This window comes from Bombyx mandarina, chromosome 06 (genome assembly GCF_030267445.1).
Source record: "Bombyx mandarina strain Sakado chromosome 06, ASM3026744v2".
In the NCBI taxonomy this organism is placed as follows: domain Eukaryota; kingdom Metazoa; phylum Arthropoda; class Insecta; order Lepidoptera; family Bombycidae; genus Bombyx; species Bombyx mandarina.
Genome location: NC_143213.1, coordinates 15,488,119 through 15,632,297, shown reverse-complemented (window position 1 = coordinate 15,632,297; position 144,179 = coordinate 15,488,119). Strand labels below are relative to the sequence as shown.

At 37.1% G+C, this 144,179-nt stretch overlaps 3 protein-coding genes and 1 long non-coding RNA gene across 4 annotated transcripts; 3 read left to right on the top strand and 1 right to left on the bottom strand.

Moving 5' to 3' along the window:
• Positions 1–41,858: 41,858 nt before the first annotated feature.
• On the bottom strand, positions 41,859–143,961 carry BomSIFR (neuropeptide FF receptor 2-like). The gene is made up of 3 exons (XM_028188300.2): positions 143,306–143,961; positions 79,323–79,422; positions 41,859–43,196 (listed from the first exon to the last, which is right to left on the bottom strand). The coding sequence occupies exons 1-3, from the start codon at positions 143,835–143,837 to the stop codon at positions 42,431–42,433; spliced, it is 1,398 nt and encodes a 465-aa protein (XP_028044101.1). The 5' UTR covers positions 143,838–143,961; the 3' UTR covers positions 41,859–42,430.
• Positions 54,134–54,986, top strand: LOC114253433 (uncharacterized). The gene is made up of 2 exons (XM_028188301.2): positions 54,134–54,261; positions 54,567–54,986. Exons 1-2 carry the CDS (start codon positions 54,250–54,252, stop codon positions 54,951–54,953), a joined length of 399 nt encoding a protein of 132 aa, XP_028044102.2. The 5' UTR covers positions 54,134–54,249; the 3' UTR covers positions 54,954–54,986.
• On the top strand, positions 60,940–63,136 carry LOC149502869 (uncharacterized). Its single transcript, XR_016323271.1, has 2 exons — positions 60,940–61,022; positions 62,589–63,136. It is a non-coding gene; the product is annotated as an uncharacterized LOC149502869 (long non-coding RNA).
• Positions 69,749–72,190, top strand: VAPp (VAP-peptide). Its single transcript, XM_028188303.2, has 2 exons — positions 69,749–69,896; positions 71,921–72,190. The coding sequence occupies exons 1-2, from the start codon at positions 69,885–69,887 to the stop codon at positions 72,161–72,163; spliced, it is 255 nt and encodes an 84-aa protein (XP_028044104.2). The 5' UTR covers positions 69,749–69,884; the 3' UTR covers positions 72,164–72,190.
• Positions 143,962–144,179: the final 218 nt, after the last annotated feature.

Here is a 144,179-nt window from a genome sequence, read left to right as displayed (position 1 = left end):
TTTTAGAACTTGGAAAAAATATCACGACAATAACACTAGTTATCACTAGTACCAAATAAAACAGGCTTTTAATTACAAAGAAAAATGTCGCGTATTAATCGAAATGTCGCTTAAACCTTTTCACCTCTAGATTTCATGTGTAGCGGTTTCTGTCTCCGAATAGAAAAGTGAATCGGGTAAAAATCCTGAATCGCGTTATTAACGATTTCAATTTCTTCCTATGATTTAGTGCAAGTTCCAAACAATTACATTTGGACCATAGTGTCAAGACCCTCGCTCGGTGAGAGATCGTTTGTCCACTTTGTCCCTTTGAAGTCGTTTCTTGCACACGGACGACCTCCTGCGACCGAACAATTTTCAAACTAGACCGATTTTAGTGGAGTTTTTCTTTCTTCCAAACCCTTTCATAGAACCTTAGCGATTATCTCTGATGTATGTCTGTATAATATGTCTTTACTTTTATTTGCAGTGCTTATAAAATCTGTTCTTTACATGTGTGTAGTTTAACTTGGGAAAACTTAACTGTCCCTATATTTAATATTATAATTATATAAATAAGAATCTTGGCTCACGGAAGCAAGATTTAAAATATTGAGTTTCAAATTATTATAGCCCTTACAATCACCAGAGCGTCTGATTGCTTTATTACAGAAATGGACAGTGAACATTCTCGATATATTCAATATTAGCGTAACCATATCGCAGTCGGAATACTATTTATACTATTTATAATACCTCATGACGGACACTTAGCATTCCTGAACACTCATTAAGTACTATAATAATAATTAAAAATTTTATTTAGTATTAAAATGCTTAGGTATGTCATTTAGAATACGTAAACTTAATATCAATTTTTTATTAAATTACATATGCTATGCTATAATTATTAATCGTATTCTTAAGATAATTTCCCACAGAACATCCTAAAATATACATACTGTAATTGGCGTGGAGATATAGCATCTGCGCCGTAATATTTGAGGAGAGCGGTAATAATTGAAACTAGTGAAAACTCGCGATTTTGCTTCCCCTATCACTAATTTATGATCATAATAATTTATGCCAGCAAGCCAGCGGAGGACACTAAAATTTATTTACTTATTATTTGCTAAATTATGTATGTGTAGTTACAATTTAATAACACCAACCCATCGGTTCTTTTAACCAATCAGATATTATTGTTATGCCGGGAAGAGTAACGCCATCTATCGAGGAATAGCAGAAACGAATATCAAAGGAACTATAGTAACATCAAGACCGCTTGAGAACGCCATCTATTGCCAGATAGCGGAAACACACATCGAAGCTACTCGAATTGTGAGAAATGTTCTCGATAAATCTAGGAATGTCGTATCGACTCTAAAAGCGTTGCAGAGATGGCACGAAGGCAATTAGTAATTGGAACTACTCGAGACGAAACAGTGAACGGATCACCTGAAGCGAAGCGGAAGAAGTGAATTAAGGATATTAAATTGTTCTGTGAGTGTTTTAAGTGCTAGTACAGTGTTAATTTGTACTTCGGTACATCCCGAACCTAAGCGCGTAACATTATTAGCTTTTAAGAATTTTTATTATTTAAAATAATTTTCTGAGCGTTTTGTCAACACGCACGGGAAGATACTGCCATCCTAGTCATTTCTGCCGCGAGACAGTAATGCGTTCGAGTTCGAAGTGCCGGACAACCGTTATACTGTTAAACTGAGATCTCATGCTCTATGGTGGCGATATGCTGTTGAAGTTCATTAGGTACCACTCGATAACCAGTTAACACCAGTCGTGACCTGTCTGCCTAAATAATAAACACTAGTCGTGATAGCTTGTCTAAGCAATAAAATAAATAAAACTTTAAGCATGTCATTAGCACTGCTTTAAAATAAATAAAAGAAATGAATGAAATAATTTGAAATTCGAGCAAATAAATGATTTTGTTTCATTTTATGCGTTACATTAATTTTCTCTTTTGATCTGTGATTAAGATTTAAAAAAACTGACCATATAAAAAATAAACAAAAAAACTAAATCGGTTAACTCCTCTGTTAGAAAAATTGAACATAACGGCTTTTCTTCTTTAAAAGAAACTGTTGACACTTAAGCTGATGGCTACTAAACAATAGAAAAAGATAACAAGAGTACTTGACTATTTTGTCTGCTTATTTATTTAAACAGACTAGTGGTCGCTCAATGGTCAAAATACGACCATAATTAATTTAAATTATAATTTTGAGCATTATTATGGTTCTATTGTCAAGGACTATACTTCTATAATCACAAATTTCGCTAAGGCTACACTTTAAAACGATATTAATGTGTTCTCAAGTTGTAGACAGACTTTAACAATAAACAAAAGAGTATATGCGTGTGTGTATGTGTGTGTGTGTGTGTGTGTGTGTGCACACACAAATAAAATGTAGATTTTTTTAAATAGATTTAATGTATGTTTTTGCAAATAATAAAAAAATCATTAGTTTTCGGCACTCCTCTACATTTTCTATAATTGTGGGAAATTTCACACTCCTCCGTCCTCGCAATTTTCATAAAAAGGATACAAACTTTTTGCTACACTTATTAATATAGAGATACGATAAGTAATATACGTCGAGTGAGATACGATGAAGGATGAGATTAAATACGGTAGAGCGTTACCGTGCTAACGTTATTTACGTTCCGTAAAGGTCACTGACCTTCTATTTTAGGCTCACAAACTGAGTATCTGAGATAAATAATTTTTTTTTTAAATATGTCATAATTATTGAGACTGATTCATTTTAAAATGAAGTGGTAAACAAACTTTTTTTTTTTACTTGGACGGAGAATCCCACATTTTAACAGGTATGTTAGGTAGGCGATCTACCTAACTAAGTTAGCTTTTTATTGCTTACATGGGTCTACGAGCTTACAGTAATTGCCGCCATCCAACTTGAGTTCTAAGTCTCAGTTGTAGAGTACAACGGTTGCCTTCCCCACAAACTGAACGCATTACTGCTTCACGGCAGAAATAGGCAGGGACGTGGTGGCTACTTCCAGTAAGCCCATGTCAGCAATAAAAAAAAATCTGTAAAACTTTGAAACAGTACGAGTTGTTTCTCGTAACCTGTGAAGTTGCGATTAAAACTGCTCGTGATAATAGACAATGTACTCAAAATATGAGAAATATACATGAAAAAATTACCAAACCAAATACATGTATTTACACTTGATCAGTTTGTTTAAGAAATCTAATCATACATATCCCTAATTTCTCTCCAAACATACCCCACGAAACGTACCCCACCTGCCACCACCACTTTACTGGGACATTCATACCCACCATCAAAAGGGAAAGAAAACAGCGGTTTTTCATGAGCACATGTTGCAGCATAAAGAAGTTAATAATACAGACGATATGAGTATTTAACATATGCAAATAGTAACCGTCAATAAATTCCTAAAGTAGTTTCAAAAATGAAAATTTAAATATTTTCCTCAACAAAAGAAAACCGCTAGGAAAATCATTTTACACTCAGTCAACACGATCGGTAGAAGCATTTCAAAGCGCTGTTTGTACTGAGCTTTGCTGTGCCATGTCTGCGGTGCAAGTGACAGGCGATAATTTAAATTACTTTTAATATAATGAAATAATATTACAAGATACATCGTACGGAGTTTGAATCACAAGACAATAATGCATTCAATTCAGTTCGGTCATTACGTGCACTAGACGAAGGATAGGCAGCCTCAGCCGCACTTCATGTTTTTTTTTATTGCATATATTGGTGGACAAGCTCACAGCTTATCTGATGTTAAGTGGTTACCGGAGCCCATATATATCTACAACGTAAATGTCGCCACCCACCTTGAGATATGAGTATAGTTACAACGGCTGCCCCACCCTTCAAGGCGAAACGCATTACTGCTTCACGGCAGAAATAGGCAGGGTGGTGGTACCTACCCGTGCGGACTCATAAGAGGTTCTACCGCCAGTAGAACCGTAGTCCCCGTATACCTAGTGACTCACATTGGCGATTCGAAATTACTTCCTTACTTTCTACCTCTTGCATTTGAATCCAACATAATACCGTTTAGGCACCGTTCTTACATTCCCAATGTAATTCTTTCATGTTTTGAACCATACGTTTATTGACAGATGCCAAAAAGGACGTCCAAATTCAACAGGATTATGGCTCACATTAAATTTGTCCAAACAAAGTGTGCGCTTCTCTGATGTATTTTTTACACACAAGACCATTGACCGCTGTTCTTGTTTTTGAAGTATTAGAATAAAAGTTTAAAATTGTTGGAGTTTGCGGGAATCCACTAAATACTTTGTAGGCTGATTGTAACAATGCATCTACAATTTATAATTTGAAGTTGAACTGAAAATTGAGCTATTTATTTCGAAAATGGGGCAAATACACTTTTGTTAATGAATTCTAAGACATTGATCGGTATTGATACATTTTTTTATCGTAAGTTAGCAATCTAATAGTGCTTACTGTGTTGATTGAAAAATGAATAGATTTGCCTCACTTTCAAAAATAACGAATTATTATAATATTTCGTTTAATTGGAAAACATTTGATTTCCATGAACTTTTTTTTAAGAGTAAAAAAATACTATTATTTTTTTATAAACATTTATTAATTTGTTAAAAAATTAAACAGAAATCATTTTATACTCGTACATAGTAGGACTTTCAGAACTAATCTTGTACAAGAAATATGATATTTAAGTAGAAAATGTTGTCTTTTAAAGAGATTCAATACAATACGTGCATTCAAGATGAATCGGAGCTCTTTGTAATAATAAAATGATCACGTCTTTGTATTCTTATATGTCATAGATCTCCTATTTTCAGACATAATAGATAATTGTCTATATCCGAAATTACGTGGTTTTTTTCGTTGTGATGACAAATCGATAATTTTAAATTCAAAATCAACATTTTTCTCTCTTCATAAAAACCACCACACAACCAAATTTTTTATCAAGCAAGAAAACTAATTTAAGAGAAATTCCTCGGTTTTCACTATAGTATTTTTTTTTAAAGTTAACAAATAACATTACGATCGTCCGTGACCACAAAAACTGTAAAGCATTCCAAACATCGGAAACAATATAATGAAAATGAAATACGCGAATCATATATTAATTTAAAGTAAACTCTCATTTCAATCACATTACTCAATAATTAATACATGCGGAACCACGGACGCAGCTATTCGTTTTTCTCGTGAACCATAATATCTCATACCTACTCGACTTAGTCATTCTAAACAAAAGGGTAAACTTCTTGCTTCGCAATTCGTTCAAAGACTGTTTCTACTAATATAAATACGATGTTTCCTTTTCATAATTATCCTCAATATGTCCCGGAATCCTTTGGCGACCTCGCATTCATTATTTTCTTGCTTAAGTTAGCCAACCGTTACCCCTACGAACATGGATGCGTACCCTGGATCCGATAAAATAAGGAGAATTTTATACTTTTGTGAATATTGTTTTACTTTCAATTTTCAGAATCTAGTAATCACCAATAAAAATTTTCAAAAAAGTTTAATTGTGCTTGTAATAATATACCTAATGAACATTTCGAACAATTAAAAATTATTAACCATAAAGTCCCGATTGCGGTTCTACTGAGCAATAACGATAATTCGGTGAAAAATTTCTATGCAATAAGTAAAACACCACACTAGAAGGCGGAAACCGAAAAGTAATAATTCAGAAAATACACCACATCCACAAATTTTCTATAATCCTTACGGTCATCGAACCTTCTCTGTTTTGATCTATAAAATAATGTGTAGATAACACAATACACACGTATACCACACTGAAACAGGTAACAACTTTTCTTAACAACAAACAACTTTCGAAGAGATTTTTTTTTGTATTAGCATAATAATATAAATTATTTTTCGGGGGACAAGAGAGGAATCTGAGGGATCTGAAATTTTGTATTGAAACATTTCGGTTTACTTTCTTAAAGAAAAAATCGCTGCACGTAGGTTAAGTATTTATTTTTCATTTAGCTTATTATTTTCCAGGGTACGCATACATCAAGAATGAAGTATGCGTGGCTGTTGATCAAAGCAATTGAGGCTTCAACCTCATGTCTCAAGATGGGCAGCATTGTTCACACCGTAGTGCGTAGCGGACACCACTTGAAAGAGCATCTTTGGAGCTTGCATGAGTGGTTGCCATGTACTCAAGAATTTTCAAGCTTATGAATTCCTTATGAATGGTACGTCCTTAGATATACTCTACTTATACTTTATTATAACGGCCGTCTGGTGTAATGGTAAGTGATATGGTCACTACACAAAGGGGTCGCAGGTTCGAGTCCCGACAAGAGAACAAAGATATTTGTATGATAAATATAAAATATATTTTCCAGGGTTATGGATGTATATTAAATATATGTGTGTGTATAATAAAATCTTACATTTATTTCCGTTATCTGGTACCTGTAACACAAGTTCTTTACGAACTTATCACGGGACCAGTTAAGGTGGCGTGATTGTTAGTAAACATTTATTTATTTATTTACCGCGTCAATAAAAAATTATAAAAACGAGAGAACTAAAGAAACTTTTGAATGTGACTGATTAATTCTTAATGGGAATCCACTGCGAATTGAACCAAAAGTGTACCGTTTTAAAATATATTGAAAGGGGTCGTCGACACGGTCGGGACTCATTAGAATCGCCGATAACCTTGCAGGGCAGCAGTCAGAGTCACCTCTATAAACTATCAAATTTGTTTATTACACTAGATAAGCAAATTACTGGATACGCTGTTTGAAGGGTGGGGCAGCCGTTGTAACTATATTTGAGACCTTAGAACTTATATCTCAAGGTGGGTGGCGCATTTACGTTGTAGATGTCTATGGGCTCCAGTAACCACTTAACATCAGGTGGGCTGTGAGCTCGTCCACCCATCTAAGCAATAAAAAAAAAATATTTCATTACGTAGTAGCTTTAGTACAAAGATTAACTTTACATAAGGGTCTTGAACGGTGTTGCTCGTCTTCAAAATATGTAAATCATGACAGAATCGGGGTTCAAAAGACGACATTTCTTTTTCACGTGCAGGCAATTTGGACGGCCAACGAAGTGCTTCAACAAGAACATAAGATGGTTAATACTAAGATCATGTGGTGTTGGAAAATGGGAAAAAGTTTAAATTTGGACATTGCATATGGCGCGTGTTCTGCAGTATTTTATGAGGTGTCATAATTAGACGGGTTGCGACCACATGTTTTTAAGTTATTGAACAGAAAATGTTGGTCGCCGTTACCGAAACCGGCTTGGAACCATGATGATGATGATTGAAATAGGCATTTAATATGACTTACCTTGGCCTGCAGGGCTCCTATAACTTAATTAAACAATTAAAATACATAAATGATATCATAAAAACGTTGAAAAAAGCGCGCAGCACCATTTAAGCACCAAGCCATCCCTGCGTAGAATTAGCTCGATATACCACACAACCGAAGGTATTCCTTAATAAGGAGACGTCATCACTAGATTATAGTATAAAAAACCACGCTGTGGTACGAGTGAACTGTGAACCTTTAATCATCTTAAACAAAGGATATCTCATCATTTGTTAAAGTGATAATCAGCTGAAGAATTGTGCTAAATATAGCTAAGAAAATAAACAAGTATAGAGTGAACCAAAATATGTGGTTTGTTGTATTCAGGCACACACCCCTGGCTCTCATGCAAGCACCGAAACTGGTCGGTAAGTGATCTTAACTTATAAAAGGTAAGGTCACAACTGGAGTTCATAAACAGGACGACATAAACTTTACCACCACCTTTAGACCATTCACGCTGTGGAGTCCGTGGTACTCGTCATCGCCATCGTCCAGGTCAGACACTTAATGCAGTACTCTCTCAGAAACGTGAAGCAAGGAGGGGTTTTTTGAACCTCTGTCTACCTCTTTTGGGGAAAATAAAATCAGTATAATGAAAAAACTATTTTAAAGTTATGATTTAATCTGCATGAGCTAACTATTCAAAAGAAATAATAAAAGTCACGTATTTCATTATTTTTGTATTTCAAAAATATCAGAGGTATCTTGATAGCCTCAGAGCACAGTTAAGAATTTGTAACGAATTATAATCAGAGGTGATTGCTTCAAGCACCGGTGGCTGTATGCCAGTACAGGCAGGTTTTTTTTTATTGCTTAGATTGGTGGACGAGCTCACAGCCCACCTGATATTAAGTGGTTACTGGAGCCCATAGACACCTACAACGTAAATACGCCACCCATCTTGAGATATAAGTTCTAAGGTCTCAGTATAGTTACAACGGCTGCCCCACCCTTCAAACCGAAACGCATTACTGCTTCACGGCAGAAATAGGCAGGGTGGTCGTACCTACCCGCGCGAACTCACAAGAGGTCCTACCACCAGTAAAAGGTTGCCACTTACTACCGATTTTTCCATATATATTGGCCGCGAAGCAGTCTGCGTTCCGGTTTCAAGGGTGGGACAGCCTTTACAGCATACGATTTCGAATTAAGTTTGATGTTTCAGCTTAGGTAGCGCATTCAACCTGTGAACTTTACTCCAATAGAGTTTAATAAAAAGATCTTCTTGAAAATTAGGTTAGCTGCCATCCCAATGCAAAAATTCTGAAGCAGCATCGCCGTTTGGGTTTCAAATGTCTGAAGCCACTCAATATCTGTCCATAAAATCTAGTAAAAAATATTGAATTTTTACATAATTTATTAGATAAACAATTTGACTACATACAGAAGAAGACTGTTTTAATTGTCGATAGTCCTGAATCCTTTAGAGCGTTGCAGTATACGGAGATACTTTGATACTTCTTGTATTTTATATTGTATCCTCGATAGAAATTGAGCAGTGTTGAGGTACATCGCACTGCAGTTCAGCCACTGTGCGTTTAAAAAGATTAGTCTTGTCGTGTACCATTTATGGCTCTATTATTATAGAGTAGTACTTTACTAGGCTAGAGTCTGTAGACTACTCTACATATATTTTCCGAGCTCTATAGCTTGTCATTCTTCAAACGCAATTCGAAGAGAGTCCTCATTTCAATCGACAATGACGACTCTGGTAAACCGATAACTACAAAAAAAAAATTGAAACGGTTGACCCTTTTACGTCAATCTATCGACTTTACATAATTAGTCGATAAAACCTTTTAAACTTTCATCTCTATCAGTTGTCGTCACGGAAAACATACCTAATGTGGTATTCGTTTTTTGGTATTCCAAAAGTAGAACAAATTGGTTGTCTGCCAGCTCTAGCCAGTAAATATTATTAAGGATTAACCAAATCCGGTCCGGTCAAAGGATCCATGGTTCTCAGCAGGGCGTTGCTCCGACAGAGCTATGATGGATTGCCCGAGGGCTGTTAGCTCTTCCCTACTGTAAGGGACACGGCTGCAGTGATTTCCGATAAACCAACGACTTCAAAATAAAGGGTGCTATCGATAAAATAATGGATTGAAAAGTTGTTTTTAGGTTGTTTATGGGTGCTAGAATGGAATATAATTTTATTGTATAGTCAGAAGTTTGTAAGAGCGTTTGGTTTGTAACTGGATTAGTGGTTATGTACTTCACAATTAAGGGGAACTCTTTTTCAATATTGACAAGCTTCTCTTGATTTTTGATTTAGTTATTAGGACATAGTATATAATTTTTTTTTATGGTTTTTGTTTGTTTTTGTACAAATTTATTATAGAATAGAAAGTCGTCGTGGCCTAAAGGATAAGACGTCCGGTGCATTCGTGTTGAAGCGATGCACCGGTGTTCGAACTCCGCAGGCGGGTACCAATTTTTCTAATGAAATACGTACTCAACAAATGTTCACGATTGACTTCCACGGTGAAGGAATAACATCGTGTAATAAAAATCAAACCCGCAAAATTATAATTTGCGTAATCACTGGTGGTAGGACCTCTTGGGAGTCCGCACGGGTAGGTACCACCACCCCGCCTATTTCCGCCGTGAAGCAGTAATGCGTTTCGGTTCGAAGGGTGGGGTAGCCGTTGTAACTATACTGAGTCCTTAGAACTTATATCTCGAGGTGGGTGGCGCATTGACGTTGTAGATGTCTATGGGCTCCAGTAACCACTTAATCTTAGGTGGGCTGTGAGCTCGTCCATCCATCTAAGCAAAAAAAAAAGAAAGAATAATTATCAATTGAAATATTCAAATTAATGTTTAATAAATAAATAGCCTAAATTTAAATTAGTATACAATACAATAGAATGCAACATCGACAATGGCACAAGAATATGATTATTTTATATGAATTATTTTAGGTAATGACTAATTCATAAATTAAATCAATAATTAAATAAAACAATTATAATAAACTAGCGACCCGCCCTCGCTTCGCTTCGGAAACATTAAAACACACATGAAACCAAAAAAATAAAATAAAATAAAAATTAAAAAAAGTAGCCTATGTTCATCAGGGACAATGTCGGCTTCTAATGGAAAAAGAATTTTTCAAATCGGTCCAGTAGTTTCGGAGCCTATTCGAAACAAACAAACAAACAAATCTTTCCTCTTTATAATATTAGTATAGATGTTATTTTTAGATTATGTAATGGTCAATAATCTAAATTTATTTGAACCAGTATTCATTTAATGATCCAAATTCCACATGCCATTAACACCTCCAAGTTTATTTTATTTGTGTACTCTAATATAGGTAATATTATTTATTTCTTTTTATCTTGTTACTGACTTTTGGAAAACAAAAACTGACTATGTCCAACTTATTGAAAACACTAAAGATCGTCAAAAGCTAAGCCTAAATTCCAATTATCTTATTGGTTTCGATCTAATATCTTAAGGGTGATGACATTCACGTAGTGCTATCTTTGTACACATATATTGGTTATTTCTGGGTACATATTGATCTATACGAAGAGAGTATATTCTCTAGTTATCCGTGTATCTCAATGTTCCACGGGACTTTGTTCTCCGGGTATTGTTTGTCATCCCATTATATTCTTGTCACTATCACACCATTGCCGTATAAGTATCGTAGGGAGTTGTCTCTAAAATGCACGTGTGATAAATTCTCTTCACGGTATATTCGCAGCGCTATTTCATTTTCTTTCTTAATAGATTTTCCGGCGGTACGCGGCATCCTTACTGCATTGTCAGTATCGTCGATGTCCGTATACAACGTTGACACCTTACGATTAAGTAAAAAGAAACGTTCGTCTGCAAAATCCGGATGAATACAGTTCGAATATTTCCCTTTTTTATTTTTATTGCATAGGTGGGTAGACGAGCTCACAGCCCACCTGGTGTTAAGTTGTCACTGGAGCCCATAGACATCTACAACGTAAATGCGCCACCCAGCTTGAGATATAAGTTCTAAGATCTCAGTATAGTTACAACGGCTGCCCCTACCCTTCAAACCGAAACGCATTACTGCTTCACGGCAGAAATAGACAGAGTGGTCGTACCTACCCGCGCGGACTCACGAGAGGTCCTACCACCAGTAGAGAGAGAGAGGTGAGGTCTCAATTGTATAATATAATGCCTATCCGACTCTTCAAATCGGAACGTATGACTGCTTCACAGTACAAAAGCGGTGCTACCAATCCAGACTCACAAAACTTCCTAATATCATTGTTTGAGATGATCCCTTCATCTCCTTTTTATCATCGCACCTCCCGCCATCGGAGCAGAGTTCATCTATATAATCTGGAACCACTGCGTTCATTGACAGTGCGTTTCCAGAGGTCTTTTTTGCCACGCACCATCTGGCTATGGAATGAGCTCCCCTCCACGATGTTTCCCGAGCGCTATGACATGTCCTTCTTCAAAACAGGCTTGTGGAGAGTATTAAGCGGTAGGCAGCGGCTTGACTCTGCCCCTGAAATTGCTGAAGTCCATGGGCGACGGTAACCACTCACCATTAGGTGGGCCGTATGCTCGTCTGCCTACAAGGGCAATAACAAAAAAAAAACAATTTAAATCTAAAAAACTTTTCCCTTAACTCTTCGCAACAATTAGATCAGTATAGATAGCCCCTTGACCTTTACCAATTATTTACCTTGCATATATTTAACGCTCCAGTTAACAATGTTGTGTTTTCCTAAGCCTCCTTTACGTTGAAATGTAAATTTTGGTTTTGAACTTTCTCGAATTCAGTAAAACAGTTCACGAATTTCTGGGTCACTAGTATCGTAATTAGTTCAACTATCTGACGTTGTGTAAGCATTTTGTTACAACACATTTTGTAATAAATCTAAACTTATATGATAACTAGCTGTACCCGTCCGCTTCGCTGGGCATTTAAAATTAGCATTATTATTTCTCACCCCCACAAAGATTCTCATCATTAAGGCCTCCGCAACTGGTGTAGGGAGTCCAACATTCATACAAATATTAGCCTATCCATTAAGTACATGTATTTCCTACATGGATATCAAGTTTCAAGTCAATCGGATGCATGGTTCAGTAGTTATAACGGAACATCCGTAAAAACCACTGTAGATTTATATATTAGTATAGATGAAAAAATAGTATTTGTCTATTTGTTCCGTTTTCACATCATCTCTTTTTTAGCGTCGCACCGCCCGCCACCAGAGTAGGGTTCATCCATACTACCTGGAGTCACTGCGTTCATCCACAGTGCGTTTCCAGAGACCTTTTTTGCCACGTACCATCCGGCTTTGGAATGAGCTCCCCTCCACGGTGTTTCCCGAGCGCTATGACATGTCCTTCTTCAAAAGAAGCTTGAGGAGAGTATTAAGCGGTAGGCAGAGGCTTGGCTCTGCCCCTGGCATTGCTGACGTCCATGAGTGACGGTAACCACTTTCCGTAAGGTGGACCATAAATGCTCGTCTGCCTACTCGGGCAATAAAGTAAAATAAAACACCTTTACCACATAACGAATCTTTACGTAATTCGGTATGGTGATATTTTGACTTCTGCGAAAGAATCCAAGCTACATTTCATAGTATTGCGAAACAGGAGTTTCCGCCGACGCGATTTAAAGTCAACAAAATATTGTTTTTTTTAAATATTTTACTGTCACTCCTAGGTATTAAGTATGAGTAATAGCTAGAGCTTTGATCCGAGCTACAGTTAAATACAAATATAAATAATTATTATCAATTCTAGTTTGATTCAGAAGTCATATTTTCGAACATAATTCAGCACAGAGTTCGTGGATTACCTCGAAATATTGTTAATTGGAACTTTAAAAAAAACAGCATATTTTTCCCATTTTTTAAATCATTCTGCGTTACTGGTTCGCGACAAAAAAACAAACTAATATGGTAGTTTTCAAAATAAAATGACGACTTTACAATCTACAATAGTGCTGTTTTATTTATTAAACCAATATAATATGGACACTTTTAATGACATCGGCAATAATTGAGGTAGCTCGTCGATTATTTTAAGGTAATAAGATTTAAAGTCTAATTTCGTCGAGTGTCGTTTAATTACGTGAATTACGCTAAGTGCTTTCTCTGATATGCTTTAATGAGTAATTACGACGTCGGCCATTGAAGAGGTTAAAAAGCGAAGTAAGCTTATTTAAGCATATTTCATAGAAAAGCCAAAAATCTATATACTAACTACTACTACTACTTTCAAATACTACTTGACTAATAACTAAAATGAGACTAAGAGTGAAACAATACCATGATACCGGTATTCCAATATCGTAGTTAAGTATATATTTTTTGTAAGGAAACACATGCGTTTCGGTTTGAAGGGGGGGGTAGCCGTCGTAACTATACTGAGACCTTAGAACCTATATCTCAAGATGGGCGGCGGCATTTACGCTGTAGATGTCTATGGGCTCCAGTAGTCACTTAACAACAGGTGGGCTGTGAGCTCATCCACCCATCTAAGCAATAAATAAATAAAAACTTAACTTGTGTTCGCGAACGACTTTCAAAATGAAGGAATTATATTTTATGACAAAAACAAGAGGTGCTGGTATGTGTAATCGCAGGTTGTAGAGCATATTGTGAGCCCGCGCGGGTAGGTACAACCACCCTGTCTATATCTGCCACGAAGGAGCTATGTGGTTCGAATTGTAACACAATAAGGATTGTTGCTTTTGTCCAAATTTATTTTACACATTAAGAAAATACTCCTGCAGAAACGATACGTTTACGCCATCAAATATTCCAATCATCAAAATATTTTTTTAAAGTCAATCTACGGAATTGAGGAGATTTTAAAGATCTCGGAATTGAGTTCGGTTCTCGCCGCGAATTTTCCTACCGAATGAATAGGGTGTCATGAAGTGGTAAATTGAGTTTTGGAAAAGAAATAAGTTAGCTGAAGCCATACCTCATGATTACGGAAAATACAAAATTTTCACGGTGATGGCTTAATGCGAAGGCATATTATCAATTTCAGTTGTCGTTTCCATTGCACAATTTATGCTAAATTTATGACAAACTGTTCGATGTATTTGTCCATTATGTAATTCGCAATTCACACTAGATATTATTTAACTAAAAACAACACTGTGTTTATCTAAATAACAGATGCAACTCAAGCCCCGCGCCAAACTGGAAAACAGTTCTACCGATCTAACAATAACAACAACAAAAAATCATTGAATTTGGTATCATTAACAGATCAGCCACTCCGGTACTTTTTTGAGTGAAAATATATTATTATTTACGTATCGCCATTTTACGATAAATTGGGCATAAACCCTCCACAAAAAAAAAAACTAAAGTTAATCCAGTAAAGTATATTAACTACTCAGAAAATGTGACCTGATTACCTAGATCGTACGTCCTTGAACATCCTGTCATATGGACAAACGTATCGGATATCGATTACCGTTTTAATTAAAGGACAACGTTATGTTTTGTTTGAGTGACCTTTAGTATCTTGCTTTGGAGGACAGACAGTTTTAAGTTACTAATTAGCTGAAAATCTATGAGAGAAAGATGGTTGAAAAAATTCTTCTAAAAAAAAATATTTTTTAAAACGCAGCCTGTTGTTTCCACGGTATATTTTGAACGATACAATAAATCTAACATCTACAAATTACTTTCTTAAAATTATATAGACTGCATCAACTATATCTAAGCACTACACATACAATCTAAATACTATTTAAGCACACACGTATGACAGATCGGGATGAGGTATAAAAAATTAACAGCTACCCGATATCAGCTGTAAAAGCAGGGATCAAACAGGATGCCATCTGTTACCAACAACAAGAAGCAACATTGAATCAGGATAGTTTTTTTTTTCTTGCCGTATGGACAGACGAGTATACGGCCCACCTGATGGTGAGTGGTTACCGTCGCCCATGGACTTCAGGAATGCCAGGGGCAGAACCAAGCCGCTGCCTACCGCTTAATAATCTCCACAAGCCTCGTTTGAAGAAGGACATGTCATAGCGCTCGGGAAACATCTTGGAGGGGAGCTCATTCCAAAGCCGGATGGTATGTGGCAAAAAATATCTTTGGAAACGCACTGTGGATGAACGCAGTAGCTCCAGGTAGTATGGATGAACTCGACTGTGGTGGCGAGCAGCGCGATGGTAAAAATGAGATGATGGAATCATCTCAAACAATTCCTCATCTACGCATCTTACTAAGACAGCGCCCTTACTGAATGACAGATATGGCAAAGCCTGGTTTTAGAGGTTATAAGTTTCGAAGCTAATATCGACGTTCACTAATCAAAGTTAATTTGGAATCGGCAAATAGATTGTTTAGCTTAATATTGAAATTAGAATTTACATTAAATTCTCCTAAATTTTTAATGCTCATATCCAAACAGGCGGTAAGTGGTAGCCGTGACCAGCAAGCAACCATCTTGAGGCGTTCGAAAACTCAAATGACTCTTAAGACCCGATTGTCCACTGTCTGGTCCATGTGGGACTATAATATTGGTATGTCCTACCAAGTAGTACCATCATCAGTCCGGCGATATTCGCCCCTGGACATAGACACCGCCCAAGGTTCGCCATAATGCGCAATCCACATTCAGCGCGCTCCGGCGACCATCCAAGTTGAGTTCGATGATTTCCTTCTTATCGCACAGTTTCCGATCCGGTGGTAGATTCTTCGAAACACTGCTCTTCATAAGGCCAGTGTTAGCAAATTCTCTCAGGTTGAGCCTGTTAGCCTGAACTATTTAACTGTGTTTTTTTTTTTAATTGTAAGCAGACGATCACACGGCCCACCTGATGGCAAGTGGTTACCGTCGCTCATGGACATTACCAATGCCAGGGGTAGAGCCAAGCCGCTGCTCAATCTAGAGCCGGATGGTGGCCGAATTTAAGTCTTCTTCTTATCCCACATTACGTGGGGTCGGTGTAGTTTGTCCTCTTGTCATGCTGCATAGGGATTTGACATGAGTTGTACGACTGGCTGTCTAGCTGACTTCAACCCTTCGTGGATTATATCTCCAGGTTAAAACACATTAACGAGGAATTATTTTGAAGTCGTCTTGGCCTAAAGGATAAGACGTCCGGTGCATTCGTGTTGAAGCGATGCACCGGTGTTCGAATCGAGTGAAGGAATAGTATTGTATAATAAAAATAAAACCCGGAAAATTATAATTTGCGTAATTACTGGTGGTAGGACCTCTTGTCCACACGGGTACGTACCACCACCCAGCCTAGTTCTGCCGTGAAGCCGTAATGCGTTTCGGTTTGAAGGGTAATTATACTGAGAATTTAGAACTTATATCTCAAGGTGGGTGGCACATTTACGTTGTAGATGTCTATGGGCTCCAGTAACCACTTAACACCAGATGGGCTGTGAGCACGTCCACCCATCTAAGCAATAAAAAAAAGAATTTTATTACAAATTATATTTGCCTCAAAGATGCACTTATAGCCTAAACACACCCAAAATATTACACTAACAAGAACTTAAATATTCTCAAAACATTGTACACGTTCAAAGCCTTGAAGGACAAATTTCAATGTGTTCTCTTCCACTTTGAAGTAAACTTGACCTAATTTCAGCTCGACTATCGTTAGCTAAACAACGCAGAGAATTCGTGTGTAGAAATTTGTTTCGGGTAAGCAAAGCGCCTGTGTTTATTTTATACAATGATAGACGTTGCTATTATTTTATACCAGACCCATTGAAAATGTAATGATTGAAACATTATTAAACTATCAGGGATCCAACAAATAATCCAATGATAATTCGACCCCTTCATCATCTAGGCTCGTTAAAATTAAATTTAAAAATACTTTAAAATAATGCGATGTCTAAGTATGGGTATAACATAATTATGCTCGCAGTGCGTACGCTAATAGTGACGTGTGTGACCGACATCCCAGCTAAGTTTGCTGCGCTAAATTTTAAATGTCAACAAAAGCTTACAAGGTGTGCTTTCAAACTGTCGTTGTCATGCAGAATGCAAGGCCTTGCCGCCAGCAGCGCCGCAATTTTAATAAATATCACAACCTTGTATAAAGCTGAGATTAATAGGCATTAAGTCACAAGCGGAGTGATGATGTTGCTGATATTTTATTTGATAAATTAAACGATCGTAATGATTCAGTGTTCACGAGTCGGTATTATTGTCTCGCTTAATCGTCATATTATTATTATTATTTTTATTGCTAGATGAGTGGACGAGCTCACAGCCCACCTGTTGTTAAGTAGTTACTGGAGCCCATAGACATTTACGACGTAAATGCGCCACCCACCTTGAGATATAAGTTCTAAGGTCTCAAGTATAGTTACAACGGCTGCCCCACCTTTCAAACCGAAACGCATTACTGCTTCACGGCAGAAATAGGCAGGGTGGTGGTACCCACCCGCGCGGACTCACAAGAGGTCCTACCACTAGTAATTACGCAAATTATAATTTTGCGGGTTTCATTTTTATTACACGATGTTATTCCTTCACCGTGGAAGTCAATCGTGAACATTTGTTGAGTACGTATTTCATTAGAAAAATTGGTACCCGCCTGAGATTCGAACACCGGCGCATCGCTCGACACGAATGCATCGGACGTCTTATCCGTTAGACCACGACGACAAAAGCATATTAAGCAATCATACGTTTTAGTATAAGGTTAAGTTAGCTTTAAGTACAATTATCGACATTATGCCGTCGATGAACTCCAGTATTCATATAACACCAGGGCAGACCAAAAATACCTTCCCAAATAAAACCAAGTCTAATAAAAATAAAAAATCAAGTATCTGAAGCGCCTTATAAAAATTAAATAATTTGTAAGTAAATTGTATGCTATTGAAGAGTTCATTTTCTACTAGATTCATTGTTTATTAATTATAGTATACATCAAAGACAAGAGTTAGGTGAAAAGTTATTGAAGTGAAACTTCTAATGCGACTTCCAACAAGGTTATTTACTAGATGGCACTACGTGGGAATGAGGCGCTCGCTCCTGGCCTTTTCATTTTTCATTATTATTATAATTTTTTTAATTTTATTTTTTGACTTGTTTTTTCCTTTATTGTAAATATTTTTATTTATTTAAAAAAAATTTTTTTTTGACAAAAAACAAAAAAAAAAGCCCGCTGAGTTTGTTTCGCCGGTTCTTCTCAGGACTGTGGCTTTTTTTGGAACCGGTGGTAGAGTTAACATTGTTATTTGTATTTTGACATTCAACAAGTGTGTGATACTGACATCTAAGTTGAAATAAATGAACGTTACCATGAACTAGAAAGAGACCGAGCGAGAGTGAATGCGTGGCACTTAAACGCATGCGCGTAGTATACCTGTTACAGGCCAGCGCGAGCGTTAGCAACGAATTGCGTCCAATATTTTAAATGAAGTATTTAAAAAAATATATATTTATTTTTCTATCTATTATTTAAAATATATATACATAATAAAAAAGAATAATAATATACAATATAAATGTTGAAGATGTCGCATCTTATATACACAGCATTCGTTTTTACAAAAACAATCAGATTTAAGGATGAAAATTTAAGAAAGCCACAATACTACACATCGAAAAAGAAGTTTCACTTGATTCACGTGCACCAAGTTGTACGCGCACCGTTTTTTTTATTTATTTCATTTTCTTCATATTGCGCATCCATATTACATACATATTCATTATGACCGTCGTGATAATCACGATGGAGATAAACAATACTTTTTTTTTTTTTACACCCGACGTCCGATCCCCTCCGAGGTCAGAACCCGGATGAGGTAGGGGGTTTACCGCGGTCAACACTACAACCAGACGGCGCGGCTCACCCCAAGGACGCCCAGCCGACGGAGCCTTCGAGGCGAATTGAAGGCTCTGAAACGTCGGCCGTCTCAGTGCGGCAGCTCGTCGGGCCGCCCAGACGGTGCCGCTGGTGTCCCAGAATACCCCGCTGGACCAGAACCAGCCTGCCGGGTCGGGACGCGATACACCGTCGACCGGTCGCTCTATTTACACCACGGCAGCGCGCTATAGTGCTGGTAGCGCGCCGCGCGGCCTCACCCCCTCAGGTCACCCCTTGACCTTCAGCGGGGAGATAAACAATACCTACTCCGCCTACCGCTGATGGTTGTTTTTAAAACTCTTTTTAATAAAATTAAAAGAGTTTAGCGGATGCGTTTAATTTTTAGGGCATGGAAATTCACAATCCCCCACACTTATAAAGAAACATAAAAATTTCTCGCTTTTATCTGAAACATTGTAATTTGAATCGCCAAGTTTCTGACTTGGACCACACAACAGAATATAGTTGGGGGACGAAGCCGACCGCAGCTTTCAATTACAGTTTGATTTTCAACCAATTTGTAGTTCAGCTTAAATATTATATTTTCTATTTACTGTTCATTGAATAATAAATTTACAGTTTATTTAGATTTACGCGTGCTGACCTGATTTAGTGATATTGCTTCTATTTCGAGGGTAATCGGGTTCGATACTGGACACGTAAAGATACCATATTGCAGAGAGACGCATGCTCACGGTTGCCAATCTGCTGTAATATGGTTGACAAAGCAATTGTTGAGGTGCCGGGTATCTTTGTATTAAAATAGTAAGCATCGTTCTTGTTATTACATTGTTATTTTACCGAAGTTTTTATTTGGAAACATTTCAAAATAGGTTTGAGGTTAACGACAAAAGGAAATTTTTCCACAAACTGAGTGCAATGCTCAGTAGATTATTTATGTTGTATGTCTGACCTACACTCTTTACTTTAGCCAACACTTTACCTGTATTAAAAAAAATCGGTTGTCTGTAAAGTCGGTTTACTGACGATAATTGAACGTAACAACGTCATAAGGAAATACTGATAGAATGGTTTCATTTTTCAATTATCGCAATTATCATTGCTATAAACAATTGACACCACATTCACTTTTCACTGAACTTCATACTTGACGAAAACATGTAAATGTATTATTGTATAGCAGCTGTCCACGCGGATGCATCGCTCACTCAAGTAGGAGAGAGACAGATGTCGAACGCTGCCGAACGCGGAGGCCGATTGTGTCTCTTTGTCGCTCGTTGCGCGCTCTCGCTTGCACTTCAGGCCTTAAATGGAACGCCTCGGAGTGAGGTAGCGCCGCATGAGTCATGTTTTTTCGTGCGTGCAGCCGGCTCCATTCTAATTATAAGACGTTGTCACGTCAAAAGTACTAAAACTAAAATAAGTTCTTGAAGTTCTAGTTCAGAAACATTAAACATTATCTAAGATCTTGCGACATTAACATAAAGCCCGTATTAATGAACTTAACAATGTAATTAAAGTCGAAGTTTGACTGGCGATTTCAGTACTGTTAGTGTATTAAATCTAGTGTTCGTTCAACCATATGTATAACATAGTTTCAGACTTCGCTACACTGACTAGATTCCCTAGTATGTATGTACACAATTTGTTCCGCCTGATAAATCACTCTGTGAGGTCACAGCTCGTGTAACGGATTGTGTAACTTTATATTGCCGACTGACAGGAACAAACCAAACATTCGCTACGAACATTTTGCCAAGAAGTCTACCGCTAACCTACTACTAGCCGACCTGTGCTATATGAGTGCTTGTAAGATGTGACACAGTTCGATTGAGGTCAGTCGGCAAATTGAAGTCGTCGTGGCCTAAAGGATAAGACACCCCGTGCGCATGTAGTGCCGCATCAGTGTTCGAATCCCGCCGGCAGGTACCAATTTTTCCAATGAAATACTTAACAAATGTTCACGATTGACTTCCACGGTGAAGGAATAATATCGTGTAATAAATAGTATATGCGCCACCCACCTTGAGATATAAGTTCTAAGGTCGCAAGTATAGTTAAAGGTACCAATTTTTCCAATGAAATACTTAACAAATTTAATGTTCACAATTGACTTCCGCGGCTTTTAATTTTCGGTAGGCAGCGGCTTGGCTCTGCCCCTGGCATTGCTGAAGTCCATGGGCGACGGTAACCACTCACCATCAAGTGGGCCGTATGCTCGTCTGCCTACGAGAGCAATAAAAAAAATTGCGTAATTACTGGTGGTAGGACATCTCGTGAGTCCACACAGGTCGGTACCACCACCCTGCCTATTTCTGCCATGAAGCAGTAATGCGTTTAGGTTTGAAGGGTAGGGCAGCCGTTGTACTGATAAAAGTGAGATCTTAAAATTCATTTATTAAGGTGGGTGGCAGCATTTACGTTGTAGATATCTATGGGCTCCGGTAACCACTTAGTATCAGGTGGACCGTGAGCTCGTCCACCCATCTAAGCAACCAAATTATTTTGTTTTCTCTTTTGTAAGACTGTTCAAGTTTTTGAAGATCTTCAACAGTATTAGGAGCCGCCCGCCACGCTGTAACAGTGTCCTGCCGATTTTTACTGCAGTATCAAATGTGGTATCAAAATTATAATCTACTATCAAAATTTAAATTATAATTGAGCATTATCTTACCGCTGATATGTTCTAAACGGGTACGTACCACTTTCATGTCGGTTTATATCGTCAGGTAGTCATGCGTTTCGGCTTGAAGGGTGGGGGAGCGGTTATAACTACGAGAAGTTATAACATAATTGTAACTTTTCACATATTATTATCTATTGGTTTATGGACTCCGGTACCTGTTTTCAAATCAACTGATTCCAAATAAAACTATATCTCATGTTTTATGTTTCAAGTTCGTTATTCCGTACACATTAACTAAAATGCTATCTCTATATTTTGACGTGACAACGTCTTATAATTCGATGGAGCCGGCTGCACGCACGAAAAAACATGACTCATGAGGCGTTCCATTTAAAGGTTGAAGTGCAAGCGAGAGCGCGCAACGAGCGACAAAGAGGTACAATCGGCCTCCGCGTTCGGCAGCGTTCGACATCTGTCTCTCTCCTACTTGAGTGAGCGATGCATCCGCGTGGACAGCTGCTATACAATAATACATTTACATGTTTTCGTCAAGTATGAAGTTCAGTGAAAAGTGAACGTGGTGTCAATTGTTTATATCAACGATAATTGCGATAATTGAAAAATGAAACAATTCCATCAGTATTTTCTTTCTTGTCACGTTCAACTATCGTCAGTAAACCAAATTTACAGACAACCGATTTTTTTTTTACTATTACACCATCGATGTCCGCCAGGATCTATCTGATCAGACAGCAAGCCCGCTATCGATTGATAACACGACTATGTACCAAGCACGGTTTTCATTGACCCTGGTCTAGTTCCGCCTGCAACCGAAACTGGGTCAGATTTCGTGGTGTGCCATCGAGATAATGCATTCGTGGGTCGGCAACTTCTGATTTATACGTTTTATTTTACTTAACTGCACCTCTGGGGTTTCTTTTGAGTCTTGTTTGTTTCAACGTTTTAGTTTTATAAAATGTTTACCAAACTAAAGCGAAGTCAAGGAAAACTTATGCTATTAGCGGTGTACGTATGCGGATAAGATATCTTTTTCTCTGGACAGATGTGTTCCGATATGGTAATTAGAACAACCCCTCACAATTAGTTGATTTCTTGTGGTTTCAAACAAAGTAAAATAATAAATCTATATTTTAAATTCTATATGTACCGCATACAATAGACGAGCAAGTTCAATACCTTCAGACTTCAGAATTCGAGTCCCTCATCTCACGTGTCTTTTACTTCATTGTCTATTAATCCAGCTAAAAAATCTATTGTTCTCTTTTTCATTTTATTTATCACTTAAAAAATTAATTTAGTCCCTTTTTTATTAATATTCTTTTAATTCTATCACCTTTCAAAGATTCAAAAAATCAGACACACAAAAATCAGAGAAAAAACAAAATCTATAGATGCTCTTGAATATGCCAGAAACTTAAAGTAGAAGTGGGCTGGTCATGTAGCCAGACTTAAGGACCAGAGATGGACTGCAAGAATAACTGCATGGGAAGGGCCACAAGGGAAAAGAAAAAAGGGTCGCCCGATATCAAAATGGGAGGATGATATAAAAGCTATTGCTGGCCCTCGATGGCTACAGGTAGCCCAAAATAGAACCAAATGGAAGGACTTGGAGGAGGCCTTCACCATGTTTAATGGGTTCCTGCCAAACATAAGTGAAGAAAATTAAAATTATTATATACCTATTTACTTTGTATTTTAGCAGGATATAAAAGGCTTTTTATTTTATTTTATTTATTTATTAATTCTATCACCGCACGTTGACAGAGCCGGCTATTGAAATTTTACCATTATCTACGCCATGAGAATGTGATTGTTCAATTTTTGTGATATTTTGTTTAATTTTCTGCAACCATTCGTATATGCCATTTAAATCGAGTAAGTGGTTATTACCCGTGCAGGCTTGCAATGTGCTTTACTATCAGTTAATATTATTATTTAAAACAAGCTAGGGTGGGATGATAAGTAACTAGCCTAATAATGAAACACTTAACTTTCAATGATAAAATTAATTTTATTTTTCGACCTAGTCTCCGTGAACTTCTACGCACTTATTACATCTTCGTTCTAAAGCAGTAATGCCTTCCATAAAATGATTTCTTTCATGGCCTGCAAAATACTCCTCTACAGCGGCTATGATCATCATTTGTGGCAAATTTTTGTCCGCCAAAAAAGTTTTGAGCTTAGGGAATAAGTGGAAGTTTGATGGCGTTAGATCAGGCGAATAAGGTGGGTGGGGCAGCAAATCATACTTTAATTCGTTGATTTTTGCTATAACTTTAACACATGTGTGAACCCTAGCGTTGTCTTGGTGGAAGATGTTTTTTTTTCCCGCCAAGCCTGGTCGTTTTTGTTGAATACATTGATGAAGATTATCTAGAAGATTAGCGTAGTATTCTCCATTAATTGTTTGACCTTTAGAAAGGTAATCTATCATCAAGATCCCATCTGCATCCCAAAAGACGGGAGCCATCACTTTTCCAGCCGACTTTACAGCCATGGTTTTTGTTGGAGCCGGCCATCCCGATTGCGTCCACTGTTTTGATTGAATTTTTGATTATGACGTGTATAATGAACCCATGTTTCATCTGTTGTTAGAAATCGACGTAAAAATCGGCTTTATTACTCTGAAACGGTCCAAACATTCTTTTGAGTTTTGCACCCGATCCTTTTTTGATCGTGCGTAAGCAATCGCGGCACTCAACGGGCCGATAACTTTTTCATATATAATTCCTCACTTAGGATATGATGTACCCGTTCTTTTGAGATACCTGTCGTGTCAGCTATTCCAGATAACTTCAATCGTCGATCTGTTAAAACCATATCATGTACTTTCACGACCATTTTCGGAGTCGAGACGCTTTTTGGACGTCCGAGGCGGGCTTCATCTCGGACACATGTACGACTGCGTTTAAACTCATCCACCCAGCTTTTACTGTGGCATTAGAAGGAGCACATTCACCCAAACATTTTTTTAACTCGTCATAGATATCTTTTCCCTACATGCCCTTCATATGAAGAAACTTTATCACCGCTCTTTGTTCAATTTTATTGAATTTTTAAGGGTGTTATTAAAAATTAAAAGTTTATCTTGAGGCGGTTTTTGCCATAAATTTTGTTTCGTTGACCGATTTGAAACAAGCTGAGATTTCGAATATGATAGAAGTTTGAGTATAATATGTATTTTATATGTCGCAGAAGTATGGACTTACCTAAAATAAATGGGTGTTTAGTGATTCGTATACAAAAACGATGTTAACCAGAAAATTAAGATTATATTTTTAATTAGTGATATTGTTTGATGGTTAAGAAATAGTATTTTCTCATCAAATCCAAGAAAAATACTCCCATAGTTTAATTAGAAACCATGTAAATTTTTAAAAGTTCCTTTTCACACGAAACCACAAAGCAGGCAATCGACGTTGATAAATCGTCTCGCGCTCTCTAACAAATTGCATATCGAACGGCTGCAGGTCACACTCTGACCCAGTTCAAAGGTCAGGGTCACCGGTGACAGTTCCCTAGATGTCGGATGCAACGGCATTTACTGAGGGAAATTAGCGGGAGGAATGAGGAAATTGGATGGCTTTGGTTTATTTAGTGAAGCTCGAGATACTTTAGTTAGTGCCGGATTGACTTCGGAGATTGACTGAATTTCGTTTAATGATGGAAGGTGATTTTTGTTGAAGACTTTTTTTTATTGGGATAAAATTTAATGGCCTTTTTAGAGCGATACTTACCATAATAATACTATGTGACTACAACCTGGATTGGTCCTAGAATGATAAATTTTAATTAGCAGCTATTTATGTAGTAGGAGATGAGTAGCAGCAAGAGCCCAAAAAATTTAATGATAGTTGATAGTACGATGTGGGGTCTCTTAGGTGATCCGGCGATCGTCCCCTAGGCTACTCTTAGATCAAAGTTCGCAGAACCTATGTTTGCTAACATGATCTGAGCATCACTCATAGTTGCCATTTGTCATACTACACAATTGGGACTTACATGGCGAGGATGGATTACGAGATTCTTTACGTTATATGTATACGGGTCATACTGTGATATTTATGGGTTTCGGTAACCATTTAACATTAGGTAGACTTTGAGATCATTCACTCATAATAAATAAATATTAAAGCCAGTGACCAAACTGATTGAACTAATAATTAAATAGCCTGAAAGCTAAATTTGTCCTGTTGTAAAATCCTGTTTCAATTCCAAGGAAAAGAAACGCTTTTCTCGATAATAGAGAATGATAAAGAAACAGAAAACGTGCTAAATTGATTTAAACTACTCTTTTTTACTAGAGCATCTCAGGGGTCGTAATTTAATACTTTAATAGCTTCAACACCAAATTCACTGATAATTCATGTCTCTCCCAACAGCTGGTTTTTTTGACGTGACAACGTCTTATAATTCGATGGAGCCGGCTGCACGCACGAAAAAACATGACTCATGCGGCGTTACCTCGCTCTGAGGCGTTCCATTTAAGGCTTGAAGTGCAAGCGAGAGCGCGCAACGAGCGACAAAGGGGCACAATCGTTCTCCGCGTTCGGCAGCGTTCGACATCTGTCTCTCTCTTACTTGAGTGAGCAACATGCATCCGTGTAGACAGCTGCTATACATTAATACATTTACATGTTTCCGTCAAGTATGAAGTTCAGTGAAAAGTGAATGTGGTGTCAATTGTCCATACAAAATATCTATCAAACAAATAAAATTAAAATTTTCTTTTGAAAAATGAAACTATTCCATCAGTATTTTCTTATAACGTTGTCACGTTCAACTACCGCCAGTAAGCCGACTTTACAGACAACCGATTTTTTTTTGCTCAAAACGACTCATTGTATGCTCAAATATACTAGCAGACTAGCTCTAGTTATTATAAAATAAAATTACAAGGAGACTTAACTAAATCAAAAACGTGACCCGTGTATATTTATTTAAAAAGGCATTTTCGAGTAACATTAATCTCAACCTTAGTTGAATGTATATTAATTTAATTTTGGAATTAAATACGTAAGATTAAAATCAGTGCTAATATATTCTAGATATACTAACATTTTTGAGGTACAAGCTGCTTATAATAGGGATTAAAGTATGAAATTGCCGTTTTATTGTAATAGTTACTTCGGATTGACATAGAACCTTCATGGTTTGAGATTGTTGAGTGAAACTTTTTTCAAATAGTACGTATGGGGTTCTTCTTTTAAAAAATGCAACATTTGACATTGCAACATTTGATTATCGACTTTCAGTTAATTTTTTTTATTCAGCGTAGACAAGAAAGATGGATACTTTGAAAATTCGAGTGATTTTTGAATACGAGTTCCGACGCGGAACTAACGCTGCAGAAACAGCTCGCAATATCAATATCATCAATATCTTGCGTTTGGAGAGGGGACTGCTAATGAACGCACCGTGCGATTTTGGTTTAAGCGCTTTCGTGATGGAAACTTTGATTTGCCTATTAGATGGCAGTAATGCATAGATAATAATGGTGAATATTATGATTAAATAAAAATGTTAAATGAAGGAAAAAAAACGAATTTAAATTCAGTAAAAATCGGCAATTTCATACTTTAAACCCCAAATATTTATTTTTAAATTAAAATGGCTGAGATAACAAAAAGGCTGATCGAAGCACACACCACTTGCCCAAAGAAGTTTTTAGTATAGGTTGGATCCGACCTTCAGCTAGTGATTTCGACTAAAGATCACACTAAAACAAAGTCAGTCAAAAAACGAAAACAGATGCGGCAATTTGTTTCTCGCAATCTCGAAATCGGTGCAATAAACTACGAATTTACCGCTACAAAGCAATAAGAGCGACCGGCAGGTGTGCAGTACGTGAGCCCGGGATCCGGCCGTGACCGGGGTCTGACCTGGAAACGGCCAGTTCAAGGCCCCACGAACGGCTGGGCTGCATTCCACTGCGAGGATCTGAAGAATTCAAAGCGGTCTTATTGAGATAACATCTAAATAGATGAGGCTTCCTTGGAATTACCGGCCGTCTTGTGTTTATATCTGTTTTACTTATTTACGATACGATTTTTCCATTGCGCATTGATTATAATGTCATTGTATCCTTCGTCATAGGATATTGAAATAAGCTTTACCGATAAGTAGTTATTGCTAATATTAATTAATATAAACTAGCTTTTTTTATTTATTACTTAGAGGGGTGGACGAGCTCACAGCCCACATGGTGTTAAGTGGTTACTGGAGCCCATAGACATCCACAACGACAATGCCACCACCTACCTTGAGATATGAGTTCTAAGGTCAAAGTCTAGTTACAACGGCAGCCCCACACTTCAAGTCGAAACGCATTACTGCTTCACGGCAGAAATAGGCAGGGTGGTGGTACCTACCCGCGCGGACTCACAAGAGGTCCTACAACCAGTAATTACGCAAATTATAATTTATTATAATGAATTAGTAATGTTATGAAGGGACATTTTACTCCGCTTCAAAATCATAAGGTACACTAAACTTTCACTTTTTTCTGAATGTTTTATGCTTAATCTATTGTTGAGGTGCCCCGCATAACGGGGGCGGAGCTCCGTGTGGCCGTGCGCAAAATGTGCGCGAAAGACACTGCACCCGGCCCGGATGGCATCCATGGCCGAGTTTGGGCCTTGGCTCTTGGTGCCTTAGGGGACCGACTCTTGAGGCTTTACAACTCCTGCCTCGAGTCGGGACGGTTTCCTTCATCGTGGAGGACGGGCAGACTCGTGCTGTTGAGAAAGGAAGGGCGCCCGGCGGATACTGCCGCTGGGTACCGTCCCATCGTGTTGCTGGATGAGGTGGACAAGCTGCTGGAACGCATTCTGGCGGCCCGCATCATTCAGCATCTGGTCAGGGTGGGACCCGATCTGTCGGCGGAGCAGTATGGCTTCCGAGAGGGCCGCTCAACAGTAGACGCGATCCTTCGCGTGCGGGCCCTCTCGGAGGAGGCCGTCTCCAGGGGTGGGGTGGCTTTGGCGGTGTCGCTCGACATCGCCAATGCGTTTAACACCCTGCCCTGGTCCGTGATAGGGGGGGCGCTGGAACGACATGGAGTGCCTCCCTACCTCCGCCGGCTGGTGGGTTCCTACTTGGAGTACAGATCGGTCACGTGTACCGGTTCCCGGTCGTGCGTGGTGTTCCACAGGGGTCGGTGCTCGGCCCTCTTTTGTGGAATATCGGGTATGACTGGGTGCTAAGGGGTGCCCTCCTCCCGGGCCTGAGCGTAATCTGTTACGCAGACGACACGTTAGTCGTGGCCCGGGGGGGGAGTTTTGCTGAGTCTGCCCGTCTTGCTACCGCTGGGGTGGCGCATGTCCTCGGCAAAATCAGGAGATTGGGCCTCGACGTGGCGCTCAATAAATCCGAGGCCATGTGGTTCCACAGGCCCCGGAGAGTGCCACCTGTCGATGCCCATATCGTGGTTGGAGGCGTCCGTATCGGGGTCGGGGTGCAGTTGAAGTACCTCGGCCTCATCCTGGACAGTCGTTGGACCTTCCGTGCTCACTTTCAGAACCTGGTCCCTCGTTTGTTGGGGGTGGCCGGCGCGTTAAGCCGGCTTCTGCCCAACGTCGGGGGGCCTGACCAGGTGACGCGCCGTCTCTATACGGGGGTGGTGCGATCAATGGCCCTATACGGGGCACCTGTGTGGGGCCAGTCCCTGGCCGCGGGGGTGGCGAAGCTGCTGCAACGGCTGCAACGCACCATCGCGGTCAGGGTCATCCGTGGTTATCGCACCATCTCCTTTGAGGCGGCGTGTGTACTGGCTGGGACGCCGCCTTGGATTCTGGAAGCGGAGGCGCTCGCTGCTGACTATCAGTGGCGGACTGACCTTCGTGCCCGGGGCGTGGCGCGTCCCAGCCCCAGTGTGGTCAGAGCGCGGAGGGCCCAATCTCGGCGGTCCGTGCTGGAGTCATGGTCCAGACGGCTGGCTGATCCTTCGGCCGGTCGTAGGACCGTCGAGGCGATTCGCCCGGTCCTTGTGGATTGGGTGAATCGTGACAGAGGACGCCTCACTTTCCGGCTCACGCAGGTGCTCACTGGGCATGGTTGCTTCGGTGAGTTCCTGCACCGGATCGGAGCCGAGCCGACGGCAGAGTGCCACCATTGTGGTTGCGACTTGGACACGGCGGAGCACACGCTCGTTGCCTGCCCCACATGGGAGGGGTGGCGCCGTGTCCTCGTCGCAAAAACAGGAAACGACTTGTCGTTGCCGAGTGTTGTGGCATCGATGCTCGGCGACGACGAGTCGTGGAAGGCGATGCTCGACTTCTGCGAGTGCACCATCTCGCAGAAGGAGGCGGCGGGGCGCGTGAGAGACGCACAATCCCGCCGCCGTCGAGCGGGGGCCAGGGAGGCGGATCTCGCCCAAGCCCTGGCCCTCTAAGTGTTTCGGGTCCCCCTCACATGTCGGTCTGGGGACCGGCGAAGGGGGCCTAAGAAGACGACGTGCAAGCTGCTCTGCACGCGTTTAACGCAAGAGCATCCGGATGATGGAAGGCCGGCTATCCTCGATTCACGCTGGATCTGGTCCAGCGGGGTATTCCGTAGGATAGCTCACTCTAACCGGCGCCATCTAGGCGGGCTTCGGATAGCCTGCCGACCGAGAGGGCTGGTGGTCGTGGCGCCGACGACCGCCGGTCCGGCGTCCCGAGGGGGAGGGTGACGGGAGAGATGTGCTCCGCACTAAACGCTAGGAGGTTTTAGTCAGTTCGACTCTGACATGCCCCGCCCTCCATCCCCAGTGGAGGGCGGAAGTAAAAAAAAAAAAAAATAAAAAAAAAAAAATAAAAAAAAATCCTAATCTACAAGGTGTTCATGGATGCTTCGAAGCCCGTTAAGAAAATCTTAAAGGTAGCCTAACGACATAACGTGTGTGTTGGCGGGGACGCCGCCATGGGAGCTGGAGGCGGAGTCGCTCGCTGCCGACTATCGGTGGCGCAGTGAGCTTCGTGCTCTGGGCGTGGCGCGTCCCTCCAAAAGTGAGCTGCGGGCGCGGAAGGCCCATTCTCGGCGGTCCGTGCTCAAATCGTGGTCGAGGCGGTTGGCCAACCCCACGTGGGGTCTACGGACCGTCGAGGCGGTTTACCCAGTCTTTTATGACTGGGTGAATCGTGGCCGAGGACGCCTCACCTTCCGTCTGGTGCAGGTGCTGACTGGACACGGATGCTGCGGGAAGTACCTGCACCGGATAGGAGCTGAACCGACGACGAGGTGCCACCATTGTGGACACGACCTGGACACGGCGGAGCATATGCTCGCTGTCTGCCCCGCTTGGGAGGTGCAGCGCCGTGTCCTTGTCGCAAAGATAGGACCAGACTTGTCGTTGCCTGGCGTCGTGGCGTCGATGCTTGGCGGCGACGAGTCTTGGAAGGCTATGCTCGACTTCTGTGAGTGCACCATCTCTCAGAAGGAGGCGGCGGGGCGAGTGAGGCAAAGCTCTCCTCACTACGCAGAAACCCACCGCCACCGAGTAGGGAGGGGGTCGGGACCGGGGTCCCGTCCGTAACCCGGCCCCCTAAGGCTTCGGGCTCCACCCGCTTTGTACGGGGAGGAACCTAGGCGTGGGGCGGCGTGGTAGGTCGCGTTCCCCCGACCGCTCCGGGAGAAGGTGTAGCGCGGCGCTATCAATCGGGCTCTTGGCCCGTCGACCGAGGGAACCGGCGGTCATGTTGCTGGCGGCCGCCGGTCCGGCGTCTGGGGGACGGCGGGATGGATGTAATGTGCTCTGCGTAAACCCTGTCCCGCCGTCTCAATAGTTCCGACTGGGTTCCCGCCTGGTCCGGGGTAGGGCGCCGGCTGTGAGCGGCAGGAGTTTTTAGTGAGGTTCGACTCCCACATACCCCACCTGCCGTGCGGGTGGGGATCCGGCGATTTTCTCCTGTGCAAAAAAAAAAATCGGCATAACAAAATAATCTCACTAGATTCAGGGAAACATCAATATCCTGGAATCTACTCGAACAAATTAAGTCGGATGCGCCGTACTGACCTTGGCCCGTTGAGCCGTTGCCTACCAGGGCTCGCAAATTATGCCCGTGTAGCGGGTAGTCATCATAGACCACAAGATATTTGACGGATGCCTGAATCTCGCTTACGACATTTTAAGATAAGCTTGCATATATGCAAGTTTCGAACAACAAGATTTGGACCGTGCGTCGGTCTACCGAGCAATATCACCCGCTCGATGGAAGATCTCTCATTTGTCGTATACCTGCAAACTGGTGACCCCGACGTTTGGATTTTTGTTGTGAAATTAAGCATAATAATAGTATAAATGGGTTATATATGTACGTGTATCTATATGTTTATGTTATTTATGTGTGTAATTATGTATGTATATAGTTTGATAGTATGTATTAGTGTAGTAGATAGTGTAGATGTATTAGTGTTTATTTTTATTGTTAATGTCTATAGTATCAATAATTAAATTAATTAGATTGTACTCATCTACCTACTCATGTAAAGCTTTCCTTCTTTGAGAAAGGTTAGCTGGTAGATAACTCAATTGTTGAGTTAAGCTCGCCATTTTTTATATCTTATCGCAATTACTGTATTATATTAACAGTATGTACAAACAAAGAATAAATAAATGGGTATCAATCTAGACCCTACTATAAAAAAACTATTTTAAATCATGAATGGCATTTGAAAAACCTGAAAATATACTATACAATGTTCGAAGAACATATATGTTTATTCAAATACTCTTCTCGTAGTAATTTTTAACATATAACCAGACAAAAATGAAATTAAGACAAAAACGTATTTCGTCTCCATTAATAGCCTTTCAAACCTTTTATGGTCGTATCGATTTGTCTATGTATTTATAGCGTGGAGTCTGTTGTTATTATCGTTAGCTTTTCAGTTTTCCTTGCGAGTTTTTTCAAAGATTATGTGAGGACGCAGAGTGTTCCGGTATTATTAATTTATGTCTCGTGAGCAAATACATTCAGATAGAATTAAATTTTCGTATTGAAAGCTATGAGGACTTAACAGTTATTAACAGTTATACCAAGAACGGTGAAAACTGATAACTCAAGAAGTTACACAATAGCTATCTGATTCATTCATAAAGTTAGTGATTTGAATTTTTTTTAATTGGAAATTGATGTTTGAATCAGGCATTTTCGAAATTCAGTCAATTTGTTTATGGTTCCGATCCCAATAATTTTTTTGTTGTTAGATTGGCACACCTGTTTTCCGTTTTGGTGAGTAATTAGGATTACATCTGTTACTTAGATTAAATATAGTGCTATTTTAGTTATAGCATATCTAGTATGTACAGTGTGTATTTATTTCATAATGGAAAAACTTTACAAATTTTTACTGGTGGCAGGATCTCTTGTGAGTCCGCATGCACAACCCTGCCTATTTCTGCCGCGAAACAGTAATGCATTTCGGTTTGAAGGTTGGGGTAGCCGTTGTAACTATACTGAGACCTCAGAGTTATATCTTAAAGTGGGTGGCGCATTTACGTTGTAGATGTCTATGGGCTCCGGTAACCACTTAACACCAGGTGGGCTGTGAGCTCGTCCACGGCTCTACGTAATAAAACAAATATACTATTGAACGATCACTCTATTCACCAGACATGGCTCCTATTGACTTTTTTCGATTTCCTAAATTCAAATTATCAATTCGTAGCATCCGTTTTCATCCTGTAGGAACATAAAAGAGAATTCGCGGCGGAAACTGAACTCATAAAAATGTTTTCATGATTGAATTGTTTGTTGGTGTAAGTGTATTTATATCTTTCTAAAGGAGCAAGCTTTCTAAGTGATCATATAATTTTGGATGAATAACTAACACTAACACTGAAGCTTCCTTAACACAGTAGTAACTTGATATATTAAATCGTTGGTATACTACTAGCTCTTGGGGTCAATATCAAGATCTCTATCACCAGCTTTCTTAATCGTAAATCCCGTACATTAAGTTGGAATTATTAAAACTCTATGCGCTTCAAGAGATGAAGTAGACGTGAACTTAACTTTGTCGACTCTACAACTTGCTCTGGATCTACGAGAGTGATGTTTCATTTGAAAGTGATCTTTTACTAATTTTCATCTAAGTTCAATGAACCGCAACAAAACATCTTTGATCGAACTTTGACTGAGCAGGGTCCAACACAAATAGAGACTTTTAGGAGCTTACCGAACAAAACTTGGGAGCTTTTTTTCACTTTAGTGACGAGCTTTCGGCGTGTCAATAAGAAGTCAAGTGTTTGAGGCTACGACGATGAACGTAAGTCCTTAAGGTCAACGTCTTACATTTATATTTCCTATTTACTACGACGAATCCGGCTTATTTCCACGTTCACTATCCATACTAAAGGCAAATCTATTTATACTCGAAGAAAATGCTTGCTGAAATACGAAGTAAGCCATAAAAGCAACATTTATACAACTCTAATTCGTGATAGGGAAATTCTGTGTTTAGTATCAGTAACAAAATATAGAGTTCTGGTGTGAAAAGCTACTGAATAATAACTTCGACCCATATCATTAGATAGACGACTGCTTAATGTTAGAGGTTTTGTGTATGGCTGTACGTTCGTCTGGAGTACTCGTGCCAAGTAACGCGACTATAGGTCATATATTTAGGTCATATCTAGGACAGGTAGGAATGGTGTAATGGAATTCGTAACTACTAACCCGCTCTAACGCTTAACACACGTTCAGTTCACAAATTCCATAATGTATTAATGACATCGTGCTATTAAAGGTGTATTATTTTGCAAATTTGCTAGTTATTTATTGGTAGGCGGCTTTATAAGATACTGATGCCGATTCAAGCCCCATCTCACCGCCAATGCAAAAAATATATTAACCCAATGCTTTTTTTATGATTGAAGGATTAGTGGCAGCCTGGAGGCCTTTCCAGTTTCACCAGGACAGGTGGGCGAGCAAAGGCTCAGCCAGAAGGTGTGGGATTTGCTAACAGCTGCCCAAGCGCCTCCGAAGGAGACCTAACAGCTCAAGAGCAGCTGCATCGCGAATGAATCTACTACCGGATCGGAATCGGGACCCGCTGAGAAGATCCGGCGAGAAACTCAGCGGGCCGATGCATGGGCATCTAATGCTATAACCTGAGCATCAATGTTTTTCTCAAATATAGATTTGTTTCTAGTTTGATTTAGGTGATACAGCAGACTTACACGGTAATCTACCATCGTAATTCAAGGAACAGTCGGATTATTTACTTAGATCAACGAGAGATCTCTAATACATACAATGAATGGAATTATGGCCCCCGGTTACCTTATGTTAAATGAGTGCGTATAGACATCACGACCTGACTATTACCATCCACCACACACACCACGACATAGCTTTTTTTATTTTTTATTTTTATTGCTTAGATGGGTGGTTACTGGAGCTTATACACATCTATAATGTAAATACGCCACCCAACTTGAGATATAAGTTCTAAGGTCTCAGTATAGTTAGGTGAGTGGTGTCTCAGGTGACTGGTGGTAGAGCCTCTTGTAAGTCCGCTGGGTACCACCACCCCGCCTATTTCTGTCGTGAAGCAGTAACGCGTTTCGGTTTGAAGAGTGGGGCAGCCGTTGCAACTATACATAACTTTAAAAGTGTGAATTATATGACAATTACCAATGGCTTACAGTTCAAGCCAGAACGCGTAGCGCGTGTGACTAACACGAATAAATTAATAATAAATTTGGTCTGAATAAAACAACAATTTTATAATTTTCCATTATTTATTTATTACGTACAAGTGTTCGATCATCTAAATTGAAACAGTAAAATTAACTAATAATTTGAATATAAACTATTTTTGGAACATTTATAAATATGTAGAAAAATGCAAAACGACAAATTTGAATTTTAACAATATGTTATAAAAACACGCAATTGTTTTCGTCTCGGAAATTATCTCACATCATGTATAAATTCTAAAATAACTGAAAACTATTTTCATGTCATTTTTAAATATGTATAGGTAAACTGTTGTTCGTAGGTATATTTTTTTTAATCAACATTACATTTTTAGCGTGTTTTCACAAAATATTCTACTATTTCTGATTACACAATTCTCAATAAATGTTGAAATATTGAAGACTATTTTGAGTATTATTCAATTACATACTATCTGCGGTTTTATCTATTTAGTGTTCTTCTAAAATATTTCAAATAAACACTATTTGCGTCTCTCGTGTTTTTTCTATAATACTTAAAATTTTAAAATTGTAAAATAAATGTAAATTAGACGTAATTAAATATATTTTAAACAAATGGCCCCTACTTATATCCGATGGTATAATATATAGAACACTCAGAATTGACTCTGAATGGTAATCACGCCTTGAACTGAGATGGCAGTGTTTGGCTTTGGGCCATACGAATCTTAAATAATATACAGTTTTTAAGTAATTTTTTTCAATGCTGCTATGACCTAACATGAAATAAAAGTTTTTCTTGTTCAATATTTTAACGAATATTATCGTAACTTACTGAACTTTATTATCAAACAGCTCTGACTCAATATACGCTTATCATCACAATCGTGATCAAAACTTATTCAATAAAACAGAACTAAGGAACGTATTTAAATCTCTTTAGAAATTATTTTAAAATAAAAATACATGCACACATACATACATATAACATATAAAGCAATAAGTAATGTCATGTGCTCTTAGCACGTTTGGATTTTACAAAATACGAAAACTCCAAGTAGTTTGTGTGCAAGTTTTTAGTTTGTTTTAGTTAGTAGTTACGCAAACACCAAATATATATAATTGATTTATTTTCATTTTGCATAAGATATGTAGAGACCGAAACATCTCGTGCAAAATAAAGCTTAGGTTGGTGAATTCGCTGGTCTTCTCCATATTTAGTTACGGAGCGGAGACCTGGACACTGAAAAGGCTGACAGAGACCGCATAGATGCCTTTGAAATGTGGTGCAGGAGGAAATTGCTGCAGATTCCATGGACTGCCTTTCGCAATATACCAATACTAAAGGAACTTAATGTTATAACTAGACTCTCTACAATATGCAGTCGTAGAGCATTGAAGTTTTTTGGACGCATTGCTCGAAAGGAGGGTCACAACCTCGAGCAGCTGATGGTGACGGGCAAGTGTCCCAGAGGAGGCAGACCCACGACATGGTCGGACTAAATTCGTTTTTGTCTGGACATCGAGCTCCACGACGCCCTTCACGAAGTCAAGGATCGCAGCAGATGGAGAACAATGGTACAAGAGAGACAGATACAGCGGGGGAGTCACGACTTTCAGCAATGAGGAGCGCGACATAAGGAAGATGTTCATTTTAGCAAATTAAATTTTTTCGTAAAGGCGAGTGTTTATTATCCTTTCATGCTCGAGAACTGCCGCGTAGCACCCTGTATACAGCTTACAAAATTGCCAGACATTTTTAAACGCAGACATAACTGTCGATAATATTCGTTAATATTTTTAATCAGAATGAAAAGTTTTATAATAAGATTCTTAAGTTTTTTTATTTTCACTAGATCGCTATATTTCTACATATGAATTTTCAGAAAATCATTATTACATACATTTATATAGATTATAAAAGCTTATGAATTAAATTTTATTTTCGTTGCACTTACGAATTATTTATAATAAAAATGTAATTTGAAAGAAAACCTGTTCCTAAAAAGACAAAAGATTTATTTTTATTCAATAAAATAATATGGTGCCCAGCCTCTTTACACCGAATAAAATCTACAGAGATGTCATAAAGGGACAAGTGAGGTATACTTTATAGGGATATACATATATGTGTATATGTGTCCCTATAAAATAAATTATTCAACATATAGCATTCAAGAAAACAAGAAAGATATTTTCGATGACAATACAATAAACGACAATACGACAAACTATCGTCAAATTCTCATTTATGTGGATACTAAGCATTCTAACATGACGATCATCTACTGTTATAAATAAAATAATTATCTGAATTTCTAAAACTAATACTCATTTTAATGTTTTTTGAAGAGAGCTTTGCAATCTGTCAGTTTTCATAAAAAAAAGGATTATTATCAAAAAAGTGTCAGTTTTCATAAAACTGAAAAAGCAGAGGTCACACCATTGATATGTTAAAAACTTTCAAGGGACGTAGATTATTATGAATATGTTATAAAATTGCTTTTTGTTAACAGTTTACATGTCCAATTTATGAATTTTAATAAATTCACTTGACCACAATATGGTAAAAGTCGTTTCAAATTTTTTTTAACACTCAATGTATGTTCATTTACTTTTACAAACAAAAATACTGTTCGTAGTTTTTGTAGAAATAAATGTACACAAATTTGACATATCATTGTATTATTTTTACAACCATTTACTAAAAAAGCTTACTGAATACCTATAAATGAACTAACATTTAAAACATCAATCTACATATTAATACGTAATAGATATACATAATATGTTGGTTAAAGATACTTTAGATTTAAACATCTATTTACATAAGCCCAGGAATGAGTATCGTACTAAAATATTAATATAATGTAGTTTTTTTAATATTTAAAAGTCATGGGAATGTCCTAAAATTTCAATATTACATGCACATACGATATAAATTTACTTGATAATATATTTAATGTCTAAAATCAGGTATCATGATTTAACAATTTTGCTTTGACAATAAAGATACGCAAATACATGTAAAGAAATAAAATGTTCAACAAGTTATCCAGCTTATTATAGCTTGAAGTTTATTTTTCTAGTTTTCATTTAATTTAATGTTCCGGAGTTGAAATAAAGATACCGAGAAATCCTAATTAAGTAAAACATTCTAGAGAAAAACCGACTATTCTGAAAGCTTTCACTCTTTTCAAACTCTTTTGTTTGCTAACTAGTGAAATTATGGCATTTCCGGCTGTCATAGAAAATACTCGTACTATTTTTAAATATCAAAGTTTAGATATATACATTCAATTTAATCTTTACATGTACATAATATAGTCAAAGAGTTTGTGTTATTTTTATCCTATCCTATAACACCAAACAAGGCAACTTAACAGCAGCTTTTTACACGACGCTATGTTAAAACAAAGTAATGTAGTACTAACACACAAAAGCATAATTTTACAATTTATACTACGATTTTACATTTTTAAATGTATAATGATACACATACATACATATATTTTCAACTTTACATTTATTACAATATTTTTTATACATACAAATACTTAAATGACTAAATGCAATATAGCCTTTAAGTTACATATAATTTTCTCTATTAGTTTAATTTGTTACTTTGATTATAGCAATATTATGTTATCTTTTTTCAAAGTTGCATCATCTTGTGACACTTAAGTTCATCATATTGCGTATTTTTTTTGCAAAACAATGCTGTAAATACCTACGAGTATTATGTTTAATCTAAGTAGATTAGATATTACAATATATATGAAAATTTATACATGCATAATTTTGTTTTTTGCGTTAAAATAGTTTCTTAATCGGAAAATATGTTGTCGATGATTTTAATGGTTAAAACTTGATTTTAGGCAACGATAATTTTTAGATTAGCAGAATTTTCTAATGTTTTAGTTTTTATTTTTATGAAATATAGCTTTTCAAATAATTAATTTCCGTTTGTAGGTATGTAATGTAAATATCATTTTTTCATCAATTCATTGCATGAAAATTATTTTAGTCATTAGAGACATAGAAAAGTATTTACCTGTTACATTTTTTTAACAAAGAAAAACAATTTAAAAGCTTGGTAAAAAGCTTTTGACGATACAAAAATATCCGAATTCAGAATCCACATTTTACTATCACAATCATCCTTTTGAAGGAGGTTCACGTGTCTTGTCTTCAGTCTTGCAAGCTTCGACATTTTACTTCGTGAGTTAAGGAAATATTGCTTACATATTACACTAATAATATAATATATTTTGCGAAACATCTAAAAAGTACCTAATATGAAAAATGGGTTATGATATGTTAAAGGGTACTAATGAATTAGCTTTAAGCGCTGTAATCATTTTTGACAAAACTTTGTTCAAGATTACATAACTAATAAAAATCAGTAGCGGCTATATCCTGAGTCTATTGTTCCCCAGATATAGTATTGATATAATGTTTTTTATTTTATTTTATATTTCAGTTAAATAACTCAAAATGTGTAGGTAATCTGTTTAAAATGTAATCTAATCAAGTGAAATACTAAAAAAGTGGATGGAAGAATTTGGAATGTAAATCCAGACAATCTTCGAGGTTGTTCATAGCTCAGCTGTTGATGGAACATTTTCAAAAGCGTCAGATTAAAATTAGTGACATGATTAAAATTAATAATCATAGTCGCAGCTGGGTCATCAACATGAAAAAGGATTACAATGACTAAACGCGAGCTGTGAAAGAAAACGATAATTTTATATGTTTTATTTTCGTTGAATACAGAGCAATATTGTCTAAAAGTTCTTTATGAATATGGATGCATATAGTCACGACTCAATATCCACTGTAAGATCCATAACTTGACACATTCTAAGAAATATATAGAAATATAATATTTATATAATGTGCCTTTGTCTTATTAAACACAAAATAACGTATCTATATCTCTGAGACAAATAATCATGATATAGTATCACAGATCAAAATTCATTACAGCAGTGTCAATCTATAGCAAATGAATGCAATCGAGAATACAAAATAAAATCTGGTGAAATTTGCTATCTGGAATGAGCACGCAATGGAGTGGCTAACTATGTTAATACGTTTCAAACTGTCAAGCGTGAGCACTCATAAGCATATCGCACATTACGAAGGAGGGAACCCTTCTTGAACGAAGTAAAATTGTAACTGAAATTACTGATGGGATAACATACACAACGTAATTTATACAATGCGAGCTATGTAACACCAAACGACGCGTGGGGTCAACAGACTCTTACCATGACTTTGAGTTGCGTATCGCAAATTATGGACTTGCTAAAGCTTGCATTAAGAATAATAAGGGACTTCTGTTTTCCACTAATGGTAGGACCTCTTGTGAGTCCACGCGGGTAGGTACCACCACCCTGCCTATTTCTGCCGTGAAGCAGTAATGCGTTTCGGTTTGAGGGGTGGGGCAGCCGTTGTAACTATACTGAGACCTTAGAACTTATGTCTCAAGGTGGGTGGCGCATTTGCGTCGTAGATGTCTATGGGTTCCACTAACCATTCAACACCAATGATGGCTGTGAAGCTCGTCCACCAATATAAGCAATAAAAAAAAACTTTATTCAGGCTATGCGACTTTGGGAAAGTTGAAGTGCCTCTCGCATGAAAGGCCTGATACTACTAGGTGTGTATCCTATAACCTGTTGCTCATGAATACTTTAACACGATTCACAACTCAAACTTTTTGTTTTGTTTTGTGCGACTACAATATTCAGTCAAATAATATTCTAAAAATCGAAATCTAATAATATTCTTATATTATCTTTTATAATATTATCTATTATAACATATACAATAACATTATTGTATGATCAAACTTACAATTACATTTGTGCTTCGAAGCGGCTTATAAGACCAGCCCGATGGGCGGTTTTCTTAACATGAAAGAAACTCATAGTTTTTTTTTAAGAAAACCTTAATTGTTACAATTATTTGTAATGACTATGCTTTTCATATAAAATATTTTTACTAAAAAATTCTTAAAATTTAACTTTTTTTTTTGTTTTCTTCGATCCGTCTCTACCAAACGAAATGAATGGAAATGTTTAAAATAACTATGATTCCTAAGTTCTTTCTCCGTAATCAAAGCTCTAAATTGGCTAAATACAATTTTATTCAATTTTACAAAACACGGGATTTGTTCAAAAACATTTAACATAGAATAGGTACTATGTATTTAGTGTATTTTTCTTATTAGTTTTAAATCGTATTATGTATTTGTACTATAATATTTAAAACTATGCATTTTTAATATAGATATTGTACGTAATGTATTTTTTGTCCTTTATTTTTTTTTTGTAAATTTATCGTTTAACTTTAAAGATTTTTAATGGTTTTTAAAAATTTAGATCAAATTTTTAAATAAATTATGTAGATTTTTATTCTTCGAATCACAGAGAAATTATGTTCACAGATAAATTTTTAATTTACAAAAATGTATCAGAGTATAAGATAGGTACTATGTTTCACCCTAATTCAATAATCTTATAAGTAACATGTTAAACAAGCAGCTACTGAGATCCCTATATAATATATTTTTTTGTGCTTAGTGTGCGTTCGCATCTCGTCTAAACATCAAAATCGCAGTGAAAAAATAAGAAAATAGTCGACAACAACATCCCAAACGACTTACGTATCAAAAGTTTACAAGTTAAAAAACTACATACATCCCATATATTAACTATGTAAATTTTATCGATCCATATCAAAAATGTGTATATAGGAAAGAGATTTTACAAAAATATACAAATTTTTGACGTTGACCGCTACATGTATTAGTGTAACACACACGCACACAAACACAACAACAGAAGAGCCGTTTATTGTATTTTGTAGTTTTACGATATGCTGTCTTTACTCTTCACTTAGCTATTCGACACTGGTCTCTAGCTAAGGCTTGATTGTCAACCAGAATCCATTTCTTTGCAGAGCTTACACGCCCGTGTGACTGAATATAAAAGACACGGCGTTTTTGTCGACCGGTGGGGACCGCCGGGTGATCGACGGGTTATTGTTGTTGTAATGCCAAGACTTTCTGGTGGAAGTGCTCGAGGACTGCAGAGCAATAGTTTCATAGTAGCGGAGTCGGCCGCAGCATTTCCTGCTCTTGATGATGGCTACAAATCCCTTTCTGTACTTCTTGTTGAAAAACGCGTACAGGATCGGGTTGATGCAAGAGTTCGAGGCTCCAAGCCATTGAGCCAGTGGTGTCACGATCGGAAGCATCTCTTCCTCCCATTTCTTGATCGGTCCTCCCAGTTTTATCCTTGCAAAGATCAGGTACAATGGAAACCAGGAAAGAACAAACAGGATCACAACAGCAACCAGCATTTTGACGACTTTGACCTTGGATTTTTGCTGCATACGTTCCATCTGGGCATCTTGGGTATCGGTGGGGATAGACCGTCTCCAGACCTTGATCCAAATCAGAATGTAGCACATCGTAATCATGACCATTGGGAGAATGTAGCAAAAAATAAGATTTCCAACCACGAAGTAAAGGACTTCGCTCAAGGGATTTGGCCAAACGTCGATGCAGAGATGTACATTAGGGTTTTCTTCAAATACCACGACAAGATCAAAGAAAAAGACCCAGGGGGTGGTGACGAGAATAGCAAAGATCCAGATGAAGACGATCATCATCCTGGAGCGGCGCTTCGTGATTTGACATTTGAGCGGCCACCATATAGCCAGGAATCTGTGGAAGAAAGAAACTTTCAATTATTTCGTAAATTACAACGCAAATAAATAAAAGATGTATGGTGTCGTGGGACACCGGATAGGAACGAAGTTCCTTATTATAAAAATATTAATTTTAAGTTCTATTCGAGGTATAAAGAAAATAAAACTGGAGGTTGTTGCGAAACCCACGGACATTCGGTAACGTGCGAACTTATTGTGGTACACTTCATTCACGGTTGTTTGCATAAGAGTTAGTATATTGCGCAAACGAACGCTCTGAGATCGTGATTAATGAATGATAAAAAAATATGTTTATTTTTTGTACGTTATTACGAAGTTAAGTCGTACGCTGTGTGCATTACTAATAAAAATCTTAGGTTACGGACGTTTTTTCCCGGTTAGGGTACCCCTCCGCATCATCCCTTATGAAACTTCGTTCCAAAATTCAGTAAGACACTATGAATGCTAGTCTAAAAAACGAAAGACAATGATTTATAGTAATTAGCTTTTAGTTATGCGGCATAATAATATGTTTGTATTAACAAAGCCTTCAGTTTTATTTCTTTATTTAAACAAACCAACAGGGGTAAATTTAAAAATCAAAATTCACTGATCAGGGATAGCTGAAAATCAAAACATGGTTGTGAAGCTAAAACTTCTTCAGCGCCGTTTTGAATCGAGAAAACATCACTAATAGATAAACTGAAATGTCTATCAGAATCAACGCTCGAACTGAGGAATTTAAAAGAAAAGAAAATTATTATTTAAAAGAAAGTTAATGCAATTTTACGAACCGCTCGACAAAGTCACAAATAAGACTTGATTGATTTATTCACAATTCAACGGATGCTCGCGAAAACAAGACTGTGATTTTCCGGATTAGCCTTCCCGGCGTGAAATCGTCCGGAAGACGTTCGGATACGAAGGACGAACGAATTAAACCGTCCACTGGAATAATTGGTTTTGGAGGTAATAAAAAATCGAGACTGTGGAATTGAGCAGCTAACTGATTCAACAAGGTCAATTTTCGGCTGGCGCAGATTAAGATACTAGGAAGATCCGCTTGATGCTAAGCGATTTCCAGAGGCTATATATTTCTCAACCTAAATAACTTTTTTATCGCAAGAGAGGAGTGGGTGAGCTAACAGCCAACCCAAAAGCCTACAAATTAGTTGCAACAAGAAAGCTCCAGTGACTTTGAAAATACAATTAGGTTTTAATATAAACCTGTATATAATACATAATAATACTACATATAATAATACTATTAATAATTTTAAAGTCGTCGTGGCCTAAAGGAAAAGATGTCCGGTGCATTCGTATCAAATCAAATCAAAATCAAATCAAATCAAGACCTTAGAACTTATATCTCAAGGTGGGTGGGGCATTTACGTTGTAGATGTCTATGGGCTCCAGTAACCACTTAACACCAGGTGGGCTGTGAGCTCATCCACCCATCTAAGCAATAAAAAAAAAACATAGTAATAGTATATAATACATAATAATGGTGCATTTAATTGAGAAACTAAATGATAATGCCATAACTAAGTGGATCAAATAAATAAAAAATGGAAGTGGTAGGTCTACTACAAAGTTACATTACAATCCAATAAAAGAAAGATCTATTTGTATTTCACAGTCCCAATTTTTCAGACGCTTGTATTTAGAAGATACATTTACTTTTGTGCCATGCTTTTTTCAAATTATATATTACTCTATTCAAAACAAAAAGAATATATAACAGTAAATGAACCTAAAGGCACTGGGGACAATTGGATTTCAGCCTTAAACAAAAATAATTCCTCTCAAAGCCAAAGGCAACTTTTACGAAATGCTCATGCCTTCCCAATAGAAACAATCTTCTGACACGGAAAAATGAATATTGTACGTTTGTTCATGTACTATGCATTAAAACGTTCCTCATCAGAATAAGTTGAAAGTTTGTATGGTACACATGTTTTAGGTTGTACAGGGAACATTTCAAGTGTGATAGCACAGCGTAAAGTAGCTGTACCATAATTAGGATTCATAATTGAAAAGCGTGATCGGCTTAAACAACTTCTTTAGACTTAACAAACATAAGTGGCTTAAGCTCATAGGATGCTTTATATAAAATAGTTATAATATCTCGGTTCTTTCATATATGTATATAAGTATATTTTTGTGCATAGTAAATCGGAATGGATTAAATTTTAATGCTTGTTTACGGTAGCTTATAGACCTCTGCCTTACATAATAACATAATTTGCCGCACTAAGCGAGATTCATAACGACACGTGTTTGACCAGTGATATTATTGAACAGTTCTTTATTCAGGCCCAAATAAAGAGATACGTGGTATTGACCTAAGGTTTACGACAATCACTAGGAAGAATATCTCGGTGTGCGCGCTTCTTCAACGATGCAAGTATCAGCATCAGCAATCAATACAATAGAACTATAAGATTTTTTATGAAATCGGATATTATACAAACGAAGTCGCAGACAACAGCACATTCATTTGTTTATTTATTCAGAAGCCGAAACTGCTAACGAGAGATGACAATGAACTTCTCGGAAATCGTAAAACAAGCCCGGGAGTTCGTCAACAGGATACAGAAGTATATAGGAATCTACGGATATGAGCGTGGGTTCGAACGAATGGGAAAACTGTTATAAATGTATACGAAGGTGATGCAAGATTATTTAGCCCACTATATCAATAGCTCTTAATACAATTTTGGAGACCTTTCTGGGTCCTTTATTTTATTCTTTATTTTAATTTAAGTCGACCTAAAATACTACACTTCCCCTTTTACTTTGGGTGTCCAAAAAGGTGAGTAAGAGATTCAGCAGAGATCTCTGCCGGCACACCCTGATCGCCAACCGGTATTACCCAGCAGTAGAGCGTAGTGTGAGCCCGCATGAGTACAGAATACCGCAGTCAGACAGTCCTTATACAATACAAATATGTGGTGACATTTATGCTCATTTAGGCAATAAACATTTTTTGACGAGCGTCGTGGCCTAAAGGATAAGACGTCCGGTACATTCGTGTTGAGCGATGCACCGGTGTCCGAATCTCAGGCCGGTAGCAATTTTTCTAATGAAATACGTACTCAACCAATGTTCACGATTGAGTTCCACGGTGAAGGAATAACATCGTGTAATAAAAATGAAACCCGCAAAATTATAATTTGCGTAATTACTAATGGTAGGACCTCTTGTGAGTCCGCGCGGATAGGTACCACCACCCTGATTATTTCTGCCGTGAAGCAGTAATGCGTTTCGGTTTGAAGGGTGGGGTAGCCATTGTAACTATACTTGAGACCTTAAAACCTAAATCTCAAGATGGGTGGTGCATTTACGTTGTCTATAGGCTCCAGTAACCACTTAATACCAGGTGGGCTGTGAGCTCGTCGACCCATCTAAGCAATAAAATAAATAAAAATAATAGCCTACTTGGTTTCAAGTGATCAGATTGATGAGGGTAGCTGATGGCCGCCAATTCCAAAATCCTATCTAACAGATAACGAATTCAATGACGAAACTACTTTAGTTCTCTTTCAAAATTATCGATGCAACAAAATAACCTTGTTATTTCAATGTTCCATGTCGCTTTAAACAAATAGACATTTCAATAATAAAAGTAATGTTAAAGTAAGACCACATGCTGACTAGTAATCTTTAGGAATAGTACGTTTAAAATGTGTTCATGGCTCCTTATAAAAATCGATACTTGAATTTAATATTGTTTGGTAGAATATTTGAATCTCGTAAATGTTCTTGTTTTTTTTAATAATACAGATCTGCAGCTTTTTTCATATTTTGCTAGACTTTGTCTTCACACAATATCATTTTTGTAATATTTTATACTCTATGTTTGTATTAAATGTCTCCTTAAATTTTATTTTCATTTTAGTACATAAAGTAATTACATAAAGGAGCTGATAATATTGAAGTGTGTCCAGTCTGTTACGTCGCTAAAATAGTTAGTCGATCGACAACTCAAGGCGCTTTGAATTGAGACCGGTTTTGTTTATAATTAATTAGACAACTTCTGTTTGCGAATTGTCGTACTAAATGGCTGATACCGATCATAGAGGATTTAACAATACGTTGACCTTACAATGCGATACTAAAATGTCACTAGAACGTAATTGAAATTAGATACTGTAATTCTATGTAATGCGCTGGATAAATAAATTACTGCTGTTTACATTTTACACTGTTGTTTGTTATTTGTTCTGTTAATAATTATAAAATGAGCTGTGATTAATGAATTTGTTTTGATAAGTACAAAATATTGTAAAAAATATACCCGGATATTAAATAGATATATTCTGCCAATTATAGACAAAAATGAAATTAATTAAAAAAATCCTCAGTTTATTGTAGTGTAGCTTGAATATGATCATTTTATTTTATTTTTGTTTGATTTAGAAAAAGTATTAATATTATTTGCCTTAGTTTTTCAAACAGCTGTCTAGCTGTGCGTATATTATGTAGAATCAAATATACATCTATGTGTTAGCGTTTTATGTTTTTCATCGAGTTGAAACCTTGCTCCAGTGATTATTGAAAATTGCATGAAACTTCCTGCTATAATAATGTAACATATTATAATAGATATATGTGCATATAGATATAATATTTTTGATATCTCTTCAACAAATTTGGAGGTAGGATATATTGTGAATCCGGCGATTTATGTACCATCATCTTGCTTATTTCTGCCATGCGCATGAGTGTTCAAGAAGACCCTATACAATTTAGACATCGAATTGTTAACTCTCTGGTCAAACCTCTCGCTCAATATCGGGTGGACCGTCAGCTCGTCTAACTATTTAGATCAATTTTAATAATACCCGAAAAACTCATACAGTAAAAACCATAAAAATAATTAAAGCTAAATTAACATGGATAAACAAATATATGTATATTTAATTTCTTCAAAGTAAACGCTGACATCAAAGATCGGACGCCTTTTAGATTACGTAAACAGTAAATTTGTATGTAGATCGATCGTAAATCAGTCGACGTCTTGGCGACGAGAAAGCTTGTGAGCATTTTCTTTATAGCATTCAAAAGGCTGAATTTCTTCGTTAGAGGTCGGACTAAATTAATTTCATTGCAAAACCAATACTTTCGGTTTGATACTAGTACGAGGCTTACCTAGTATTAAGTGGTTACTGGAGCCCATAGACATCTACGACGTAAATGCGCTACCCACCTTGAGATATAAGTTAAGGTCTCAGTATAGTTACAACGGCTGCCCCAACCTTCAAGCCGAAGCGCATTACTGCTTCACGGCGGAAATAGGCAGGTTGGTGGTACCTACCCGTGCGGACTCACAAGAGGTCCTACCACCAGTGATTACGCAAATTATAAATATCTTACTTCTTAATTAATATCTTAATATCTTACTTCCTGAAATATGAGCTTTGAATCACATTGTATTGAAGAATCACCTGCCTTGAGATGACGTAACAACGTTCAGATACCAGGACATTTATATTTTTAATTTATAAATTAAACTTGTATTTTTTTCTGTGGCAAAGTAATTCCATTCAACTTAATTATGGTTCTCGAGTATTGCGTGCTTAAAGACGAATAAATTGTTTAAACGTGGTATAATTATGATACCGTAAATCAGTATCTAGAGTTGGGATGGATGTGCTTAAATTATGTATTATCTTCAAGTATTTTTGTTTTCACTTGAACATTTCGTATCTCTGAGCTAAAATTTTCTTCTATGGTTTTTTTCTTTTTTAATGTAGGAAGGATTACTGGTGGATAGTTTTTATGTCTAGTTTGACACGTAAGTGTCCGATGGTATTAATCAAGTCCTCGAAGAGCAAGATATTGGTAAGGAAAGTATAATAATATGTACATAAACAACGAAAACAACAGAAAGTACTAACGAGCCGATATAATTATTTGGATTTTTTTATCATTGCAATATCTTTAGTGATCTCAAAAACTTCAAAATTGAACCAGTCGCTACGGAAGAATCATTATTACGCACATCACTATGATTGATGTATTAATCATGTTGATTTAATAAATAACCAGTTATTAATGCAGACATGATAAACTACATTCTGTCATTTTGTACCTGTCAATTTGCCGACACTTTCATATATCATAATTGGCATTGACACGATTTTATTAAAAAAATCGATTTTGTTATGAGCTTTTTTAAATGTGTTTTAACATAAACCTTCGAGTAAACTTACAGCTCACCAGATTTTAAGCGATAAAAGCTCATAGAAACTACAATAAATCTGCAATATTATTATTATTATTTATCTGTTCTTCTAGTTGACAATACCCCTATTGTCACTAATTAAAGGAGTAATTTGAGAGTGAGGAAGATAAGACGAGGTGACATCAACTTTGGACGAATATGGTGCATTAGAAGCTTGAGAAAACCAGTATATTGTTTTAAGCCATAGTCACAACCCCCTGAGATTTGATCCGGTGGTAGATTCAGTGAAGCATTGTTCATGCTAGGGTTTGGTATGAGCAATTTCTCTCAGGTTGAGCCTTATGAGTTCGCCTACCATATTATTATACAAATAGGTAGGACGGTGGTGCCAACCCAGGCAACCTAAAGATTGAATTCAGGGGAGAATCACGACACCTTCAGTTAAAAAATAAATATGATTCCGAATAGCTATCACTCGACGCGTGCGAGAACACGTCCCGTATTGGCAATAGCCGATGAAATTTATCTTCTAAGAGCGATAGTACGAAGCATGCGACCTCTTATAACAGTCCTTAGTCCACATAGAACTTTGCACCACACGAACTATTGTCTCCCAAGAAAGCCGCACCTCGTATTTTAAATAAGGTTCCAAATTTTTATGGAATATCAAAATGTCCTATAAATCATCAGCGTATTGTATGTACTATCATTATGAGCATCTAACAAAATATGAAAAGTAGCAAAGAGCAAGTTGCATTACAAAATCTTAAGAAATTTCTTGTGTAATTTATCAGCGTGATCAAGATTTTGAGATTAAAAGGAGAGGTCGCGCTCTCTTTGTATGATGCAATTTAAAAAAAAACTTATATCTGTTATAATCTTAAACTTTGTTGGCATCTAAAGCTCAGAAGCTTGTTGGATGCAAGTCGCTTAATTTTAAGCTGTTCCTTTAGTATTTAAAGATTGTTGTAAGATACTAAGTACATACAGGGCGCATTAGTCTTCAATTCCCAAGCGCGTATCAATTTTTACAATTAAATACGTACTTAACAAATGTTCACGACTGACTTTACCGGAATAATACCGGGTAATAAAAATCACACCCGCAAAATTTGTAATATGCGTAATTACTAAACAGTTGTGACATACGCCTCAATCTCACAGCTATATCTATGCGCTTCGGTAACCACTTAACACCGTGTTCGCCGTGAAGTATAAAACAAAAAATAGGTGAGCCCACACCAAGTTTAGATACCACCATTTTGCTTATTTCTGCGGGGAAGCTGTAATACATTATGGAGCAGCCATTGTACCAGGTACCTAACTGAGATTTAGAACTCATATCTCAAGGTGCATGTGATGGCATTTACGGGTTTCTAACAAAGCTTAGAGTTAGCCTGTAGAATAATATAATATATTATGTTAAGCCTCAAATCCATAGTCCATGAGTACGTCGTCCAAAACCCGCCTACAGCTAATAACGAAACATAATTTGACATGTGACTAAAATGTCAATAATACAATACGTATGTAGTGACATAATGAATGTTATACATGAAACCTTTGATTCCGGAAACACACCGGAAGTTTTACTTATTAAACCATTTTATTATTATGTAACAAGGAAATTAAATCTAAACAGGGACTGAAGGAAATTGTATATTCTGATGTACAAATATTTAATTTTGTAACCTCAAGCGACGTATAAATTACACACTACAATAATGTAAGTAATGTTCAAGAGTTTCCCCATACCTACATTAATAGCTAGCTTAATAAGTTAATAATAGTGAGCAGAAGTGTAAGTGACTAGAATTGATTTTGAAACTAATAAGCAAACCATTTAACATTCTACGCCTTTTTGACGTGACAACGTCTTATAATTCGATAGAGCCGGCTGCACGCACGAAAAAACATGACTCATTCGACGTTACCTCGCTCTAAGGCGTTCCATTTAAGGCTTGAAGTGCAAGCGAGAGCGCGCAACGAGCGACAAAGAGGCACAATCGGCCTCCGCGTTCGGCAACGTTCGACATCTGTCTCTCTCCTACTTGTGTGAGCGATGCATCCACGTGGACAGCTGCTATACAATAATACATTTACATGTTTCCGTCAAGTATGAAGTTCAGTGAAAAGTGAATGTTGTGTCAATTGTCCATACAAAATATCTATCAAACAAATAAAATTAAAATTTTCTTTTGAACCATGAAACCATTCATCCTCCATCCAACCATCAGTATTTCCTTATAACGTTGTCACGTTCAACTATCGTCAGTACACCGACTTTACAGACAACCGATTTTTTTATGAAGTAACTGTGCCTCCTGTTGTGAAGTGTATTCGATATTCCGATGTTATAGAAACGCTGCGTTTTACTGCCGATGTTTACGGGCTCCGGTAATGCCAGATTTGTTTCCCTTTTTGACGTCGGCACACTCAGCTTTTGGCGGTAGACGATACAAGCGATACTAGGCATAGTTTACTGACTTCTGGACAAAAATGAATGCTTTTGAATACTACTGAAAAACCTCGTTTGAGAGTCAGAAGAATCGTATGCGAAGTCAACGTCACAAGTCAGCGTGACATATATACAATTTTGATTATTCACTCCTCCTCCTCGCGTCGTTTTCCTCATTACTGAGGGCCATGACTCTCCCGCTGCATCAGTTTCTTCCGTACGATTTCCCTCAATCTTCTACGATCCTTAGCTTTGTGGAAGGCAGTGTGGAAGTTGATGTGCAGAGAAGATCGTATTTGGTCCGACCATCTCGTAGGACTGCGTCCTATGGGACGTTTGCCATCCCCCTTTCCTGTCACCATCAGCTGTTCAAGATTATGACCCTCTTTAGTGATTATTCACTAAAACCTTTATTTTCAACCGAAAAAAAACACCACCACCAGCCAATATTTCATATTAAATATATTCTTTAATAAATTTGAAGTTGCAATAAAAATTAAGTGCACTGCAAAAAAGTGTAAATGATAATGACTCGAGTACGTACGTAATCTTGTGATTTATCGTTACATTCATGTCAACTTGAATAATTTACTCATTATAATTTGCGTCCAGTTGAATTAACTATCGCCAAAAATTTGGATATTCATGATATCCATTTTTAAACAGAACATTTAATAAAACAATTCAATTGAAATCATTTATTTCCAAAAACCTTTAAACAAATTGTACAATAAAATTAACAATTAAACAAACATTTCAAACCTGCGAAATAAACTTAAAGTTTTTGTCATTTGTATTCTATTAAACATTTTGTGTTCTTTTTTATTTCAAAGCCCATTACTTTCAAATGGATTATACTAGGTACGTATTATAGATAAATATAGTTTAGGACAATCACAACTAAAGGCAAAGCCGTATAATTAATAAAATATTGGGTAAAAATACGGAGCCCTGCAGAATCACGGCTGTAATGTAGCCATTTAAAAAAAAAGAGGGTATAATTATATTTTTTCACTGGATAATAGATCTTATGACTTATGTGGTTTTAAATTATAACCGAAGCCTGTGACAACTCAATGCTGTATAAACTTAGTCACTTAAGTAAAATCTTAAAAGTATTTATAATTAATTGATAAAAAAAAAGTCGAGAACTATTTATATATCGACGTTACAGTAATGACATTTCCGAGTTAGTCTTTCCCTTGCTTGCACTAAAAATTAAAAGGACACACAGTTTGACAAACACGTAAAGGCAATATTGTGCAAATTACAAAATTAAAATCCGAATGAACTTGACATCAACCTAAATACATAGCCGTTGTAAATGTATAATCACGTAGCGTACTTGCATATGTTTGTGCGTTCATTAATCTTAACAAGTATGACGGGATGTCGATACAACGAGCCGTGTATAGTGAAAGTAGTGTGGATGTGGCATACTACGTCTCCTAAATTCAATCATATATATGCATTTTATTTCATGTTATAGAAGTGGCATATATACCGCAATGATATGGATATCACTAGCCCCCATAAGACCTTAGGGGAAATTCTAATAGCGTAGAAGAAGAGCGTATTACATATGTATGGATTTTACTAGGAATACAAAAAACTTATAAATAAAAATATTGGATATTCATTTTTTATTGTATTTTATGGACGGTTATTAAGTTATAGTATCTTTCATTATAAGAATAGACGGGGTGTCTTACATGAGAAGTACAGAAATAACGGCATCACGCTCCACGACCCGTCTAATGATTTCTGCTTGTCACTGTCCTGTGATTTAAATGTTTATCGATAACTAGCTGACCCGGCAGACTTCGTAGTGCCTCAAGCGATAAATAAAAGACCTAAATTTTAGTATAAGATAAACTTAAAACAAACAAAAGGAATCCGTCCGACGGGGGACATATTAAATAAAAAACAAAATTGTTATTTTTATTTAATTCCGAGCATTTTCATATTTATCTACCTTTTAAACCTTCTCTGCACTTTCACAAATCATTCAAGACCAAAATTAGCCAAATCGGTTCAGCCGTTCTCAAGTTTTAGCGAGACTAACGAACAGCAATTCATTTTTATATATATACCTATAGATAGATAACAACAGACACCAGAATGATCGCTCACTTTAACTCTGATGAACTACTTCTTCGTAATAATGTATTGATGATTAACTTCCGTAGAGATTAAACTAACAAAATAAAAATAGGTTTAGTTTTGGTATACCGTATCCAATTTTTTATTATTCGTTCATATCAAGATTCAAGTACCGAGATACAAGGTATTGCGTTCCCTCATTGTCGTTTTCGGTTTCAGCCTCTATAAAAGCCGAAACCACTGACCAAAAATTTAGATAACAACTTACATTCGTCTCATAACGATCTAAATAAAGATTTTTAAATAAAATCAACAAAAATGAAATCCTTCGTAAGTTTTTTTTCAATGATAACAATTATTTCTTATATTATTGCTATTGTTTTTATGGCGAAATTAAATGGATCATGGTGCCCATGAGTGTTTTCAAGTAGGCAGCAGGCTGGCTGTGCTCTTGGCTTTGCTTATGTCCATGAGCAGCCAAGGGCACAGGCATGTCATAAAGCCTTCAGCGGCCCACTTATTTGTGACATCAAACACTGCAATACACAGCACGAGAAAAACTCCCACGCTCAAGTTCCATACATTTCGATACGGAACATTACACTCATCGTTGAATTATTCTAAATTGTCCACAGATTGTTTTCACCGCACTCCTGGCCTGCACCGCCGCTGCACCCGGCCTGCTCCTCCACGAAACCCCAGTGGTAGCTGCTGTCCATACTCCAGTTATCCACACTGTCCCCATCGTGGCTGCTAAGACCACTGTGACCAAGAGCAGCCAAGTTGTCAACCATGGTTCCACTCTGGTACATTCCGCCCCTGTGGTCCATGCCGCACCCGTGGTCCATGCCGCACCCGTGGTCCACACTGTCACTGCCCCAGTTGTCCACACGGTCCCAATCGTCCACACCGCTCGTGTAGTTGTGAACACCGCCCCCGCTGCCATCGCTCACAGTTCCTCCGTGGTGCACCACCACACTCCCATCGTCAAGACTTTGCCCCTGATCGCTGTTCATCATTGATTTTTCAAAAATAAATTATAATTGACCCCATTATTGAATTGTTTTTCTTTCAATCATATCATCGCACTGACTACGCTGATTACGGAACTTTAACAATTTTACTGATAAATATGCACAGGAAGGTTTTTCATTAGATGTTCTGTGATTACCTTACATACAAAAAACATCATTAAGTCGTTCACATAAAGATCAAATTTCATGTCCCTATTCGAATGAACAACACCCGTTTTCAATATAAGTGTAATAATAAAGTTTTTCGTTCGGACAAAATAAATTTTTAGATATTCTTATCTGGTTAGGTAGATGAGTTAATGACCCATGCATCCTCAGACATCACTACGCGACCTTCACCACCTACCTCGAGACATGAGAACAAAGTGTCAATCGTTATGCAAATGGCTATTTCACCCTTAGCACTGGATCGCAGGACTGCCTAGCAAATTGGTGATACCCTTATGGAATCCCAGAACTAATAAATTTTGATTTAAAAATTCAGATTTATAACACTGTGTTCTTTATTCATAGTCAAGTATTTCTTATACACGTGTTAGTTAGGTACGCTTTGTTTGGAAAAGTCGGAACTTGCTAAAGATAGTTCCAATATATTCCAGTATATCATATCTTGATACTAGTCGATACGATATCGGACAACTTGCAATCTTCGCGGACAACCAGTCTATTGCACGATCTGATTACGATCTGTGACAGGGGAACAAAAGCTGTTGACATATTATGTTGATGCCTACTCATTTTATTTGATATAAATCTTGAATGTATTAAATCAGCAAATCGGTATTGCAAAAACGAGACAAGGCTACTGTCAATTACAAGTTCTGTGATTCTATGACAACAACAACAACGTTTTGAAGTTAATTAGATTGGGTGTTTTGTTTTTTAGGCCACGACGAAGACGCCACAAACAACATCTCGGTTATTTTACGTTTGACAGACATAGGAGTTCATGGACACTTCAACATGAATGTCCTGCCCGCTTCGGTGATATTGAAGTCCCAATTGCTAACCAGAACGCATGATTGCTTCGCTGTAGAACTAGACACGTTGCTAAAAATTACATTATATTTAATACAATATTTTAGGACAGTTTCTGTGTTTGTTGGTTGTACAATAAACGATATATTCCACGCGAGTAGTTTCAATAAAACGGAAGTTTTTCAAACGCTTAGGGATTTACACAATGATTTAGATCTACATACCTATAGGTCTATAAAAATGAATTGCTGTTCGTTAGTCTCGTTAAAACTCTAGAACGGCTGGACCGATTTGGCTAATTTTGATCTTAAATTATTTGTGGAAGTCCAGAGAAGGTTTAAAAGGTAGATAAATATGAAAATGCTCGGAATTAAATAAAAATAACAATTTTGTTTTTCCTTTGATGTGTCCCCCGTCGAACGGATTCTTTTAAGTTTAATGTTGTTTTAAGTTTATTTTATACAAAAGCTTAGGTCTTCTATTTATCAATTGAGGCACTACGAAGTCTGCCGGGTCAGCTAGTATTATATAAATATCGTGAACTCCCTTCTACCCACTTATAAGATTACTATTTTCTCTAGCGAGACAAACAATAACTCCGTACACATATATATTGTGATCTCCAAACACCACTATTATAGCCCATTTGATTATTTCCATTTGACAAAATACGTATGTTTTCTGTCAACGTATTTTTTTTCGGATTGACCTTTATCCCGAAATATTTGTTCGTTTTGATTGACTTACAGACTGAATATATAGTATAAACTGAAATTATATTAAAATATTGTGACGTGTTTATTTCTAATATATTAAGTAACCAGTATACAATAAAAGGGAGGCATAAATATGAATTGCAAAGCATATTTTAGAAAAAGGCCGATTCAATGAAACCCTTCTAATTTGCGAAAACACACAGAAAGTACTTAAAAGCACTACTTCTCTGATTGTTAATTTTACACAAACCGCTTTTTTGTAGTTCATTGTGTGGGCTTAAAAGCAATTTTAGATCCAAATTAATTGAGTTATACAAAGTATTTATGTAATATTTTAAAAAAAATATATATATGTTTTAAATTTCATCTCGCCCGAGGGCGTCATTTAAAACGTGGTGAAAATTTAACATATCAAAACATAAAATCATTTTTTGTTCAGTGGCGAAGACTTTTTTTTTATTGCTTAGATTCGTGGACGAGCTCACAGCCCACCTGGTGTTAAGTGGTTACTGGAGCCCATAGACATCTACAACACAAATGCGCCATACACCTTGAGATACAGTTCTAAGGTCTCAGTATAGTCACAACGGCTGCCCCACCCCTCAAGCCGAAACGCATTACTGCTTCACGGCAGAAATAGGCGGGGCGGTGGTACCTACCCGTGCGGACTCACAAGAGGTCCTACCACCAGTAAAACTTAATTACGATTCGAAACAGACTTAACTACAGACTTAATTACGATTCGAAATTTCATTAGCTACTTGTTAACAGGTAGTTGTGTGGACTATGAATCCGGCCCACAAGCATCCGTGTGCATTTAAAAAAAACTATAATTATTGTTTACTAGACACAAACTTGTAATTGAAGTTACGCCTATTGCAGTGGGGTCACCGGATCCACGCGCATCGCAAAAAAAAACAACATCTGTTAGCATTGCCGTCTAGCTTATATCGACCTTTGCTTCTATTGAGACCTCACACTTATTTCCTATGAGTGTACAAAACAAACGAAGTACCGAGAATGACCGTGTCCTTTCCGTCACATGTCAAAACACCCACACGACACATTTCTTGTTAATAAATCCTTCAGTTATGCATTAAATGATAATATGTACAGGTATACACAAAAGTGGAAAAAATGGAAATGCGCAACAAATATTGTTTAAAATTTTATAAATAATTAATTCATTTTACTAATTGTGGTTGGGCTTTCGTGAGCTCTCTCTGATAGATACTTTAATTATGCATTGCAATCATGAACATCGGATATCTTGGTCGGATACACTTAAACATGTTAGAAAAGGAAATATCAGTGGAGACTTTCCTCACTTGAAATTCAATCTGATTTAAGTCTTGCAAATTTCATGGTATAGGAGTTTCCAGATTTGATACAGTTTGATAGTTTTTTAAAACAGAATACAAACTCCACTAATACAATATATAAAGATATTTTCGGACGAAAACTAATATATTATAACAACTATAAAACAATTTTATTTCCACATTAAATTTTTTTAATCTCTTTGTTGTTTTCGACTGTACTTACTAACTAAACTAGATCGTGACCGCATTATGGCAGCTCGTTACTCTGACATTGACTCGTAGGAGACCAGATTGCGAAGATATTATTTACTTATATACACTATGCTATAATTGTATAGATATGAAAGTTGAACAAAGTTACCGCTTATCTCAAAATATGTCTGTTCATTTTATTTCAAATAGGTAAATGGTTCTCAATGGTATACATAAATTAAAGCAAATTTTTAAATAACACACTAAAATAAAAGAGACACTCTGCGGTTTCACCTGTGTTCAATTCGACATCCAGTAAATGTAACACGTATCATTTTCCGGCAATAAGAGTTGTGTCACTTGTATGGCCCATAATCTAAATGTGGGTCTACATGGCATTTATCATGATAAACGTATCCTAGGTATTCATCCAGTTCACACAGAATCTTTTATGGATTTTCATGCAAATCCATTTAGCGAGTTGTGCTTGATTGTCTATACTTATTTATTTATTATTTAAAAAAAAAACTGCTATTATAAAGAGGAAAGATTTGTTTGTTTGTTTGTATTGAATAAATAACTGAAACTCCAAATAACATTACCCAAGGTGTAAAAAAATTACATAAAATATTCTTTACATCGCGTGCCCTGCGAAAACTATTGATGACGAATAAAATAATGTACTACGACTTTGTAGAACACATTATTATTTACAAAAAGTATCACGATAGCATATGTCTAACTATTATAGTTATCCCGCAATAAGTGTCATTTTATTTAAAAAAATTAAACAACGTCAAATATCGTTGAAATTTTTGTTAAAGACTCGAGCGGAGCCGGAGTGGGCAGCTAGTATAACATAAATCCAAGCGTTCATCATATCACTAGTTTTTTTTTTTTTTTTTTTTTTATGATTGAAAGATTACTGGTGGCCCGAAGGCCTTTCCAGTTTCACCAGGACACGTGGGCGAGCAAAGGCTCAGACAGGAGAGGTGGGATTTGCTAACAGCTACCCGAGCGCCTCCGAAGGAGACCTAACAGCTCAAGAGTAGCTGCTTCGCGAATGAATCTACTACCGGATCGGAATCGCGACCCGCTGAGAAGATCCGGCGAGAAACTCAGCGGGCTGATGCATGGGTTAGGTTGCACGTCGACCTCTTTGTCGAGTTCGACGAGTACGGTTACCGGGGTCCCTAAGCCTGCCCCTAGTATTAGAGCTGAAGGCATCTAATGCAAAGGTTATTGGATCTGATGGATCCGTAAGGACGTGTCTAGGGCGTCGACGGTGACTGGCTCCTGCATGATCAGGACCTGCATATCACTAGTAAGACACATAATTTATATAAAAAAAATCTCTCCTACAAACTAGTTTATATTATTTTAAATTATAGTCTAAAATATCCATATCGAAATCCAAATTGTTATCAGATTTCAAATTTTAAATTGAAATTGGTTATAATGTAATATAAACATCTGTATAATCATTTAGGGTTCAGATTTCTTTAATGAATTGATCATAAATAAGTAGTCTAGCGGTTGAGAGAGTCTTTATTACAAGAGCTAATAATAATAAGTTAATTCAAAAGAAAATTTATAAAAGCGATTTAAAAAAACCAAAAGCTGATCTGACTTTTTGATCTCGAGATATCTCTCATTAATTATTTATAAAAATGATTTCACAAAGGAATCCACTGCAGGAAAGATATTAAATAATTAAAGTAGAAGATTTGAATTTGCGAAAGCAGGCTTTTACGTTATATTTAGGTCAGAGAATCTTAATAATAATTGTGTAGTTTTTTTTTTGCATTTGTAAAGAAATGTACTGGTGGACCTCGGACTGGTAGTTCCCTAGCAGTCATCTTACACGTTTTTCATCCAGACTAGCCTTTGTAACTTCTAGAAATTCTAACTGCTAGGAATTAGTCCCGAAGTAGTTCTAGCTTGAGTAACAACTGAGCGTGCTGTAAGCCCTTATACGTTAGATAATACGATCCAGCCCAGTTATCCGACGATGCAATGCTAGAAAGTAGAATGTAGAAAATAGGATTCTAGGAAGTAGAAGTAGAAATTTAAAAGTAGAAGTAATAAAATTGAGATCTCTTTTATTGCAGTAGTCAGATAGAGGAGACCATACTCCCGTGTGAACAAAAAAAAGATGCGTGGTGTCGTGGGACACCGGATAGGAACGAAGTTCCTTATTATAAAAATATTAATTATAAGTTCTATTCGAGGTGTAAAGAAAATTATTATTCGCGTACATATACATTTTTTATTGATTAAAAAAAAACTACTTTACAAAGTTATCAACTTTATTTTATTCACAATGATTTATAAAAAATATATAGTAAAAATATGTTATTTTTTATATGTTATTACAAAGTTAAGTCGTAAACTGTGTGCATTACTAATAAAAATCTTACGTTACGGACGTTTTTTCCCGGTTAGAGTACCCCTCCGCATCGTCCCATAAGGAACTTCGTTCCAAAAAAATCAAATTGAAATGGTAGCTGGGTAATAAAAACTAGATGCCAAGTAAATGGATCATGGTTTGCCATAGATAGATTTCCTTGTTTCATAAGTTGATGACACAAGGAAACAACCATAAAACGCAACAGTTAATTAACAGCTACTAAAAAAGATAATGGACTTTCTTTTCTCAACGCGTCAAGTTATTTTCGTATCCAGTGCACGTAGACTTACAGCCTTTTGATTTTGATGACGATTGATTGCTATTAACACACAATACAACATGACATCCATTGTTTAATTAAATCTACTAATTATAAATATCTTGTCATTTATAAATCTTTAGTTAGTGAGTGTTCAAGATGATTCGCTGTTTGGCCTTAGTAAGTTAGATTTACTTATCATTTTATTTGACAAGGGACTGTGAACACACTAGGTCTTAAAAGTACTAACGTAAACCCTTTATTTTTTTTTTAAAAATACGTTAAATCTCTTCATCATATCTCTACAAAATGGTTAACTTCAGTAGCGATAGTATTTTCACTTTCATTTTGACTTAAGCATCTGACCATTCAATCCCGATAGCCCCCTAATGACTGATGGTACGGAATGAATCTAGTCGGCACGAAGGGTACTATCACCACCCTGCCCGTTTTAACCGGTTATGGTTTGAAAGGTAGGGCAACAATTTTGCCTCGTGCCTCAAGCCCTAAGGTGGGTCATTTATGTTGGTAATATCTATGGGCTCCCGTCACCACTTAACACAAGGTGCACTGTGAGTTCATCTACCCATATAAGATACAAACAAAATGATATTTATACGTGTTACTAATGTGTGGTGTTACTAATATTTCGTCAACCATATTCAATTTTGATGTTTCATAAAATTCACTTATACCTCAATTTAGTTGAATGTTATTCAATGATTAAGTTATAAACGACTAAATTTAATTTGAAAAAGAAACAAATTATACATTCTCTGAATGGAAATTAAAATGAAATTGTCCGTGCGAGACGTTAAGTTAAACACTTCACTCCATTTTATGCTTAATCGTGATTTTATAACTTGGTGAAAGTCAATTCATAAAAATCCAGTTACATTGTTTATTGACTAAAATGCAGAGCTGTGATTTTCTAACAGAATTTGAATTTTATTGCAGTAAGCTATTCGATAAAGTATCAATTTTAGGAATGTAAATTAGTTTTTTTTTTTTGGTAAATATATTTGCAAACAAATTGGTGTGTCTGTACAGCCCGTCACTGAAAGTAGTGAAATAAAATCACCTAAAATAATTTTTCGTCTGTTTTATAAAGTAATGTAATATATAACAAAATTGACACAATTAATTTAATCTTAGACCAAAATCTGTACGAGTGAGACTAAATATGCACGCACCAATCCAAAATTTAGAGAATACAATGAAATATATAAGTATATTAAGATGACAACAAATGTCGTGTCCTTTATTGAGTTACACAACATTTTAAATAGTTTTAACTATTAGTTTTTGTAGAAAGTGGAAGTCGAGGCGTGGGTCTCACTTAAATTTGAGCTGAAGCGTCTTATCAAAAGTTCCTTATGCCCTCGTTTTAGAAGCGTCCAAATATGACGTCATTGACTTTTGAATCCTAAGAATTTTGAACTTGTGATATTCCATAAATTCTCTAAACTTTAGACTCTCTAGTTTTTAATTGCTCATTCACTTTAAAACTAGAGTTTCAAAGACTTCGCTTTGGAATTTAAGAAAGTTCCATGGTACGTGATTTGATTGGAAATGTGACTTATTTCAAAATCTTAAAACAATTTGACTTATCGAAACGGCTTAGGGCAAATGCATTAACGTCAACCAAAATTTCCACACTTTTCAAATTCGATAGCTAAAATAATCATGAAGGAATTGTTTTTAAGCCATTCAGAGTATCCAAACAATTCACCTTATATTTTTCAGATACTGACAGTGTTATCAGCTAATAGATCATTGGCGATACCAGTTCATCGCTCCTTGGACCTGCACGCTTCGTACAACGCTGTACCACCACCACCAATACCGCCACTATTGTTCCACAATGCCCACGGGAGTCACCACGCCCCTCTCAATCTGGTCCAGGCGCCTCTGTACAGTCCCTACCCGGTGCCCCTGGGCCATGCCGTACATCCCGTGCAAATGGTACAACCAATAGTAAAATACAAAATCAAAACTCACTATCACGTTATTTAATGTCATCATAATGATCATGATAATTTGCAAATTCTAAATAACAAAGAAACCAGTTCAGATAAAAGTAAGCTAGAAACATTTAAAGTTGAGTGGTAGTAAGTAGTAGCAAAAAGAGAAGGCAAACCATTTTTGCCTACTAATATTAACTGCAGACGTGCAACAGAGATAGCGAGATATCCCTGTCACACCATGGGTATTTCATTTGGCCGTCTTTAAAATACAATTTGTTTCAACTTTATTGCTAAAATAAATACAATGATATAAAATGAAAAAAAAAACAGCAATCAAATTAACTTCACAAAGGCATACAATTTAAACTAAATTACGTTTTTAATCCTCTAGATCGGTGAACGAGCGAGGACAAGCCCATTCGATATTAAGTGGTTGTCGCAACCGTAAAACTAAGTGATTACTGAAACTTCAAAAATAAATTGTATGTTTCACAGTTAAAGTTTCTTTTCATACGATACAAGAGGTGAGCTGCAATAATATTTTACTTTAATACTTGCCACGTCATTTGCATTCAACAGTGAACTTCAATCTCTACAAACTGGTTTCTTTTTAGATAATATTTGCAGTGAGGTATATATTCAGTATTGAAATTACTAAAACATTACATTACTATAGTATTACTGAATTTGACAGGAGCCAACCGTACTACGGTTAAATTATAAAATTGTGATTATTTATGAGTGTTTTATTTGGGTGAATGAAACCTAATCAGATTCCTAAGCATCCAGATCATTGAAGAAACTCAAGCTTGAATTTGCTGAATGATGAGTAAATGACCCAAATGACGGAATCAATTACTAAAATAAATAATAACAATACTTTAATAAGTGGAAACAAATCACTCACGTGCCGGATCAACCCATTTGAGACTAACATGAGAGTACATACTTATATACGATTAAATATATATTTAGGTATATAGATAATAAACAGCCAGATAAAGATGTTCATCATACGAGTGCCCAATGTGGGAATCGAACCCACAGCCCTCAGCGCAACAGAAAAGTCGATATGAGCCTGTCTCAATCGAGACCGTTCTAACTCATAGCCCTGTAAAATTCATATAATTGAACTAATTTTATGCAATATATTTATACCACTAAACTCTATTATAAGAACATTGCACTTTATGACAGTGCTAAGAAACTTCAAAACAAATTCGTAACAAAAACAATTGAACTATCGGTCTCCTGAGCAAAGACGCTCACACACGGGGAATAAATGCCTTATTTGTGAAGTAGTTTCTTTATTTACTTTCTCTATCTTGATTCTGAGGCCGCAGGAGATATATATATGTGGGAATGATCTTTGTGAACGCAGCGGTATATCGAGAAAGGAAGGGGATGACGTGTGAGATGACAGATGAACGACGACGAACGAAGCACGAAGAACAAGAAACGATTATAATTTTAATTAATACTTTACTAAAACGTGGAAGTAAGCGCGAAACTTTTATTTAATGTCTGAAGCCTGCATCCCACATATATAATAAAAAATAAGGTATAAGAATATAATATTGTAACAGTCGTATGAAGAATTTAAAAATGCGTTGGACGGAGAGTTAATTCACGCGGAGACACCGACGCTTTGCTTATTTCCGTCCCGAATTGCGACCTCGACATTCACGTTACGATATCAAGGGGCTTCGTTACCCAATTAAAACAAGATAGGGCGTCGCCTCACTCGCCTACTTAGCATAATAAAAACATAGAGCGAGATTAAGCCTTAAACATTTCTTTCAATCGTAGTATAGTCTCATTGTCCATTTCGACGCCACTTTAGCAAATTCACGAACAATAATTCAGCTACCCACAATTTCTTTATATAACGATATTATTTTTCGGTGTTTTGTTCCGTTTCCACTTAAACTTTATAAACAAGTTAGAGGAAGACAAAACACGGGCTCGTTTCACCCCGCGAATTATTGTTAAGCTCTACATAAACTTTTTTATCGTCCTAAATAAAGGAAACAAAAGAGAATGTCATAAAGTTAAAAAGGCCTACATTACATTTAAGTTTCCCGGTTACAGTTATGAAACGTGGTCTGGATGTCCCAGATTCTTGTTCCGGGTGGAGTACGCATGATTGATCTAGTGGGAAACTTGTTTTTGCGTTTTCTAGTAGATGTAAACAATTGGAGGCTATATTTTTCGATGTCAATGCCCGATCCTTTGTTTTTTAATGCGACAGTTATTCAGCTACAGATTGGACAAGCAACTTGCTTAGCAGTAGGCGGGTAAAGGTGCTAATAATGCATCCAATCTGAGCCACTTGATCACATAGACGTAAATCACAATATTATGTTTTGTTACCTTGAATGGTGTTCAAATCCCGCAGGCAGATACCATTTTTTCTAATGAATTCGTTCTACACAAATCAAGTTCACGATTGACTTCCACGATGAAGGAATAACCTCGTGTAATAAAAATCAATTGCGTAAAATTGCAAAATGCGTAATTACTGGTCGTAGGACGTCTTGTGAGTCCGCACAGGTAGTTACTACCACCCTGCCTATTTCTGCCGTGAAGCAGTAATGCGTTTTGTAAACTGTAAAAACCGAGACCTTAGAACTCAAGTCTCGAGGTGAATGGGGGCATTTACGTTATATGTCCATACATCAGTGGTTTCCAGTAACTACTTAGCACCGAGTGGGCTGTGAGCTCGTCCGCCCATCTAAGCAATAAAAAAAACTATTAAACCCCGATTTCGATAAGGTGCGCGAATTGTTCCTACATTTTGATGTACGTCAAATATCAGCTTTAGCCACAGATAAATCTGCCCTCTTTGGAAGTATTATTAAGATTTCGTAGCTAGCACTAACATAATCAGTTTCGAAATTCAATTTCCAGACTTGCATCAGAACAAAGGAAGGCACCAACTCCAGATAACTCGATCGTCTTAACTCATTTAAGTATACTTTATTAGAACTGCTATTCACAAAAGGATTCTAAGCTTTCTAACGGCACTTAAAGTACATCAACTATTTAAATTGTTTGATTGAATTCGTCTGAACCTTCCTACCTATGCAGTATTTCATCAGTTGGACTTTAGACATTAATACGAAGTACGAAGGTTGAAAATATATTAGAGGAATGTCTGTTTTAATTCTTCTTAGATGGGATGTCAATAAGCTCTGTGGAGCCTCTTAAACAAGGTATACCATGGTCGCTACTGTATCACGATTGGGTTTGTACAGAAAGTTTCTTCTCTATCTTTGATTTTCTTTTAATTTCTTCTCCTGTGGACGTAACACTCAGTGAAATCCGTAGCTATCACAGTGTAAATCCCAGCACTCTTCTTGGGATATGAGCCCGAAGTCTGAATCGCTTAGCATAGCAGCTGTCCGACTCTGCAAAACGGAACCCAAAATTTCTTCGTACCAGAAATAAGTGGGATAGATATCAGAGCGGTTTTACGGTAGACCATTGTGATTTTCAAAACGTTTGCGTAAGTCTTGAGATCATTATTTTTTAGTACTGAATAGGCCACCCAATATCGATCTATCTATTCACCGCAAAAACATTTCAGCTGTAATCTCGATCCCCGCTCTGGCTTGCACTAAGAGACGTTTGATGTATCTTTTTTTTATTGATTATATGGTAGGACGGACTGACAGTTCTAAGGTCTCAGTATAATTACAACGGCTGCCCCACCTTTCAAACCGAAACGCATTACTGCTTCACGTCAGAAATAGGCAGAGCGGTGGTACCTACCCGTGCGGACTCACTGGAGGTCTTACCACCAGTAGTCTGATATGCGTATCGGAATTCAGTCAAAATTCGCTTTTTTACTACATCTAATAGGCGGACTGAATGACTGAATTTGACGCCCGGTTCTAGAATAATAAAATACTTTAATTGACGTTTCAAAATTATTGGATGTAGCCAGCTCGGTCTATTATGTTTTTGTAGCAGTGGAGTTGGTAAAGGTGTCCAATAATTAAAATAGTTTGATTTTTTCATTTTGATTAGTGACAGGGCACATAATGAGTTCACGTAGTAGCATCACTATAGCCAACCTAGCCATGAGTTCATCTACCTAGAACAATATAAAAATATAGCTTTAAATTAATACTGCCAATTACTTCATATTTAAATAATGACTTTCTATTAGGTCTGTTTCTGCAGATTGTACTTTTTATTATAGGTTGACTTCAATTTGTTCAATAATCAGTAATTAAGAGAAAAAGCTTTTGAAAGTACTTAATTAAGAACTCCTTTGAAAGCTCATATTTTAAACTTGATTTTAGAGAAAAGTTCTTGATAATTCTTCGCGGATCTAGACAGACAAAGGGAGCTGCAATTTTGTTTTTAAAAATGAAAATCTTTGAACTCGACTGCTGTCCCCGGTTCTGTTAATTGCTAGATATAAACTTTACTTGCGTCCGATTAGTCACACACAGACAGGACTTTAACCCTGTCGATAAGGAACCGTCTGGAATGCAATAAGATTTAATTTACATATTTAAGGCCCCGCTCCACTTAACAGGAGAGTAGTGAGCTCGCCGCTGCTCACTTACAAGTACAAAAAGAAATTCACAACCAGAAAATAAATCGCTACTTAAATCTCGAACAGAGCTAATAAGAAAAAAATTGATGAAACTTTTTTAATCGTAAAACCATTTTAATTACATTGTACAATTTAAGCTTATGTTTCTTTTAAACATCAAAAACCCATGAATGCTGCATTTTAGGTACGATTAGCGGATGTTATAATTATGGCTCGCATTTATGTCTTAAGTTAAACAATATTTTGTGGTATCTGGTAGTACTGTTGGTAGGACGTCTTGTGAGTCCACACGAGTACCACCCTCTGCCTCTTTCTGCCGTGAAGTAATATAATAATGCGCTTCGTTTTGAAGGGTGGGGTAGCCGTCTTAACTATACTGAGACCTTGGAACTTATGTCTCGAGGTGGGTGGCGCATTTACGTTGTAGATATCTATGGGCTCCAGTAACCACTTGGCACCAGGTAGACTGTGATCTCGTCCATCCATCTAAGCAATAAATAAAAAATCTGGAACACGATAAACCGACAATACGGAGAGCGACAGTTATTTCAGAACATTTAAAAAAAAAATTATTTCTACTAACTTACTTTCAGAAATTATTGCATTGCATGACAAGGGGTGTGAGCCTGGAATCTACCCGTATGTGCATACTACTACCCGATAGCCAGAAAATGCCTATTAGTGATTTCAAAATGCTGGTATAAAACTCAGATAACCCAATATCTGATGAATTAAAAAGTCGTGTCTTATGACGCCAACTCGAGAGATATAGTGATACTATTCTTGGCCTAGCAAATTAGTCTTACTAACAAAATGTTTCCAGGTAGCCCTATTGTTCTCCTAATAATTTCTGCTGCCTGCGAGATGACTATTAAGATATCAAAAACTTTCTGTCATAAATTTACCAAACTTTTAAAAATTTCATAACTTTTTTTGAGTATCCACAAAAAAAACAGGCACTTTAATTACTGATATCTTTTTTTAACTAAGGAAGAAAATTAATTCAAGATAAAATATGATTTCCACTGATGACATCTGTTTTTCATTCACCTAAAGGAAGACGAAAGCTTATCTCGCGAAGACGAAATTTGCTATCTAATTTACGGCGGGGCTTTCATTAACGAAGAGCTTTTTCACTCGACCGAAAGTTAATATGATTAGATTGTCAAAATAAAAGAGCAATGTACTTTGAGATTGCAACGTATCCAGAAATTTGATGATGTAAACGAAATATTGAATTATCAAACTACTTACTCTATTTGGAAGAGTGATAAGTCCTCGTCAAACCAAGGGCTGCTGGATCGAATATCTTCAAAGTTTTTGGATGCCATTGGCAATCATTGGTTTTAGTATGCCAGGTGGGAAAAACTTTATTCTAATTCAATTGAAACTTCATGTCTCATTCTAAAGAATCGCTTAAAACTATTTTAGGTAGACGATGAGATTGTCTTCGCATCATCATGATAATGTTTTAATTATTGAGCTATTAAAATTGGGGTTTAAATAAGGAAAATGAAGCAAATTGTTCGTAATTATATTTAAATTGTTCATATATTCAACTCTATTTTTATATGGAAATCAAATTGTCGATACATTTTCTCGTCTTCAATTTTCGAGCGCGAAGTTAATCAAAGGACGTTTGAAGATTTATTCTGTAATTTACTGTGCAAAGATGACAGACTAATTTCTTCCTTAAAGCGATTAGTCTTAAGGATCAAAATTATCTGCTTCTTAAGGCCCGCATTTTCTTCCTCTATTATAACAAGGCTAAGTACTCTTCAGTTCTAACACCTTTGTATAGTTTTATATATAGTATAGTTATTTATACGTAGAAGTAGTTTAGTCTTTACATTATTCGACTAACCTACAGTCCATATGGTCAGTGTTAGTGACAGATCAGATCGCATTTGTGTGAGGCAGCCATATTTTTTAAATTATTTTTATGCTATTGACGGGTGAACGGTTTCAGAGTCTGTTCAATGTCTGCTGTAGCCCATAGACATCACAAATGGATGCCGCCACCCACCTTGAGATATGAGGCTAGACCTTCAGGTCATCAAGTTTTAGGAGGATGGCTATTTAAGAAAATCACAACAGACTCCCACCTCTAAAGGTGCCCGGTGGCATTCACATTATTTCACCCAAGGTCTCAAATTACCGCTTTTCATAAAGCAGGCCGTGAGCTTGTATCCATTGTACGTTATTCCAGAGCTTTTTGATAGTCTGATTACATGACAGGAATATTCACAGCAGTGTCATATTTATAATTTGAAAATCTGCCTACGAAAGCTCATTAAAACACACTTTGAAGTTCACATTAAATAAAAGCCGCAACACAGGATATGACGCCTTCAAGTACATTTATTGCAGAACTAGATTTATGAACAACACGATTCAACCTAGACCCAGGTCCTATATAAGGACTAGATCTAGAATGCGCTGAATAAACACAACACTTAGCTCATCGGCAGAACACATCTAGTTTTTTATTTGAAAGACCGCAAAATGTTCAAGTTGGTAAGTCTTTATTTGAAGTTGGGCTCTTCATATTCAAGTTGTTAGATAAGTTATTCTAATATTCATTAATTTCGAGCCTTTTTTTTACTATTAATTATGAGAAATTACATTCGAATTTCAAATTTATATATAACTTAATACTTGTATATACTCGTAATAATACTCGTAATAATAATAAAAAGTAATAGTTTTTTTAACCTGGTGGTCTTGGTTTGGATATTAGCCTTTTTTAATTGCCACGTTGGCTGACGACCATACGATCCACATGATAATTAGTGGTCACCGTCGCTCATAGAAATCAGCATTGCCAGAGACAGCCACTGACAAACAAACAACATTATTATGCAGACATCGGCTATTAATAAATTGTGCAAATTTTCAAGGCATCTGAAAGTGTCAAGCTTGGGAAAATTATGTTGAAAAATTACGCTACGTACATAAAGGCCTAGCTGATGAAGGCGTTTTAAAAATAAATGTTTCCTTGTACGTTTATCTTATATACATACGTTTCTAAGCTATTCATTACATTAAGATGAAACTTAGTACAGGTGCTATTGGCACTTCAATAAAGGTGTTTGTCATAATAATAACAAAATATCGATGTTTCATATCCAAGTCAGCCTGCCTTGGCATTGCTTACTCCCATGAGCAGCTGTAACCACTGACGTTCAGGAGAGTCCTATGCTCGTCTATCTACGGTGGTAATAAAAAAAGTCACAGCTAAGCGTAACCAGATTTCATTACTTTCGAAATAAATACATATTTAATCTAGTATGGTAATTTCTTTGGTTGAAAAAGAATAATTCGGAGTCTGGCAATCAAATGTTCGTAAAATACTTGTCCAAATCACTCGAATTGCCATTTAAATAAATTGTTCTTCAATATAAAAAGTATTTAAAGTTTTATTGCTTCAAATAACAAACTTAAGAATACACAGTTCTTTTTAAGATAATCTTAAATGAACATTGTAGTCGGTTCGATTTTTCTATTGATTTCTTTTTAAGCTATTGCATAGCTTCTATCGTGGGCCTTGAGCACAGCGACTGAATCAAGAAATTCCGTAACGAAAATAACCTGACACCCCCACTACGCCTACTATGTAGCTCGCGTTTAACACATTCACACTTTGCACTGGTGTATGTTGTGCATTGCTTGAGAATAAGCGCGCGGCGTGACGTCGCACTGCATGAGCATCATCAAAAGTCTGCCCATCTCTCTCTCACGCGGTCTAGCTTATGAGTGTGAAGTGGACAGTTAATGTTTAGCTTTTGTTAATGTTTATAAAATATAGCGTGGTCTAATTTTTATTATTGTTTCAATATTAAATTATTATTGTCTAATTGTAATTGCATAAGTTGATTAAAAATGCTTTGCAATAGCTTTACCACGGCAGTCCCCGAGTGCCACACGTCTTTTTTATAATTTTTTATATGTTAAAAACTTGAAATTAGATAATCTATTTTTTAACATTCTTATTGTAAGTCATAGGTAGGCGAACTTGGCCCTTAGCTTCACAGACCCTATAACGTCTCAAGAAGCTGCTATATCAAAGTCTCAACTGTACTGTAGAACGCATGACTCTTACACTTTCGACCTGAACCCATGGTAGCTTTGCAAGCAAAATTGCAAATTCCAAATTGTAAATTTACACTGGTGGCAGGAACTCTTGTGAGTCCGCACGGGTAGGAACCACCACCCTGTTTGTTTCTGCGCCGTGAAGCCGTAATGCGTTTCGGATCGAAGGGTGGGGCAGCCGTTGTAACTATACTTGAGACCTTAGAACTTATATCTCGAGGTGGGTGGCGCATTTACACTGTAGATGTCTATGGGCTCCAGTAACCACTTAACACCAGGTGGGCTGCGAGCTCGTCCACCCATGTAAGCTATAAAAAAAAATGTTGCCAAATCGGTCCCGAGGTCGTAAAACAAACAACAAATCTTTCCACAAATACAGTGATAATTTCAAGTTTAAATTTCAAGTTAATTCATCATTCCATTTATTGCCAGTTTTTGTTTGTTCACAGACAGTAATTTTCGCTATTATCGCTGTGGCCCAAGCGGGCGTCATAGCCCCAGTGGTGCCTGTAGCACACCCCGTCGTGGCTCACACCGCCGTGGTCCACCCGGTCCCACTAGTGCGCGCTGCCCACGTGGTTCACACGGCCCCAGTGGTCGCCGCTGCCCCAGTGGTCGCCGCTCCGGTGGTGGCTGCGGCTCCTATCGTGCCGATAGTTAAACATGCGCCAATTATCGCTGTCCATCATTAATTGTAGAAATAAATAAATATATTTTTATGTTTTTTATTATTCTGTGAACTCAACGTCCCAAACAAATAATAACTGAAATAAAAAGATAATGAGGAGATCATCTCAACCTTAACCTTAACCTCGACCTCAACCTCAAATCTCTACCTCAACCTTAGAGTACTCTCCATTGAACACACGACACAAAACAAGTATTATATATTAGAGAACCTTAAAACTTGTTCAAAGCTTTAATGTGTAAAGTTTCATATCGAACGACTTCTAGTTCGCATTCTCTATTCGGTGACGGAAACATTATTATTATTCAATATTACCCAGAAACCGTATATTGATTATTATTTCTGTATAGATAGATACACGAGCACACGGTTCAATTGTGTCGTATAACAACTCTCCCTGTCCGCCTGTTTCTGACGCAAAGCATTCATGCATCCCGGGTTCGAAGATAAGGAAAAAATAATCACTATAATTAATTCCGTTACTACGACCGTTAATAAGACTGCATAGCCCACTGAGTTTCTCGCCGGATCTTCTCAGTGGGTCGCGTTTCCGGCCCGGTGGTAGATTCTGCGAAGCACTGCTCTTGCTAGGGTCAGTGTTAGCATCACTCCGGTTTGAGCCCCGTGAGCTCACCTATTAGTTAAGGTTACACTGAAATAGCCTCTCAAGGCTATCAGCTTAGGTAGGGAAAAAGAAAAGATTGCATACAAAGAGTCACTCTCCTAGCGTTGTAGTTTAAATGACACCCAGTAATCATTTCGGGTCGCATAGAGGGCAAGCGCGCCGTGGGCAGAACACCAGCCAAATGGTCAGATCTGGTAAAGGAAGCGGTTAGTGGTAGTCTGTACCAAGCGGTCCATGCCACCCATGATTTTTTTTATTTTTTTATTGCTTATATGAGTGGACGAGCTCACAGCCCACCTGGTGTTAAGTGGTTACTGGAGCCCATAGACATCTACAACGTAAATGCGCCACCCATCTTGAGATAAGTTCTAAGGTCTCAATTATAGTTACAACGGCTGCCCCGCCCTTCAAACCGAAACGTATAACTGCTTCACGGCAGAAATAGGCAGGGTGGTGGTACCTACCCGCGCGGACTCACAAGAGGTCCTACCACCAGTAAAAATGATCGAACACTGTGGAGGAAAGTCACACATGGACGCGATCCTCAGCAGTAAGGGAACGATGTAAAAGAAGACAAATAAATTTAAAATACATTTGCTACACAACCTCGAATCAGTGATTTGAAATTTGTCTAATATACCACAAAGAGGAGTTCGCGTGGTAATATATCAAAGGAGATGTAGCTGCTAGAGATATGCGCGGTATACGAGTGTCTCGGATCAAACCTTTGTAGATGAAATGTCAATGACATCAAATAACGCAGTCTAGTGATTTGCAAGAGTAATAATGAATCGTGTTTATATCATAAAGTGAAGATGCGGAAGGAAAATTAGAAAAGTATTTTTAAGGAAATTCTATTAATATATTTAAAATATAATATATTTCCGATAACTTCATAAAGGGAGCACTGACGAGGCAATTACTGCTTGGGCTGAGCATACGTTTTGCTTATTTTAATCATTAATCATAATTATATTTGTGAAAAAATCTTGATAGCAGGAAATAGGCATCGCATGGTATAAAAACATCACTTTAGTGCTATTATTATCTGGCGAGAAAATAGGGAAGTGTATTAACTTTAAGTACTGTATTTTCTTTGGCTTATTCATTCGCAGATCGAATAAAAACATATTTTTACGGTTTAATCTCGCTTTTTTTTATTATAATTATTTTATTTCATACGTTTCAAATAGTTTGCAGTTTTCGTGGTCGCGGATGACCAAGACATTTGTTATTCGTTAACAATTGAATGTTGTACTATGTAACTACCGTTTAATTGTCTGCTATAAAAGTATTTTTCAACTTTTATGTTTCATTTCCCACAAAAGGAACTAATAATATCTTTTAGGTCTTCTCGATAAGAGGATCCCAGCTGTAAGATAATCGCCAACTATCTTATCGGCTAGGCTTTTTTTATTTCTTTGGCCGCGCGCGCCTTTCGTGGATATAACTATATTTATTTTCGTTAACGAGTATTTACATTTTGTCAAATCTTCAGCATGAAGTAGTGAAATGAGCGCACTTAGAAGATGCGTCGACAAATTTTCTATAACAGCTATTTTGTGAATCAGGAAGAAAACGTTGACTAGAGAATTTAGATAAAAAAGTAATTCCTCCAATTTATTTGCAGGGTTCGTTTGCTTTAATAAAAATCTTTAAATCAGAAGCACCATCAAATACAATAAAGGATTTTCAACCTCAGTAAGGGTCTGTAAACAGACAGTGACTGAACGTTTTCTACTAGACTATGCTTTTATGATTTTACGTGTATGTGTATTCTTGTAAATGAGTATATAAGGAGAAAACTGAAAATAGCGCCAGCGAAGAGAAGATTCTATTCTGTTCTATCAGCCCACAGACATTCACTGCCGGACATAAGCCTCCTCCAAACCACGTCACAAAGATCGGTCCTGCGCTGCTTTCAGCCAGCGGATTCCCGCGAACCTCTATGACTCGTCATTCCATCTTATGGGAGGCTTACCCACGCTACGTCTTCCAGTTTGAAGGTAGACAATAATATGAGGAAGGGCGTCCTAAAAAGACTTGGATGGACAGTGTGAAAGAGGAAATACGGGAGAAGAGTGTGAATGCAGAGATGTCATTTAACGAAACGAACGAAAAAAAGGGCATGCTGCGTCATTTGTGGAATAAGAATGAGTGACGTTGATTTAAAATCAGTTAAATAAAATATTTTCCCAAGACATGGATAATTTTCGCTTTCCATTATATATCAAGAAGATATCGACAAGTCCTTAATACCCTCACTAGAATCCAATTTCATGTATGAACGATTTTCAAGATTCTAGTTAAAGCCTTTGTTGTTTTCAATAAAAGTCTGATGTAGTTGAGTACTAAATACTATTACTGTTGTTCGTTGTACATATTTTTCCCATATTCCTATTTTTGTGCATCCCTTACTGCGCAACGCTTAAAATTTTTCATTGTAGTAGACTGTGGACCTCAAAACGCCTTTTACTAGAAAAATGGCTGCGAGTATTTATTGAAAAATAAGTTCAATAAATTATGTGTTAATGTCGTAATATCGTTTTTGTCACGCGACTGAACTGTACTGTAAAACCAATATATGTATGTATATAATTTGCAGAAAACTCAAATCCCACAGATTGTAGATACGCAATAAGCATTTCAAACTGATTTACATTATGCTTACTCTGTACATGATTAATTATGTAATCAGGTACTTGGAGATGCTTTAGCAATGCTGATCCCTATGAACTACTTCGACGACCATATATCCCATGACCCCCTCTACATTAAAAGGGCAAATAAATAATAAATTAAAAATACTATCGTCTCAATTTTACAGATATTACGTATTACTATTATTATTTTTTGTTCATAGCTGTGTATTAATAACTTGAAAAACTTTGAGTAGAAAATTAATCTATCAATATTAAACTATACATCTTAATATAATAACCTTTTTTAAATTTAGTAATACCAGCGACAAATTAAGGTCATGTCTAATCTGCTGTGTCCTTCGCTTTTTGAGTTTTAGTTTGGCATGCTATTAGTTAATTTATGATTCATTTTTAACTGGAACTGGCCTGGACTGTATTTTTAGGTTTTGTCAATTTTTCAACATCTAGTATTTGTATTTGTAACGGTATACCAAATGTAACCTGATACTAGCTGTATACACGGAGTCAGTAAGACGCAACCGACGACTCGCAAAACCAAAAAAGAGACTAAAAGACAAAATTAATTCAGATCCAATCTACTGAATTTCCCAAGAACGTCCGCCCATCATTAAAAACGAGGTTAAATCTCATCATTATCATAACTTAACACGGAAAAATTTACTTATTGGAAAAAAATCCATTTCTAAAACTCCCATGGCATCAAAACTTCGGAACCTTGCAAATAGAATTCCATTGAAAGCCCCCCGAAGCTTTGGGCTTCATAATTAGGAGTATCGTCAAGGATAATTACTTTAGGGTGAGTAGTAGCGTGTTTATGCTTATAGAATGGAGATTATCCTGGGCTTTTTTGGAGTCAGCTTAATGAGTTATCGTTGTGAATTAGTATGTATACAATATTCTTGTTTCGTTGATTAGTTGATGAGGAAAATTCACTGATAAATTTACTACTTATTACTTAACTTTGGTCATTGTTCACTAAACCCAATATACCCTAAACAGCTATTAATATAATAATAATAATTATTATTCATAAAAGCTTATTTAAAAAGACCTTTAAATTATAAGCTCAAAAATTAGGATAGAAAAAATTCTTAAGCCTACAACTACATCCTTAATTTAATTAATTAATTAAAGAGACGGTCATTACCGTAAGGAACTGACTACAACAAACCCTTCTCATTATTTAATTTATCGAGCACACCAAACTTGTAGGTGAAATACTCTAACGTAATATTTATCCTTTAACGAAAATATCAGCTGTGATGTTTGACCTATGACCTTACTTTAAATGTATTAAAAACCAGGCCCAGCTATCTAGACTACGGTGCACGAGTATTGGCGAAATAGCGACCATTTCGACTGCAACAATGTCAACGTCTACCATGGACAAGCTTAAGTAAGAGGTATAGAACAGCCAGTAGTGTCGGTCGTGTCGGCTGGTGTGAGACCTTAGAAAAACAACGTCACACCTCAATGCTACTTAAAAACTGCTATAGACTAATAGACAACGCGAATCTCTTGTGACCAATCCGAAACAAAAAGACTTTACAACCAAATATTTAATTCTGTTTATAGTGCATTAATAGCAGAAAATGTATTTACTAAGGTTTGCAATCCATTTATGATTTTTTCTTGTCCTGACAATGGGATTTCTCAAGTCAACATAACACTCCGAAATCATAATGATGACATTAAAATTAAAAGCTTCGGAGTGTAGGCCATATTACGTTCGTACAGTTTAGAACAAAAGCCCCGAATTCTGGTTTAACCAATCCTTGGGCCTTGGACCCTTTGTCCCTCACAACAAAGACGCATGTTCCCGTTATTAGTCACGACCTTGAATAAGGGACTGTTGATTAAATGCGCTGGTAGACAAATATTATTGTAATACTCATAAATTGCTTTATTTTGAAAGATTCTAGATCTTTGCGTAACCATTTAACACCAGGTGGGCTGAAAGCTCGTCTATACATCTTAGATTATACAAAAAACTCTTGGAAACATTAGCTTCCAGTCTACTTTACGAAAAACAAGTCATAGCGCTCAAGGGGATATCGAGGATATTCAATTCAGAAGCAAACTTGAAAGTATGAAAAGCTTTTTCTGCACGTATTTCATAAAAAAAAACGTCAAAACTACCAAGAGCTCGCGAGCTTAAAAGCAATGTTCGAGCTTCAGCAAAATGTCAGGCCATCAATCAAATGATCCGCGGAAATATTTCTGCTTGAAGGTTTTGACAAACGCCGACCCTTGAGAAGGCATTCGCAATCGTGTGGAAGCTTTTTATGCGCCAGATAGTGGGTCAAGGTGGGCGAAACTGGGTCATTTGAGGTATCTTAAAATCAATGATTAATACCGCTGAACATAGATTGGAAGTTTATTTTTGAAAAGTAAATAATGGTGTGGTCACGAATTCTCATAATTATAATACAATGCCATAGTAATAATAATTACTAAATAAAAAGAAATGAACATGAGAAATTATTTTTTGTTAGTCATTTGCTTAGATTTCGATGTTCGTGTCTTAAGGTGGCTGGAGACGAATCACTCATAATGTCTACTATCAACGGTAATTCATGGGGACCGATTTAAAGAATCAAATCAATTTCATCTCCATTCGTATTACTGCTACCTATCAACCTATCAACGAACAATCAATGCAGCACAAACTCGATTCGAATTGTTCTTTGATCGATTTTTTCATAAAATATTAAAATCAACATTCCGCCGATCGTAACATTGCGACGGAAATTTTAATCAAGAGATGGAAAGCTTTAAGTTTCTCGAGTCCTCCATTATTATTATTCAGCTTATAAATTATAACTTTGCTTTAAGGATATCTCATAGAAAAGCGAAATGAAAGCAATCATTTCAAATACTTTCCGTTTAAAGGCGATGAAGTTTAATTTTGGACATTTTCTCTTGAATCAAAAGCGAGTTAGTCATCGGCATTATTTGTAGTGAGTGACATTGGTCGACGTATACCATTGTGAGTTTTTTTATTTTTTATTGCCTAGGTATGGGAACGAGCTCACAGCCCACCTGGTGTTAAGTGGTTACTGGAACCCATAGACATCTACAACGTAAATGCGCCACACACCTTGAGATATAAGTTCTAAGGTCTCAGTAAAATTACGACGGCTGCCCCACCCTTCAAACCGAAACGCATTACTGCTTCACGGCAGAAATAGGAAGGGTGGTGGTACCTACCCGTGCGGACTCACAAGAGGTCCTACCACCAGTAATAAATACCAGTGAGTACTTTTTAACAACTGCAGTAGTTTCAATCTAATCAGTTTGAACAAACGGAATTGTATTAACGACGCTGACATAATCTTACGAAATATCTTTTTATTACGGTATATTATTTCATGCTGAATTAGTAAATTAATAAGTTGATTTTTATAGCTGCACTCAATTGTTTTGTTTTTGAAACCCTATTTCATTTTATAACACAATATTGAACTGTAAATCTATTTGCAACGTAAGTGAGCTGACAACTTTAAAATCACCGCCTCATCTTGAATCATAATGTTGGAGTCCAAATTGCATTTTGTTATATGAGGACTGTAAAAGGATCCAATCAGAAAGCATGACGACTTCGCGGCTACAAGCTCACAAGATACCCCAGTACATTCCAGTTGGCAATCTAGTACGCAGGTGTGGTATTCAGAAAAGGTTGCTGCAGATTCTCCGGTAAATCCCTTAGTCACCTTTTACGACACCCACAAGAACCGGCTATCCAGAAGGAATCAATTTGATCATTAAGAACGTCTTACTTACCAAAATTTGCTCTAATTTACTTCAACTTCCTGTTATATTCAAAAAAGTAAATAAACAATAGATATTATCAGTTTCTGTATTCAAACACTTACCTGTCAAGGGATACGGCAACGAGGCTGTAAACCGAGGCCGCCACAGATAAGCCCTGGACGTACGGCACCGTCTTGCACATCAGCCAACCAAGGACCCAGGCTGCAACAAAACAAAAAAAAACATTTTATTGGGCTGTATCAGCCTTTTTTTTCGGGCTGAGGGCCGAACCTCCTACGTGGTCCCCGCGCTTAGGGGGCGCGCGGAGCATGTGGAGGACTTCACGATATGTAGATGTTGGGAGCAGACCGCAGGCCCAAAGAGTTTTAGGATCCTACTGCACTAAACGACTCCCCTGCACTCACTCTTACACCCGATGTCCGATCTCCGTCCGGGATCAGAACCCGGTCAGAGAAGGGGGTGTTGTATCTTCTGGAATAACACCACTCCAGCACTTTCCGTGGACGTTTGTCGCAGCCTACTTTGAGTCATACTTCTGGAATAAAATTACGAAATAGCACATGAACTCAGCACGCTTGTTTTTTTGTTTTTTTTTTTATGAAGTACATCATAATTACATCTAAATATAAATTTACAATCATATTCGTATGTAATATGTAATCATTACATATTAATTACAATGAAATTTTAATTACATTTAAATTTTATTGAATAATATACAAGTAAAACATATTCTACGGTAATATGAAACAACTACATCCTTCAAATTCATTGGCATATATGTAGATACAGGCAATAAGGCGCGAGTGCCACAAATCTACACAGCCTTATCCAATAACTCGCTCAAACAGATTCAAATAAAAATACACACATTTGATCTCATATCCACTGTCTTGATCCACTTCCAAATCCGTAGCAGAATAATACCCGAAAGGCTTCAAGAACCGAAAATCCAGAAAACCTTCACCTCCGCAACCTCAAGCCGACTCAACAAGTGAATATATCCACTAAATCAATATTTACCCGACGCTCTGCATTCAAAAGTAGGTCAGGCTACCGTACTACCTGTGACCCCTGCATTCCTTCCGATCGTCCTTTTCTAACAACAGGAAAATGGTGCATTCATGTCTCGCTCCCACGCGGCCTTGCCCCACCATGCGTTACAATACAAAAGTCAGAAATGGCTCGCCAGTATCCAATTAAATTTGTATCGTAAAATCCAAGTACTAAATGTGAATTTCCCCGGAGAGCTTGTTGCATATAAGACTTTATTGATTTCGTTATAATAAAAACAATATATTTTAATGATGGCCTACTTAAGGATATTTTAACCCATTTTTTGGACCTTGGTCGAGTCGATGTGTTGCGGATTAATTTATAAGACACGTCAAGATTTTGCGGGAGATTTTCTTCGAAGGCTGAATAGACGATGAAAAGTGGATTGTATGTGTGGATTTCTCCGATAGCAGCGATTAACGTGGTGTTAGTTTTTTAACTTAAAAGCATTTTAAGCATCGTGGATTGATTAAAAAAGCAATTTTATACTATCATCTCCATTTATTCTATTTTTTATTTCAGTATTCACTATTCGAATCTTCTAATAGGGAATAAACCGTACCTTCTATTGTGATGTGTGATTCTGATGTATCAACGTTAGTGTTGTACTTATGTATGAGCTGTGATAACCATTAAATATCATGTGATCTGTAATGCCTGTAAATTAAGAATCGATTCATAAGCCGTGTAAAATAAATTATATTTAAATGAGGCAAACAATGTCATTGAATCTAAATTTATTTATCTCTTCTCAGGACTGTGGCTCTTTTGGAACCTGTTGTAAAGCTGACATATCAATCCAGTGACATTGCCTTAGTCCGCCATCGTGATATTAAACTTAAAAATGTATAATTTATTGTATTTTAAAAACGCAAATATTTTACTTCTTAAAAGAATCTCTTCTATCGAAACCGAAAGACGCGAACGAGAATAATATTTCCTCATTCTAAACATCCCTTCGTTAAATTTATCCATTCGTAAAATGAAGAGCCTGTTAATTGCATTAATTAAGGAGCCGGGTGTTTTGACGCTCAGGAAAAGGTTCCTGAAATTGTATTTATCTGAGGGGTAAGTTTGTATAATTTACAGAAATAGACAGGGTGGTGGTTGGTACTTTTTGTTAAATCGAAAAATACTTATCTTATTATGGCTCATGCCAACAAAAAAATAATAAATTTATTGTATAAAAAGCGGGGGATGTTTTTTAAAATATTATCAAAACTAGAGGTCCCGCAGTAGTCGAAATTCGACTATAATTAATTAGAATTGTAAGTTTGTACACTATTATGATTGTATTTTATACTTGTATAATCACAAATTTCGCCAAGACTACACTATAAAAAATATTAACAAAGACAAACCATATTCTATTCTCAATTTGACAACAGACGTCAAGAACAAAAGTTTGACAATAAATAGTTTGCATGCGTGTGTGCGTCTAATACATGGTATGTAGTGTGTGTAATGTTTTCTTTATTGATTTAATGAAATTTAAATTTCATACTCTTCCGTCCGCGCAATTTTCGTAAAAAGGGATACAAAGTTTTTGCTTCACGTATTAATATATAGATGATAATCCTTCTAATTATATCTGTCAAACAAATATATAACTATTGACACCATGCACGCCACTTCAATCAATTTTTTGGTTGGATTTTCTATAAAAGCGTGTTTATCGGTTTTTAAACTATTATTTACTATTGGTGTTTTTAATGATCACGGTACAGAAACTGTCAGCATTATAACCACTATTTATTACATGAGTAGTATTATAGTTAGAATATGGGGAAAATTACTTGAAAAAAAAACTGCATAATGTAGAAAATGGAACGTGATAGGTTGCAGGAAAGCAATTATTTGCGTTGAAATACCCAGATCTTCTCAGTGCCTAATTCTACCACACACGATGCTTTCCCCGCCGCAGTAAGCAGAACTAAACGGAAGAGCGTGTAATGTATTATATAATATATAGAGATCACGGCCTTAAAGGTATCGACGCGTGGATGAACATGATGATACTTGAATCAGTTGCCTAATAAGATTCAAAGCCGTGACTCCGTATAGTCAATCGGTAGGAATTCCTAAACGTGAATGTAACATATAATGAAATAGCCATAAGTTATTCTAATATGTTAATTCTTAATGTCTATTTGCTATAATGCCTTTTCATACAATCAGCGATACCACCTACCACCAGTAACTACGCGAAATATAATTTCGGGGGTTTGATTTTTATTCCACGATGCTATTCCTTCACCATGGAAGTCAATCGTGAACATTTGTTGAGTACGTATTTCATTAGAAAAATTGGTACCCGCCTGGGATTCGAACACCGGTGCATTGTTCAACACGAATGCACCGGACGCCTTATCTCTTAGACCACGACGACTTCACATGACAATAATATAATGTTTTCGGAAACAAAACTTCGTAATAAAATCTTTAATTAAAGCTCTAACCAAACTAGGTTAAATTTGACAAAACATAACTGCTAACAAACATGACGAACGCGTCGCTAATTAAATGTTTTCGAACAATTGTTTTGTTTTGTTTTGTCCAAAATTTTGCTATTCATACTAAGTTTCTATTGCTGCAAAGGCTAGTTATGAATAAGTAACATCTAAACCAAGGAACGAGGCTGAAGCATCCATCCTATATGGAGCTGTACAGTCTGGTGAAAAATTCCAGAAAATAGGAGATACCAGGATACTTAAGCAGGTATTTTTTATTCGTAGCTATCGACGAACGTTATCATTTTAAAAATAAACAGTCAGTTTTTTTTTTTAAAGATCGATAGAGTAAACAAAACATCAAAACCTAATATTATAAATCAAGAAGTGTCAATTAAACCGCAAAATTATAATTTGCGTAATTACTGGTGGTAGGACCCCTTGCGAGTCCGCGCGGGTGAGTACCACCAACCTGCCTATTTCTGCCGTGAAGCAGTAATGCGTTTCGGCTTGAAGGGTGGGGCAGCCGTCGTACTGTAAAAAAACTGATTTACGGCATTTACGTTGTAGATATCTATGAGCTCCGGTAGCCACTTAAAACCTGGTGGCCTGTGAGCTCGTCGACCCATCTATGCAATAAAAAATAAAGTGTTGGAAGGCAGAAGAAGATACGGACAAGTGGACGTGGCCAAGTGGACATAGCCAATCCATAGGAACCTGAGATCTCACCTCAAATCAACAAATGTCATGAAAAACGCTAAGAAACGGGGTTCCTTGCATAGACTAATGGTATGTGACAGAAATCACTTCTGAAAGTGTACTGAGCACGAGAGAAAGGACTAAAGGACTTTCAGTTAATAATTACCATTGTATTTTGTTATTATCATTAGAACAAAATTTGGTGAAAAGCAGCGGCTTGACGTGATAGGCAGTGGCATATCTGACCTCTATGGGCGACTGTCAGGTGGCTGTATGCTCATCTGCCTTTAACGGCAACCAAAAAAAAATTATATCATTTGTACATTATTAATAACTTCTATAAAGGTTTTTAAAAACATGCTTTGTAGCTAAACTTATAACTTTCGTACCAAGTCTTTATAAGCAAATAAACATTTAGGGAAGTTTCAATTTACCTAAGCCGTGTATGTACATAATGCAGGCGGATAAAGGGCGGGATATCCGGCAACTGGGCTCGCCCTTGGACTGGCCATTCCCGGATATTTGCCAGTTTTTAGGGCCCGGATAAAATATTTCTTACGACTACACGGCCGTAGTAGCATTTTCATTCTGTCTTGGCTTTTAGTATGGTGTAAACATTTTATTGAAAACGATAATATTACTGTCTGTATAATATGTCAAATTTATGTATTATATTTCATGACAAGGTGTGCGCAACATATCGTAAATAATTTAAATCTATACTAATATTATAAAGAGGAAAAATTTGTTTGTTTGTTTGTATTAAATAGGTTCCTAAACTACTGAACCGATTTGAAAAATTCTTTCACTGTTTGGAAGCTACACTATTCCCGAGGCTAAATCATTTTTTGAAAAAAATAGGAATCCTTAATAAATTCCAATAATGTAACTCTAGGTGTAAAAAAATTACCTGGAATATTCTTTACATGGCGTGCCCTGCAAAAAGTATTGATGATAGAATAAAATAATGTACTACGACTTTGTAGAACACATTATTATTTACAAAAAGTGTCGCGACAGCATATGTCTAACTATTATAGTTATGCCGCAATAAGTGTTCTTTTATTTAAAAAAATAAAACAACGTCAAATATCGTTGAAATTTTTGTTAAAGACCCGAGCGGCCCGCCGCTAGTAAAAAATAAGAAAAGAAACAGGAATAAATAAATTATGGTATAATCTATTAAAATTTCAAAAATGACAAACCAAAATATAAAATTTTAAGCAGATAACCATTTACTCTAACTTTAAGATCATTATCAAGGGCTCAATCTACGCTGGTTAATCGTCTGAGGCTGCCGTATTTAGGTCAGGTCGATGAACTGGGCCACGGGGGTGCTTCCCTCCCTTTCTTCCACGATGTCTTGTTAGCGGATATGGACTTATGAAGCTTAAGAAATTTCTATAAGCTATGGAGTCATGCGGTTTAAAAGATCTTGCCATGCATTAATTTTAAGAACACCCAACTGACAAGAATTTTTTAAGGAAATGTCATTATGATATTGGTGAATTTTTAAATGATAATAATATGTAATTGATTAGATCTAATATTTTATTATGTTAATGGATTATGAATGTAATTAAATTATTTATTACCATAATTATAATTTATAAATGTTATATTATTAAATTAATCATCATATTAATCATCAATTAACTCTATATTTATTTTATACTAGCTGACCCGGCAGACTTCGCAGTGCCTCAATCTATAAACAAAAGACCTAAACTTTTGTATAAAATAAACTTAAAATATACAAAAGGAATCCGTCCGACGGGGGACACATCAAAGGAAAAACAAAATTATAATTTTTATTTAATTAAGAGCATTTTCATATTTATCTACCTTTTAAACCTTCTCTGGACTTCCACAAATAATTCAAGACCAAAATTAGCCAAATCGATCCAGCAGTTCTCGAGTTTTAGCGAGACTAACGAACAGCAATTCATTTGTATGTACAGAGATTTGCACACTTTTAATTCGAGTAAGAACATGCTAGAACGTGAAAATTTTAAAACAACATTTTTTATGTACCATGTCTCTGGCAAATAAATCATTTTGAATATGAATTTGAATTGAACTATTGTGTTGTTTACACACATTAGAGGTGGTCATCAACAATCCGAATTAGTTATTGGAACGTAGAAAATCTTGGACTCCCATAATTTTATACCCTTCATTTAATAGCTTATAATATTATCTGTCCATCTCAAGAACTAAATCAAGGTAAAAGCAGGAAGAATAAGATTGGTTAAATAGGCTAATAAATTAGTGAATTTGATGAGAATGAACAATAAATTTTCGGGACTGCGGACATTTCGTTAACTTAGCTCCATAATAAAGAAGATTCTCCATAGCAGATATTCCACAAATGGCTTTCCACTAAACCCAAGCTTTCAACTCTGCAGCCAAGAGCTTTACGAAGGTTGATTTGCAAAGGATTGATTGAAACTCTGATAGCTCGCACGCTGATAACCATACTCATCGAGTTCGACGAGTATGTCGATGACCACGACATGCAAGTTTTGTAAAAAGTCACCTTGTTCCGAAGGAACATTTTACCTCGCTTTGCAAATCATGAGATAAAGACTGCCGAGAATAAACGCGGCGCGGTCGCGGACAGACTTTATGTGTTTGCGGGATGAACACATAACTAAGTCAAACAACCTGACAAGTGACAGACCTTAAGATACTTTTAGGTTTTGTAGAAGAGATTGAGCCATAGAAGCAGTTTGAATTACATTTGCGACTCACGAAAACTGAAGAAAATGCCTGTATTTCACAAACATAACAACATTAAATTCTATAATTATTACACAGACCGGATTTCATTATTACGGCGGATAATTTTAAAGCCTGAATCTAAACAACCTTCCAGGACATCTGCTGCTCACGTAACAAACAAATCATCGTATTTTCGTAACGAAATCCTTAAATAGCTATTCCAATTTCACAGAACACTGCCTACAATAGAGACTTGATTAAGTAGAGTTCACTTTGATTGCCCGTTTTTGTTTTATGAAGGGTCTTGTTATAGTGGAAAATTGGCCACTGACTATATTTTCCATTCTTTGCTAATACTATTAATACAACTGTATAATTCTAATGAGAAAACTTTGGAGTTCATTTTGAAACTAAATAACGACAAGTAATATTTAAATTATCTAATTTAGTTTTTACATACTTTTATTATTTCTATAGGTTTTTAAGCTATTGCATTTATTACATAGATTTTATCGCGGCCTTGAGCGCGGCTTGAGAGCGGAATCATGAAATTCTGTAACGAAAAAAACCTTCCACCCCTCACTACGCCTACTATGTAGCTCGCGTTCAACACATTCACACGTTGCGCTTGTGTAGTGTTTAAAGTAAGAAGTATAAACACCGATTTAAGTACTATAAAAAAAAAGTGATATAATTTCGTGGTTAACACAACGATATGCAAGCTGTACCCGAGTTAAGAACTGCGTACTTTCAGCCTAAATAAAATGAAAATTAGATTTTGTATTTTTTTTATTTTAAATACAAAAGTGTACATACTTTACAAACATAAAATATACCACTTATGATCTTTTCAAAGGCTCAAAAGAAACTTTTGCGAGAATAGTCTTTAATAGGATTTGTGAAAAGCTTATAGAAAATATAGTCTTTGAAACTGGGTCATTATTATATTCAATATGTCGAAGAAAACAAATCCTATCAATTCAATTTATTACGTTTCGCCATTTACTTCTAAGATTTCTTGTAATTCTTTAAACGCAATAAAACTGGGGATTAAATAATGTTGTCTGGGTGTTCAGATAATTTCTTTAAAATATTACTTTCTGTATCTATATTGAGACCTTAGAACTCATATCTCAAGGTAGGTAGCGGCATTTACGTTGTAGATGTCTATGGGCTCCGGTAACCGCTTAACATCACGTTGGCCGTTTCGATCGTTCCCGCTGCTTCTACACCACAACTCCAGACCTTATATGACACAACAGACGGACTTTAAACTACAAAGGCAGTATTTGAAGTTTTGCGTCATCCGCTGTACTCACGATATCTTGCGTCGACAGACTTCTACTTTTTTCAAGATTTGTACAAATTTTTGATAAGGATAAGATTCAATACTCAAGAGTTAGTACAAAATGTCTTTGAAGAATTTGCTGGCTCCTATACACCTAACCTTTTCATAAAAGAAATTCAATTAATACTACTGCGCGAGCAGAAATGCAATTATACCATGGGTGCATAGTTTGATCGATCATAGGCAATTTGTTGGGTAAAGAAAGACCTAATATAAAACAAAACCATTTCAGACGACGCAAATCCCAATAGAATTAGATACTTTGACTTTGCAGGATATGCTCTTGGAGTAAATATGTTTTTAGAGGTGTACTAAAAAGGGATTCTCTGAAATCCTAACACTGAAGTTTTTGTCAAGTTCCGACTTTTGCTTTAGCTCGTACCTATGTGGACAGACAGACAAGAATAATCATCAAGTAAGCATCAATACTATATATGTAAAAATTCGGTCTAGACACGACCCTCAGGAATGAAGATAATGACAAAGCAAACCATGTAACAAAGTAATACAATTCAAAGCACTCGAGCAAGCCAAGTTACTGCAATTTTAAATAAGGATAACAACATCATTCTCGTTTTGATGTCCAAGGGTCCTGTTGAACATTTTACCAGGTATCTTTAAAGCCACTTTATCTACCAAAGGAATATATTATATTATTACCAGTTTGTTTTAAATCGTTTGCATCTTTTGTAATACCGCTTATTCAAAACGCCATTAAAACATTTCATTCTAGTTAATACAAATAGGTAAGCTCAAAAAAGCCTTAACAGTAAAATGACAGAGAGCCTCTATAAGGTTGTAGGACTTGCAGGGTATATTGTAAGCACGTACACGAACCAGAAAGCGTGGAACAACCGTTGTAAAATGTTCGAAGTTAAGACTTTGATGTCATAAGTCAAGTGGGTGGAGGTACTCTGTTGATCGCCTGAAAAAACATACTCTGCCCGGGTTCTGACCCTGGACAGAGATCGGACGTCGGGTGAGAGCGTTCAAGCGATGGTGGTACTCACGTTGTAGTATCTAGAGGCTTGTAACCATTTAATACTAAGGAGACGCCATTTTTTTTTTTGCTTAGATGAGTGGACGATCTCGCAGCCCACCTGGTGTGTTAAGTGGTTACTCGAGCCAATAGACACCTACAACGTAAATGCGCCACCCATCTTGAGATATAAGTTCTAAGGTCTCAGTATAGTTACAACGGCTGCCCCGCCCTTCAAATGGAAACATATTATTACTGTTTCACGGCAGAAATAGGCAGGGTGGTGGCACCTACCCGTGTGGACTCACAACAGGTCCTACCACCAGTAATTACGCAAATTATAATTTTTCGGGTTTGATTATTATTACACGATGTTATTCCTTCACCGTGGAAGTCTATCGTAAACATTTGTTGAGTACGTATTTCATTAGAAAAATTGGTACCCGCCTGCGTGATTCGAACAACGTTGCATCGCTAGATACAAATGCACCGGACGTCTTATCCTTTAGGCCACGACGAATTCATTCACTCAGCCTAAAAAAATCTACGAAGCAACGAAATTTAATGTTATACCTTAATCTTTATGATATCAAAGCGAAAAGAACATTCACAATCTCAAAGAAACAACGTCACATCATGCAATAATTCTTATTCGCATGCTATTCAAGGAGAAAAATCAACAATATCATTTATAAACAATCCGTGTGGCCACGGCTGATAAGGAAAATCGGACTTTTCAAATCCATTGCACAAAATTAATATTGAAATGGACCTTGAAGAAAGAATGTGGGGTGCCAACGCGAGCGTTATGGACAGCTAATAAATAAGCGACAGCGGGTGAGTGAAGGACGATTAAAAGGGCTAGCCTTTGGCATTTCAAGGCGTTCCGCACTATTTGTTTATAAGACAATTTCCAATAGCAGCGAAAAAGCGTAAAAATTTATAAGCATTTAAATTCTCAACGAACAGTTCGCTTAATTATTTTTACTAAGCATCCAGTAATGCAGATCAGAATAAGCTGATAAAACTAAAACTTTTTCACAAAAGCTCGAGCTTGTCGGTATTATCAACCAAAAGTTTGTCAAAATAAAAATCAGTAAGCTATCCCATTCAAGTAGACTTGAGCGCCTGGCTTTTAGCGCTAGCATCACTTAGTCAACGGTGCCAATGTAATCCATCCATTTCGCTCTTGGGAAAGAAAAAAGTTAACAGAATTACCGCTTCGGGATATTTTTCGAACGTTTCCTAAATCATTTTCCTTAAACAAACTTTAAAAGAGTATTTTTTCTCGACGAGGATATTAAAAATCCTTATTAAAATGGTTTTTCGGTCATTTTCAAAGTCATTTAAAAAAAAGGGTGCGTGTACTTATCTACGCCCGTAAGAAGTTATACATTATTTTTATTAAATTTATTTCTTTTTTTTTTTTTTTTAATCAATTGAAAAAAAATCGATTAAACAACATCCTCAAACACGCATATTGGACATCCCTTTTCTTGACATCGTATAAATTCGGTAATTCTCGGTACGGTTCGGAAAGTTCATCTGCGGCTATATTCAGACTTGCCAAGATACGTCGGTCGTATTGTAATGAGCGATTTAGTGGGAAACTTCATTCTGTAAATTTTATGTCACGGTGCGCGCGCATCGTAAAATTTCACTCTCACTAATTTTTCATACCGCGCCTAGAGAAGTATAACTTCAAAAAGATCTGTTTTCAACGGAATAACTACGACTAAAACTTGCAAACGCTACAAAACACACCCCATCCTGATACGACACGTAATGAAGCATGTTGCTACCACAGCAGTTCGTATGTGAATCGTTATAACATCACATTACCATATTCAGTGGCTAATATTGTTATGTAATAACATCAAATTAACATAAATGTGATTTCCTTGTGTCAGAGAAAGTTTTCGGGTCATAAATTTGTTATGAAAATATCAGTCGATGTTATTGCTGGCAGGGCATTTTTATTTTGTACTAGCTGACCCGGCAGACTTCGTAGTGCCCCAACCGATAAATAAAAGACTTTTTGCATAAAATGAAATAAACTAAAGGAATCCGTCCGACGGGGGACACATCAAAGAAAAAAGAAAATTTTTATTTTTATTTAATTCCAAGCATTTCATATTTATCTTTTAAACCTTCTCTGAACTTCCACAAATAATTCAAGACCAAAATTAGCCAAATCGGTCCAGCCGTTCTGGAGTTTTAGCAAGATTCACGAACAGCAATTCATTTTTATATTTATAGATTAAGAGGGGTAGAACTTAGCCTGATAACATCCGTTCTGTAACATACAAGTCGTCGGGTAAACTCGAATGGGATATCGACGATGGAATATCGAGTACCTAAAGCAATATGGTCTCAACACGTGTTTACTAATGACTTTCGCGACTTAAAACCGCCTTATTGAAATCATAGGCACAAAATACATGTACATATTACTAGTGTTAAAGGATACCCGCATGGATAAGTTCTTTAACTATTTTTTAGGTGCTTTTGTGGGTTCAGATTAGAACCAATATCAACTCCTCTGCCCATATACGGAAGTTACAATACTCGCTTGAAATACTCGGTTCACTTTATGTTCAATAGTTTCCAGTATTCATAGATTTTTGTATGACCTCTGTAGGCAAGCAAACGAGCATTCGGCCTACCTGATGCTGAGAGGTTACCGTCATTCGTGGACGTCAGCAAGGCTAGGGGTAGAGTCAAGTCGCTGCTGCAAACTACTCTCTACAAACCTCGTTTGAAAATGACTCAGAAAACACCTGGAGGGGAGTTCATTGCCAAACGGTACCGGCAAAAAAATATGTCTGGAAACGCATTGTCGATGACAATGCCATTACAAATAGCATAGATGAACTCTGCTCCGATGGCGGGAAGTGTGACGGTAAAAAGGAGAGGAGGGATCGTGTCGAACAAATCCTCTGAGTGCTATTCATAGAACATGCGGTATAAAATTTCAAAACAGAAAAATCCGGAGTCACTTCGAAAATGAAATAACTATCTTGTTAGAGTCACAAGACAATCGTTACCTGCCACTTATAATGAAGAACATAGTTGACATGTCTTCATGGCTCAGACAATCTTAGTCTTTCCACAATGGCATGAATATTATATCATCATCACCATAGTCAGTTACTCTTTGCAGAGCAGTCGTGGTCATGTAGAATCCTGTTTATTAAAGCCTTGACAGATGTTCTCCATAGTTCGCAAACTGAAGCTTGGCACACGCACTCGTTAAGTTGGGTTTTGGTAAGGATTTTCACTTGATCAGTTATCACATATAAACTAAGTAATAAGTAGCAGTTAATAACTCAAAACTATCTATCTATCGTAGTTTAACTAAAGCAGCAGTGTCTTCTTCCTCAATCCATTGCTATTCTGACCTAGACTAAAGTATATCTTTCTATTACATTTCATCTTCCATCTTAGTATATTTAATTATTATTATCACATTTTTTATCAGCATATCTACTATATCACTTAATATTATGACTACAATGAATCTGTTTTACAAAGAAAACAAACCCTATTGATAACCAAACCCACATACAATTATGTAATCAGACTTGGAAACCTTGATTCCAATGTATCGCCCACGTCCTGTACGCGATGTTTGATTTTCATTCAAAATATTATTATCTCCTTAAACAAGCACTGCTCCCTTGTGATTTCTGTAATAATTTAACTTTTGAGTTTATTTACGCGAGTTCGAATTATCAAATGATATAACGAATCATCTAAACGCTTACAAAACTCCCTCGGTGTTTCACGGTCACTTGGCGCCCGACTTTCCTTGGGCAAACAACACCTCTTCACATTTATTTTCTATTAATATATCAAACCTGTGATTGTATGTTTAATTTAACTTACAAATAATAATACTTTTTTCTTATTGCATAGATGAGTGGATGAGCTCACAGTCACAGCAGCGGAAATAGGCAGGGTGGTGGTACGTACCCGCGCGGACATGAGGTCCTACCACCAGTAAAAAGTCTCTTACAGTCTCTTACATATCAATACCTCGGATACGACATTTCTGTGCTCATAGCATTAGAGGCACGTTACTAGGCGATACTATCCACCAATACACACTCAAAGAAGACGTCAGTAAGTCTGAACTCACTACAACTCATTGAAAAAGTCATGCAGACCGAATTAATTATTTAAAATTCAACTTCTCAGTTATTCTTTAATTAGCTTCAATTGAAATTTTCAATTCGAAATACAACGAAAATAAAAGCTGCAATAACATTACGATTTTCAAATAAAGTAGATACGCAATTAAACTAAAAGAAAAAGTTTTGAAATGTACCAAAGTATTCAAAGCTTTATTTCAGTACAACAACAAACAAATCGAAGTGCCATTCAAGGAAGCTCGTTAGTTCTCAGCGTGCGCTACAGTAACAACAAGCCTTCAACTGCAGAAACTCTTTACTCCCGGAAGAGTGTAATTTCAGACGATTCCCATTGTCAAATGAATATGTTTCGCTTAGATGATCAAGGCTACAGGAAGCCGGGGTGTCCTCGATGCTTTTCGCACGTTACTCTACACTGTAATCAGGATCTGAATATCGGTAACCTTGGAATATCAAACAACAGAAGTGAACTAGCCTTATGTTCTCGTATATTTTATGACGTGGAGAGAACATTGGTAGGTGCTTAACCAAAATGACTTAATCCGCATTTATTTAAAAAAAACAAGATGTGTGGTGTCGTGGGACACCGGATAGGGACGAAGTTCCTTATTATAAAAAAAACAAAATGTGTGCAATTCACACGTGGTAGAAGTGAAACCTTCCAAAATTAAAATACAATTATCCTAAACGTCTTAAGTATATGTAAAATTTTGTCATTAGTAAATAATTGTAAGGTAGCGCCCTCTGTGAATTGATATTTTAATTTCACGTATAATTCTAAATTAAAATTCACTACAAGAGCTTTCATACACACGTTAGTATTAAAAAATCTCACAGATGGCGCTGTATTGAATAGTATGTATATTTCTGTCTCATTCTTTGCTGGCTTCATCCTACACATTTTTGTATTTGTGTCTCTTACCTGTCGTTTTTTCCGTTGCATCCGGTTTGAAATCACAACGATTCTAAAGAAGTTTTCACTTCAAAAATTAATTTTAAGTTCTATTCGAGGTATAAAGAAAATAAAACTGGAGATTTCGCAACAACCCACGGTCATTCGGTAACGTGCGAACTTATTGCGGTACACTTCATTCACGGTTGTTTGCATAAAAGTTAGTGTATTGCGCAAACGAACGCTCTGAGATCGTGGTCAATGAATGATAAAAAAATATGTTATTTTTTGTACATTATTACAAAGCTAAGTCGTACATTGTGCATTACTAATTTGTACGTTATTACAAAGTTAAGTCGTACACTGTGTGCATTACTAATAAAAATCTTACGTTACGGACGTTTTTTCCCGGTTAGGGTACCCCTCCGCATCGTCCCATAAGGAACTTCGTTCCAAAAAGTTCTATTGTTAAAACAACTTTTCGATTGCAGAGAACAATAAGGTAAGTATGGTAGATTTTGTTATCAGAATATGCAAATGTACATATAAGTACCTAGTCGTCTGTGACTACGAAAACTTTAAATGACAATAACAAACTATATGTTGAACCGTAAAAGTAGTGAAACATGTATTTGCGACTAGCGAAAAGCAAAGACAATAAATTAGTACACAGTACATATCTTATAGGAAAGATTCAAGAATTGATATAAGCTTTGTTTTACTGTCGCCATTTTTTTTTTTTTCTTACGGGAGTGGTCGAGCTCACGGCCCACCAGTTGATAAAAGGTTATATAAACACGACAATTATACGAGTACTACCTGTTGAGATACAAATTAATACAGCTGGTGAAGTGGTAGTGGTAATACATCTAGTGGATCTGGTGAAGATCGCGTGATGTGGGCAGTAAACAATCTCTCATCGTGACCCGGTGAGTCTTAGTAGTGACGATGACTTAAGAATTTAAAACTAGCGTTATTTTCGATATTGTTATTACTGAATGCTCTTCATGAGTTATTAATTATTCCTCTCGTAACAAACTTGCCTCCAATCACTTTCGCTCACATTCGATGACCTTCCTATGTTGGCTCGTTTTCACACAACAAATCGTTTCCTTAACAAACATGGAGCCTCTACAAATCAACAATAACGATTTAATCCGAAGGCCAACTGTAGGTGTAATATAAATCACTTTTCCGGAAGAACCTTGAAATTTAGGCCTTATTCCGAGAGTCGAAGGTCGATTGTCCAAATATGATGGAGACGAACGATAGCTCAACTGGAAATTATTAGTTGATAGATTCTAAAAGTAAGAAGAATTGGGCCGCAAATGAGAAAACAAAACTAGGGGCCTAGCTTACTCATAAACTAATCCCATTGATCATTTGAATAGCGCATATTGGCAGACAAGTGCACGAGCCACCTGATGATTAGGGGCTACAGAAGGGCATTATCACTAACAACCCAGACAGAAGGCCCATTTAGAAAGGTAAAACTTTTGTAGTATTTTATTCGGTTTTTTGCGACTCCTAGACATAATTATAACTACTTTTACCGTTTGATCTCGTGTTTATTCTTGTTGTAATATTATTAGACTTTACTATTTCCGTAGTCAAGAACGACTATATTATCATTCGTAGATATTTAATTATTGAAGCACCTAAACCTAGGAAATAATGTAACAACAATAACACTACATAAAGAACGCGCGATTGTACCGTAAATAATATAATAACAGCTTTTTTTTATTGCTTAGATGGGTGGACGAGCTCACCTGGTGTTAAGTGGTTACTGGAGCCAATAGATATCTACGATATAAATGCGCCAGCCACCTTGAGATATAAGATCTAAGGTCTCAGTATAGATCAGTATAGTTGCTTTTGAAATGAGAACTCATTTTCGCCACGACGACACACGACCGCTTTATCTCAAAAATCGGAAACAGCAGTGTCAGTTTCCTAAATTTTACATGAATTTTCATTAAATTCATTTAAAGTGGAGACTCTGGAACTTGAGCGTACAAGTAATGTGGTTACGTCACGCGAAACTACACACTTAACGACCCTAAGGCAGAATTTAATCTACGTTAAGGATCCAGGATACAAATACACACATAGTACAAATATCTTTAACAAAACACTTATATCGACCAGGAAATGAAACCGGATCTCATGGCACAGAAAAGGCTACTAACCACTAGATCAGTAAAGACATCAAACCCTCATCAATCAAGTAATATCAAAAACACATCAGAATCGAGACTAGCCCTTTGACATACGAAATTCGTAAGGCATGTTTGCACTAGCCAAGAATATTTCTTTCTATTCTCCTTCTTTACTGGTGGTAGGATGGCTTGTGCCTCCGTGCGGGTAGTTACCACCATCCTGCCTATTTCTCCCACCCTAATAATAATCACAAAAAATAATAATGTTACTTTTAAATGCCCAGCGAAGCGGGCGAGTACGGTTAGTTATTTAATAAAGTATTAATCGCATAGGTAGGTAGATACTCTATGAAATACAACCATTTATATACGTAAGTATGCTTAATAAATAATTTATTTGTCAAAATTGTCATAGCCCTTAATGATAAAATGCACGTTGCACTCTAATTGAGCGACATAGTGACCCCGGGGCGGATAATCAGCAAGCATGTACCGTTTTTATTAGTAAATATCTATTTACCACACGTACATTTGTTGCAATAGCATCGAGTTATAAAATAAAATCCGCAAAATGTTTAAAATGTAATTAGTTGCGATAGGGCATACGAGTATGCACTTCTATTTGTTACTGCCTTCAGCATTTAATAGAACAATTGAGGCTTTTAAAATAAATCCGCAAATGGGTGGTAGTAATCACTTTGTAGCATTTGTAGCTCCTTGCACTTAACATTTAGGACTACGTAAGTTCGTTCACCTGACTATTACAATAAAACATAAAGGATTCATCCTCCATATTCGCTCCGGCATTTCCTGCTAATAAATATATTTATGTACAACTCGCCTTGAAGTAATATAAAAATATTGTTCGCACTAAATGCTTTAAAAAACATTAAGTGACATTCTCGGACGCAACCTCTAAACCTCCATATCTCAAATAAAAAGCTCATACTCTTGTAATAAAGCTCATATTTATGCCGCACCGTAACCAAGGGGCATTAAGTTTTACTTCTCGTGTCCTAGATAGAGAAGTGGCAATTGATCGGAAACTGGTAACTCAGTGGCCGGTTTTCTATCCAGGGTGAAGGGCCTTGGGTCAGCTCGAGAAATTTAGGTCGTGCTGAGGCATAGTCCTTAGAGATAATTAATTAAGGTACGCGTATGTTTTCTTAAGTGAATGAAGAATTATTCTGTGATCAATGAACGAACAAAGGAAATTGTGCTCAATTCGTCTAAGTACACAATATAAATTAGCTCCACCGTACAGAATATGAACGCAATATATGTTTTCAATTAAGTTCTCACCTACTTCAAATGGTTCTATCGTCATAAACATAATAATAAAGTTTTAGTTTGATGATAATGTGATATTAGGGTAGCTACATAACATAACCTCTGACTGACTACTGGTGATGTTATTCAGAGTTCAACTCTTTTTAATACGCTTTTATTAGCTTCAGACGTATGTATGTATGTTTGTAACGGAGTCTTTGAACATGATTTTGACCCCCTTCAAAACGTCGGATTAACTCGAAATTTGGTATACTTATTAAGGACCGATGACAATTCAATATTTAAAAAAAATATTGAAAAAATTGAAATTCAACTAAAAAATAAAAAATAAATAATAGTTCAAAAAAACTAACAAAATACGCTTTTATAGAAAATCCAACTAAAAGATGGAAAATAAATTTTAATAAATTTGAATTAACTATAGTGTAAGAAAAAATGATTTTATTGTAAAAAAGCGTGGGGTGCATGGTATATATAAATAGCTATAAATATTTTATGAACAGATAAGAGTAGAAGGGTTATTTTGATAATATCCTGAAAAGCACCCCACGCTTTTTTACAATAAAATCATTTTTTTATTACATTATCAGTAATTCAAATTTATTAAAGTTTATTTTCTATTTTTCAATTGGATTTTCTATAAAAGCGTATTTTGTTAGTTTTTGTAAACTATTATTTTTTGTCTTGTGTTCCACTGGAGAGGAGCTACTCAACAAATCTTTAGTCGGTACCCAAAATAGGGACCTACCGATTTAGGTCCTGCGTTGCAAATTCTGGCCGACTCTGTGCAGTGGTAAAACAGGGCAGTGATAAGACTAAAACGTTCCGAATCTGTAATAAAGTTCTAATATTGACGCGCTCTTTTGTGAGACCACATTAGGAGTGCCCTGTTTACTGAACAGCTCAGTAAATGCCCACAAACGCGTGCGGGCGTACATTGTGTACTAAACACCAATATCGGAATGTTTTTACCTATCACATACCCAGTCCGAGTTTAGCTGGAATAGCCAATTAGGCTGCCAGCGATTAGGCAGAAAGAAATTACGACGAAGTGTGTAAGGTTATTTCTATTTGTATTCTGATGCAATACCGTTACTTTTATAGCGACTGTCTTACTCATACGGACATGCAGTCGCGCTATTATGGTCCGGCCTTTACGTTACGTCTGATATTCTGTTCAAAACAAAGCAGTTTTTATTGAACAAATTTAATGCATTTTTTTTATTGCTTAGATGGGTGGACGAACTCACAGCCCACCTAGTGTTAGGTGGTTACTGGAGTCCATTGACATTTACGACGTAAATGCGCCACCCGCCTTGAGATATAAGTTCTAAGGTCTCAATTATAGTTGCAACGGCTGCCTCATCCTTCAAACCGAAACTGCTTCACGGCAGAAAGAGGCAGGGTGGTGGTACCTACCCGCGTGGACTCACATGAGGTCCTACCACCAGTAATTACGCAAATTATAATTTTGCGGGTTTGATTTTTATTACACGATGTTATTCCTTCACCGTGGAAGTCAATCGTGAACATTTGTTAAGTACGTATTTCATTAGAAAAAATGGTACCCGCCTGTGGGATTCGAACGCCGGTGCATCGCTCAACACGAATGCACCAGACGCCTTATCCCTTAGGCCACGACGACTTCAAAATGTTATTTTAAGGCATATTTCAAAAATGCTACTGTGTTATGGTAGAATTGTCATTTGAACGCCACTCGTACTTAGAGGTACACCGCATTACTGACACAATAAATAGATTTACTCTGAAAAGGTTATGATTTAATTTTAAGCATAGTGCTAAGACGCGAGTCTCCAGCAGCGTACTTCTTGAATTAGCATGTCGCTGTAGCACATATGCGATAAACCCTTATAATATCCTTAATTTAGGGTTTGTAATTTACTTCCTACTCCATGTAGGGCAGTGAAACTAGTAATTCGGTGGCCGGTTCTCGTCTCCAGAGTAAAAGGCGCTTAGGGTCACCACCTCATTTTGTGTCAATATGAAAATGTAGGGCGATTTGATTAATGAAATTGATACAGGTGCTACTGCTCGCGTTGCTTTTAGGTACTGTAACATATTTTTCGGACACGGACATAGAATATAGGGATTATCGTAAAAACGTAACGGCTGTACAGAATAAACAAGATAAAGTATTGTTTTATTGACATTCCTTGCAAAGTCCTTTTTTATTGCGTAAATAGATCAATGGTTACCTGAACCCATAAGCATTCCCATACGGCGCAAAATTCTGGTAAAAATGTTTTCTTTTGCGAACGATAAATCTTATTATTTGTCAGTGTAATACTATAAAACAAGTTTTTGGCATTCAAACTATAATAAATTACCCATGACGTAACCCATATGAAGTCAACCTGTTACTCAAAACGTAAATCTTCGCTCCAGATGTTGTACCAATTTCTACAGAGTTAAGTTTCTTATGCATGGAATCATTCTGATGGATTACATTAAAAAAAATCATGTTTTACGAGAACCTAAAATACTTTTGAATATAACGTAACAAGACAACGTATCTATATATTAATACGTGAAACAAAAACTTTGGATCCCTTTTTACGAAAATTGCGCGGACGGAGGAGTATGAAATTTTCCACACTTATACAGAATATAGAGAAGAAGAGCACAATGCTAATATTTTTTTAAAATAATGCATAAAAGATACATTAAATCAATAAAGAAAAAATTACACACACTACATACCATGTATTTGACGTACACACGCATGCATGCTATTTATTGTCAAACTTTTGTTCTTGACGTTTGTTGTCAAATTGAGAATAGATTAAATATTGCTTGTCTTTGTTAATATTTTTTATAGTGTAGTCTTGGCGAAATTTGTGATTATAGAAGTATAAAATACAATCATAATAGTATAGAAACTTACAATTCCAATTAATTATAGTCGAATTTCGACTACTGCGGGACCTCTAGTAAAGATAGATAGGGAAGAATAAACGATGCAAACGAAGAATAAACTCGATTAAGTATATACATATTTGCATTTCCCGCATTGTATTTTATTGAATTTTTATTGAAACGGCAGCTTCGTGTGATTAGTTATGAGCTGCAGAATGATGTTTTAATTCAATTAAATTCGGTGGAGGAAAAAATCACTTTGTTCTCTTTTATAATTTTATATCCGCAATAGATACAATCATAGACATTTTACATAGACAAGAGATATTGTGCCACAGATAATAACAAATTTTTATATTTATTGGAGTCTACACTTCACAATACATTGCGTGCTCATAAAATAAAAGTAACTTTAATTTACTGTTTTAGATTCTAGAATGAGTTGACTACAGCCTTTCTGAGCTAATAAAATATATTTATATATATACGATATAAATTTTGGTCATGTTAGCAGGGCGCAATGCGAGCCAGCCCTGGTAAGACAAATTTAGGTCTGTTTTTTCTACGAAGCAATTAATCTTTCCGGTTGACTGGGTTGATCAGCCGATGCTACAATACAATTGAGTCTATGAGCTGAGCTGAAGGCCGCCTGCCTATTTACAGCAGTAAAAAAAGAAACCTATGACACATACTGGTAATTCGTAACCACAATTTTATTAACAATTATTTATCAGTTTTTGTGCCGTTTTTAATAAGCAAGAATTTTAAAAACACAAATCGTATGGTAATTAAAGTTCAAGCTTTCAACTTACATAAATACAATCTTCTTTACAAAGGATAAAGAAAGTTACAATATTTACTTGCTCGTGAGTGAATGTGTATCCCCCTGAGAAGTTGAAGCAACAATGAGCATGTTATCATAACCTATATGTTGTTATAACGAGAACAACCGATACGTACTCATGAGTTATCTTGTTCTTCTAAATTAAAGATTGTATCTGATGATACAATGAAATCCTGTTGTTTTTTGTTACGAGATTTTATTTTATATTTTTACAATAATTTGTTTAGGGATGTTTAGTTTTGTATTTTTGATAAATTAAAATGAAGTACACATGTAAAGAAGCAAGAAACCTTTTTTTAAATTGAACGAAGTACGTAGGTAAAGAAGCGGGAATTATTCCCTCGTATTTTTTTTAAGACAGATTATATTTTAATTACAGAGTAGTTAGCTTAATATAGATTATAGACGACACGCAGATACGGCAAAGGCGTTAACAAAGATTTTTGTTTTAAATAGTTTCACTAGTAAAAAAATTATAGGCAATTTAATTTTGACTTTACTTTAGGGTGACATTCACGTAATAGTGTTTATGGGCTTTAGTAATCACTTCACACCAGGTGAGCTGTGAACTCGTTCACAAATCTACGCAATAAATTATAAAAACCCAACATTTCGAAAAGCTTCCGAGACGTCGAAAGCTGTGATATACAAAAAACATAATAGTGTGCAGATCTTTTAAATAAACCGATTTACTGATCAAATTAATAATTAGTCAAAATGTCGGGTAAAGTTATTTGTTATGATATAGTCAGAGGCAAAAATAATTTGCAAGTTTAAGTTTTTAAGTTGCATTGCCATAGTTTGAAAATACGTGGGCTCGCAACTTATGCACTGTCCTGTCGTAGCTGTCCTGTCGTAGCAAGCGATGTGGCTTCTATGTTATACTATATGTGCTTCACAATTGTCATTGTACTGATGATCGGTAAGCTCGCCGATGATATGAAGTTTTTCTAAAGTCCATCGACACCACAACGTGATTTAAATTCAGACATAGCTTAAAGTTTCAAGTGCCTAATGCACTTAATAACGGATGAAACAGCGAACCAAGACGCAAGGTCGCCGTGTGGCAGAACTAGTCGATATTGTACATAATATTATGAAGTAATTTTTCATTTAACAGTTTAACTGGTTCATCACAAACGTGATTATCGTTAAAGAATTCCTTCCCTTGTTATTATCCTCAAACAGTTTTGCTGTCTGTTTTGAACAAAAAAGGAATGAACGTGTTTTTATTATTATGATACAGTAGTGTGAAAATATATACCAAAACGCCACAATGTAATCCTAATTCTGAATTTAAACAAACTACCTAATGAGGGCAAAGTGTAGACAAGTATGTTGATTTTCCGAACCTCAGCCACAGCCGCGGGCGGTCCCGTGTACCAACAATGTAACAAATCGGGGCAACTATGCATTAATACATAACTTTATATGTTGGTTTGAACAACATTATTATATAATTTTATAATAATTTAGTAATATTGGAATTAACTGGTGGTAGGACCTCTTGTGAGTCCGTACGGTAGGTACCATTACAATGCTTATTCTCTGCCGTGAAGCAGTAATGCGTTTCGGTTTTAAGGGTGGGGCAGCCGTTGTAACTATACTCGAGACCTTAGAACTTTTACCTCAAGGTGGATGGCGCATTTACGTCGTAGATGTCTATGAGCTCCAGTAACCACTTAACACCGGGTGGACTGTGAGCTCGTCCACCCATCTAAGCACAGGAAAAAAAAGCAAGATTTTCGTGAGATCTTTAATTAGACGAGCCGAGCCAACAAGTTCACGACTCATCATCATCATCAGCCTATAACAGTCCACTGCTCGACATAGGCCTCTCCAATTGCACGCCACTCACCACAATCCTCGGCTTCTCTCATCCAGCTCCTGCCAGCCACCCTGCACAGATCAAAATCAATGCACGACTCACCTACTGTTAAATGACTAGCGGAACTCAAAGACATCAGAGCGTCGCACCTTAAGACGTGATATCCAATTCTCAGTCATATTCGAATAATGACCAGTCAAATCGCCGACAAAAAAATGTGACTATGCGTCCGTGGCCAAGTGAGACACTCAGTACATTTGTATCGAGTAATGCTAACTATGGCGGGGTTTAATCTCAGATAAACGTTTCTAAGTAATTACGTCCTATCACGAATGAATTCTATGATAAATAACGAACCATAAAAAAGAAAAAAGAAAATATTATGCAAATATCACTATCATGGAAATACTGTTACATAATATTTCTTTATTGTGATTTCGTACATAGCCAGGTCATATGGTAGATATATTATTATGTTTAATCTTGTTAGGTACCACTAAACAAATTGTTGAACTATAAATAACAATATAATTAGATTATGTTTTATTTATAGATATTGTATGGATTTTTTGATTTTTATGAATATTACCAGTACAAATATTACTCGGTAAAAGAAACAATTATGTAAGCATTATTAGTGTATTATTATACTTACGAGCAAGCATTTAAAATAGACTATAATCTTTAAAACTATCTGTATTTAGCGTTACTCATTGTTTTTCTCCACTAAAATCGTTCTATAACATTTTCATATTAATAGATATACCTACAGTATTTTAAAGCTTAGACAGTTAAATATCGATTTTGAAATCCGATACCCAGCATAACAGCTAAGATCCATATTAACTAGATCACTCGACCCGGTGACCGGTTCTCCGAGTCGTAGCCAAGAGTATCCGGAACTGGGTTATCAGGCGCTCATGAGGACCAAAGAGTGGACTTATGGACACTTTGTCTCGAAGGCTAACACGTCGCCGTTTCGCCGCATTATGACAAATTTGTAACAGAATTGCAATTGGCTCGCGTTAATGAACATCTTAAAATTATTGCCCGTATATACAAGCTTAGAACAGAAACTTTTAGGCCGTTATTTGAAGAGCAACACCCGCTCGGATGAGGGTTTATGGATCGACGAGCTCACAGCCCATCTGGTGTTAAGTGGTTACCGGAGCCCATAGACATCTACAACGCCACCGCCCACCTTGAGATATGAGTTCTAAGTTCTTAGTATGGTTACAACGACTGCCCCACCCTTCAAACCGAAATGCATTACTGCTTCACGGCAGGAATAGGCAGGGATGGGGACTTTTTTTTTTTTTTTAACGCTGGGGAATCCATTTACGGATACCCGGTCCGGGGGGGTAACGAACCGGGTTATGTCGGACTCCGGCGCCTCCTGAGAGGAAGAGGGGGACGAGAAGGTCCTCCACCTCCCCGAATTCCTCGCAAGAGACTACGCCTTGAAAAAGGCGCGCGAAGCACTTGCCCCGCAGAACGACTACCGACTAAACCCCACCGAGCCCCACCACACCGGCTACACCAGACATACGGTACCGCAGTGCGCGCCGAAGGGATGGGGCCTACCCGTGCGGACTCACAAGAGGTCCTACCACCAGCTTGCTATTATTGTACTACTACCGCTGGCAGATGAGCTCAGAATTAAGCTCAGACCTAACCTGATTAAAGCAGTTACCGGACCGGAGTGCATCAACACTGCCACTCACTTTCAGTTCTCAGTGGCTTCGTAAAAACGACTGCGCCGACCTTCGGGAAACGACGGTGGTACCGACTCACGTGAGCTCACGGACATGTACCGAAAATTAGCTGAAGTGGGTAAGCATCAGCAAAGTAAATGCCACGACCAACCTTGAGACATGAGTTCTAAGTCTCAGTTTTAAAGTACAATAGCTGCTTCACCCTACAAACCGATAAGCATTACTGTTGCTCAGTAGAAATAAGCAAGGCGGTGATATTTACACTTGCCGTCTTATCCTTTAAGCCACGACGACTTCAGTGTTATTTTTCATGTCCATGTCACCTGGTAACAATACACAGGTGTTTGATACCGCTGTTGCACTTGTTACCGCCAAGAGGGAGTCATGTGTTCCATTTGAAAGGCTTGGAGAACCGCTATATAAAATAACTCAGACCGCAACTGCGTGGCTTATCCATACTATCTAGAACCGTTGCGTTCATTGACAGTGTATTTTCTCCAGATATCTTTTCGCCCACGTAAAATCTACCTCTGGAATAAACTCCCCTCCAAGGTGTTTCCCGAGTGCTATAACATGTCCTTCTTTAAACAAGGCTTGCGGAGAGTACTTAATGGTAGGCAACAAATTGTTTCTGCCCTTGGCATTGCTGAAGTCCATGGGCGACGGTAACCACTTACCATCAGGTGGGCCGTATGCTTGACTGCCTACAAAGGCAATAAAAATATGGTATTGATTACATTTTGGTGTCGTTAGCTTCGGTAATCGTTAAAGATCAGGTATCTAGAAGAATGAAAACCTCAAACTCTCAAGTCCTCATTAACCTGTTCAACCTGTAACCCTCTCCAAAGAAATTTAAGCGCTATAAATCACCACCAGCGTTCAACTTTATTATAATCCCCAACAACCACATCTTATGAAAGTTTTTATCATAATTTGCAAATCTATTCGAATAAAACGCAACGTAACAAATTTAATTCAGGTTAGAATCGATAGAGCCAACGAGTTGCAGCGATCGATAACCGGGAATCAGGTCACTCGGCCGTTCACCGCACTACCGTATAATACAGCGCCAACGTTTGCTCCAATGTTTGTCTACGCTTCGTTAAAACATGTCTGTATTTTTCTTCTCTTCGCATATAAACTTTAGATTAGTATTAACTAATGATAAATTGAACTAACTTCGTCAACTTTTTCCGGAGGAAAACTTCTTCAGCGATTTACTTATGCAAAGATCAGAAATCAAACGTTTCTCTCACAGACTGGTCGATTACTCTCTTTCTGTCTAAAAAATTTTCACTTCCTGCATCGCCCATCTTATATCGATTATTTTTAAGGCTGAAAAATGAATTACTTCGTTCACCCAGTAATTAATGAACTCAACTATAGCAAAGGTTACAGATTCGATTACAGGTCTACTGTCTACAGGCTTATTGAGTGATTATACACGTCCCTGTATGACTAAAGGTGTGTTAGATGTCAACAAACCTTATAGGTATATTGTTTCTTTCCCGATCCCAAACGAACGTTGGCGAACCCTTTATTTTTCTCATGAGTTTTAAAGTTAAAAGTAATAAAAATCCCATGTTATTAATTAAACAATGACTTCAAGTCAGCTCTATGATAACTACAAAATCAGTTCCGTAACCTTGAACCGTTCAAACACTGGCCAAGGCGATCGAACGTTTGCAGTAATTGGGCAAACCTTTCCAAGGCAACAAATAACTGGAATTATAGTATTTACTGCAAGGCTTTTTGTTCATAAAATACCGATCACTGGCTTAAAAATTTATGCACTTGTGATGGACTAGGCGGGGCTAATGAATGCACTGAGAGGCAGATATTGTTGGTGGTAGGACCTCTTGTGAATCCGCGCGGGTAGGTATCACCACCCTGCCTATTTCTGTCGTGAAGCAGTAATTCGTTTCGGTTTAAAGGGTGAGGCAGCCGTCATAACTATACTTGAGACCTTAGAACTCATATCTCAAGTGGGTGGCGCATTTACCACTTAAGACTAAGTGGGCTGTGAACTCATCCACCCATCTAAGTATTAAAAAAAAGATGGTGATTTGACAAAAATAATATAATATTGTACGTGAGAATCGTTAGGGGTGCTACTTCCATCTAGGGGTGATGTTTATCGTTTTTACATTCAAGGCCTTTCCAGAATTTTTTATAGTCACGTACCATCCGGCTTTGGAATGAATTCTGCTCCACGGTGTCTCCCAAGCGCTATGGCCTGTCTTTCTTCGTACGAGGTTTGCAAAGAGTACCTAGCGGTAGGCAGCGATTTAGCTGTGCCCGTGGCATTGTAGATGTCCACGACGATAACCTATTACTTTGGTAGGCCGTATGTTAGTCTGCTTACGAAAGCAAAGAACAGTTATGAAGGTCAATTGTATGAAAGCCCGTGTTTTTCCATTACTTGGCTGAGATAAGACGTGTTAAAAGCCTACATGCGCCGATACTACTGTCCTGAATACCACGACTCGATAGCACATTATACACACACAATAAAACCTTAACTTCTATTTAGGATAATGTAACCCAGATTCTGCTAGATTGAAGGGCGTGTTTATGGTTTTACCACCACTCACCGAATTAACAGTCACATCTATTAGGTACTAGCTGACCCGGCAGACTTCGTAGTGCCTCAATCGATAAATAAAACTTAAAACAAACAAAAGGAATCCGTCCGACGGGGGACACATCAAAGGAAAAACAAAATTGTTATTTTTATTTAATTCCGAGCATTTCATATTTATCTACCTTTTAGACCTTCTCTAGACTTCCACAAATAATTAAAGACCAAAAAAATTAGCCGAAAAATTTGCCAAATCGGTCCAGCCCTTCTCGAGATTTAGCGAGACTAACGAACAACAATTCATGTTTATTTATATATGACGGCGTTAACAATATTTCTAATAAACATCACGTGCAACAGGCGTGACTCACACAAGCCGGGTGCGCCGGCCGTGTCGTTCCACTCGTGCAACAGTAGTGACTCATAAGCCAGCTGCGCCGGCTAGTATAAAAAGGCGGTGCGTGCCTTGCGAAAAACATTCGTTGGACTGCGCTTGCCTGGTGCACTTACTATATCTTTGTTACGTTGTGTGATTCAGTGATTGTTGTACGTACTGGTTAAAGTTGGACAAGTGTTAAAGTGAATTGTTAAGATAACATATTGTTGATTAAATCAGGAATCAGAAGTGACATCGTTTTACTTGGTGTTCAACAAGATAATATCTACCCTCAAGCTTACATCAGAAGTGAGATCAGGACTCTACTCTCACTGGCGTGACGTGTTTGAACATGTTCGAAGTACAGCAAAAAAAAAAAAACATTATGCAGATCAGAATACTAGTAGTGGTACGCCACAAGAACGTGAATGCAGCATACGTAAGTCGTGTAATAACGTCTCTGTTACCTCGATGGAAGATCTGAGCCACGAAGAAATCGTCACATCTTACGTTCTGGCTCATGTTGCCCAGTTTGACTGTCGACGTCATCACATGGCGTTTACTAACGGAAATACAACACGTAACAAGCTATTGCAAGAAATTAAGGCAAGTGCAAATCTCAAGTGAAACTTCGATCGCAATAATGGATCTGTCATGACGAGTGGGTAGTTCCGACACGAATCGTTTTTAAGCCAATGACTACTGCTAGAGTTATATGGCACTAGTACAGTAAACCAGGACATGAGACTGTGAATTGTCGCTGAAATTTTAGAATCTACTCGATTCAATACCAATAACACTACACGTTCGATGACTTCGGGCTCCAGCAAGCAAGCAAACAAGAAAGCAAGCAAGTTTCCGTGGGGAAGAAAAATTTACACATCTGAAGTCGTCGTGACCTGTAAGATAAGACGTCCGGTGCGTTCGTGTCTGGCGATGCGGCGGTGTTCGGGTTCCGCTGGCGGATGCAGGTTTTTCCGGTGAAGTGCGTGCTTGTGCGTGCTTGACAAGTGTTCGCGGTTGGCTTCCTCAGTGTGGGAGTAACATCGTGTAAGAGAGGTGGAACCCGTAAAATTGTAGTTTGCGTGGTGGCTGGTAAGATTTGTTGCGGTAAGAAGTTTGCATGGTGGTAAAATGTCTTGTGAGTCTGCACAGGTAGCCGGAGGTGAGACTTCCGCGGTCGCGGCCCACCCAGTCCGCGAGAACCGGGCAGATCGCCTCGACGGTACGGAGGCCGGCCGACGGGTCCGCCAAACGACGAGATCACGCCTCCAGCACGGACTGCCGATATTGGAGCCCCCGCGCTCCGGCTGCACTTGCGCTAGGGTGCGCCGCCTCGTAGGAGACTGTGCTGTGGCAGGTCCAACCAGAGACGTCAACGTGTGTTTCAGAGCTTCAGTGTGTTACAGATAAGTGGTTTTGGCTTCCCCTTTATGTTCCATTCAAGGTCAGAATGTAGTCTCAAAAAAAAAAAAAAAAACATAGTAATTTATTCAATGGTAAGCGGTTTCATGAACAAGTCACTCTTTGATCTGAAAGTAACTCGGACCAATCATGGCAAGAGCAGTTAGGGGATATTCAACTCGCCCTTAATAGTACACGTTGTCGAGTAACAGGGTTTACTCCAATAGAATAGATGTTTACCGTTCAGGGTAGTTCACTTGAAATATCTAAGTTTCAACAGAGTGATAATCCCTCTAGATTAGATCTTGATTTAGCACGGTCGAAGGCCTGCGAAAACAAAAAAAAAAAAAAAAAAATGGGCACAAACAGAAGCTTGGTTTAGTCGAGGCAAAGCTAAAGTCAAACTCTTTTCCGCTGGGGGTTTTGTTTTCGTAAATTAGACCGAAAATATAAAGGTCCCTTCAACATTACTGCACCCCGAATCCTGATCACGCAGGAGCAAGTCACCGTCGTCGCCCTAGACACGTCCTTACGGATCCACCAGATCCAATAACTCTTGCATTAGATACCTTCAGCTCTAACACTAGGAGCAGGCTGAGGAACCCCGGTAACCGTACTCATCGAACTCTACAAAGAGGTCGACGTGCAACCTAACCCATGCATCAGCCCACTGAGTTTCTCGCCGGATCTTCTCAGTGGGTCACGATTCCGATCCGGTAGTAGATTCATTCGCGAAGCAATTGCTCTTGAGTTGTTAGGTCTCCTTTGGAGGCACTCGGGCAGTTGTTAGCAAATCCCACCCCTCTTGGCTGAGCCTTTGCTCGCCCACCCGTCCCGGTGAAGCGGGAAAGGCCTCCGGACCACCAGTAATCTTTCAATCATCTGCAGTTTTGGAAAACGATAGGTATAAGTTGAGACATGTAAATGGTTCTAGTGTACAAAGTTTCCCATGAAAACTTACGCGAAGTACCTCGAGGCCCGTCAGGCCTACTAGAAATTTCTGAAAATTATAGTGACGATGACGTGACGGCGTACACAGATGGGTTAAGTAATCTTGTTCATGAAACTGATCTTAATGATGACGACTCTATCACTGACAATAGAAGCGACATTTTTGTCCGCAAATAGCGATACAGCAAACATAGTCTGCGGGTAGTGATACAATGTCTGTAAGCTCAGGCACCTCAGGTGCAGGTGTTGGAAATGTAGAAAACGATGGTCGGGCTCGCACTATTTCTGAAGAAATTCCGTATAAATGTTCTGGTTTAAGAGATGTTTTAACAAACGCTACCGTACACGCAGATTAAAAAAAAAAAAAAAAAAAAAAAAGAGAATTGTATGTGGCTAGAGAGATGTTAATCCGGTCTAGCAAAAAAAAAAAAAAAAGAGAAAAAAAAAAAAAAAATTGTAAGTCATTGAAGGGTGTATCCGGTCCAATGACTTGGCTAAAGGGATGTTAATCCGGACTAGCAAAAAAAAAAAAAAAAAGAGAAAAAAAAAATGTAGGTCGTTGAAGGGTGTATCCGGTCCAACGACTTGGCTAAAGGGATGTTGATCCGGACTAGCAAAGAATAAAATAAAAAAAAAGAGAAAAAAAAAAAAAAAAAAAAAAAAGAAAAAAAAAAAGTGTGAAGTCATTGAAGGGTCTGTCCGGTCCAATGGCTTGGCTATAGGGATTTTCATCCGGACTAGCCACAACAATTAGCTACAGGGATTGCGATCCGGTCTAGCATTATCCGGTCCAGTTCGAAAAACTGAAGGGATAACAATTCCGATTTAAGTTAAAAGGGACATACTTACATACCTGAAGAGATTTAAATGAACTGGCCCAGGTATGTAAGCAGTCAGTATTTATAGCCAGTATAGGATTTTCTGAAGAATTATGCGAACCGAACCGTATTAGATTGTTAATATCATAGACCACGTTTTAAGTTGCATCCGTTAATGTCAGGATGAACGAATACGCTTATTGTCTACAGAACAACCATAAAAAGGCGCACGAGGACGAGCGCATGTCAGTATGGCCGTGACGGCGTTAACAATATTTCTAATAAACATCACGTGCAACAGGCGTGACTCACACAAGCCGGGTGCGCCGGCCGTGTCGTTCCACTCGTGCAACAGTAGTGACTCATAAGCCAGCTGCGCCGGCTAGTATAAAAAGGCGGTGCGTGCCTTGCGAAAAACATTCGTTGGACTGCGCTTGCCTGGTGCACTTACTATATCTTTGTTACGTTGTGTGATTCAGTGATTGTTGTACGTACTGGTTAAAGTTGGACAAGTGTTAAAGTGAATTGTTAAGATAACATATTCTTGATTAAATCAGGAATCAGAAGTGACATCGTTTTACTTGGTGTTCAACAAGATAATATCTACCCTCAAGCTTACATATATATAGAAGATTACAGTTTAAAATTGCGAGTATAATGCGATTGCTGATTTATTTTTATTGATTTTGAAGGAAGGTGAGCATTCGGCTTAGCTGAGGATGTTGGACGTGGTCAACCTTACTAATGGACGTTTAAATAATCGTCCTTCAACCCGATTTCACGCCTGGTTCTAGCCAAAGAGCGACTGATACTGTTTGAAAAATCTATCTGCATTTTACTATTGCACGCAGTGTAACACAGATACGATACACGTACGCGTTCGAGGGTTCTGACTTCCATTCCCTACATAACAGGACCATAACAAATCGATAAAACTATTTTTACAATATTGTTTATTTATTTGGTATTTTATAAATTTTCGATCACGTTAGATTTCTTGTTTAAATAATCGCTTGTACTGAAACGCTTTAGTTCTTGATCGTGTAACGTGTAACTAAATAGATTAAATTAATGGATACACTTTAAATAGTTACTAGTGGTCCCCCAATAGTCGAAATTCGACTATAATTAATTTAAATTATGAGTTTGAATTTTAGTATGGTTCTATTGTCAAAGACTTATATTATACTTCAACAATCACAGATTTCTCCAAGACTACTTTAGACAAAAATATTAATAAAAGCAAACAATATTAATCTATTCTCAATTTACCACACACTATAAGCGATAAGAAAAGTTTGACATGAACAAATAGTACCTATGCATGCGGGTGTGTTTTAAATCCGTGGTAGTGTGTGTAATGTTCTTATTATTGATTTAATTTATTACAAATACATAATTTAAAAAAAAATAAGAGCATTCTGTTCTCTTTCTCTAAGTATTCTTTATAAGTATGAGAAATGTTATACTTTTGGTACAAAGTTTGGTACGTTGGTACAAAGTTTTTGCTTCACGTATTAATATATAGATTCTTTAAATAGCTTTTTCTCTTAAACTGAAAATTCAGCCCTAACAAGCCGGGGTCAACCCTCCCACGGAGTTGCCTCGCACGGGGGCACGCGACGTATTTGAGATTGCCAAGATGGTATAGGCAGGGTAGGTACCACCACCCCGCCTATTTCCGCCGTGAAGCAGTAATGCGTTTCGGTTCGAAGGGTGGGGTAGCCGTTGTAACTATACTGAGATCTTAGAACTTATATCTCGAGGTGGGTGGCGCATTTACGTTGTAGATGTCTATGGGCTCCAGTAACAACTTAACACCAGGTGGGCTGTGAGATCGTCCATCCATCTAAGCAATAAAAAAAAATAAAAAAGGCAACCCACAAGATGACTCCCCTGCACACTCGCCCGAACGCCTGTTACTCACCCGAGACAAAACGAGATAGGTAGGGGCATTGATTTAAATATACTCAACTCTCTGTGTAGGGCAGATTATCGAGTTCAAAACTGCAACCAGCCGCGCGACTCACCCCACGTACGCCCCGCCGCAGAGTCATCGAGTTAGTCTGACAAACACCTTCCACCATCATACATAGTTTACTTCAAATTATACCAACTCAATCAAGAAAATAGCTTCAGCTCAATTTCAATGACTTTTTTTAATAATGATCGTTGAGGGCCCAAAAATCATGCCGGGCCCAGTTCATCATTACTCCACTGGGCCAATAGGACTACCAAAGCAGGAATAATAATAGCCTTACCAAAATAGCTCAATACAAAATCAATATCTACTTCATAATACTTTCGATAACTCCCAACGGACTTGTTTAATGTACTAATGTAATTAAAAAGTAATGAAAGCGACCCCACTAATTACATCACTGGAATTTCAAAAAGTTTCTTCGGAAAGTTATTTAATCAAAGGTCAAATTTATTAGGCTATAGTAATTCAAGAAGATTTCGTTCAAAATTTAATTTAAATCAAGTGCAATTATAAATTATTGTTAGGGATTATACTAGTCAATTTTGGGATGGTATGGACATGTGATGAGACGAAATGAAGGTGAGGTTGGTAAGAGAGTGTTAACTATGAATGTGGAAGGATATAGGGGAAGAGGTAGACCTAAGAAGAAATGGATGGATTGTGTGAAAGACGATATAGGTAAGAGGGGAGTGAGCGAAAAAATGGTATATGATAGAAGAGTATGGAAGGAGAAAACATGTTGCGCCGACCCCAGGTGACTAGGAGAAGGGCAGGATAATGATGATGATGATGACTAGTCAATATTTGAGATCATGGGAACTTAAATGATTCTAATCCATACCAATGCGGAATAATATGTGGCTTTTAGTGATGTGGCAAGTTAAGAATTAATTTTAAGTGTTCATTTAATTTTAATTGATTCACAAATAAATGCTTTGTTTTATGAGCTCATGGCTCGGCTAATGATACCGTGATACCGTTCCGTGTGAGCTCACAAAAGACTCTAAGATCAATGAATAATATTAAATATTGTTTGGCCATAATTTTATTTAGCAAATCTCATTCTAATATGATAGCACTCATATTAACCTTAATTTTCTTACATTTTACCAAAGTATCTTCTACTGAACAAATTCTATTACGGAGTTGTATTTGAAAAAATATTCGCCGTCTCACATTGGTTAACAAATTAAGGTCACGTTTGATCCAACGTTATTTCAGTTGATATAGACCGTTCCATAGCCTTTTAAATCAATTGATCCAGAGGATTATCAACCCTATGCTACACAAACATAATATTGGTAATTTGAGACTGATCAATAAAATGCCAATAAATTTACGTATATGTTCTGTGAGGTTTAGTTTAAAGTTAAAAAACATGTGTGGTGTCACGGGACACCGGATAGGAACGAAGTTCCTTATTCTAAAAATACAATTTTAAGTTCTATTCGAGGTATAAAGAAAATAATTATTCGGGTGCATGATTACGGTATCCGCTACGCCAAGTAAGTATGTTTTAGCAAGAGAAATACGAGAACGTCTATCAACTGTGTAACATCTCGTCAACGCAATTCAGGAATTGTTGAACTTACGTGCAGCGACAGCTGTTGATAACAAACTAAATAGAAAAAATATTACGTTACGGACGTTTTTTCCCCGTTAGGGTATCCCACCGCATCGTCCCATAAGGAACTTCGTTCAAAAAAAAAAAACAAAATTAAATATAAAAACGATTTGATAAATACGTTAAGGTAGCATACGATAAATTAGATACGGTTGAAGTATCTAAAACACATGTCCGGGCAAACAATGTGCCCAACCACCAATAGCAATCAGTTCAGATTTCATGGAATTATCGGGGATACATTAGCGCACATCACATTATAAATACAACGAATCTTGTTTGTAAATTAAAACTAGTAAAAATCGATTGCGGTCCACTACACTCGCTAATCGTAAGAATAATATCGATTTGTTCAAACAACTCTCGTGCCACCTGTCGTACGTTAATGGTATTATAACAGAAACATCTCCTGGAGCACAGACATATAATAATATGTATCATATTTCACCACAGAAAAAAAAAACATTTTTATTTTTACAGATTAGCTCTTTGTAAACTCTTAAATCATAAATTGTATAACACAAAAAGATTAATCTAGTTAAAACAGTAAAAGTGTCTTTCATTATGTCAACGACTCACTAAAACTTAGTAATTGCAATTCACTTGTCAATTCAAAAGCTTTTAGGCTCTTCTAATTTCGTGTTATTGAAGTCTTAAATTGAAGGTGATGTGATTAGTACTTTAAATGAAGGAATACACGCGACTACGTGCACGCTTACTATTTTTGTAAATGTTGTAGATAGGCAGGCGATTTCACCGTCCACGTGGAGTCGAGTGGCGATATCATAACGCAAGGCGTGGACCTTGAGACCTAAGTTCAAAGCTACAGTACTGCTAGTACTGCAAGCGACTGTCCGACCTCAAACCGGAGCATAAGACTACAACAAATAGTGACAGGAATATGTCACATATGATTGTACAATTTCATTTCCCAAGACTTCTAACTGCTTACTTCCCAAACAAGATGAAATGAAAGTCGCATAATTAAAGACAAAATAAAAGAAACATGGCAGTTAGTGGACTACGTGCGAGGTGAAATGCAGAGCTAAATTTTAATATAAATAGACAGTCTAATAATTAATATCTGAGAAATATTCTAGAAAACACTAAAATCTTTAATACTTAATAATATAAGTAGTAGTAGTAGATTCGTGTTTGTGAAGTACCATTCTATATTACAGGTTTAACAATATATAACAAATCATTTATCATCATTACCACACCAGCTGTAACACGGCAAACGTATTAAAGTCCATGTAACCTGCTCCTTTATAACTATTATAAAAACAACCGTTTTTTTTATTATTGTAAATCACTTCGAGCATCCCACTCCGTAGTAGGCGCGCAAACACCTCCGAGGTTAGTCCCATCACTCTCTTTGGCCAGCCCATACCGTGGGTCTCGAAGGTCAAATATCTAGGCGTCACCCTCGACAGAGGGATGACATTCCGTCCCCATATAAAAACGGTACGCGACCGCGCCGCGTTTATTCTAGGACGACTCTATCCAATGCTTTGTAGTCGAAGCAAACTGTCCCTCCGTAATAAGGTAACTCTCTACAAAACTTGTATACGCCCCGTCATGACGTATGCAAGCGTAGTGTTCGCTCACGCAGCCCGCACCCACTTGAAATCCCTTCAGGTTATTCAATCACGATTCTGCAGGATAGCCGTCGGAGCGCCTTGGTTCCTTAGGAATGTGGATCTCCACGACGACCTGGAGCTCGACTCTTTTAGTAAGTATCTACAGTCGGCATCGCTGCGCCATTTTGAGAAGGCGGCACGACATGAGAACCCTCTCATCGTAGCCGCTGGAAATTACATACCCAACCAGTAGACCGTCGACGTCGCCCAAAGCACGTCATTACGGATCCTCCTGATCCACTAACGGTGCTTTTAGGCACCACAAGCACCGGTCACCGTCCTCGTCGAACCCGTCGCTTGCGACGAAGGGCTCGACGAGCGAACTAACCCATAGACACAGCCCACTGAGTTTCTCGCCGGATCTTCTCAGTGGGTCGCGTTTCCGATCCGGTGGTAGATTCTGCGAAGCACTGCTCTTGCTAGGGTCAGTGTTAGCAACTCTCCGGTTGAGCCTCGCGAGCTCACCTACAAACGTTAGGGCGAAGCTGAAATAGACTCTCAAGGCTATCAGCATAGGTTAAAAAAAAAAAAAAAAAATATTGTAACTATGTAGCTGTAAACAAAATGTATACAATTAGACAGCTCACATTTACCAATATTTTATTTTTAAATAAAAAAAATCCGTTAATCTTGACTACTTTACTTACCTCATTTTCATAGATAGTTTTTGCGTAAGCTCAGGTTTAAGCAAACAATTATTATTATTTTTATTCACTGTATGCCGATCACAAATAAAATAAGTAATCATATGGACTGAATATATCTTCCGCAGGTGAAGCGAGGTAGCACAAAAAACTTTCGAATAGAAAAATTGAAATCTCAAAACACCGTCTAGACAATGGAGATTTTTTTTCTAGATAATACAGTCGAGACGTCAGAGTACATTTATCGTTTAGAAATAACGAATTCTGGTATCGGTTACTTGTTGTTTGGTTGTTTTCAATTTTATTCTTATTGCGGTACGCTAGAGTTGTTTGTTGAATTGCACTGCTCATAAAAAACCAATTTGATAACTTCTGATACGATTTGGAACATTAATATTGTGTAAAGTGTTGTTTTAGTATTATATATTGGCTAACTTGATATGGTTAACAAAGACGCCCGATGAAACAACTTTTAAGCCTAAAATAAGTGTTTAAAACTATAGAAATACATAAGAATTATCCATTACCAATCAAAATTGAAAAAAATTCATTTTAACTCCGTATCTTAAAATAATTAACTCTATGGAGATTTCATTTAGCATCTTTTGAATATTTAAATGCTTGCATATTGAATCTATAAATGTTGTCATGCACATACTGGTACAAATGATACAGTCAGACGGCACTCTAGTCATTTTGAAAAGGCCTCCGTACAAACAGCATTCCTATTTTGCAAAAAAAAACCACAACAATCAAAAGTTTAGTCTCCAGCCAAGCGACCGACCAATCACGTTCAGTGCCTGTGACTTTCTAAAAATAATAAAATGTTATTTCAAAACTTTCTTACAAATAAAACAATTCTGACAAAAATCATCAAGCATCAACCCTGTCTATCAATCGAAGTTAACATTTAATCTTCAAATTGAATGAAACTGTCAGAAAAAGCCAAATTGATTTTTAAATTCACATACACTAAAACTACTAGTGTTACATATTTAAACCCCGAATTGTTCTTACGCATCCCTACACATTTTGTTTGTATTTGATATATCGTAAAATATAATAATTAAATTGAAATGTCAGAGTGTGTAAGTAGGTATAGAGATTAAATAATTTAAATAAGGTATCTAATTTGTACATCACAAGAACTATATTTGTTCGTAGTAATCGTAGGACTTTTTAAATTTGAAAAAAAGAATTGTAGAAAATACGAAAGAAGACAACCGTTGTGTATTATAACTGACGCGTTATATTAAAGTCAAAATGACGTGAAAGGGCAAATCAAAACAGACTAGACGTTCAAAAAAAAAAAACAATTGCTTTCGCTGCTTTAGAAAAGTCAAAATTCGATTTATTTAATGTCATGTAGAAAAACTGTAATTTAACATTCTCAAAATCTTTGATATTTTTTTTTACATCTAGTCATTTAATCTTAAGTTAATCTTTTTTTTTATTGCTTAGATGGATGGACGAGCTCACATCCGACCTGGTGTTAAGTGGTCACTGGAGCCCATAGACAACTACAACGTAAATGCGCCACCCCCCTTGAGATATAAGTTCTAAGATCTCAGTATAATTACAACAGCTACCCTACCCTTCAAACCGAAACGCATTACTGCTTCACGGCAGAAATAAGCAGGGCGGTGTTACCTACCCACGCGGACTCACAAGAGGTCCTACCACCAGTAAAATATTAGCTTCCCGAAAATCACAATTTATTACCGTTACTTTCGGGCCAACATTTTTCTTATTACTGCTTACATTTACTATGACAAAGTCTTTATCTATAATTTTTTTAAACATTCAAAAGAACGCCGTCACTATAATCACTTAGACCACGCGACGCTACATAACGCTATGCTTGTATTTAGACATTATTTTTTTTTTTTTAATATTTTCCCTTCAGTGATAAAAAAGGAAACTCTTATTTCGCTAATCCTCAAAAACAGTTGTCGAATGCCTCTCATTTCACGAAAAGATTCAAATACAAATACCTAAATAAATAATGTTAGAGCGACGTACTGGAGCTTTTTTTAAGCTCGTTTAATCCGCATTAAACACCAAACAAATAAATCTAGACGTAAATTTGACCAGGTTTAGTCAGGCCATGCAGTTCAAAGTTCGTCGACCCCGGTCGATAGCAGTTCATACCCGCCTTCCAGTGCACTTCTGTGAGCATGCCAGCTTCAATTTGATTGCGCTTCATTAGTCTTGTATTTCAAAAACAAAAACGACGAAATAATAAAAATATTTTATAGGAATCCGCTTTTTTATTTTCGTTTCGGAGACATCCATGTGCTTTTGTAAATAAATGATGGACAATTCGATTGGCGCGTCGGTTTTGGAACGAAGTTCCTTATGGGACGATACGGAGGGGTACCCTAACCGCGAAAAAACGTCCGTAACGTAAGATTTTTATTAGTAATGCACACAGTATGCGCGTTAACTTTGTAATAACGTACAAAAAATAACATATTTTTTTATCATTCATTGACCACGATCTCAGAGCGTTCGTTTGCGCAATACACTAACTCTTATGCAAACAACCGTGAATGAAGTGTACCACAATAAGTTCGCATGTTACCGAATGACCGTGGGTTGTTGCGAAACCTTCAGTTTTATTTTCTTTATACCTCGAATAGAACTTAAAATTAATATTTTTATAATAAGAAACTTCGTTACTATCCGGTGTCCCACGACACCACACATCTTTTTTTTCCAGCGGTTATCGAAGTCCACTTCCAGTCCCGGTCAGCCCGTTAGTTCAATATTCGGAAGACTGAGTGTGCTTCTTGTGCCCCGATCAAATAAACATGTTGAGCATGTGCTGACCATTGTCAGCCTTTGTTTTGATTAGTTGATAAATTAAAACTAAACGCCAATCACAAGTGCAACTTATAGCACGTGAAGCGTTTAAGACGAGGGTTCGAAAACTGTTTCTCAGAGATTTAGCAGAGTCATCTAATTAATAATATTTATTTATATACATTTTATATGTTTATATTTATGTATGTGTATTTATTTAAGTATGAGTATTTGTATCTATAAATACTATGTATGTTATATATATACACATATGTTTAAGTAATATCACTATCACACTACACCTACCAACGTTCATCTCTGCACTCCCTTATGGTAGACTGTCAGAGAATGCCTATGGCATTAAGTCCGCCTTTACACTGTCAAGTATCTAAAGTTATAAATAAATAAATAATATTTGATTTCCTAAAAAACTGTCTGACTTGAAAATAGCATTAGAGTAGTAAACGTGATTCAAGACCCATTTGCATTTTACATAAAGAGTTTTGAATACCGGTAGATAAATGAAGGGGTGGCGTCTTGGTGGAGGAGAGCGCGCGGATTGAATATTGGGACAATTAATGTTCCTCATTCAGTATTCCCGAGCTACGATTTTCTCGTACATTATGGGTGCGAGAGCATTTACATACTAGACAAGAACAAGTGCACCCAGACTCCAGACACCAATAATGAAGTTATCTTTGAGAAAGTCATAAGATCAGGTTCGAACTCAAACCTTATGGTATTACCCCACGTGTATATTCGCATACTCATTAACCGCTAGCCAAGAAGACGACCAATTACGCGTATCAACATAACAAACAGAAATATTTATGATTATTATTTGTCCGGACCGTCAGTCATTAACACAGAGCCCATGGCTCGTAGGTTTCATACTTCAGTGCTCGGCTCTTACCACTGAAGTATGAAACCTAAAACTTACCAACATTCAATTTTGACAGTTGACGCTTTCTATGTTGTTTAGTTTTGTAACGAATAGAGATTTTTTTGGCAATTTCACCCCTAAAATTATAATAGTAAATATGAAATATTTTATAAGAGACATCGTTTTCAAAGTAGGAAGGACAAAATTTCATGTACTTGTTTTTGATTAGAAATAAATGTAGACTTGTTTTTTTTTTTTAAATTACCGTAAAGCATATCAATAAGGTATCGATAGTTGGGAACTACATTTCTTTGTGCGTTTCCTTATATAAGCATCAGTTCCCTATATAAGTACAATTTCCTAAGCCATTAATCAAATTGAGATGATGAATCTTGGAAACATTAATTAATTTTAATTAATCGAGTAGTTTAAATAGTTTTTTTTTCCAGTGTAAAAATGTAATGCAAATGAGTAATTATTAAAAGCACAATAACTGTCTCAAATTTACTAGGATTTGAGAGGCAACCTATATGCCAAATGAAATAATAATAAATAATGATAATAAAAATTATTTGTCTGTAACAGGTAAGAGTACAAAACATAAGAGTAAAGTTTAAAAAAAACAATTACTTGTGTACAGATTATACAATATTCTTTTTTACCTCTGTAATTTTTTTAATGCCCGTGTAGGTAAACGAGCACGCGGCCCACTTGATGGTGAGTGGTTACCATCGCCCATGGACTTCAGCAATGCCAGGAGCACTGAGCCAAGCCGCTGCCCACCGTTAAGTACTCTCCACAAGCCTCGTTTGAAGAAGGATATGTCATAGTGCTCGGGAAACACCGTGGAGGGGAGCTCATTCCAAATCCGGATGGTACGTGGCAAAAAAGAGCTCTGGAAACGCACTGTGGATGACCGCAGTGGCTCCAGGTAGCATGGATGAACTCTACTCCGGTGGCGGGCGGTGCGACGGTAAAAACGAGATGATGGTATCATCACAAACAACTCCTTAGAGCACTCCTCATACAACGTACGGTACAAAATACAGAGAGAACCGAAGTCCCTCCGTAGACTCAGAGGTTCCAAACGTTCCGTGAGAATGGGATTATCGATAATCCGAACGAAATCTTAAATAAACGGTGTCGGTATAGTAATAATAAATAAATAAACTTGAACAATTGTCTTGGATAACTAGTAAAACGTTTTCTTTGTGGGTATAAACAAGTATGTATATTCAGTGGGTTGTGCCTAAATTCGCACAAAACGTTTAGGCCGAACTATCTTCGTAAACAAGTTCTGAGTATCAGTGAAACTAGGCCGAACCAAAAAGGCGTTGCTTTCAATAGAATTGCAAATCACTACCATTTATTGGGATAAAATGATTCCTACAATCTACCGATTCACCTAAAAGACAGAGAGCTCACAAATATGGAAGAATTATAAATATTTTTGGAACGAAGTTCCTTATCGCGCGTTGTGAAAGGGGGCTAGACGGAAAAAATTCTTACGAAAAGTTGTCACGACCATTTTAGGTCCGTCATTCTGACCAATCAACGTGTAGGCGCTTATCGCGTGACATTGCTCGTATCCGATTGGTCCGCGTAATGAGTACAGTTTCTCGAGATAGCGTTTCAACAATAGTAATTTAGTTCATAGTATTGTTTTTTTCTTCTTCATAATGCCGTAATTTATTATTATAACTTTAAAAAAAATTACAGTTCCTTCACTAATTAATCGAAAGGAACTTCGTTCCATCCGGGTGTCCCTTGACACCTCTGAAGTTTTTTAGTCCAGATTGAGGTCCGGTGGCATTACATTATCATATGTTATCAATCGAAGATAACACGCTATCATACCTAACAACCCAGAATTACCACTCGTTTCCTAATAGGCCATTGTACAAATAAGGTTCTTTTTTCCACAGCAGAAAATCGCCGGATCCCTACGCGCGCTCCGGGTGGGGTATGCGGGAGTTGAACCTCACTGAAAACTCCTGCCACTCACAGCTGGTGCCCGATCATGGACCGGACTGGAGCCCAATCGGGGCTATTGAGACGGTAGGATAGGATCGACGCAGAGCATATCGCATCCATCCACATTCCCACCTTCCCCTAGACGCCGGACCGGCGGCCGCCAGCGACACGACCACCGGTTCTTCAGTCGACGGACTGGGACCCCGCCTTGATGACGCCACGCTGCACCTTACTCGGAGCGATCGGGGGAACGCGGTCATCTATCACCGGCTTCCTATTACATGCGAGCGTGCAAAGCACGCTGTCCAACGCCTGGGTCTTTTCCCGCACAAAGCTGGTAGAGCCCGAAGCTCTTAGAGGGCCGGATCACGGATGGAATCCCGGTACAACAAACGGTAGTTCTAATCTAAATAAAAAAATCTTAATTATAATAAAAAAAAGAAAAAATGTTTCCACCCATCACAATTCTTGACGAGTCAATCATTATCGAAGCGTACGCTAACCCAAATATACGAGTGAAAAATCTGAAATCGACGCAAACATGTCGACGCAATCAAATTTACCGAGTAAATGTAATTTACAAAATTCTTCGAAGACCTAAATGTCTACGACTGTTCATGGGGAAGTCGGTTTTGGCATGAAATGCGGTTAGTGGATCAACGTTCTTCTTGGTATTTGAGAAATCTTTTCCTATTATAATTCTGCAAAATAACATTTTATTTAGTATGTTCTTATATTCTTACAATTTAAAGGCGAGATTTGAATGGGAAGCAAGAAATAAACGTTACTAACTCCGAACTACATTCTCACGACTTCTATAAGCAAAATAATATTTTTATTATATCGCTCTAGAATGAGTCTAGCTCACTCCTAGATTTAAGATGAGACCCTGAGACATGAAAATAAAGTTTAAATTGTATTGTAGCACAGCTCTCTAAATCGGAACACATGAATCGGGGTTTTCTGATCATTATGTGAAAATATATTTTAAAGGATTTTTATCATTGCTATACAGGAGGGCTGTTACGGAAACAGAGCTCATTCCAACCACCTTGGTTTACAATGCTACTTTTATCCATAGTAAGTTTATGAAAAATAAAGTTCCTTCACGATGTGCCCTGAGAACCTTAGTATCGCTAATTCTTCTGTAATCGACATAAAAGAGTCTTTTTTTTTATTGCTTTGATGACTGGCTTACTATATTGCTCCTCGATCCTTCCTTGTGAATTCTAAAATTGAGTTACTCATCAGTAGTTAGAAAACGAAATAGCCCACCGCAACTGGCGAATAAAAGAAATTTGGTTTAGGCTATACTTTATATCCATATCTTCTGATAAATCCAGTTACATTTTATCATCTAAAATCTTCTGACCTCCCTAATCTTCCAGTTGAAAAAGGAAACCTGTATAAAATAATTGTATCTTACATTTATCTTTAGACCAGAAGTACCAAGTACATAACGTTATGTGTTTGCCGCTTAATTGCCCCCGTCAAGAATCCATCAGTGCTCCAAAAACATTGAGGTTAACTTGTACATAGATCAGGCTGTTTCTTTAAGGTGAGTGCACCTGGTGTAGGACAACCTACTAGCGGCCTAGTTGGATAGGTCTCTTCAAAAACATATTCTATACTGATAATGAATTGGAGACTGTGAATATTTAGTATATACTATTTTCCTCGTTCCTGTGCTATATTCGACATATTTTATGTAAATAGTCTATTTACTAGTTAATCATACGGCTCATCTGCAAATAATAATTCCAGTACGATGATACTGCCAAACTTCAATACTGACAATACTGCTAACCGTTTGAAAATTAACATAATACCTGATGAGGTATTGTGATCCGTTACAACACCCATAAATGAGTTAAAGAAGAAGCTATTTGTCTATATTTTGTATAGATCGTGGAAATGACTCCTTAGAATTTGCTTATCAGATAACATAAGTACACTTGACACTTTTGGTTTTAGATCCAATTACGAGTTTTAATTAAGTTTTTATTTAACCGAAAAACAATATTTGCGCATGCTAAATTCAAATGCATTTGTAGTGAAGAAAATCGCAAGGCTGTACCACGCGAAATCACCTCATTGGAATTGCAAAGCAGGGTGCTTGGCAGGTGGGGCGCGGCGGTAACAGGGTCACCTACCCCTGGCTATTTAGGTCATGGGCCGAAATGAATAATGAAATCGTATGTTCAATCGGTTCTTATATCATTGAACTTTATTTAAATGCATTGATGTTTTGAGCACACACAAATTATGTCATCACACTGAAACCGGGAAGATTTATGACTAATTTAGCAATAAACTTTCAAGGACACCTTTTGAGATAGTGTTCTGATGATTTAAATGACTCATCATCACGTTACAACGGCACTGCACTATGCGGGTGCAGTTCATAATTTCCACTTTCAAATTGACAGGCTTGGGATCTCGTGGCTATTTTGACCGCATAACGCTATAGTCGAATACAATATGAAAAAGGGCCCGCAGCGAGCATGCTAAAAGCGAATTTTAAACCTCCTTTTATATTGAAATGGATTCAAAGAATTCCCTTTAAATGTCCAAACCGAATCACAGACAAAGGTTGTATATGTTTTCTATTTTAGGATGAGCTGAAATTGGTTGACCATTTTCTCGGTGCTATTGTTGATTTTTAAACAAATTCACTCGAATGCTTTTGAAAGAAATGTGTTTTTATTTATTAAATCGAGCAGCTGCAATAATCCAAACAAAAAAACATTATTAGTTTTAGTCCTCACTTAGCTTTGTTTATATTATTACAGCCAGAAACTTATAAGGCGTATCATCGTGTCTAACAACCTTCGCGATTGAAGGCACGTCATATCCAAGGCTCCTTTCGTTCCCAGGAGTCAATTTGACAAATGGATATCTAAATCGTTCAAGGACTGATTGCCTCTAGAGATTGGTATGATTCCTATAGCGTAGTACTGTCCTGCCTTGTTTCAAATTAAGTGATCTAAGAAATAGACGACTCAGTGGCACGTGCTGTAATTTCAACAGTGAAGATATTGGCTGTTGCCGCAGCTTATACACACCTAAAGATAGATTTTCAATCGACAGTGGCTTGAATGTAGTTTAGCTTTAGCTTGGCTGTATTTTTAATTTCGTCAATATCATATTAGGTGGTTATCATTATACGAGTATCAACTAAGGGGGCTTGTCTCACAGAGACGGAATTAACTTCATAAGAAGAAGTTCGAACGCAAAAATCTTCTTCTGGAACTCAAGATTTATTCCCTCTCAAAAATTTAAATGAAATAGGTAAAAGGCTAGTTCATTCGTAAGACCACATTGTTGACTGGCTTGTTACTTCTACGAAGCTGATCACGAGCACGTGCTTAGTACAATGCAAGTGCCCTTAATTACCCTCTAGTTTTATTAGTCAAAACCAATATGGCTTACGTTAGCGTAAGTCCTATTGGACTTATTGGTAGGAGTCCACAATAGTGGAGCCGTGCAATACAAGCTGTCCGATATCATATACCGATTCAGAAAGTAGGATAGCCGTTTTATTTATTTACCCTTTTTTCTACACGACACAAAAACTAAATACTATGGAAAAACAACATAACTTACTCAGACAAATGATACTGACCCCTTGTCTCATTAGTTAAATGACCTGGGGTCCAGCCGGAGTTCCATCCCCATCCATCTTTCATAGTTCAATTTGCTCTTTTAGTCAATTTCCATGGGCTATTGCTACACAGCATGGAGATCAGTAATCCAGTACAGGATAAACAACTACAGTCGGAATGCTCTATCAAGTAGTAAGTAAATCTGTTCATTTTTTTCAGCTCTTAATTTTATCAAATAATATTAATCTTTTTAATGCCATAGCAACTTTTTAAATATTCATCTAAATATCTTCACATAAAATGTCTGTAATACGTATATTAAAGTATTACACTTTACAGGTAAAATGACACTTGTATTAAAGATAAATTAAAAATATATATACAGGGTGGGCCAGAAAGGCGTGCGAATTTCAAAATCACATTACTCGCGACAGGAAAGTGGGAGCGGGGTGCGGGTAGTGGGGATAAGTTCTGATCGCTACACAGCAATGTTACGTAAGTTTTTCTTTCCACAACTACACAATTTTAAAGCCTATAACAGCAGGACCTGGTTTCAACAAGATGGCGCGACATCCCATACATCCAATGAGTCTTTGGCAGTTGTTAACGAAATGTTTAATGGAAAACTGATATCGCGTCGAGGGGACATTCCATGGCCTCCCCGGAGTCCAGATCTCACGCCACTGGATTTTTTCTGTGGGGGTACCTCAAGAGTCGCGTTTACGCCAATAAACTGACGACAATTGCCCAGCTCAAAGACAATATTCGCAAAGAAATGTCCGATATCCCACGAGCGATGTGCCAGCGAGTTTTAACGAATTTGAGAACTAGATTGGAAGAGTGTGTACGTGTAGATGGCACACATCACAGCGATGTTATTTAAAAAAAATAAAACTCCCCTTTGTAATCTTTATTATAATTATATTTTTTCTTTCCTGAGCTTTGTAGTTTTTTTATATTATTTTTTATAATCCGCTCAACTTTATGGCCCACCCTGTATAATAGTATGATATTATTATTGGTTTCTGAACTTATCAATCGAACCAATCAATTATTATCGATTGTAGAGTTTGGATAAACCTTATTCCCTTAGGAAACTAGTGATATTAGATGTAGAGATTAGACGATTGGTAGAGATGGAAACAGTCCTAGAGTAACTATGATTTTACAATAAAGCACATAAAAATAATACTTATCCTCAAGCGGTATACGAGTAGTAATTGAACGTTCGATAAGATCTTATCACCGTTGATGTGTGCTCATGAACGTCAGCAATCCAGGAGCTCACCCAAACCGACGCCTACTGCTCGCCGCAATCCACGTTTGAAGAAGGACATGTCACAGCGCTCGGGAGACACTGAGGTGTTGAGTTCGTTCCAGATCCGATGGTCCGTGACGAAAAGGATCTTATTTTTATGATTTAAAGATTACTGGTGGCCCGGAGGCCTTTCCAGTTTCACCAGGACAGGTGGGCGAGCAAAAGCTCAGCCAGGAGGGGTGGGATTTACTAACAACTGCCCGAGCGCCACCGAAGGAAACCTAACAACTCAAGAGCAATTGCTTTGCTAATCAATCTACTACCGGATCGGAATCGCAACCCACTGAGAAGATCCGGCGAGAAACTCAGCGGGCTGATGCATGGGTAAGGTTGCACGTCGACCTCTTTGTCGAGTTCAACGAGTACGGTTACCGGGGTCCCTAAGCCTTCTCCTAGTGTTAGAACTGAAGACATCTAATGTAAAACGAAAATAATCATGAAAACGTGCTAAGTACGTCTTTCCTTTAAAAAAATTGAATCTGCTAACGAGTTTTAACACAAGTATAATCGCATCGTTTGATCTGAGTACACCGGGAGTCTTATCCTTTAGGCTACGACAATAACGAATGAATTGGAAACCATACAAAAATAAAATGTTATTCGTTTATACTATGAAGTATGTACATAGCAGAAGACTTACAATCAATTTCTTTATATGTAATTGTAAACAAACGTCACATTTTGCGCCTCAATAAAACATCAAAAAAAAATTATAACTTGTTATGAAACTGAAATTTTCAAAAGGTCGCATCTAATATTTACGTCACACTATTATCAGCTTTGTGATTCTGTTTCAAGGGCTAGTTCAGCATCTCATAAACAACTCAACATTACTTTATCTCCGTTGTCATGTACTATGAATGAATATTACGACGGGTGGAATGCGAATATTAATTTTGTAGCTTTTTCAAAATAAAGTGCTCATAGAGAGCACTGATGATTTTATGTTAGGAGAAATGATCTGCTAAGTGCTGTTAAAGTGCATTCTTGCTAAAATGCCATTCGTGTGATGGATATATTTTGCTTTATTACATACATGCATCCTAAATAATGTTTGGCTTAAAATATATAGAAGTTAATATGTTAATTCTAAACTGTAAATAGTTGTATCGCCATCTTTCCAGCATACGAAGGACCTTCACATTAATCAATCTTTACCATCGATGTGGTTCCTCATACTCATGGTCGTACTCATGCTTGCAATGTATTTGAAAAATAAAGAGGTACTGCCCTTGTTAGTAAGCATTGTGAGGCATCACAGCTCTGCCCATGTATGCCGTGATATAGTCATGAATTTCAGTACAATGTCCAGATCAGGTCTCAAGGCTAATTCACGATATGATGATGTCTATGGGCTCGGATATTGAGGTCGTCCAACCATAAATTACAATAAAAAAAACAAGTGCCAGTCTAATATAATATGGGATCTAATTCTCGCGATGGAAAACATGACAAAATCGAATCACACGACTTTCTGAATAACTATTGAAAACCGATTAGCAAGACTGAAGGAAGATAAATCCATTTAATTCACTTCCAGTGTCGCAACTTGAAGCGATTCAAACTTTATTCGGCAAAAGCTTAGTTAACTAAGTTCATTGAACCATTAGCGAACTTAACGAGATCGAGACGATGTACTTTTTCTATTATCTTTTAGTAGGAAAACAAAATAGACAAGATATTTTCTCATGGCTTAATAAAATAAGATGCCCACTGAACTTGTATTAGAAGGCACGGGCTATAAAGTAGTTCGGATCTTAGACCAAGCACGGATTTCGTGTAGCTTACACATTCATGTGAAGTGGCAGTGGGCTGGCCATATATGCCGTAGAACTAACGATGGCTGGAGCAGACAGGTCCTCGAATGGAGACCGCGCAACGGAAGACGTAACGTGGGACGCCCCCTGGCTAGGTGGTGCGATGACCTCCGAACGGTGCCCGGCAAGAAGTGGATGGGGAAAGCCGAAGACTGGGTTCAGTGGTGTGGATTGGGAGAGGCCTATGTCCAGCAGTGGACGACTGATGATGATGATGATGATACGTTCATCAACAAAGATTACCGTCATGAGGGCTATCTGCCTAAAAAAACAATTTTCGCAATTGCTAAGCGCCATTTCATAGGACATGCAAATCAAGTACCGTATTTGGGAAAGATTGATAAACAATGAAACAATTAAATTCGCAAGGATTTTAAATTCCACTTCTCTAACTTTTCCCAAAGACTGACAGCGGCGCAGCTTGGAATCTACTTGTAAACATATCTGAAAATATATTACAGAACTGACAACACATAATCTTGACACATCCGTGATACGAACAAATCTCTGGGATTTACTGAATCAATTCCAATATGATTTATTAATGGAACTCAGAATTGATATCTGTGTACATATTGTGATATTTTGTAATTTTATGTTATATTTTCCAACTGTACATAACATTTATCAAGACCTTGTTTCCATGCATACGTAGGGCAGCCATCAATGTATTAATTCTGCAAATATTGATTTTGAAGCTCCATAGAGGGATTTCTCATCCAAGACCATATTGAGAGGATTAGAACTCCCTAGTCGAGGAATGTACTCAATCTAACATTTCGAACAAGGTAACACTATCCAAACCATCAATGTAATCAAAGCTACTTTAAGATTCATAATTTAGTGTGTTCCATTTTTAAAACACATTTTCTGGGACATTTACTAAAAAAACCCCAGAACATTGACCCCGACAAAAACCCTTTACAAAATACAAAATCAACAACAGTTCAGTGAACTTTAAGATTTGTTGAGATGTAAAGTTTTATTATTAATTGCGCTTTTCCTAAAATTTAATTCGTGTAGGCGTAGTGAAACTTGAAATAATATTTGGACATATTTCGCAAAATTGGAAATGCTTTTAGGAATACTAACGCGATAAAGATATTTATAATGACTTGTGTAAATTTGTTTAGATAGGCGGTTGCGGACCGCCTCGAAGGCTCCGTCGGCTGGGCGTCCTTGGGGTGAGCCGCGCCGTCTGTTCGCCGCGCGTGTCTGTTGACCGCGGTAGCCCCCCCTACCTCATCTGGGTTCTGACCTCGGAGGGGATCGGACGTCGGGTGTAAGAGTGCAGGGGAGTCGTTTAGTGGGTGGGCCCTAAAATCCTTGGGCCCGCGGTCTGCTCACAACACCATGCAGATCGTAGAGTCTCACATACCCCGCGCGCCCCTTTTGCACGGGGACCTCGTAGGAGGTTCGGCCCTCTAACCGAAAAAAAAAAAAAAAAAAAGGCGGATGCGGACAATAAAGTAGCCGATGATAAACGGTTAGTAAATCACACGAAGGTAGCAATGTGAATACATCATACACCAGTGATTACACAAAGTGATAAAGTATTTATATAAAGTAAAAAAAAACAAATTCTGTGAGGCTAATATTAATTAACCTGTGTTATTCCTTCATGTCGTCCATGAACACGTTACAGGTATGTGTTTATTTAGGATCATTGGTACATGCCCCAAGATTATTCTCAGCATTCGTAACGACCGGAATAATCAATTAGGCCACGAATCTATATATTAATACGTGAAGCAAAAACTTTGTATCCCTTTTTACGAAAATTGCGCGGTCGGAGGAGTATGAAATTTCTCACACTTATAGAGAATATAGAGAAGAAGTGCACAATGCTAATATTTTTTTTAAATAATGCATAAAAGATACATTAAATCAATAAAGAAAACATTACACACACTACATACCATGTATTTGACCCACACACGCATGCATACTATTTATTGTCAAACTTTTGTTCTTGACGTCTGTTGTCAAGTTGAGATTAAATATCGTTTGTCTTTGTTAATATTTTTTTATAGTGTAGTTCTTGGCGAAATATGTGATTATAGAAGTATAACATACAATCATAATAGTGTACAAACTAACAATTCCAATTAATTATAGTCGAATTTCGACTACTACGGGACCTCTAGTTATATTAATTGCTCAAACTAAGTGTAATTAATATGATACCGACGAATTCTTGCTCAGTTTCAGCTTTACCGGCAGTTAAGAAATATCGTTATGCTCTTAACAATATCAGTACAATGTCTTAATGATGCGGCATTACATAGTCAACTTAATTGTTTAATGAAATACGTCAATAAAGTCGAGAAATAGCAATTTACACGTTCCAATAGCTTTGGTCGAAAAAAAACCGTATCTCATCTGTGACTAAGATAACCCGGTCCGTATTGGACCAATATAAAATATTACACCCGATTTTCGGACCAGATGTGCAAATGCCCGTGACAACAAAAAATAAGGACAGTTCCTGTAGTAATCAAGTGTGGACATATCCGATAGAAACCGGTCAACTGTTAAAATATGTGGCTTTGGGAATATTAGCTACATTTTGACTTTAGTGCAAATATGAGAATGAACGAAGATATTATGGATATAACCAGTCGCTTAGGCACTTCTTTGATGCCTAGAAAATTAAACAAGCTTTGACCCCTTTCCTGACGAACCCCTTGGACTCTTCCATGGACATCTGCAATCCCAAGCCGCTGTAATTACCCTGTACAACTTTGTTATTACATCCAGTCTCCAATCTAAACCGGCAGTATTTGTTAGCTTCACGCTATATCACAATGTCACGTCACGTATACTTTATTTCCATAAATAGGTGCACGTGGTGTTAAGTGGTATTCTGAATATACTAAAACAAAAAGCATTTATGTTTCATTTGCTTGACGATTTCTGCTTTTTCAAAAATAGTTTATATACTGTCCGCATACTCCAAGCGTAAACATGTTTGGCATGTTTGCGCGCGGTCTGTGAGGATAATATTTCCATAACGATGACGACCATACTGAGTTTTGTCTGCAACTTACGTGGAATGCAGCTTAAAATCGAAACTTTACATTCAAAGAGGAGTGACTAAGAAAATTTCTCACGAATATGTTGATTACTTCAATATATTTATAGTATACAATAAAAGATCCATAAGTTCATTCACCATAACAACAGCCAAATTCTCAGGGACACATACGAAATTGTCACAAAACGATTCATAAAATTTGATATTACATCTGAAGATGAAATTACGAGCATCAGCTTTACGAGCCGTATATCATTAAATACATCGTCTAACTTCAGTAATTAATTATACAATCAAAGATCACAATCAAGTGGACGCACTGTCAGAGATAATATACAGTAAAAATCCTATATATATTAATACGTGAAGCAAAAACTTTGTATCCCTTTTTACGAAAATTGCGCGGACGGAGGAGTATGAAACTTTCCACACTTATAGGGAATATAGAGAAGAAGTGCACAATGCTAATTTTTTTTTTTAAATAATGCATAAAAGATACATTAAATCAATAAATAAAATATCACACACACTACATACCATGTATTTGACGCACACACGCATGCATACTATTTATTGTCAAACTTTTGTTCTTGACATCTATGGTCAAATTGAGAATAGATTAAATTTTAATATTGTTTGTCTTTATTAATATTTTTTATAGTGTAGTCTTGGTGAAATTTGTGATTATAGAAGTATAAAATACAATCATAATAGTGTACAAACTTACAATTCCAATTAATTATAGTCGAATTTCGACTACTGCGGGACCTCTAGTTATATTCAATGTGCATCGTGGAAACGGCAACTACCGAATCAATTTATTACTTCGCAACTTCTGACCTGATATTTACGATATAACTTGGAAAAGTTCAATGACATTTGCCATGAGTTTTTAAACATTCAGATAAAAAAACTAAAATTTCCTTCATTAACGAATTTTTAAAAGACTAATAAGTTAGTTATCAGTTCTATGCTAAGGCTTTAAGTCTAAAAATATATTTTGTATTCTAATTAGGCTAACAAGCTCATGGACCACGTATATTATTTAGGTTATTTAGGTTAAAACAAATTAAACTAGAAGACTATTCAGAGAGTGATGACTCACCACATACACATTGAATATCTTTTTAGTTTATTATGACTTTTACAAGAAAAATACAATATGATGTCTCATCTACTGCATATATGGTCTGCATGTATGATGTTTGACAGAAGCCATATCGAAAAGAACTGTTTAAAAAAAAACCCATAATGTAAGTATTTAATTTCATCCAGCTGAAAATCCTGGCTCGAGCAACGCCAAGACAATGTCCCGACGGAAATAAATAGAATGAAACTGTCGGACAGCTAGACCGAGCCACTGTATTATCCTCAAGTAGTCTGGGATGAGACAAATGGTAGTTTTGCAAGCCCAGAGCCGCATCAAGGGTCGTGGGGGCGACACAATACGTACTACGAAATTAATTAACAACACGCTCGGGACCACGGCGTAAACGCCAAGCTCGAAATAAGAGACTTTTCTTAAATGAAGAAATATCTATTTTTTATCGCATCAGCGTGAACGACCCCAGGGCTCACCTTAAATGGCTACCGGAACCATGAATGCCTCTATTTATATGCCGATATTGGACTAGTTCATGACATTTAAAATATTTTGCTTGATTTTGGTAATAATACTAATTTGCTTGTAAATAATGCTATTTTTGCTCTATATTCTACCTAAAAGTGTCATTTATTTAAAATTCATAAATTCGTAGTTTGTTAAAACCCCGCTAAATTAACCTAAATGCCGCCCTGTGGAGGACATTTGATTAATATCGCGGTTTGTCTTATCCCTGCATGTCCTAGATTAGTTACGTTGATCCCTCGTGTAGGTACTTATTGTGGTAAGGTTGTTTTTAGGAAAGAAACAATTTGGGAATATATGGTGTTTTAGTAGCAATTTTTTAGGTATTGTGGCAATTACTTTGATCTCTTATTCATTTCGTTATGTCTGTACTAAGCTACTTTTAGTTGGACTCTTTTGAATCAGAGATTTAGTTCTAAGTGCTCGAAGGTGAACAGAAGGAATAAAATCCAATAAACTGCAACACAGGTGGTGTATCGAATTATAGGAATAAGTTACGGGCCAATTTAGGTTCTAAATTTAACAGCTTCTACCAGAGTTTCTTCTGTGTTGTGGGTACTGAAAACATGCATATATGAGACAAAAATATACTCAACAATATATTAAAATGTCAAATATCTTTAATAATGATTATCGAGCATCCAATCCGTAACTTGTGGTATAAAAATCAGGTTCACTATCCATTAGCTCAATAATATGTCCTATATACACTTCTAAAGTTCATACACCTCATTAATATATATTTCAAGCATCGGAAAATCTAATTATTGATTCAGATTTCAGAACTTGTTAGAATATTTTACGAAGATGGGTTTGAACACGTCTTAAGTAGTTTTTATCAAACGGGGAAAGTTTTTCAACGCTAAGCGACCAATTATAATTTTTATTTATTTTAACCCTGGCAAAAATAATTTAGTAATATTTAAATTGACAATAAACTGGTTTATTAAAATTTTAAATAAGTTACTATTGTATTATTTAATGATTTTGTACAATTATTCGCCGCTTACATGCTCCGTGTAGCCTCATTTTGAAATATATTTTGCTGGAAGAAAACTCATTACTGAGTTAGGGTTGCTAAAATGATAAGTATTTATCCAAGTATTTACAGAAGCACTTTTAATTCGTCATAACTTTACTACTAAACTACCAACTGCCAAACTTGTATACTATTCTAATATAAATTTATGCCACGCTATATTTTTCTGTATACAATAATTAAAAAAATCCTCCCTGTTCTCAATGGAACTTGTGAGACTCAAACTTCAACAGTGATTTAAATTTTTTCTAAAAGATTTGAACCACACCATACTTTCATTATATCAGTGATGCTAATCATTCCTACGAATCGACGCCAAAATATATGTAATTTTGATAGTTTCACCAACTTCGAAAAAGGGAATAGGTGTATTTCTTTAAAAAGATTTTATTCAAAAGTATAATATTATAATTAACTTTCATCTAAGAAGCAGAAAAGCTTTCAAGAATTTTAGAAAACAATAATCATTTTTGAAATTCATTTTTCAAGCAATTTCTTCCGTGCGAGTTTCAAAAGTTCTCGTTCGACGCTTTCTTTTGTTAGATACATTTGAGAAACGTTTGGGACGCTAAGTTGAATGGTTGATTTTATATTTTTATTGCCATTTGGTCTAGACGTCAATGGTCAAGCTGTAACCAATGGTATTTCAGTCGTCTCTTAACTAAATGGGTACTACCCTGCGGGATGTGGCTTCGATTCCAGGTCGTAGTCAGTTATTTATGAAAGATATTTTCTAGGAGACCTTTTTTTTGTTTTGAGATTACTTGCTGAACGATTTTAATGTCTTCTTTTTTTTCCCTTACATTATAGGTGGAACAAAATAGTCATACTCCAAATGGACAAAAATCTAATACGGACCAGAAATTTAACCCAAAAATAATTCTAGGTTTTACTTTGTGGTTCACACATACACCACTACCCTACAGTCTTCTGCCAAGAAGCAAATAGCAGGCAGTAGTTAGCAAAGTCTATCAAGACCACAAAAGTACATGCATTCCGATTTGAATAGTCTTATCTTATCTGAATCTTTAGTGGCTCAGTTAACATTTTCATTTGCTCTCTACTTTTCTTCTCCAAATAACTCTCGGATGATTTTTGTGACATGATCAAGAAATAAGAGCTTATAAACTTGCTAGAGCTTATATATCTTGTCCTTGTTTATTCTTGTACTTGCTAGAACGTCACACACATATCGTTTCGGTTGTTAGTATAACGCACTTAAAACTTCAAACTATCGTCATAAGATTGTAGTGTGTATGGGTCCAGTGTCCATTTTACACCAGATGAATCAAAAGCTCCTCTAATGAAAGATAATTAACAAGAACTCGTATTGTAAATAATAACAATGAAACTGATTACCATGCAAAAGACAGACAAGGGTCTCCCTGAGTACAGGCGTCTTAATATTCAACGTCTAATTGTTTTAAATGGAAACTTGAGTTTTCTATTCAATTGGTGGTGGTCATTAATTGGTATAGCAAAATAATCGTTTAGAGATACAATAGATGGGAAGACGTCATACCGATTTCAGAGATGTGTGTGAGTCGCGGCATTTACGTTGTAGATCTCTATGGGCTCCGGTAACCACTTAGCATCGGATGGGCCGTATGCTCATCCACGCACCCAAGCAATAAATAAATAAAAAATCTGATGTGGGATTATCCTCGTGGTGTCTCCAGTACTCACTTAAAAACCGCTAGGTCGAGATTTCGCCAAAGTGTTTTTTTGTATTTAACAACCTACCTCGTAGGTCGTAGCCTCGATTTCATCATAGGACGGCTGTCTGTAATCGTTCCACCGATATTATAGTTTTAGACAGCTACCTACGTTATTATACCCACTCCACAGACAATGTAATCTTTATCTCCAAGGTCGAGTGAGACCCCGCTGTGACATTGGACTCCGCTGGCAACCCTACACCCACGGAGTTACTATTTTGGTTTATACCCCGATATGTACGTGAATATGCTACATGTATACATGCTGGAGATAGATATATAATTCTTCATTATTGCCCACACTGATCTACTCGTAATGTATCTAATGTAGATAACCTTTAAACGATATATGAAGAACGCACTATAACCGCAAGTTGTATGGTATTTACAAGGATCCTAATATCATACGAACTATAAAAATTTGACGCCTACGATGGGCAGGACATTTAATTCGAATGAAGGAGACCAGAATGCCAAGACAACTACCATATGGTAAACTAGAGGGCTGCAGAAGTCGTGGCAGAACCAAACTCCGATGGTTATATGGCGTAGAGCATGACCTCAAAGTTTTCAGTGTTAGGAAATAGAAGGAGAAACCCCTGAACAGAGCAGTCTGGAGAGAGATACTGGACCAGGCTAAGGCCCACCCTGTGCTGTAAGGCCTAAGATGATGATAAGATAACATTTAAAAATATTTATTTCAAACAATAACCTTTTATAAATTATAAACTACATATACTATAACACTCTCAAAACTAGGATAAGTGTAGATTACATACTCATAAAGTATTAAAAATAAAGGACACATTTGAGATTCGAGTTGAGATCGTAAAACCGCGGTCGCTACGAATACGCGACATAAAATATTATGTTATTTACTTATATTAAGATGGACGATACAGTAAAATTTGTTTTATGTTTCATTGGCTATTTTAGATTGATTCAGTAAATATTTTAAGTAATTTTTATTCAACTTGCTTATGTCGAGAAAGAAAGAAGTAAGAAAGAAGTATGTAGTTCTGTGTTACAGTGTATATGTGGGTTTAAAATAGTTATTTTTACCGGTAAATGTATTGGTAACCCCATTCATCAAGACAGGTGGAAGTGTGGACTCAAGATCCTCTAGTCTAACAGTATTTCGCCGGAAATTATAAATAAAATAAAGATATGAAGGAGTTTAATAGCTCAAGGTCTTACAATATAAGTTACTAGCCGTACTCGCCCGCTTCGCTGGGCATTTAAAATTAACATTAATATTTATTGTCATTATTATTAAGGAGTCCAACACGCATACAAATATTAGCCTATCCATTAAGTACATGTAATTTCTACATGGATACCAAGTTTCAAGTCAATCGGATGCATGGTTCAGTACCTAGTTATAACGAAACATCTGTAAAAACCACTGTAGTTTTATATATTAGTATAGATATTTAACTATTTTAATACCTTTGCGCCGGCCTCTTAGTATTACTACTGCTAAGGGATGATATCCTCGTAATATTTTCCTACTTAACTTTAACTACTCCTCACACCATCGACTTTTTTATTTTTATTTTCTGAGTAGCGAGATAACCATCATGTCTACTTTTATTCATTGCCTTTGTAGACAAACTAACATACTGCCCATATGATGGTGAGTAACGACCGTGGATCATGAACGTCAGCAATACCAGAGGCAGAACCAAGCTCCTGCCTTCTGCTGAGTAGTCTCCGTAAGCTTCGCTTGTAGAAGGACACGTTTATAGCGCTTGGAGAAAACCGTGGAAGGGAGCTCATTCCAAAGCCGGATGGTACGTACCAGAAAAGATATTTAAAAACGCGTAAAAACGATGGTAAGAACGAGATTAAGGGATCAACTCAAATAATGCCTCAAAGCAATTCCCATGGAACATACGATGTAAAACACAGAGGAAACCAAAGACCCGCCTTAGACCCAGCGGCTCCAGACGATTTATCGACAATCCAAAGGGCCTTCTTCTGTTTGAAGTCAAACGGAAATAGCTACTACTAATATTTATATATATGTAATATTTTGAAATCGTCTTAGAATATGCGCTGATAGTAACCTATCAATAAAAGCGGCGCTATGATCATTTTTCAGCTTTAGGAAACGGATAGACTTAAACATTCAAGAATTGAAACAAATTTTCTAAAAGCGTCACTAGGTCGCTAGTGTACAACTATTGAGCTGAACTGCGGCTTCTAGGAGATTCGAGTGCACTTAGGTAATGCATTCCCGTTGAGTGCTACATCAGTACCTATCAGACGGGAGAACAGTTTATTGAAGTCGTTTGTATGGATATAAAACATGTTCCAATTTTCATTACATCACCAATATTGCAATAAAGAAAAATAGAGTTATGGAATAATTTACATTTTTTTCCGGTGCAAAGTGACAATCGTCAACATGATCAGCTTGTAGCAGCCCATTGCTTGATATAGGCTTCTCCAATTACACGCCACTAAACACTATCCTCGGCTTCTATCGTCCAACTCCTGCGAGCCACCATGCATAGATCGTCACTACAACGAGCATGAGGGCGTCGTGCACTACGTTTATCAATTCGCGGTCTCAATTCAAGAACACATTTACCTAACGACTGGCCATATTAGCCGGAGAACCGATAACCATTGGGTTATACGTGTTCTTGAAAAGTGACGATGGGGAGTATAAATAAAATTTCAATGTAGTTTGGACCTTAATTCACTCCCTCAATAGGGTTTTTTTAAGTTGTAGTGACTATAAATTCTGATAACCATTTATCCATCATGTTTTTTGGAACGCAGTTCCTTATGCGGAGGGGTACCCCAACCGGGAAAAAACGTCCGTAACATAAGATTTTTATTAGTAATGCACACACTGTACGACTTAACTTTGTAATAACGTATAAAAAATAACATATTTTTTTATTATATATTTTTTATAAATCATTATGAATAAAATAAAGTTGATAAATTGGCAAAGTTGTTTTTTTTTATCAACAAAAAAACCGTGATAAAAAATGTATACCGGAATAATTACTTTCTGTATACCTCGAATAGAACTTAAAATTAATATTTTTATACTAAGGAACTTCGTTCCTATCGGTGTCCCACGACACCACACATATTTTTAACTAAGAAACATTCTAAATTCAAGTGTGAGGGTGAACTTGTTCCCGGTAATTTCGGGAATGTCCTGGAACACCCTGTACATGAGATCTTTAGACATACTCGTCTAATTAAAAAAAATGCATTCTGCTTAAAACGATGCTTCTCTTTTATGATCATCTTTTTGCCGCCTGCGATGCTCACTTCGGTGCACCTTTGACAGTTACGTCACGCAGGATATTGTAGTTTCTAGCTTAAATACAGCTTCATCATCAAATGTCGTTGTATAATAAAGTTATAATAAAATGATATCACTCATAATCACAACGTTTATGTATTTGCTTTTGATTTCTACAATTTCTAACACAAGTTGATCATCTTATGGGGACGCCATTAGCGTAATTATTACTATATCAACTAAACTAAATTGTACTTCATATTTTTATGAAAACGTAAACTTGGAACCGAAGTGCTTAAGCTTTCGAAAAGCTGAACTATAAAGTATGGATAAAGAGTAACTTTTAAACGCAAAATTCACCTTCGTGTAGGTATTGTTGACTTAAAGAGTTTTGCAACTGTCTCCAAATTTTGTCAAAGATTTAAATTTCCTAAGTTTTCAGTAATAGTAAGGTTCATTACGAAATTAACTTCTGTTTCAGTCGAGTAATGTCAATGATCGATGAACTGGGATGACGGGTCGATGAAATCATGATATACATATAACTAGATTTTCTTTACGAACGGTATGCCCATAGCTGCTGATCTTATACTTAGTAAATAATTATTTTTTTATTTTTTTATTGCTTAAATGGGTGGACAAGCTCACAGCCCACCTGTCGTTAAGTCTACATAGATATCTACAACGTAAATGTGCCACCCACCCATTTGGTTGATACTGTTAATTTGTAAGTAGACTAAATAAAATAATAAATAAATAACTAAATAGCATCATATTTGGATACGTACGGATATTAACAGATTTTGAGTACGCCAATTTTAGTATTTTTTATTTATCGCTTAGATGGGTCAACGAGCTCACGCCCACATAGTATTAAGTGGTTACCGGAGCCCATAGACATCTACCACGTAAATGCCGCCACCCACCTTGAGGCATGAGTTGTAAGCTCTCACTTTTAACAGTAAAACGGTTGCGCCACCCTTCAAACCGAAACGCATTACTGCTTCACGGCAGAAATAGGCAGGGCGGTCGTACCTACCCGTGCGGACTCACAAAACGTCCTACAACCAGTTTATTTTTCTCATAACTGTAAATCTAATCATACTCTACGGCACACAACACAAACTTCATTATTCGAACATTATAATAACATCGGCATGTATGCAATGAATTCAAAGAACTCATATACAAAATCCCATATGAATGGAAATCAGCACGCAACTATATTTCCATACGTGAATCAAAATATATTTAAAATTCATACAACTATGTTGTGTTATATTGAAGTAAATTTTTAAAAAGTGAAATTATAAAAGTCCGACTAAAATACCTTCAGTTAATACTAGGTACTACTGGTACTAATTTACTGGTAGGTAAATTGAGTCCATACGAGTAGGTACTACCGCCCTGCCTATTTCTGCCGTGAAGCAGTAATGCGTTTCGGTTTGAAGGGTGGGGCAGCCGTTGTACTGTACTGAAACCTTAGAACTGATGTCTCAAGGTGGGTAGCGGCATTTACGTCATAAATGTCTATGGGCTCCGTTAACCACTTAACACTAAGTGGGCCGTGAACACGTCCATCTAAGCACTAAAATATATAAAAACAAATGTGAATTGTGAGCTCGACCCCCATTGAGAGGAATCAAAAAATTCATACTTTATTCTCTAGAATTTGACTTTTTAGGTAGTAAGGTACTCTGAACCCACACGAGTGAGTTGGAAATAGTTTCTATCTATTTTAACTACAAAGTGTAATTCTCTAGATCTATGTTCGTAAGATAGGGGGACCGTCTATCTATATCGTATATAGATCTACCCCAATAACAAGCTACTTCTTATTAAGACAGGCGTGATAAATTCGAAAAAACTCCATAATGGAACCTCCATTTCCGAAAGCAATTCTCCTTATAAATTGATTTCTGCCAACAGAACGACATCGCTTTTTCATAAAACGACGTCTTTAATTGACAGTTACAAGCCGAAGGATGTCGGGCTGTGTCGGGGGCTGCGCGGGACTGTGGCGGACTGTGTGAGACTGTAACGGACTGCCAGTCCATCACCTCACTAACTAACGAAGAATTTAGTCGCTTCGTTGGTCCAGCGGTTACAGAAGATGAATCCTGTGCCACGGGTCCGAATTCCATTCGAAGTCACTATTTTTAACTTATTGAAATGTTGAATTGGATATTCAATGTTTTTCCTTATTAATTGTTATCTATATATTTAACGATAATAATCATCAGTTTGGCTTTTTGAGTTTTAAGCGATTACTGGAGCTTATAGACAGCCTGAATGCGACAACTAAACGAATTAAATCAGACCTTCTTTTTTTTATTGCTTAGATGGGTGGACGAGCTCACAGCCCACCTGGAGTTAAGTGGTTATTGAAGCCCATAGACATCTACAACGTAAATGCGCCACCCACCTTGAGATATAAGCTCTAAGATCTCAAGTATAGTTACAACGGCTGCCCCACCCTTCAAACCGAAACGCATTACTGTTTCACGGCAGAAATAGGCAGGGTGGTGGTACCTACCCGTGCGGACTCATAAGAGATCCTACCACCAGTGAAAACCTCCTTTACCTCCTTTATCTAAACCTCAATTGAAATTAAAATGTTACACAACCTACTAAACCGAGCTAAATTTTTCTTCCGTTGTACGGGTATCGAAAAGATAATACGAGAATAAGGACGACTAATCCCGACGTGGAATTGAAGCCGAACCCTGTACTACAGAAATCAGTCACTCACCACTCAACCATGTGATGAAGGCGGAAAAATCAATCAACAATTTTTACTGATTCACTCTTATCTACAAGACATTAAATCGTAGAAAAGCTTCAGAAACCAATAACAGATTACTTTTTTAATGGAGCTTAATCATATTTTATGGACTCTCAACACGTAAAGCTGTAGTTAACCTAATAACAATGATTCTTACGGACGTTTACCAATTTTATGACCAAAGTATACTTTTATCAATAAAAATTGATGTAAGAGTGCATACAGACCCACATGAGCTGGTACCGCATTCCTAACGGTTTCTTTTACAGAAATATATAATACTGACAATTTTAGAGGCAAGATATTCAAGAAAGTCAGCTATAAGCTAGATTGACGATAAGATAACCACTTTGACGATTTAAAAACAAAACACTATACAAATTATTTGACAAATGCCTGAATCTTGCTAACGATATCTTTATGGTGTGTTTGCATATAATAATATGCAAGTTCCGGACAATAATATTGTCAGTCCAACGAGCAATTTCTCCCGCTCGGTGGAAGATCTTCTGTTTGTCGTATACTCCCAACCAAGTACTAAGAAAAAAAAAAAAAAAGAACCTACTAGTACATATGTAACTACATAGTACTAGTAGGTTCTTTTAAGCAAGCAAAGGGTCAAAAGCTACAGATTTTAAATTAATTTTTGCATTTTTAATATATAGCTACATAACTAATATACATATGTATATGCAAACCAACAACTATGCAAAGAAAATAATGAATATTCTTACACAGAGGGAAAAATAAATTATAATAGGCAAATTTTATATGCAAAAAATGGAAATGTTTTAATATTTTATACTTAGCTCAACGAGAACAAAACAACGTCGTAAACTTATTTCGTAATAAGGTTAATGAAATAAAAAATAAAATGAACTACATTGAAAAATACAAGACCATTCGGTGGGCAAGCAAACCGTAAGCAGCGGCTTAGTTCTGCCCCTGGCATTGCTGAAGTCCATGGGCGACGGTAACCACTCACGATTAAGTGGGCCGTATGCTCGTCGGCCTTCAAGGACCAAGAAAAAGAAAAAAAACATTGTACGAATTCACTAATCAAATAAATTTCTAAAATTTTCAAACGTACCGATTTCAAAATACATCCTTGTCAAGCACAATTTAATATGGCAAATTAAAATCAATTCAAACCAATACTCACGGACAAATATGTTTGACATGAGCGTCGCGGGCAGACAGAACACGATGACCAGGATATCAGCAACCGCCAAGTTCACGATGAAAAAATTGGTGACAGTTCTCATACGCGGCGACCGATACACCACAGCAATCACGAAGCAGTTCCCAACCAGTCCCACGAGAAACACCAGCAGATACGCCGCGCAATACACCGCGGTCATCGCCCCACTGTGACGGTACATGAACTCATCGCCACCGAAATCAGATCTATTTAATGTCCCGTTCATCCGCGATGGATAGTGCCTCTCCTCCAAGTCCATGTGAGAGGACAGCGGCTCCATATCAGGCAGCACACTGTTCTCCACAAAGCGCGTATTGAATGCGTCTATAATGGAATTTGACAGCATATCTGCGACATGGTTCTTGTGACTCTCTCGCAAATGAGAGTGGTTGTGACGAGTATGGTGACGCTCGTTATTGGGATTCTGTGTCGAGAAATTTAAGAAATCATCTGTGTAATAGTCTACCGGGAGCCTTAACGGAGCCATTTTCATACAAACACCTCACGTGACACATGAAAAGTTAGATTAAAAACGGACGAAACGTAATCATTTAAGTTCAAAGTTCCGAGTGGCTATTGCGGGTGCTCGTAGCGGGTCTACGTGCGCACTACGCGGCGATCGTACGCCGTCTGGCTCGTAGTGCCGCTACGGCGTAGGCCTGCCGTCTCGACGCATGTGCATTTTGAACGAGATGCCCAAAATTACTCGTGCATTTCCGGGCACTTTTATGCTCTAGAGAATAAAGTTTCGAATTGCTGAAATAATTTTAGCTGAACATTGACGAACGAAACTCTAAGGTCACCGAATGCAATTCGACCGATAAAGCTTGACAGC

Bases quoted from the DNA above. Each gene is read 5' to 3' on its own strand.
- BomSIFR (XM_028188300.2), bottom strand. From the start codon at position 143,837: ATGAAAATGGCTCCGTTAAGGCTCCCGGTAGACTATTACACAGATGAT. The intron at 79,423-143,305 runs GTGAGTATTGGT...GTTTTGTTGCAG, and splicing joins CATGTCAAACATATTTGTCC to CCTGGGTCCTTGGTTGGCTG. The intron at 43,197-79,322 runs GTAAGTGTTTGA...TTTCTTCCACAG, and splicing joins GTTGCCGTATCCCTTGACAG to ATTCCTGGCTATATGGTGGC.